Below are 144,179 nucleotides of genomic sequence, written 5' to 3' on the forward strand. Positions count from 1 at the left end.
TCTATTTAATACTCACTGCACCATTCTCACATACACTCAGTATAGAAAGATATACCTTGCAAAATCTCTGTGTCAACTTGATGATTTCTTATACATTTCCATGCCACATTCAACTAGTTATGAACATAACAGTGAACTGTATGAGAACAATTTTAAATGTGATGCTGAAGGAGCCCAAAACATTCACTCAAATGTGGAGGAATGGGATTGTGGGAGATATAGCAGTTTGGATCAGTAATTTGGCTTGCTGAAAGAAGACAGAGAGTGGTGGTTGATGGGAACTGTTCATCCTGGAGTCTAGTTACCAGTGGTGTACTGCAAGGGTCAGTGTTGGGTCCACTGCTGTTCGTCATTTTTATAAACGGCCTGGATGAGGGCGTAGAAGGGTGGGTTAGTAAATTTGCAGACGACACTAAGGTCGGTGGAGTTGTGGATAGTGACGAAGGATGCTGTAGGTTACAGAGAAACATAGATAAGCTGCAGAGCTGGGCTGAGAGGTGGCAAATGGAGTTTAATGCGGACTACTGTGAGGTGATTCACTTTGGTCGGAGTAACCGGAATGCAAAGTACTGGGCTAATGGTAAGATTCTTGTTAGTGTAGATGAGCAGAGAGATCTCGGTGTCCATGTACACAGATCCTTGAAAGTTGCCACCCAGGTTGACAGGGTTGCTAAGAAGGCATACAGTGTTTTAGCTTTTAATAATAGTTCCGGAACTAGTTCTGGAACCATGAGGTTATGCTACAGCTGTACAAAACTCTAGTGCGGCCGCACTTGGAGCTTTGTGTACAATTCTGGTCACCACATTATAAGAAGGATGTGGAAGCTTAGGAAAGGGTGCAGAGGAGATTTACTAGGATGTTGCCTGGTATGGAGGGAAGGTCTTACGAGGAAAGGCTGAGGGACTTGAGGCTGTTCTCGTTAGAGAGAAGAAGGTTGAGAGGTGACTTAATAGAGACATATAAGATAATCAGAGGGTTAGATAGGGTGGACAGGGAGAGCCTTTTTCCAAGAATGGTGACAGCGAGCACAAGGGGGCATAGCTTTAAATTGAGGGGTGATAGATATAGGACAGATGTCAGAGATAGTTTCTTTACTCAGAGAGTAGTAAGGGTATGGAATGCTTTGCCTGCAACGGTAGTAGATTCGCCAACTTTAGTACATTTAACATTGGACAAGCATATGGAAGTACATGGAATAGTGTAGGTTAGACGGCTTCAGACTGGTATGAAAGGTCGGCACAATATCAAGGGCCGAAGGGCTTGTACTGCGCTGTAATGTTCTATGTTCTATGTTCAAATCATCTGGATTAAAAATAGCTGTTCGTACAACCTTATAAACCTGTCAATGAGACATGCCACAAATTGTATTTACTTAATACAGAAGCTTCAAACATTTCACAACTCTTAAACTTGTCCAAGTAAGCGCTGACAAAAAGACCATGGAACTTTCTATAAAAAGATGTCTCTCAGTTGTCAAGCACTGATGGGTTAATGCTTTTGCTAGTTTGGGCTCTAAGTGCAGCTTGCATTATGATGCTTGAAGAAGCTGGAAGAGGGTAGGTGGGTCAACTTCAGGGATTTTATCACCTTGTATATAACGGAATCTACCTCCACATTTCCAAACTGTCTGAAAAAAGTTTGATGATAGTTTGGGTGAAATTAATGACTATTTAAACTGCATGGATAAGCAAGTATAGTCTGTATTAATCTGTTAAATACAGCTAACAATTTCTTTTTAAGTTTCCGTTTCCTTAAATGCATTTATAGTTGGCTTTGTATTTTGTTACAGTGCCCCATCAGGGGACATTTAAAAAGAAGCAGATTTACTCTCAGTTTAAAAGATTAGAGAGCTTTACTTATCCAGCCACCTGCTGTCCCTGTCCAGGGAGTGTTTGATGGGGGACAGTATTTAGGGAGCTTTACTTTTAGAGATAGACAGCACAGTGAGCAATATAGGGGAAAGATTGGATAGCCCCTGTCGTGCAACACGCAAAGTTCGGGCTGCATCCTCATTTAGGTGATCCTAGCATGCAGTCCAATGTTAATTATGCTATGGGATGGCTGCTTAACTACAGGTGGTTTAAGTTTGTGCAAGGATAGTATAGTGAAAAATTAGTCTGTATTACTTAATACCAGTCTGTACCTTATGGTGCATTCTGAAAGCAGTAGCTGCTGCAAGTAGCTGGAGAAGAGGCTCTGCACTTCAGCAAGAGTACTGAATAGTGCAACAAGATATAGAATATGTTATAAAGTTCTTATATGCTGCCATAGATTCTCTGAGTGGGATACAGCTGTTCTCTATCCAAGCATTCATTATATTATTGAAATACTATGCAATAAACTCTACCGCTGGTTGGCCTATTCCACATGCTCTTTGGCAGATGTCTCTTGCTATCTTTTCTAACTTAGTTCATACTCTTCTGTTTATGTGCAGTGTGGAACTCCATGACATCATTGCAAGTTTGTTCCAACATCTGAGAGCCCTTAACAATACCCTTCCCCAAATATTTATCCATTGTAATAAATATTAATTAACATTTATACACACTGTCAAACCAGCAAGACATCTTGCTTGTCCAGCAACATTTACTGGATATTCTTTCTCTTATTTCTCTCAGCCCTTCCAAGTCTTTGCCTCGATTCATTTGTATCAGTAGGTGAGTCAGAAAAGCCTATGACAAAATATAGAAACATTTTAGGTCAATTTGGTGAGCTTTGTTTTTGTGTGCTGGCTTACAATAGATTGGAGGTTTAATCAGTCTGGTGGCCTGACCATAAGCCCCTGAATTGGTAAGGGGGTAAAAACAATGACTGCAGATGCTGGAAACCAGATTCTGGATTAGAGTGGTGCTGGAAAAGCACAGCAGTTCAGGCAGCATCCAAATAGCTTCGAAATCGACGTTTCGGGCAAAAGCCCTTCATCAGGAATTGGTAATACAAACTAAGGGATCAGTCGCAAATAATGGTGTTTCATGGGATATTAAGGCTAGTGTCTGATTTTGTTATAGTTGTTCCTAGAGTAACAAAGGGAGATGGATTGGATTGGTTGAAACAATGAAATGGCAGTGATTGCAGTGGATAGGACCGTCAGTTGTATCTAACATCACTGCCAGACATTTACTCTTTGACTGTATCATTTCTCTGAAGTTCCTTTATGCAGACCAGGTGTCCATGTCCCAATGTAGAAAATGTTTTGGTGTCATTACATTGATTATAGTTCTGTGGCTGCCTACTCCATACTTGACAGTCCTTCTGAGAAGAAATCTGAATTGTTCTAACATTGTCAACCGAAACCAAGTTTCTCCGTAATGTAGGAAACTAAATTTTTAATCTGCATCCAATCAGCTGTTCTGATAGAGACAACTATGAGGAAACAGGGTGGAGTGGAAAAACTTTGCAGACTGAAGTATTTGTTCTGCCTCTATATTGGACTGAAGATACCTTGGTTCAATTATGACATGTTTGTCTTTGTAAATATTCAGAATCCCTCACAAACAAACTGTGTGTGGTGTTGTTGAGAGAGAGAGAGAGAGAGAGAGATGTGAGTCATGGCTCAGAAAAGAGTATCTGCTGATGTTGGATTTTTGCCTGAGACACACTGAGTCTAATATGAGGATTTCATAAGTCTGAGACAAAATATTTGCACACTAGAAAGCAGTTTTGCTCATATTTATTTTATCAGTAAGCAGACCAGTGATTTATGATTAGTCTAAATCAGGACTTTGAGTCTCAAAATGTATCGAGGAATTTGTTCACAGACTCATAAAATACGACAGCTTCGTTCCCAAAGACAGTGTACTGGATTTCAATGTCAAATAATGCCATTGAGAGTAAATATGGGTTTTTGATATCGTTTGGCTGTTCCTGAGAGTGTGACATGCAAATATCCTTGCAACAATAAACATTATACCTCTAGCTACAAACAGCTTTTGGTAAATATGCTCACCTTAAACTCAAATGGTAATAAACTAACCTTACTTAACCAAACAGTATCATTCAAGACAAGCCTTACATTGGTACAAGTATCTTGTTTAAATTTGGTTGGATAACCATTTCTATAGATGTTTTCTATCAAATTGACATTAGGTGATTGCATGATTTATCCTATGGAAGGGGATAGTGGTTTACAATAGGTGTTTGCTCCTCATTTAAAGTATTTTATTTGTTTGTAGTGTTGACCTGTTCTTCAAGATTCTGTCCCAAGGCATTAATGTTCATGGTGACTTAGGAGCAATTTGGTTTGGCGCTTGGTGTGTCCTATAGATTTTTTTCCTAAGCAACTGAAGTGCTCTGTGACTTTTCTGGCTGCTTTTTTGAAAATGTGATTTTTTGATTTCTTCCCTCTCCAAGTAATTTCAGGTCTGTTTCTTGAATTAGGAGAAAGTGAGGACTGCAGATGTTGGAGATCAGAGTCAAGGGTGTGGTGCTGGAAAAGCACAGCAGGTCAGGCAGCGTCCAAGAAGCAGGAGAATCGACGGTTCGGGCATTAGTCCTTCATCAGGAAATCCAATTTTCTGATGAAGGGCTTATGCCCGAAATGTCGATTCTCCTGCTCCTCGGATGTTGCCTGACCTGCTGTGCTTTTCCAGCACCACACTCCCAACTCTGTTTTTTGAATTATAGAGTGTGCCAATGGAAAAGTAGGTTAGGCAGCATCTGAGGAGCATCTGAGACATGCTTCATTGACTCTTAAAGCAGCTTCAGACAGAACGATAGGGGGAGGCATTGTGTTTGTGTATTCCCCAGTTTCACTCAGACCCCTTGATATAATAAGGTAATCATAACTTGGAAAGAGGATGGGTAAACCTAGGCTGACCTGTCTGAACCTTTTGGTGCTGTGATATGACCTTCATATCAAGAAGACCCTGAATGCACCCATCGACAGAGCTCAGTGAATTGAATCAAACAATTCAATCAAGTTCACCAGAGCAGATAGCATGTATTTTTCATGCAGTCAGCTTATTTTGGGAAAATTTAACTTAACTTGATGTATGAAAGTTTTCTTTAACTTGCGAGTGTTTTAATAAAACTAAGTTTGAACCACAATCCTTTGTTTGTCTCAGATAATAAAAACACCTGTGTATGTATATATTTCTGAGTAATAAAATGGTCAAAATGTCTGTGAAGAATATTTCACAGGCAACCGTTCGTGATTTTTTTCACTGTTAATTTCCTACGTACTTGCTTGTAGTTTTCTGCCCATTCAGTAATTCAGATTTTAAGCATGAAATGAGATGGGATTTTATTACAATTTAACATTTCATTAAGAATGATATATGCATTAGCGAGGTGCAAATTTGATGTACTTTACATATTGTCATATGTGAAGATGTTACATAAAACCTTTGTTCCCTATAGATAGAACAAGACTTATGTCAGTGTGTGACCTTACAGCCAAACCAACAGACAGAGATAGGTTTTAATTTCTCTGCACCTACTAGCAGTTTGAGGGTTAACATCCAAATTCAGGTTGTGAGAGTTGGTTTTTCACTGGATGTTTAATGGTGACATTTCAACCATCTTCATCCTACTCTCCCAAGCTTTCATCTCAATGTGACATCTTTGATATCGGATAGTGCAGTGCTTCATGCTGAGAACTTGTCACTTTTTAACTCTGATTAACTGACAGGCGATCCTCTGGTAATATTGCAACTCAGAAACACTTGATGGGATGAATGATGTTTTTTGCCCTTGTGCTTGTCATTTTCACAACATTTTATTGGATTATTCACTTGAATAATTGAATAGATTCCCTCTCAGAGCTTTATCTTATTTTTAAAAAAATATTTGGAAAGATCTGTTCTATTTTTTACATATTGCTAATTATTGCCGACAAAAGGAAGCTGTGACTGCAAACATTTCCAACATATTGATCTACAAACCAATTCCTAATATATTATAATCATAATAATATGGCACATTCTGGCATGAATCTATCCATTTCTTAACAATGCTTTTATCACTTTAACTTCCATGGCTACTTTTATTTACTTTGGACCCTGTGTTTGCCAGACATGTGCGCCTTATGACAGTCATTGACTATGTCAATGGCTGTAGCCTGTGCAGGTTTGCTACACATTCTATAAGCTTCACATAGCTTCTCTGTGCCTCTGTTTTTGAGAACTGCCAGTAATATTTCTACCATGAAGCTCATTGGAACTCATGAAGCAATTTCACCTTATGGTCCCTCTAATTGTGTCAATTGGTAGACCAGATGGTAACCGCCCTCCCTGTATCTATTAAAAGAGATGCTGATGACATTGAAGTGATGAATAGAGGGCACAAAGCACACTTTTCTATTTTAAACAACTCTCATATTTATTCTGTATGATGTTCAATGTATCCACGTCATCAACCTTGTGCGTCCAGCGCAAATCAATGTTTGATAAAACTATAAAGAAAACTTCAGATGACATGGCCTTTAGTGATAACTATCCTCAGGATTACTATTCATTTAGTTTTCCCATGTGATCTATACTGGCAATTCAAAACATCATTTAACTTCCTACCAAATATGTACAGTATCAGTAACAAATTGAAGGGTACAAGTTCAAAAAGAAAGTCAGGAAGTGTAGAATCAACGTAAAACAGGAAATAAATATGATTCATTTCAGTGCAAAGGGCAATTTGATCCTTTGGGACTCAAACAGTCAGAAAGAAGTTTAGACATTCCAGTTGCACAGGGTTAAAATTGCCCGTTTCAACTCCTAATTGATTAATATTGATAAACATCCTAGAATTTGTTAATAATGCTCAATTTTGAATAATTGCATATTTTGAGAGAATGGTACATAAACTCCCAAATTTTTCTTGTACCTCAATATTTTTCAGTAGAAATTTGCTCATTATATGTGTCATCCTGATTGAAGCATGATCCACCATTTGTTTATTACATTTATCTGTGTTTATTACATTTATCACTTGCATTCTGTCTTCCACTTAAATGTTATCAACTTATTTTAAACTGAACCACTGCACAGGCAGCTTGCTACATGTGCCAAGTTTATACTTTAAAATATTCACTTCTTCATTGTATTTTGTGGTTAATTTAAACAAAAGCTGACTCAGAATAGCTGTCTGCAGAATTTGATGTGTTAAAAACTGCTTGATGCAAAAATTATCAGCCTCTGGTTTCCATTTGCAAAGTCAACTTCCAAATCTGTTGAATAACTGACATAATTTTAATGAGGAATCCATTTCTGTGATATTTACTGGACCAGTAACAACTTGTTAATGAAACATAGACTAGGACTGCCATAGTGTTAAGGATTTAGATGGAGAGGAATTTGTGACGTGTGTACAAAAAACTTTCTGATTCAGTATGATGTGGAGTTGCCAGTGTTGGACCTGGGTGGACAAAGTTAAAAATCACAAAGCACCAGGTTATAGTCCAACAGGTTTATTTGGAAGTATTAACTTTCAGAGCACTGCTCCTTCATCAGATAGTTTGTGGGCAGGATCATAGCACTCATTATGTTCTATGTCCTGTGATCCTTCTCAACCAGCTACCTGATGAAGGAGCAGTGCCCTGAAAGCTAATGCTTCCAAATAAACATGTTGGACTATAACCTGGTGTTGTGTGATTTTAACCTGATTCAGTATGTTGATGCATCAACTAGGCAAGGTGCAAAACTTGACCTACTCTTAGAGGAGAAAGTGAGGTCTGCAGATGCTGGAGATCAGAGCTGAATATGTGTTGCTGGAAAAGCGCAGCAGGTCAGGCAGCATCCAGGGAACAGGAGAATCGACGTTTCGGGCATAAGCCCGAAAGGAAATAAAACAGGACAGGTGACTGAGGTGTCAGTGGGGAAGCACTTTGAGGTCGGCAACTGTAATTATATTAGTTTTAAAATAGTAATGGAAAAGGATAAACAATTAAAAGTTGAAGTTCTAAACTGGAGGAAGATCAATTTTGACAGTATTAGGCAAAAACTTTCAAAAGTTGATTGGGTGCAGATGTTCGCAGGTGAAGAGATGGATGGAAAATGGGAAGCCTTCAAAAATGAGATAATGAGAGTCCAGAGACAGTATGTTCCTGTTATGGTGAAAGGAAAGGCTAGTAGGTGTAGGGAGTGCTGGATGACAAATTGAAGTTTTGGTCAAGAAAAACAAAGAAGTATATGTCAGGTATAGACAGGAGAGATCAAGTGAATCCTTAGAGGAGTGTAAAGGTAGTAGGAGTATACTTAACAGGGAAATCAGGAGGGAAAAAAGGGACATAAGATAGCTTTGGCAAATTAGATGAAGGAGAATCCTGAGTTTGTTTATAAAAGGGTTTTATAAACCCACTCAGGACAAAAAGATAACTAGGAAGAGAATAGGGACCCTCAAAGATCAGCAAGACAGCCTATATGTTGAACTGCAGGAGATGGGGAGATATTAAATGAGTATTTGCTGTGGAGAAGGACATGGAAGACATAGAATGTAGGGAAATTGAAGGTGGCATTTTGAAAAATTTATCATATTACAGAGGAGGAGGTGCTGGATGTCTTGAAATGCATAAAGGTGGATAAAATCCCAGGACCTGATCAGGACTCTGTGGGAAACTAGGGAAGTAATTATTGGGCCCCTTGCTGAGATATTTGTGTCATCAGTAGTCACAGGTGAGGTGCCGGAAGACTGGAGGTTGGCTAATGTGGTGCCACTGTTTAAGAAAGCGTGTAAGAAAAAGCCAGGGAACTATAGACCAGTGAGTCTGATATCAATGGTGGGCAAGTTGTCTGAGGAAATCCTGAGGGACAGGATTTACATGTATTTGGAAGGGCAAGGACTTCCAAGGGGATTTTCAGTGTGGCTTTGTGCATGGGAAATCATGTATCATGAACTTGATTCAGTGCTTTGAATAAGTAATGAAGAGGATTGATGAGGGCAGAGTGGTAGATGTGATCTATATGGATTTCACTAGGGCGTTTGACAAGGTTCCTTGTGGTGGACTGGTAAGCAAGTTTAGATCATATGGAATACAGGAGAACCAACCATTTGGATACAGAACAAGCTCAAAGATAGAAGACAGAAGGTGGTGATGGAGGGTTACCTTTCAGACTGGAGGCCTGTAACCAGTAGTGAGCCTCAAGGGTTGGTGCTGAAACTACTGTTTTCTTCATTTCTCTAAATGGTTTGGATGTGAACAAAGGAGGTAAAGTTAGGACATTTGCAGATGACACCAAAATTGGAAGTGTAGTGGACAGGGAAGAAGGTTACCTCAGCGTACAACAGAATCTTGAACAGATGGGCCAATGGGCCGAGGAGTGGCAGATGGAGTTTAATTTAGATAAATGTGAGGGGCTGCATTTTGGAAAGGCAAATCAGAACAGGACTTATACAGTTAATGGTAAGTTCCTGGGGAGTGTTGCTGAACAAAAAAGACCTTGGATTGCAGGTTCATAGTTAATTAAAAATAGATGTTTTATAAACCCACTCAGGACAAAAAGATAACTAGGAAGAGAATAGGGACCCTCAAAGATCAGCAAGGTAGCCTATATGTTGAACTGCAGGAGATGGGGGAGATATTAAATGAGTATTTGCTGTGGAGAAGGACATGGAAGACATAGAATGTGGGGAAATTGAAGGTGGCATTTTGAAAAATTTATCATATTACAGAGGAGGAGGTGCTGGATGTCTTGAAATGCATAAAAGTGGATAAAATCCCAGGACCTGATCAGGACTCTGTGGGAAACTAGGGAAGTAATTATTGGGCCCCTTGCTGAGATATTTGTGTCATTAGTAGTCACAGGTGAGGTGCCGGAAGACTGGAGGTTGGCTAATGTTGATGCATCAACATACTGAGTCAGGTTAAAATCACACAACACCAGGTTATAGTCCAACATGTTTATAGGTAGATGTTTACAGGTAGATAGGATAGTGAAGAAGGCTTTCCTTTATTGGCTAGAGCATCGAGTATCGGAGTTGGGAGGTCATGTTGCGGATGTCCAGGACATTGGTTAGGCCACTTTTGGAATATTGTATGCAGTTATGATCTCCCTCCTATTGGAAGGATGTTGTGAAACTTGAAAAGATTCAGAAAAGATTTGCAAGGATGTTGCCAGGGTTGGAGGGTTTGAGCTATAGAGAGAGACTGAATAGCGTGGGGCTGTTTTCCCTGCAGTATCAGAGGCTGAGGGGTGACCTTATTGAGGTTTATAAAATCATGAGGGGCATGGGTACTTAGTCAAGATATTTTTCCTGGGATGGGGAGTCCAGAACTAGAGGACGTAGGTTTAGAGTGAAAGGGAAAAAATTTAAAAGGGACTTATTAGGTAGGTTTTTCATGCAGAGTGTGGTGTGTATATGGAATGAGATGCCAGAGGAAGTGGTGGAAGCCGGTACAATGAGAACATTTAAAGGCATCTGGATGGGTATATGAATAGGAAGAATTTCGAGGGATATGGGCCAAATGGGACCAGATTAATTTAAGATATATTTTCTGAATGAACAAATTTGACTGGAGGGTCTGTTTCCATGCTGTACGTCTCTACGACTCTATGACAAGTACACGGTTGTATAATGATCTCAAATTCACAAATGTAGAACTTACCAAATGTCCCTGACGTTTATAACTTGGAATAAGGATGAAGTCTTGGCTCTGACCACTCAATAGAACTTAGAGTTTTTTTTTTAGATTAGATTACTTACAGTGTGGAAACAGGCCCTTCGGCCCCAACAAGTCCACACCGACCCGCTGAAGCGCAACCCACCCATACCCCTACATTTATCCCTTACCTAACACTACGGGCAATTTAGCATGGCCAATTCACCTAACCTGCACATTTTTGGACTGTGGGAGGAAACCGGAGCACCCGGAGGAAACCCACGCAGACATGGGGAGAATGTGCAAACTCCACACAGTCAGTCACCTGAGGCGGGAATTGAACCCGGGTCTCTGGTGCTGTGAGACAGCAGTGCTAACCAGTGTACCACCGTGCCGCCCAATGTGATGGAAGATAACAGATCTCAATTGGAAATGTTCTTCCCTCTACAAAGATGCTCTTCCCAGCTTTTTTTTATTTTTCATTACCATAGTATTTTGCTTTAGTATTTTGATACTGTTTTGCATTGCAATTAAATTTCTGGTTTAGCAATTTTCTCATTCATACAGTTATATTGGTGTAACAATCACATGAATAGTGCAGCGTTGTATGCAATTGAACTTTATTAATTTCTTAGATTTGTAATACTTTATTGAACTTCTTTTTCCCTGCAAAATAAATGTTTACGTATCAACCCACTAGAATCTTGCAAGTACTTAAGAACAGAAATATTGTTAAGAAAATAATTTTACACATAAAGATGTTATAATTTGAAATTCAGTGCCTAAAAGGCTGGTGGAAGTTGCAGAACGGTGAGACCTATACACTTGTGAGTGAACAGCTGCAGATTTTCTTGAACATAATTATATACAGAGGATAGTAAGAGAGGACACTGCACTTCGAGCGTGACAAACCCAGGCCTAAATCTGTGTGGTCTGAGAACATTATGATGTAACTCCTTTTCATAGAGTTACAGTTCTTCATTATTGTGGAGAAGTGGATTCAATAGTAACTTTGAAAATTTAATTGTACACACTTTTGAAATGGTTAATGATTTAGGTGCAGTGCATAAATCTGACGCATTGGAATAATAAATAGCTTTCAAAAGTGTGGCTGCAGATATTGTAGGTAAAATTTTACGCCTGTGCACTGACTCTACTATTTTCTGTACCCTTTCAATTCTTCAACATAAATGGAGGTGAGCAAAGACATGTCAACTATAAAATAATCATAAACTTATTGATTTAGTAGTCTCTGCTTATATTATTAACATGTGTACATCATATCAAATGTCTGGAGTTTTTTTCTTCATTCATGAGGGATGACTAAGCTGATGTGGCAATGTACCAATATTACCCTTGACACTGGATGTATTCAGCACTACCTCAGTAAACATTGCAAGGTTGAGCAACCTACTGTGTGCAACAACAGTTTAGGCTTACTAAACTGTGTAGTTTTTCAGTAGTGAGAATTATATTCTGTCTGGTGATTGCTTGGTTCCTGTTTTTGGCATATGTCCAAATATTTTAATTAAAAACAAATTGAAGGAAAAAGTTTATTTCCACATGCATTAACAAATGCAAATTGGCAATTAACTAGGTTGAAATTGTGTTTAATAAGGAAATATTTTGTATTATTGTCATCAATAAACACCAAGATGTGCGATATATGCTAGGAGAAATGAAACAGTCAGAGACAAAGCCAGATTCGTAAGTAATTTTACTTTCTGCTTTATTATTACATTTGAAAGTAAATACTGTAGTCTGAAGTGGGCTCATGGACCGGCAGAATAGGTCACTTCCTGGATTGCCCATCCTGTGCCACATGGAAAGTCATGGATTATTCATGTAGCCTTAACATTGATTTTTAAGAAGTACTTCCAGTCGCAAAAACTTGAGCTTTGGATTTTGGAGCTCAAACAGCGGTGGTGGTCATTATGTTCCATCTGCAAAGCTGAACACTATGTGGAATCACCTTTAATAAGGTGGTCACCCTATTAAAATCAGGGAGGCAGAGAATGAGTGAGTGGCAATTAGGTTGTCTAGAAAAAATGAGGTTGGTGGTTCAGCAATCCTCTGAGTCTATCTCACTCATTAAAAAAATTTGATTTTGGATACTGGTGAGATGATTCATACCTTACATCATGTTATATGACATGGCCACCGTGCAAAATGGGACAGACTTCAGAAAGATCTCGTAACTCATGTTTGGCATCCATGAAGCACCATTGGATATCAGCAACAATTGATTTATATTCCAACACAATCTGCAACCTCATGGGAAATCACTTCTCACAAATAAGATTGAGATTTTTAAGGATGTGACCAAGAAGATAGATGAGGGCAGAGCAGTAGATATCGACACGGGCTTTAAAAAGGGTCCGCATGATGGAGAGCTAGCTATCCAATTGGATACAAAATTGATGGTAGGAGACAGAGTGTGATAGTAGAGGGTTATTTTTGAACTGGAGGCCTGTGAGCAGAGGTGTTCCGCAGGGATCGGTGCTGGGTCCATTGTTGTATATCATTTATGTAAACAATTTGGATGAGAATCTGCAGATGACACCAAAATTGGTTGTATAGTGGTCAGTGAAGAAGATTATCTAACATTATAATGTGATCTTGATCGGCTGGGCCAATGAGCTGAGGAGTCGCAGATGGAGTTTAATTTCGATAAATGTGAGGTGTTGCATTTTGATAAGACGAACCAGAGCAGGACATAGACAGCTAATGGTAGGGCTCTGGAGACTGTTGTTGAACAGAGAGACCCAGGAGGCAGGTAAGTAGTTCATTGAAAGTGGCATCATGGGTAGACATTGGTGAAGAAAACATTTGGCATGCTTACCTTCATTGGTCAGAGCCATGAATACAGGAACTGGATGTCATGTTGTGACTGTAGAGAACATTGGTGAAACCATGTTTGGAGTACTGTATGCAGTTCTGATCATCCTGCTACAGGAAGGATATTATTAAATTGAAAAGGATGCAGAAATGATTTACAAGTATGTTACTGGAGAAGTTAAGCTATAAGGAGAGGTTGAATAAACTGGGAGATTTTTCATTGGTGGTGGAAGGTTGAGGGGTGTCCATATAGAGGTTTATAAATTCACAAGGGGCATTGAAAAGGTGAATTTTGAAGGTTTTTCCCTAAGTTGGGGAGTTAAAAACCAGGGGGCATAATTTTAAGGTGAGAGGAGATAGATATAAAAGGGACCTGAGGGGCAACATTTTCATACAGAGGATGGTTCGTATGTAGTATGAACTTACAGAGGAAGTAGTAGATGCAATTTCGACTACAATACTTTAAAGACATCTGGACAAATATATGAATTGGAAAGGCTTAGAGGAATGTAGGCCAAACACAGGCAAGTGGGACTCGTTTGTTTGGCATGGATGAATTGGACTGAAGATTCGGTTTCCATGCTGTGACTCTACCATGAAGCCAGAGGATCACACTGGTTCAGTGAAGAGTGCAGGAGGGCAAGCCAGGATCAGCATCAAGCATATCAATAAATGAGGTGTCAACCTGGTGAACTTTCCCAACAGGAATACTTGCTTACTATTGACCAGAAACTGAATTTGACTCACCATACAAACAAACTACCTACAAGACCAGATCTGAGGCTCAGAATAGTACAGTGAATAACTCCCCAAAGCCTATTCATCATCTAGAAGGCTCAAGTCAGGAGTGGTGTTGGAATACTCTCCACATGCCTGAATACGTACAGCTTCAATAACATTGAAGAAACTTTATACCAACAAGGCAAAGCTGACTGCTTGATTGGCATAACATCCATTCTCTCCGCTACCTATGCTTAGTAGCAGCAGTGTGTACCACCAATAAGAGGCACTATAGAAAGCTGCCAAAGAGCTCTAAACAGCACCTTCCACACCCATAACCACTTCTTTCTAAAATGACAAGGGAAGCAGATACATGGGAACACCATCACCTGCAAATTCCCTCCCAATCACTCATCATCTTGACTTAGAAATATATTGCTGTTCTTTCACTGTCATTGGTTAAAATCCTGGAACTCCCTCTCTAACAGCCTAGAGGGGTATTTACCTGCACTTGGACTGCAGTGATTTAAGAAGATAATTCATTATCTCCTTCTCAAGGACACCTATAGACAGGCAATAAATGATCGCTCAAACGGCGATGCCCCTAACCCACAAATGATTTTTTTAAAAATTCAGTGGAATGCAGTGAGAGCCAAATGTGTGGCACTGTGAATAGCTCAGTTATATAGATGGAGGAAGAATGGTGGAAGGGAAAAGTGGTAGGTGATTCAATAGTTAGAGGAATACACGGGTCTTCTATGGCTGTTGAAGAGACACCAGGATGTCATGTTACCTCTCTAGTGCCAGGTTGAGGATGACACAGATCATTCTTTTGGGCGAAGGTGATGCCCCAAAGGTTCTGGTTCACGTGGGTAGGGGATGGTCTCCTAAAAGTAGGGTTTAGGGACTTAACTAAGAAACTGAAAAGCAGGAGCTCCAAAGGTGTAAGTTCAGCAATAGGTAGATCCTAAGATTCTGGGGCAAGTGGGATCTACTTATTGATGACATGTTACACCTTAGCACGACTGGGACGAACGTCATCATGGTGAGATTTGCAAATGTTCTCATGGGGGAGAGGGGCCAGCAGGAGGTCATTGTCCACATTGGAACCAACGACATAGGAAGGGAAAAGATTGAGATTCTGAAGGGAGATTACAGAGAATTAGGCAGAAATTTTAAAAGGAGGTCCTCAAGGGTAGTAATATCTGGATTACTCCCAGTGATATGAGCTAGTGAGGGCAGGAATAGGAGGATAAAGCAGATGAATGCATGGCTGAGGAGCTGGTGTATGGGAGAAGGATTCACATTTTTGGATCATTGGAATCTCTTTTGGGGTAGAAGTGACCTGTACAAGAAGGACGGATTGCACCTAAATTGGAAGGGGATTAATATACTGGCAGGGAAATCTGCTAGAAGTGCTTGGGAAGATTTAAACTAGTAAGGTGGGAGTGGGGGGGGGGGGGGGGGGGGGGGGGGTGGGACCCAGGGAGATAGTGAGCAAAGAGATGGGTACAGCTGAGAACAGAAGTGAGTCAAACAGTCAGGGCAGGCAGGGACAAGGTAGAATTAATAAATTAAACTGCATTTATTTCAATGCAAGGGGCCTAACAGGGAAGGCAGATGAACTCAGGGCATGGGTAGGAACATGGGACTGGGATATCAAAGCAATTACAGAAACATGGCCCAGGGATGGGCAGGACTGGCAGCTTAATGTTCCAGGATACAAATGCTACAGGAAGGATAGAAAGGGAGACAAGAGAGGAGGGGGAGTGGCATTTTTGATAAGAGATAGCATTACAGCTGTATTGAGGGAGGATATTCCCGGAAATACATCCAGGGAAGTTATTTGGGTGGAACTGAGAAATAAGAAAGGGATGATAAAATTATTGGGATTGTATAATAGACCCCCTAATAGTCAGAGGGAAATTGAGAAACAAACTTGTAAGGATATCTCAGCTATCTGTTAAGAATAATCGGGTAGTTATGGTTGGGGATTTTACCTTTCCAAACATCGATGGAGACTGCCATAGTGTTAAAGGTTTAGATGGAGAGGAATTTCTTAAGTGTGTACAAGACAATTTTCAGATTCAGTATGTGGATATACCTACTAGAGAAGGTGCAAAACTTGACCTACTCTTGGGAAAGAAGGCAGAGCATATGACTGAGGTGTCAGTGGGGAAGCACTTTGGGGCCAGCGACCATAATTCTATTTATTTTAAAATAGTGATGGAAAAGGATAGACCAGATCTAAAAGTTGAAGTGCAAAATTGGAGAAAGGCCAATTTTGATGGTATTAATCAAGAACTTTTGAAAGCTGATTGGAAGCAGATGTTCGCAGGTAAAGGGATGGCTGGAAAATGGGAAGCCTTCAGAAATGAGATAACAAGAATCCAGAGAAAGTATATTCCTGTCAGGGTGAAAGGGAAGGCTGGTAGGTATAGGGAATGCTGGATGACAAAAGAAATTGAGGGTTTGATTAAGAAAAAGAAGGAAGCATAAGTCAGGTATAGACAGGATAGATCGAGTGAATCCTTAGAAGAGTATAAAGGAAGTAGGAGTATACTTAAGAGAGAAATCAGGAGGGCAAAAAGGGGACATGAGATAGCTTTGGCAAATAGAATTAAGGAGAATCCAAAGGATTTTTATAAATATATTAAGGACAAAAGGGTAACTAGGGAGAGAATAGGGCCCCTCAAAGATCAGCAAGGCGGCCTTTGTGTGGAGCCACAGAAAATGGGGGGAGATACTAAATATACTTTACTGTGGAAAAGAATATGGAAGATATAGACTGCAGGGAAATAGATGGTGACATCTTGCAAAATAGCCAGATTACAGAAGAGGAAGTGCAGGATGTCTTGAAACATGTAAAGGTGGATAAGTCCCCAGGACCTGATCAGGTGTACCCGAGAACTCTGTGGTAAGCTAGAGAAGTGATTGCTGGGCCTTTTGCTGAGATATTTGTATCATCGATAATCACAGGTGAGGTGCTAGAAGACTGGAGGTTGACTAACGTGATGTCACTGTTTAAGAAGGGCGATAAAGACAAGCCAGGGAACTATAGACTGGTGAGCCTGACCTCAGTGGTGGGCAAGTTGTTGGAGGGAATCCTGAGGGACAGGATGTACATGTATTTGGAAAGGCAAGGACTGATTCGGGATAGTCAACATGGCTTTGTGCGAGGGAAATTGTGTCTCACAAACTTGATTAAGTTTTTTGAAGAGGTAACAAAGACGATTGATGAGGGCAGAGCAGTAGATGTGATCTAAATGGACTTCAGTAAGGCGTTCAACAAGGTTCCCCATGGGAGACTGATTAGCAAGGTTAGATCTCATGGAATACAGGGAGAACTAGCCATTTGGATACAGAACTGGCTCAAAGGTAGAAGACAGAGGACGGGAACAGGTGGTGGTGGAGGGTTGTTTTTCAGACTGGAGGCCTGTGACTAGTGGAGTGTCACAAGGATCGGTGCTGGGTCCTTACTTTTTGTCATTTACATAAATAATTTGGATGCAAGCATAAGAGGTACAGTTAGTAAGTTTGCAGATGACACCAAAATTGGAGGTGTAGTGGACAGCGAAGAGGGTTACCTCAGATTACAAAAGGATCTTGACCAGATGGGCCAATGGGCTGAGAAGTGGCAGATGGAGTTTAATTCAGATAAATGCGAGGTGCTGCATTTTGGGAAAGCAAATATTAGCAGGACTTATACACTTAATGGTAAGGTTCTAGGGAGTGTTGCTGAACAAAGAGACCTTGGAATACAGGTTCATAGCTCCTTGAAAGTGGAGTTGCAGGTAGATAGGATAGTGAAGAAGGCGTTTGGTATGCTTTCCTTTATTGGTCAGAGTATTGAGTACAGGAGTTGGGAGGTCATGTTGAGGCTGTACAGGACAGTGGTGAGACCACTGTTGGAATATTGCGTGCAATTCTGGGCTTCTTCCTATCAAAAAGATGTTGTGAAACTTGAAAGGGTTCAGAAAAGATTTACAAGGATGTTGCCAGGTTGGAGGATTTGAGCTACAGGGAGAGGCTGAACAGGCGAGGGCTGTTTTCCCTGGAGCATTGGAGGCTGAGAGGTGACCTTATAGAGGTTTACCAAGTTATAAAGGGCATGGATAGGATAAATAGACAAAGTCATTTCCTGTGGTCGGGGATTCCAGAACTGGAGGGCATAGGTTTAGGGTGAGAGGGGAAAGATATGAAAGAGACCTAAGGGGCAACTTTTTCACGCGAAGGGTTGTATGTGTATGGAATGAGCAGCCAGAGGATGTGGTGTAGGCTGTTACAATTGCAACATTTAAGAGGAATTTGGATGGGTATATGAATAGGAAGGGTTTGGAGGGATATGTTCCGAGTGCTGGCAGGTGGGACTAGATTGGGTTGGGATATCTGGTTGGCTTGGACAAGTTGGACGGAAGGGTCTGTTTCCATGCTGTACATCTCTTTGACTCTATGACTATAATACTGTTTGGAAGAGTTTAATTTAGTCACCGAGATGGCAAATTAAGAAGGAATTTGGATAGAATAAAAACATTAAAGTGATTACTCCAAATGCCACACCTGATGGTGTGTGTACAGATGTGACTGAGGGCAAGATGTTCAGGGTGTGGCCATGCATATGCTGCAAACATCACCACATTCTGTAAGCACATCGAGCTAGGGATTGTCCAAATTGAGTACAGTAATAATCATTGTAAAATTTACAAGTCCAGAAGTCTCAGAGTCCAGATATCATTTTGGTGGGTTGACAACAACTCCTTTTTGTGATGCAACATTCTCAAGATATGAATGTCACCTTCATCTCCTTTTGCTCAGCAGATGTGTCGGCAGTGTGTTAATTATTATCTTGCTATTCCATTACAATGTCATCATTTGGATATGTTCTTTCATGTTCACAGTGCACAATTCGCATATTGTGCATTTCCCAGAGCTAGCTTCTGTTCCTCTACAATGTTGCTCCATTTGATATTATCACCTCATCAGATTGGTTCTCGCTGCACACATTAGATTCCTCTGTGGGTAACCACAGATCCACTGTGGGATGTGTGAGTCTGACCTTTCATCCTTTGTGTAAATGAAACAGTTCTGTATCTGCATGCTGGTCATTTACACTCTTCATCCTCTGTTATTTATTGAGAAGTGCAATCTGCTACATTGAAAGTTAGGTTGGTGTTGGCTTAGCAAGATTGTTTTCACTTAGCTTCTGAGGTGTTGCTCTGATGTGTAATTTACCAAGGTGACAATCTTGTTTCACTGCACTTCAAAACAAGTGATTTAATGGTGAGAACCATTTGTCCATTGACATGGTTTGACCTCGGTAATGTTGGGAGGGCTTCATATTGTTCATGCTCCATTTAGTACACATGCTTCTTCAAGGTCTGCCTATATACTGCAACCCATTGTCAAAAGTGATTTCTTCAGCTGCACTAACAGATTGAATATAGCACTTCATGTGTTTAACTTCATTTGTTAAACAAGCTTTAAGTGTTTTTCACCTGAATGATAACTGGAAATTTGGAGAAATAATCAATAACTAAGATCGAGTAACCCGCATTAATTGTAAATAGATGTGTGACTATTTTAGGAAAGGTCATAGAGACTTGTATCTGTGTCGAGGTTCTTTGCATTTCTGTGGCTGGCTCTGGCATACCTCACACACCCTCATTAACCTTTCAATGTCACTGTTAATCACTGGCTATAAACTGTATCCCATGCCAGTTGTCTCCTCTACTGTGTGCCCAGATGATTCCATTGTAATTGTGACAATATGTTGTGTCAGGGAGCTTCAGCCAGAATTACTTGCATTCCTATGAAGATGATGTCTATGTTTCTGCATTGCTCTCTGTTTTATTTTTTCTCTTTTCTGCCACTTAATGTTTATTGTGTATGTCTTGAGCACTTTATTTATAAAGGTATAATATTTGCATTTTTGAGGTAAAATATGTTTTAGCAGCTCAAAGATTATTCACAGTTTGTGAAGAAAACCTTGTTTTCTTCGGATTCCTTTGATTAACTTCTTTGGGTTTTTAAACTGTGGAAAGTTAAAAGTGCTTTTGAATTGCATCTGCTGTTTGTCCTTGTGGTCTTCAAATTGTGACATCGAGGTGCTGATGTTGGACTACAGTGAACAAGGTCGGAAGTCAGATGACGCCAGGTTATAGTCCAACAGTTTTATTTGAAATCACAAGCGTTCAGTGTAAACAGCTGAATAACAAGCAAGTACTTATTACATTATTCCAGTCATTTAGTTTGTCTCCAGCACCTACTTAATTTTTTTTGTTATTATCTCTCTGCCTCATTTAATTGGATTATAGCTCATCACTTTACTCGTTACTCATACTGTCTGACACTCTTTATCACCTGCAGAGACCTATTGTTAAGCCTTTCCACACTTCATTCACACCATTTGTATAATCTTTGATCTCTCTGCCCATAAGATCTGTGCCTGTGTGCTTCTCTCTCGCTTCACTTGACGAAGGGACAATGCTCCGATGTTGTGATTTCAAATACACTGTTTTGACTATAACCTGGTGTCATCTGACTTCTGACCATCTTCAAATTGTGTCACTTCTTTCCTTGTTCTACTTTTCCATTAAAGAGAAAAATCAATATTAAAGATCATGAAGTGTATTTTCTTATGCTATCTAAGTGTAACACATGTTAGCTACATAATGTCGTTTACTTAAAGATCTCTGGTGAGCTTATTTATAGCTAAATTAGTACAAACAATGCAGGGTACTCTCTCGTCACATTCCTTGCCTAAGATTGTGGCTTCTTGCCATGTGATTACATCAAGGTACTTGCTCATCAACATGTTGAGCTTCTTTAAAGGGACATCACCTTTACAGTGTCTTCACTGTTCCAAATATATATACTTTACTTGGATGGGCCTTCTCACAGTTCTCACTGAGGACATCTTTCATTTATCATCATCGACTGCCCTTTATTTTGAGGATGACTTCTATTCAAGCCACCAGAATTATGTCATGGGTCTTCAGATAACTGAAAAACCTAATCATTGACCCACAAACCTTTTGAGAAAATCTTTGTCCTACACCACATAATGGGATGGGAAACACAGTACTTGCTGCTTTTTTTGTTAATCTGTCTGCCACCACTCTGACTCCTGGTTAAGACTTTGTTACTCAAAGCATGAAGCAACTTGATGGACAAGCCAGTTTGAACAAATGGCAGCAAATTCTTTCCAATAATTGATGTCAATGCTATCATGCATCAAGGTGAGCTTCAGAGTATTATTGAAGCAAGTGTTTGTCCTCCCCTGTGACACTGACAGTTTAAGAGTTGAGAGCTTTTGACATATTGTCCTATTCGTCACAATTCATTTTGCAGGCATTTTGACTGAATCGTTGTGGAATGAAAGGATACAGGCACTTGCTTAACAGTCCTCATTTAAATCTGGAGATGTCACAGATACATTGCTGTTAGAATTTATCAAACACTTATGTGTTGCTAATACAACAAAGCAAGTCTCATTGCAGTAGAGGAGTATGGTGATGACAGTTGTTCTGTACACTTGGAGATTTGTAGATTTGAGTTGAGCTTTGATGTCAAACACCCACCATCATAGTGTGTAGAAGACTGAGATAGTGCAGCTAACGTAGTGTTGGATTTCTGAATCAATTGTAGCTATACATAAAGTAAGATCATTTAGAAATTGTACTCTACATTTTTAATTCAACATTACACAAAATCTAAATCATCAATCAGCTACTTCATTCCAGTTGCATGTTTACTAATGAATCCCGGCTGAAAATGTGTTGCTGGAAAAGCGCAGCAGGTCAGGCAGCATCCAGGGAACAGGAGAATCGACGTTTCGGGCATAAGCCCTTCTTCAGGGCTTAATGAATCCCCTACTAATGAATCCCCACAGGCCTGAGAGATCTTTTTCAAACTGACTTCACAAAGGCATATTCTTCATTAGTCTTTGGTCTGAAACCTCAGTTATATTTGTAGATTTCAGTAACAGGAAATATCGCACATTGAGAGAATTTTGGATCTTATTCTATAATACTAGCAATTTTGTTTCAACAGTTCATCTTCCTCGACAAGGATCATTCAGTATTTGCCGATCCTGCAACACAGATTTTCACTTCTAAGATTCATAAACTTATGTTGATCCATAACTCATTACAAATAAGGACAAATGCAGCAAAATTGCTGATCATCCTGTGTTCACCAACTTTCTTTTGGTGGACAAGGATTCAATGTTGAGATTTTAAAATTCTTGTCCTTGAATGGCCTTGATCCACCTATCTCTAATTCCTTGCACTTCTACAGCTTTCCAAGACATTTACATTTCTCCAACACTGCCCCCCATTTTAAAAATGCTTTGTTGTTGAGAGGCTGTTCAGACTCTTCTGTTTTCTTCAGTTATCAGTTTGTGCTCTTGAACAATATCGTGTAGCAGTAATAACTGAAACAAATGTGATATTGCCACTATGGTGAATGAGAAAAATATTTATGAGGGCAAGATCTTTCAATTGAAATGTGCAACATTGTCAAATTGAGTGATACATTCCAAGCCATACATGATATAGCAATGTTTGTATTTGTAAAATACCTGTTATGGAAAACTGATATTTCTAAGTAAATTAGCTACTTTTTAAATTTTGTGGGTAAATCTGCTCTGATAATGCATTTCATAGAATTCTTACTGTGTGGAAGCAGGCCATTAAGCCAATCGAGTCCACAACACCCCTCCAAAAAGCACCCAACTCGACACATTCCCATCCCTGTAACCCTGCATTTCTCATGACTAGTCCATCTATCCCTGGATACTATGGACAATTAGCATGTCCAATCCACCTAACTGTGCATAGAGTCATAGAGATGTACAGCATGGAAACAGACCCTTCAGTCCATCCCGTTCATGCCGACCAGATATCCCAACCCAATCTAGTTCCACCTGCCAGCACCCGGCCCATATCCCTCCAAACCCTTCCTATTCATATACCCATCCAAATGCCTTTTAAATGTTGCAATTGTATGTTACGTTAAACCTGCAGTATTCTGTAAGATGGACAATGACTATTTGACAAACTCTATCTGGTTACATTGAATTCTTTTCATAAATTAACTGACTCAATGCAGCAAATGTGAAATCTATGGACTGTGAGAGTGAGGATTCAAATATATGTAGGTTTCAAGTAACAAAATGGTTTTTCAATTTAAAATAACACAACAAAATGCTTCAAGTTATGATTTGACTTTGTGAACGTGTACTGCTGCTTTGCTGAATTAGCTGAAATAGAAGATAAGGCAAACAATGGAATTTTCATAAAATTAATACTGACACGTTAATTGACCATTCGAACTAACCTTGAACTGCTAGCATGGAATGATGATTTACGTGAAATAGGAACCGTTTCCCAGGAAATATCATTGGATTAGCCTCCTGTCAATCATGTCACCATATTACAGTTGATTGGTCTTTTCTTGTAATTAAGGCTGTACTGACTCTTGAAAAAATATTAAAAATTGCTTATTGCTCAATTGTAATTGTGCAATTTCACCACAGAGCACAGAAGCTTTAACCTCTGTGTTGCTGGAAAGAATTGAGACAGGCTGCATTACTTTATTAAACTAATGACCTTGCTTTTACAGACTGCATTCTGTTCATTCTTTTGACCAATCTTAAACCAAGGAGCCCCTCTGGCGGGGTCCATATCTTCAAGAGCACCCAAAGGAAACTCATGCAGACATGGGAGAATGTGCAAACACCAGACAGACATCGCCAGAGGGTGGAATCGAACCGGGATCCCATGCTCTGCCACTGTGTCACTCAGTTAAAATCCCAAAAATACAACTTTTTCACTTTGATAAAGAAATCGTAGTCTACTAACATCATACTGTAACAAGAATGTTGATGTATATTACTTGTTTTACATATTTTTGTGAAGAAAATATCCTGCAAATGAATAAACTTCATTGACACAATTTGATAGTGTCCAACTAAGGCTTTACTTTATAAATTCCTTTCTTCACTTTTGGAATTCTTCACTTGATCAAATTATTTTATTTATTTTCTTTAATGTTTCTGCTAAAACAAACGAAACCAAACTCTCAATTTTGGATGATTTAAGAATGCTTAGATCAGTGTTCCACAACTTCAGGATCTATTAATTTGGTTAGCCCTGACAGAGTATTATTTTTCTGATTTTCTTCATGATATGATTATGATAGAATTTACTGTACATATTTCTAATAATAATAAATAGGTACCGAATAAAACTTAATTTTGCTCACGGGAACAGTCATAGTTACAGAATTTCCCCCATTTCAACTGATGAAGATAAAATTGTGATTTCTGTGAGGCTTGACAAATTTGCATTCAACAAACTGTCTCTTTGTCATCAGAAATCTTTATGTCCACTTGAGGAAAGTATAAGGGTATATATTTGTTAAACTAAACCTGTTAGGGAAAACCAAATCGTTGGATGCCGACTGCTTTCTTTTTATAAAATTTCTATAGAAAAGATTTGTACTTTCCTATCTTTGAACGTTAATTACGTGGATACAGTTTTTAGGTCCCTCTGTATTTCTCAGAACTCAAAAATTGAAAATTTAAGTAGATTCCTGGGTTGCTAATAATCCTAATTTGTCATAATATATCAGTAAATGCATGAGAGTACTCTAAGTTTGTTGACAATTCAATTTTATTCCCAATGCTACAAGGTTCAGTCAAGAACAAAAATTCAATAGAGAGAGAATAATAAAGTGTACATCAAGAATAATGTCATTCTAATTTAATTTATGTTTCTCTGTATGCCAGAATAATACCTGATAATAGAAAGGAGTGCACTACTTTTTTGTTGAAGGATTATTCACAGACCACATGACTTAATTGCTAAATAGATTTGTTTGATTTAATAGTAATATTGAAATCGGGAATGGATGTTGCAAAGATTTGTGTGCAGTGTTTGAATGCAACAAACATGATGTAAAATTAACACCAGGGATAGATACAAAGCAAATTTAAATTACATTATATAAATGAAAACATCTTTACTACCGGATTTTGAACATTATTTGACAGAAGAACCTGGTATTCTATAAACTTCGTTGTGCAATTAAGAAATGTCCTTGGATTGTGGATTTACTTTGTGATTCAAATGAATTTTCATCACTTTACCATCTAAGGGAATCTCTTTTTCACTAAGCAAGTCCTTGGAAACTCGTCAAGAAAATTAATGGAAGTTCAACTGTGATCCTGTTGATAAAGCTTATAACCCTTAGATGCACATGCTCACAATACCTATTCTCTTTTAATGAGGAATATTGTCAAAAAAATCCTAAAATGATGTGTTAGTTGGAGGGCAGTTAATTCAAAAGCATGTGAGTAAAACAGTCACATTTCATTTGCATTTTAATCAGGTGCCACATTTGACATGTTGGCAATTGTTTTTTATAAAGTATATTTTAAGTGAAGTCCTCAGAATTTTCAGGGAAAATACGGTAACTTTTGAAACACAGAGGGACACTCTTTAAGAGGGTTTGTCTTCAAATCTCCAGTGCAGATGAAAATTAAAAGGAAATAGTGATATTAGCAATGAAAATCCGCTCTAAAGTCCATAGTTTAGTCTCATTTAAATAAATATTCTTGAGAGTGGTGTTAGGCAAATGCTATCCATAAAATTGCCATTCAGTCTCCTTAATACAAAAAGAGTACAGCACGGGAACAGGCCCTTTGGCCCTCCTAGGCCTGTGCAGTTCGTCATGCCCTAAAACAAAACTATAAAGCAAATTTCTGCCCATATTTGGTCCTTATCCCTCTCTTTCCTCCCTATTCATGTAACCATCTAGATGCCTCTTAAATGTCACCAAAGTGGCTACTTCTACCATCTCTTCTGGTAGTGTGTTCCAGACTTCGACCACTTCCTGCGTGAAAAACCTTCCTTGCATATCTCCCTTAAACTTCCGCATCTCACCTTGAACCTATTCACTCTTGTAATTGAAATTTCAAACCTGGTAAAAAAATCTCTGACTATTTATCCTATTCATGCCCCTCATAATTTTGTCAACCTCTATCAGGTCCCCTCTCAGCTGCCGTCTTGATTGCTAATAGGCAACTGCAATGGCAACTGGCCTGTCACCAATTCAGAGTAGCTATTCTCAGTGCAAGCTTTAGATCCCTTGATAAATTTATGTCTATGTTAAACTTGCTCAAAAAGAATATTTCAATCAAAGACATCACCTTAGTCAACAGGAAAGCTCCTTCGCGCCAAAATCATTCAGGGAAGCTAGCCACCAAGAAGTTTTGCAAATGAAGAAATGACAATGTTGCAGCTGTTGGTGTTTAACATTTAAAGTCTGCATCATCAACCATCAATACCTGAGCCAATACACTTGTAGTTTCAAGTAGACATTGATAGTAATAATGAGATTATAGATTTCAACTTAATTTATAGCTCCATTCTCCAGTTTATAATGAATTGACAAGTTACTTATATCAATAGCAAAGATTTGGAAGTGCATGAATTAATATAAAAAGCATTTTATAATGATCCATCCTATTGGGAGAAAGTGAGGACTGCAGACGCTGGAGATCAGAGTCGAGAGTGTGGTACTGGAAAAACACAGCAGGTCAGGCAGCATCCGAGGAGCAGGAGAATCGACTTTTCGGGCATAAGCCCTTCATCAGGAATGAGGCTTGTGGGTCGTGGCTAAGAGATCAATGGGATGTGGGTGGAGTTGGGGGGAGGTAGCTGGGAAAGTGATAGGTGGATGAAGGTGTCTGATTGTGTTCATACAAAGTTGCTATCCAATACTGAAAGGATGTAGAAGTCTAATTGTATATTTGGCTACATACCTAATAATATGAATTGTAAAAATGAAGAAAAACAATAGCGTCATTGGATGGAATTAAATCCCTTCCCTGGGATGGGTTTGGTGGCAGGGATTGAATCATGTGGGCGGATGCTGATTAGGAACTCCGTCTCCTTTCCTCCCTCCATCCCAATAAAGTCTGTAACCAGGAAGGCTTGAAGGTTGCCTTCCTGTCCTGTTAGTTATTGAGACTTGGAAGTGGGCATTTAGTGCCCATGCAAGGTTCCCATCCTTCCATGGTATTATCATCACATATTACCTAGAATGAAAGATTCAAAGTCTAGAAGGGGAGGTGGATGCCATGTGAGAGGCACCCTGACAGCCTGCCAGTGCTGCTAACAAACCCTCAGGTTATCATCCGAGTTGCACTAATTGGCCAACATCTCTTCATGAGTGAATGTATACCTGAGGAATATCCATCACTATCTGGTTACATGCTTGAAGTGGAACTTGAATACAGTGTTCATTCTATAACAGGTGAGATACAGGGTTCTTGCTGACTCGCCAATGATTGGGAAAGTCCCTTCACCCTCATTACATTCTGCCCATCCTAGCCAGAATCAACTAAGATCCTTAAATAGTATTGATGTGATTTAAATCCTAATTGATTTGCTCCAGTTTATTTTAACTGTGAAAGATTTTTCCATCCAATGGAGTGCTACAAATTCAGTAGATTAACCTTATGGAATTAAGTTGCCTTTGGTACATAGAAAAGAGCTTCATTTCAGTGAAATAGATTTGAAAAACAAATGCAATAGCCACAGAATATGAAATCAATACGAAAAGTGGGCAGAAACAAATAATTGTTTCAAGTAGATAGACACATTAGAAAAAAATAAAAAAGATTACTCTTGAAACAAAATCAGTTTATGATGTAGGGGATAAAAAACATGAAGACAATCAAAGGACTCTATCAAAATACAGTAAAAAAATGCTTGTTGTTCTGGAGAAGAGAAACACAGCTATTTGTCTTTGCAATCAAGTAATAATCAATTTATTCACAGAACTGTGAGAGTTTTATTGTCATTTGATCATGCCCCAGTGACTTGGCAAAAAGAATCACTCACCTGATGAAACCTTTCATCGATACTTGTTGCAACAGTGATCATGGTGGTTGGTGTCAATTTCTGCATCAACTGCCAACATGTGTATCCTTTATCGCTTTGGAAATTAAATTGTCAGGTATGATAGTTATCATATCGTAAATCTTGAAAAGGAAGCTAATCTTTCTTTAAAAAGATATAAAGCCAGAAGTCTCTGAAAATTCCTTCTAAAACACACATGTCTCCTTATGCGGATTCAGCTACACCTGAAGCATAGAGACATAGAAGATAGGAGCAGGAGGAGGCCATTCAGCCCTTTGGCCCTTCGAGCTTGCTCCACCATTCATCACGAACATGGTCAATCACCCAACTCAATAGCCTAATCCTGCTTTCTCCCCACAACATTTGATCCATTCACCCCAATTGCTATATCTAGCCATCTCTTGAATACATTCAATGTTTTGGGATCAACTGCTTGCTGTGATAATGAATTCCACAGGCCCCACCATTCTTTAGGTGAAGAAATGTCTTCTAATCTCCATCTTAATGGTTTACCCCGAATCCTCAGACTGTGACGCACCCACTATCGGGAACATTTTCCATGCATCTACCCTACCTAATTCTGTTAGAATTTAAAAGTCTTGATGAGATTCCCACCTCATTCCTCGGAACTCCTAACCCAGTCAATCTCTCCTCATACATCAGTCCCGCCATCCCCAGAATCAGCCTGGTAAAACTTCACTGCAATCCTTAGAGAGCAAGAGCAGATTGACAATTTTTATAACACAAGGTCTGAGCATCAAGTATAGGAGTTGGGAGGTCATGTTGCGACTGTACAGGACATTGGTTGGGCCTTTGGAATATTGTGCACAATTCTGATCTCCCTCCTATCAGAAGGATATTGTGAAACTTGAAACAGTTCAGAAAAGATTTACAAAGGGTTGGAGGGTTTGAGCAACAGAGAGAGGCTGAATAGGCTGGGGCTGTTTTCCCTGGAGTGTTGAAGGCTGAGGGGTGACCTTATAGAGGTTTATAAAATCATTAATTGCATGGATATGGTATATAGACAAGGGCTTTTCCTTGGGGTAGGGGAGTTGAGAACTAGAGGGCATAGGTTTAGAGTGAGAAGAGAATGACTTAAACGGGACCTAAGTGGCAACATATTCACGCAAAGGGTGATACATGTATGGAATGAGCTGCCAGAGGAAGTGGTGGAGGCTGGTACAATTACAACATTGAAAAAGCATCTGGATGGGTATGTGGATAGGAAGGGTATAGAGGGATGTAGACCAGGTGCTGGCAAGAGTTGGAGATGCCTTGGCATCTTGACAGAATTCCCAGAGTCTCATTCATCTGATGAATTCCACCATGTCTGCCGCAAGACCCATGGGGTCCATTTGGGTAGAAATTGAGACCCCTGCTGAGAACTTCAATCTCTTCCAGTTGAAAGGTGTGCTGGCAAATGGGACTAGACTATGATAGGATATTTGGTTGGCATGGACAAGTTGGACCGAAGGGTCTGTTTCTGTGTTATACATATCTATGACTCTGTGACTCTATAACTACAAACGGTCATTTAAAAAAATGTAACTATTTGAGGACTGTCCATTGAATGTTCAAAATGTGTAAAGGAGATGAGAGGAACATCGCAAGGATTCTCAACATGATTGATTTAACTTTGTGGAATGATGATTCTTGAATGCAAACACAAGCAAATATTTTGTTTGATTGAACACAGCCATTTGGAAGGAAACCAGTGAGTGATGTAGAGAGTTATCTTGAAATAGCAGCTCCTTACATGAGGGAAACTGACTGATACATATCCATGACAACCAGAAAAAGGATTACTGTTATCCGTTACCAAATGCCTCAATGATGGAGTATTGGTTATGTCATTGGACTTTGGTGTGGAGGTGCCAGTGTTTGACTGGAGCGAACAAGGTCAGAAGTCACACAACATCAGGTTATTGTCCAATATATTTGAAACCACAATCTTTTGGAGCGCTGTTTTTTTTTATCAAGTGAAGTGAGGGAAAGCATACAGGCACAGAATGTATCGGCAGAGAGATAGTACAATCAAAAGATAGTACAAGTGGCGTGAGTGGAGTGTCGATAGGCTGAATAACAAGTCTCTGCAGGTGATCAAAGTGTCAGACCATGTGAGTAAAGCGTTAACAGCTGAATACCAAATGAAGGGATGACCTATAATCCGATTAAATGAAGCAGAGAGATAATTACAAAAAAAATTACAATTAAAGTGGCGCTGATAACATGATAGGTGTAAGAGCCACATGCCAAGGGTCTAACTGAAGTAATAAGTAATCCAAAACTGTACAAACTAATTAAGATAGAGAGGTCATAACAAGTTATCAAGGTGATAGTGTCAAAACAGAACAGTAAGTAAGATTTTACCAACACAGAGCCAGTATGGTGGGGTTACGTGTATCTTGACATGAACCCAAGATCACAGTTGAAGCCGTCTTCATGGGTATGGAATGTGACTATCAGTATCTGCTCAGTGATTCTGTGTTGTTGTGTATCTCAAATGCTGGCTTGGAGGATGCTAACCAAAGATCGGAGGCCGAATGTCTCTGACTGCTGAAGTGTTCCCCGTCTCATAATTAATAATCCAGAAACACAGCTAATGTTCTACACAACAAGGGTTCAAGTCCCAAGATGGCAGAAACATCCGTTGCATTCTATGTACTGAAAGTGGAATTGTGATTACTGGGAATAAATAATGACATTTTTAATCAAAGCCTTTGATGCATATATCATACACAAAATAAACTTTCTTGATCTTGAGTTGTTTTCATCAGCTAAGGTTTTGAATATGATAGATGCATAAGCTTTACTTATGGCTGTCCTAGTTCTACTTGCACAGTTCAGTACAGTTGAGTGCAATAGCATTGAAGTCTAATTGCCTTTTATATATGTGGTTAATAATAACAGTACACTCCCATGGAACCTTAAAGATGAGGGACAGCACTGGATCTGAAATTGCAAGTAGAAGTTTAAACAATAATTATATTTTGGATTTTTATTTGGAATGCTGAAAGTGCAGGATTTTAAACTTGTCATTTTAGTACAAGTTAAATTGCATCGCTTAATGAAGATGCTGAGCAATTTTAATTATATGGACAACCTGCTGTTAGGAAAAAAGGTCAATTAAACACATTTGATTGGAATTTAACTGAAGCAACACTTCATTAAGCTCACATGCTTTTCTTAACTAATTATCACTCTTCCTTTCACCTAAAACTGAACAGTTGGATTGAACTGAACTTAAACAGTACAAATCCCAGTTGCATTTGTTTGTGTTACTGTCATAATAATCACTGACCTGCTAAAGACACTGGTGTAGCCTTTGTGTTAATTGCTGGCTTCACTTTTCAATATATAAATATGGTTCTTCTTAAATCCTAGAACTGGGATAAACTGTGGATTATTTCCTGAGCTGTTAGAATTTGATATATGACTCTTTTTGATAGCTTAACTCATAATATTGATCTGAATAAAGGCTGGGAATTTAATTTTGGAATTGATTTGGTAGTGGGAATGAAGTTGTCACTTTATCCAGATTTTTCACGCCATAAGATATTTTGCAGCTAATTACTTATGCTTGCAAGTTATTTTGCAAATTGGAAGTTAAATCAATGAGAGCAGGTAGACAAGAAGTTCTCGCCCACACCATGACTTATCTCAGGAAAAAAGTCATAGAGTCATAGAATTGGACAGCATGAAAATAGACCCTTTGGTCCAACTCGTTCATGCCGACCAGATATTCTAACCTAATCTAGTCCCATTTATCAGCACTTGGCTTATATTCCTTCAAACTCTTCCTATTCATATAACCATCCAGATGCATTTTAAATGCTGTAATTGTACAGCACTCCACCACTTCCTCTGGAAGCACATTCTATACATGCACCACCCTCTGCATGAAAAACTTGCCCCTTATGTCCCTTTCATATCTTTCCCCTCTCACCCTAAACCAATGGCCTCTAGTTCTGGACTCCTATCCATGCCTCTCATAATTTTATAAATCGTAATAAGATCACTCCTCAGCCTCCGACGCTCCAGAGAAAACAGCCACAACCTCTTCAGCCTCTCCCTATTGCTCAAACAGTCCAACTTTGGCAACATCCTTGTAAACCTATTCTGAAACCTGTCAAGTTTCACAACATCTTTCCAATAGGAAGGAGACCAGAATTCCATGCAATATTCCAAAAGTGACCTAACCAATGTCCTGTATAGCCACAACATGACCTCCCAACTTCCATACTCAATGCTCTGACCAATAAAGGAAAACATACCAAATGCCTTCTTCACTATCCTATCTACCTACGACTCTACTTTCAAGAAACTATGAACCTGCACTCCAAGATCTCTTTGTTCCCCAACTCTCCCCAGCACTTTACCATTAATTGTATAAGTCCTGCTCTAATGCTTAAAGCCCACATGGACAAGCTTCACTTACTACAAGCCTGCAGCATCACTGGAGCTTGGGTAAGTAATCCCTATCCCCACCCTCACCAACCTGAGATGTCTCATATGAGGTGATATCTGGCCTGCCAATTCAGCAACACTCCACTAGAACTCATGCTCCAGGCCATGTACAGAAGAATAAGGTCCTCTTCTGCAGTGATGACCGCAGGAAACCCTCCCATCAGACCTGGCTGATCTGGGCCAAGGTTACAACTTAGGTAAGGGAACTGGATCCAGTGCAGCAAAAGGATGAATGAGCTAATGCACACTGCAAGGATATGTGACACCATCTCAACATCGAACAAGTGATACTTGAAATATACAAGTGTCAGATTGCAAACTGTACCACTGCACAGGTATGCCACATTGCAACTCTCAGCACCATGTGGGTGACATGTAATTGGTCAGCAAGCACTGATAATTGATACTCAGCATGGCTTTGTGCATCGGAATTCATATCTCACAAACTTGATTGAATTATTTGAATCCGTAACAAAGAGGACTGATGAGGGCAGGGTGGTAGAAGTGATCAATGTGGACTTCAGTAACGTGTTTGACAAGGTTCCTCATACTAGACTGGTTAACAAGGTTAACTCACTTGGAATACAGGGAGAATTAGCCATTTTGATAGAAGGTAGAAGACAGAGGGTGATGGTGGAGTGTTGCTTTTCAGTCTGGAGGCCTGTGACCAGTGGTATGCCACAAGGATCAGTGCTTGGTCTACTGTTTTTCATCATTTATATAAACGATTTATATGTGAACTTAGAAGGTATAGTTAGTAAGTTTGCAGATGACACCAAAATTGGAGGTGTAGTGAACAGCGAAGAAGGTAATCTCAGTACAATGGGATCTTTCAGATGGGCTAATGGGCTGAGGAATTTAATTTAGATGAAGTTTAATTTAGATAAATGCAAGGTGCTGCATTTTGAAAAAAAAAAATCAAAGCAGGTCTTAGACACTTAATGGTAAGTTCCAGGGGAGTGTTGCTGAACAAAGTGACCTTGGAGTGCAGGTTCATAGTTCCTTTAAAGTCGAGTCGCATGTAGATAGGATCATGAAAAAGCTGTTCGATATGCTTTCCTTTATTGGTCAGAGCATTGAATATGGGAGTTGGGAGATCATATTGCAGCTGTACAGGACATTGGTTAGGCCACTTTTGGAATATTCTGTGCAATTCTGCTCTCTCCTTCTTATCAGAAGGATGTTGTGAACCTTAAAGGGTTCAGAAAAGATTTACAAGGATGTTGCCAGGGTTGGAGAATTTGAACTATAGAGAGAGGCTGAATAGGCTGTGGCTGTTTCTCCTGCAGTGTTGGAGGTTGAGGAGTGACCTTATTAAGGTTCATAAAATCATGAGAGGCATGGATAGGATAAATAGACAAGGTCTTTTCTCTGGGGTGGGGGAGTCCAGAAATAGAGGGCATTGGTTTAGGGTTGGAGGGGCAAAATATAAAAGAGATCTAAGTGGCAACTTTTTCACACAGAGGGTGGTGCGTGTATGGAATGAGAGGAAGTTGTGGAGACTGATACAATTACAGCATGTAAAAGACATCTGGATTGTTATATGAATAGGAAGGGCTTAGAGGAATATGGGCCAAATGCTGGGAAATGGGATTAGATTCGGTTAGGATACCTGGGCGGCAAGGACAAGTTGGACCGAAGGATCTTTTCTATGCTGTACATCTCAATGGCTCTAAATGCTTTGATGGGCTGATGGCTGCTTCATCTGACAATATTCCAAGTTTTCCTGGTATTGGACTTCTGAGCTACTTGCTGGGAAGGTTCAGGACCTGACCTGGCAATGCATGCTCAAAGTCCTCATGCACCTATTGCCATCATACTCAAGCCTTCTCTTTTTCTGTTTGCAGAACAAGATGGCACACAATGGGAGTGAAGTAGGATCAGATTCTGGATATTCAGATCCTCACTCCTTCCAATGACCAGGTTCACAAAGATGACAGAGGAGCACAGTAACTGTTCCTGTGCTGATGGAGCAATAGGAATGGTACAAGAAGCCAACAGGAAAATTGCAACCTGCTACTCTTGAAGGTGCAAGTAGTCTCCCGCATTGATCTACATTAGAGAGTGTACATTTTCAGTAATGAATTATTTATTTTCTTTACTCGGGCATTAGCAGCCAACAGAGGAGGATAAAGAATAAGATGCCACCACTACCACTGAGGGTAATGCTTCTGAAACCTCAGAGGAGGCACCAGCTCAGCACTCACCTGCACAGAGACCAGAGACAGTCACTTCAGTGGGTCCACTTTCAGGAGCAAACTCAGGATCACAATCTGATGATTGTCCAATACTGAGATGAGCCTACACTAGGTGAGGAAGCAACGTCGAAGATCTCTGCCACTCAAGGAACTATCAGGAACCAGGTACCTGCTGAGCCTCATTCAGATTATTTAGTCTAAGTGATATATTCAATGTGCAGAGTCAGGTAGTGGATGCTGGAGGCTCTCAGGAGACTGGAGCAAAAGATAGAAGAGTCCATCCAAGCTCAGGTAACTGCAGTGATTCCAGCATGTAGCCATTTTGATACCCAATTCCAGTGGAATGCTCAGTTGCTACAAGCCTACATTCTAATGTTTACACTTGAGTGCTCAGCATCATTGGGAATATGGGGGCGGTGGGGGGGGAGGGGAGGGGGAAGGCAACTCAACTGAATTCCAGGTGACCCTTCATTTCACTGAGAAAGAGTGTCACCAGAAAGAGGAACCGTATTGTTGAAGAGGAGAGTGTGAAACGGACTGGTAAGCTAGAGGAGATACATGTTAGGAAAGAAGATGTGTTGGACATTTTGAACAACTTGAGGATAGACAAGTCCCCTGGGCCTGATGGGATATATCCTAGGATTATGTGGGAAGCAAGAGAGGAAAGAGAGGGAAGCAAAAGATTGAATTCTTTGAGGAGGTGACCAAGCATGTGGATGAGGGTAGAGCAGTGGATGTAGTATACATGGATTTTAGTAAGGCATTTGATAAGGTTCCCCATGGTAGGCTTATGCAGAAAGTCAGGAGGCATGGGATAGAGGGAAATTTGGACAATTGGATAGAAAACTGGCTAACCGGTCGAAGTCAGAGAGTGGTGGTAGATGGTAAATATTCAGCCTGGAGCCCAGTTACAAGTGGAGTTCCGCAGGGATCAGTTCTGGGTCCTCTGCTGTTTGTAATTTTTATTAATGACTTGGATGAGGGAGTCGAAGGGTGGGTCAGTAAATTTGCAGATGATACGAAGATTGGTGGAGTTGTGGATAGTGAGGAGGGCTCTTGTTGGCTGCAAAGGGACTTGGATGTGATGCAGAGCTGGGCTGAGGAGTGGCAGATGGAGTTCAACCCTGCCAAGTGTGAGGTTGTCCATTTTGGAAAGACAAATAAGAATGCGGAATACAGGGTTAACGGTAGGGTTCTTAGTGAGGTGGAGGAGCAGAGGGATCTTGGGGTCTATGTTCATAGGTCTTTGAAAGTTGCCACTCAGGTGGATAGAGCTTGTCAGAAGGCCTATGGTGTATTAGCGTTCATTAGCAGAGGGATTGAATTCAAGAGTCGTGAAGTGATGTTGCAACTGTACAGGACTTTGTTTAGGCCACATTTTGAGTACTGTGTGCAGTTCTGGTCGCCTCACTTTAGGAAAGATGTGGAAGCTTTGGAGAGGGTGCAGAGAAGATTTACCAGGATGTTGCCTGGAATGGAGAATAGGTCGTACGAGGATAGGTTGAGAGTGCTAGGTCTTTTCTCATTCGAACGGCGAAGGATGAGGGGTGACTTGATAGAGGTTTATAAGATGATCAGAGGAATAGATAGAGTAGACAGTCAGAAACTTTTTCCCCGGGTACAACAGAGTTACAAGGGGACATAAATTTAAGGTAAAGGGTGGAAGGTATAGGGGAGATGTCAGGGGTGGGTTCTTTACCCAGAGAGTGGTGGGGGCATGGAATGCGCTGCCTGTGGGAGTGGTAGAGTCAGAATCTTTGGTGACCTTCAAGCGGCAATTGGATAGGTACATGGATGGGTGCTTAAGCTAGGACAAATGTTCGGCACAACATCGTGGGCCGAAGGGCCTGTTCTGTGCTGTATTGTTCTATGTTCTATGTTCTAAAGGATGCAGAGCTGAGATACACTCCAAAGGTTAAACATTTTTTTTAAAGTATGACAGACTCCAGGCAGTTTTTTTTCTGGTGAGAGATTTGTTCCAACTCTCACACCACCAATTTCACTCCTGCCGACTTCTGATGCATACATCTAGTTAGGTTCTCACACACTTACATCCAAATTACTGTACAACTATCACTTGTTCCCTAATACTGCTTCATCTGAAGCACCTTGATAAATTTTGTTCGATCATAACAATGGAGCTGGAGGATAGGAAACCATTCTAGGAATTTTATCTCTGGGCATTCCACAGGTATCCCACCTCTCCATCACACCACTGCCTCCAGCAGGTTAGGCCAAGGAGGAAGAACCTGAAGTGCAGCAGATTCTCAGCAGGATGGGTTACTTTAGTCCCCTAGACTTTAGAAACCATCACCAAACCATCAATGTCACTGGCACATATTAGCCTGCTGTTCCCTCCATCTCAGCTGGGGAAGTTGGGAAAGCATTTAAGTATAGTACCAGGCAAAAAAAGAGATGATAATGGCTTGTGGGCAAAGGACTGGTGCAAATTTTCAGTACATGTAACATGATTGCAAGTCTGTAAATATAAATACACTTGATTGTTGTAACGTTTATTGTAGTCTCATTACCCCAGTAAGTGTTGACATGGGTGCCTGAAGTGAAAGGGGTGGAGTCTCTTCAATCATTGGTATATCTTTTTATTGTCACTCATCATCAGCAACATGTGAGTTTTAAGTGGTCCTTGTATCCCAGTGAATCATAGACCTGGCATTTGAAGTTTGCAGAGATTGCTCCTGAGATTGATTCCTACACATTGACTTTAATTGATTAGTTCAGGGTAAGCAGATTGGACCTGAAATCAAGGCATTGGAGACAATGCAGAGACAATTTTGTATAAGCAATGGAGAAATGCAACCAGGATCTTCAGACGACAGGGAGGAAAGGTCATTCCTTGGCCTGGAATCTCTATAGTCAAGCCAAACATTCCCAATATATGAGGTAGGCAATGCTCAACTGAGATGTGATGTATTTCAGTCTTTAGGGGTTATAGGAGGAAGCCTTTGTAGATGGGCAGCCCACAATATTGCAAGCACAGTTATAGAGGATGCTCAGCAATTGCAATGGTACAGTCAAGGAATTGAATGCTCTCTTTCAAAGGAATAAGGTAGCTCGTGACATAAGCCAGGAAGAGAGAGATCAGGAGAGCATGCCTCACAGTGCATGTTCCCTATTCAGTATTTTCTTTGACTGAGGCAGCACCCATAACCCTGTTACCCTAAAGAATTCTTCGCCACTGGAGCACTCCTTGTAGTGCTGCTGGACATTGACATTAAAAAGCCCAAAATTAAAAGTTATGAATTAAACGAGCTATGTCCCAAAAAGTGAGCAATGGGTTCCCAACTAGCTGGTTTCCAAGAAAATATAACACATAAGTAGATTTGTCCAAGCAGCTTAGTCAGCCTAAATCAGTTCAACATAAGATTGTCATGGGCCTGTCTGTCTTGTCAGGGCATTGTCCTGGTTTTATTCTCTCTGTGAGTGACGTCCTCACTCAGCTCAGAATCCTGGTCTTCCCTTTCCTCAATGGAGGAGACCTCCCACTCATTCTCTTCAAAAGCACCCACTTTTGTGGGTGAGGTTCTAGAGGGGACAGCACACAGTACTGAGGACAGTGCCCACTGGTTGGGTATATGAATCATGTCAGTGCACAATAATAGCTTCCATTCATGTAGGATGCAGCAGAACTGTTTTAATCTTATGTGGTATAATGCATCTACCAGTTGACCACATTAGCACTGAAAATTAAATTATTACATGCCTCATTTCTTCACTTATTTTTTATATTTGGAATTTTTAGATCTAAATATTTTGGTTTGCTCTTTTCCATTATGACTGTCTTGCATTTTTCTCTTAACTCAGTCTTTGACTTAAGAGAAACACACAGAAAGGAACATTATAACTTACCTTTCTAGTTTGTGTGCATTTGTCCAAGTTTTTGAATTATTCATGGTGCTTCAGGAGTAGGTAGTTCAAATCTAATGACTGCTGATATTGCCTCAAAGGCTAGTCCTGGCATGAAATGTAACTTTTAAGCTAGGATTTTATTGGAGTAAATGCCATAAATTTATCTTGATGATGGGAAGCTGTATTAAGACAGATGGTGGATTTCTTCCGACCGACCAACAGTGTAAATAGCAGTACTCTCCTGAGCTTCTCTGCACACTTTGTAATTTAAAGCACACAGAAGAAAAGTTAAACTTTCCTTTTCACTGTTGTGATCAGCAATGCTTCAGATGAATTGAGAGGTGACACAGATGGGCAATGGAATAATTCCCAGATCAAAGTTTTCTAATTAAACTGATTTGTGCTATCTACATACAGCTGATACATTGTGGGACCAGATAATCACATGCAAGTGGGAATGTCTATGTAATTCTATCATTCAAATCAGGTACTCAACTGACTTGGCAGCATCTGGAGAGAGAGAATTGGCATTAGTGTTTAGAGTCCAGTATGACTCTTCTCCGGTCTAAAGAAGAGTCATATTGGAATGAACGTTGACTCTTTTTCTCTCTCCATAGCTGTTGCCATACTTGCAGTCACAGTATTTTGTTTTTCTTCAAGGTTATTTGGATTGACTGGTTTACACACACTGACATAAACTTTCTCAACAGTCTTCCTTCACGCTGACCTTTTATTTCAATTACAGTTACTCTGATTTTCAGTACAATTCTTTTCTTGAAATTTCTGTAACAGCAAAATCTTGAACATTTTGAACATTGCACCTGAAAAACAATGCATTTGTTAACTAGCATAGAGTCATAGAAATATACAACACGGAAACTGAACTTTCGATCCAACTCGTCTATGCTCACCAGATATCCTATATTAATCTAGTCCCATTTGGCCCATATCCTTCTAAACAATTTCTATTCATATACCCATCCAGATGCCTTTTAAAAGTTATAATCGTACCAGCCTCTACTACTTCCTCTGACAGCTCATTCCATAAATGCACCACTCAGGTCCCAGGGAACTATCCACCTTTATGCATTTTTAAATGTCCAGCATCTTCTCCTCTGTAATATGGACTTTTTTCAAGAGGTCGTTATTTATTTCCCCACGTTGTATATCTTCCATATTCTTCTCCACAGTAAACACTGATGCAAAATATTTGTTTATACATCCCCATCTCCTGCAGTTCTATTCATAGGTGGCCTTGCTGATCTTTAAGGGACCCTGATCTCTCCCTAGTTATCTTTTTGACTTTAATGTATTTGTAGAATCCCTTTGGATCTCCATAACTCTATTTGCCAAAGCTATCTCATGTCCCTTTTTTGCCCTCCTGATTCCCCTCTTAAGGATACTCCTACTGCCTTTAAAGATTCACTCTTCTAAGGATTCACTCCATCTATCCTATCTATACTTGACATATGCTTCCTTCTTTTTCTTGACCAAATTTCTTTAGTCATCCAGCATTCCCTACACATACCAGCCTTGCCCTTCACCTGAACAGGAACATACTGTCTCTGGACTGTCATTATCCCCTTTTCGAAGGCTTCCCATTTTCCAGCCATCACTTTACCTGTGAACATCCACCTCCAATTAACTTTTGAATGTTCTTGTCTAATACCATCAACATTGGCCTTCCTCTAATTTAGAACTTTAACTTTCAGATTTGGTTAATTCTTTTTCATCACTATTGTAAAACTATTAGAGTCGCTGGTCCCAAAGTGCTTGCCTACTGACACCTCAGGCATCTGCCCTGTCTTATTTCCCAAGAGTTGATCAAGTTTAGCATCTTTTCTTGTCATTACATCCATATACTGAATCAGAAAACATTCTTGTGCCTACTTAACAAATTCCTCTCCATCCAAGCCCTTAACACTATGGCAGTCCCAGTCTATGTTTGGAAAGTTAAAATCCCCTACCATAACCACCCTATTATTTTCAAAAATAACTGATATCTCCTTACAATTTTGTTTCTCAATTTCCTGTGAACTACTGTAGGTTCTATAATACAATCCCAATAAGGTGATCATCTCTTTCTTTTTTTCTCAGTTCCACCCAAACAACTTCCTTAGACATATTCCCAGAGATATCCTCACTACGTACAGCAGTAATGTTTTCAAAAATGCCACTCCCCCTCCTCTCTTGCCCCCACCTTTTCAATCCTTCCTTAGGAATCTATGCCCTGGAACATTCCACTGTCAGTCCTGTCCAACTCTGAGCCACATCTCTGTAATTGCTATGATATCGCAGTCCCATGTTCCCAACCATGCCCTGAGTTCATCTGCCTTAAATGTTCGGCCTCTTGCATTGAAATAAATGCAGATTTATTTATCAGTCCTACCTTGTTCTCTGCTTTGCTCCTGCCTGGCCTGACTGTTTGACTTAGTCCTTTTCCTAGCTGTATCAGTTTCAGATGGCTCTTTCCTCACTATCTGGTCTTCATGTTCAAGTTTCCATATTAGTGTCTTTATAGAGTTGAAAGCAATACTCCATAATGTGAATCTCTGCAGAAGAAAATAATTATGTCCTCTACATACCTTTTTACATGAAGTAAGTAGTTAAACATACAGAGGACATTAAACCCTGACTAAATCAACGATTTGGAAAAACAAATTCATGTCCAAAAAAAAAAAATTGATGTGAATGTGTTAAATTGATGTGACTACGAATAGCAGAGAGAGGAAATTCATCTTCATGTTCTGCCCCGTGTTTGGTACAGGCTGTGGGAGGTGTCATGTTTTCACTGTTGCATCAAGTTATTTACTTTTTATACTAAATTACACATTCTGTTGTCTTCAAATGTTGTCATAATGTACACTTCTGTGAGACACTTTGCAAACCCTCTTGCTTGAGTGATTATCCGGAGATTGGTAGGTTATGTTTGTTCAGAGATTTGAAACATTTCAAGTATGTAGGAGGGATAAAGTGTGAATTTTTTCATGCATATTGATGTTAACTTGGAAGAGGGCAAAGCTGGACTGGCTTGATCAAGCCACTTCTTAGGTTTCTAAGTGGCCTTAATCAAAAGCCAGCTTAAAATCAGTTTATTTTCATTATGTTAAGCAGTCAATGCATGTTTTAACATACCACTTGGGGACTTCGTAAATAGCGCACTACAAAAAGCAAGGCAGTAAACAATGAGTCTACACAATTTCCCAGAGGATTGTTTTGCATTTGAACAGAAATTCAATTAAATTTTGAATGATGCTGATGGGTTGTATATTTTATTGTTATATTTCAGTGCAGCACTCATCTCTAAATGACTCTGTTATAAAGGATCATGTCTAATGGCTGATGCAGACTGCTGAGATTGTGCAACAAAACTAATTTAACTCTTGAAGTTAATGATGTATTTTTCATAACCCTAACCTAAAATGTGAAAAGAAGCAAAACAAATTCGAAAAGAACCCCGTAAAATTCATTCTGTTCAGGCGATTATAAAGAATCTGGAAATTTCATCAACCTGCTGAAATGATAGATTAGCTTATGATTTGAAAGCTGTGAAAGAGCAAGATTTGCTGGAGTTCTTTTCCAAGCCATGATATTAACAGCCCATCTCCGGGAAACCTGAACAATCAGAGAGGATGGTCAGGATATCAAAATATTGATTTATAATTAAAGGTACTTCAGTGTGGTTGACATGATATCACCATTATGGGAGAGACTGCAACAAATTTGTGCACAGAAGAGACCTAAGAAGGCCCATCATACTTGTTCCTCATTCCTTGAGGTCTTGCTGTGAGATCCGAGAATCTGCCACGAGGTGAACTTATCCAGGCATGGGGGTCAAAGGGCAGTCTTTCTAACTGAGCAGGCATAAACATAAGTGAGCAAGGGAGTTAATGGCAGAAATGTGGTCCCTTCAACTGAGATTGAGTGCAGAATGTCCTGAAGAAGGGGTGGATGTAGGCCTAGTTACAACATGTAAAAGACACTTAAATAAGTACATGAATAGGAAAGGTTTGGAGGGATATAGGCCAGGAGCAGGTAGGTCAGATTAGTTTAGTTGGGATTGTGTTCAGTATGGTTCATCTACTTTAAAATAAATTGGACCTTATATCCAGCATAGAAAGCAGGGTTGGTGGCAACATTCTACCTCAATCATTAGCTCTCTGTGCAAAAGCAGAGAGTGCTGGAGAAACACAGCACATATGGCAACATCTTTAAAATATTTCAAGTGCAATGACCTGTCAATCTCTGTCTTTGTTTCAGATTTCCAGATAGACCTAAAGACCAGAGGGTGGTGCATGTATGGAATGAGCTGCCAGAAAAGTGGTGGGGGCTGGTATAATTGGAACATTTCAAAGGCATCTAGATGGGTATATGAATAGGAAGGTTTTGGAGATATATGGGCCGGGTGCTGGCAGGTGGGACTAGATTGGGTTGGGATATCTGGCCTGCATGGATGAGGTGGACCGAAGGGTCTGTTTCCATGCTGTACATCTCTATGACTGTCTGACTCTATCTGCAGTTAGCCCACAAGACATAGGAGCAAAACTTAGGCCATTCAGCCCATCAAGTCTGCTCCACCATTCAATCATGGCTGATAAGTTCCTCAACCACATTCTCCAGCTTTCTCCCCATAACCCCGATCCCCTTGACAATCAAGAACCTATCTATCTCCATTGTAAATATACTCAATGATCTGGCCTCCACAATCTTCTGTGGCAGTGGATTCCATAGATTGACCACTGTCTGGCTGAAGAAGTTTCTACCTATCTCCGTTCTAAAAGGTCTTCCCTTTATTCGGACCATAATCTCTCCAACCAATAGAAACACCTTCCCAATATCCACTCTGTCCATGCCATTTAGTATTCTGCAAGTCTCAATTAGATTCCCTCTCATCCTTTTAAACTCCATCAAGTATAAACCCAGAGTACTCACGCATTCCTCATCAGTTAAACTTTTCATTCCTGGGACCATTCTCGTGAATCTCCTCTGAACCTGCTCCAGTGCCAGTACATCCTTCCTGAGCTATGGGACACAAAACTGTCACAGTACTGGGGAAAATTGGAAGTTTGCTACCGGTGTATCCATTATCTCTGTAGTGATTTCTTCTAATAGCCTAGGATGCATCCCATCCGATTTGGAGTACTTATTAGAATTCAGTCCAATTTGTTTACCTAGTACTTTTTCTCTAGTGATAGTTATTGCATTTAGATCTTCTCCCCCTTTAGCCCCTTTAATAGCCCCTTTAGAACACTACAAGTGTCTTCTACCGTGAAGACTAATGCAAAGTATTTATTGAATTATTTTGCCATGTTCTGGTTCCCCATTATAATTTCCTCTGCCTCATTCTTTAAGGGATCTAGGTTCACCTAGGCATCTGTCTTCCTTTATATGCATATTTAAAGATACTCCTGCTCTCCATCCTGTTGCTCATTGCAAGTTTACACACAATTTATTTTTTGTTCTTTTCTTGTTTTTTTTTAGTTTTTAAAGCTTTCACAATCCTGTGGCTTACCATTACTCTTTGGCACCATATATGTTCCTTCCTTCAATTTTATGTTGCCCTTGACTTCCCTCATTAATCTTGGTTGGCTTATCCCTTTCTGAGAGTCCTTCTTTCTCATTGGAATTATCTTTATTGTAAATTGTAGGTTATTTTCTTAAATGTTCCTCAATCGCCAATTCTGCTAACCTATTTTCCCTTTCTATTCTATTTCTCATTCATTTGTAATTACCCTTATTTATATTTAGCAAATTTGTTTCTGACTGAAATCTCTTACTCGCAACTGAATGCTAAATTCTGCCATGTTATGATCACTGATCTTTTACTCAGATCATTATTAAATCTGCTTCATTACACATCTAAACTCTTCATTACACATTACTAGATCAAAAATAGCCTGATTCCTGCCTGAATCCATGAAAGATTTTTCTGGGAAATTGTCCCAAATACACTTTATGACTTTTTCCATTTGTCTACCTCTGCCAACCTGATTTTCCCATTTTACATTAAAATTTAAGTCACCCATGATTAATGTTGTGCCTTTTTTTACATGCCCTCATTATCTTCTGATTAATTCTCTGTCCTACTGTATAGTTACTGTTAGGGGGCCAACAGATAACTAGTAATGACCTCTTCCCCTTGCTATTTCTTACTGCCACCAATATGGATTCCACACTTTTTGATCCAAAATCATATTTTGCTTTGTACTTATTCCATTCCACACTGCTATAATCTTTTAGAGTAAGTACAAATTCAGAAACGATGCACCAGAATGACGAAGCCATCTCTGAATTGTAATTCAAAAAAAACTTTATCAAACAAACTGAAATTTAATTAGCAGTTGTTTTAAAACAGACATGTTCGCACAAGCATTTGTCTTGGACTCATCAGGGCAGTTGCAAGTGTATCAAATTTCAGGTGAAACAACAATTTATACATTGGGGAAATTGATGCTGATTGGTTGACAGATAGATTCTGGATTAGTGGTGCTGGAACAGCACAGCAGTTCAGGCAGCATCCAAGGAGCAGCGAAATCTAATTGACTCAGGTGTTGAAATTTTCTCTAAGGGCCCTATAGGGTCCTCAAACTCCTGGGTACATTACTTTTGAAAAGAATAAAGTTTAAACTTATTATTTGTAAGCAGAAAACTTGTGTAAGAATGTAGGATGAATGAATCATAAGTAGTAATTAGTATTTTGACAGAATTAAATAAGTATAATTATCATTTATCTCCACCTTTGTCCTGTGTCTTTATTTTAAAATACTTACACCATAACTTTGTTACTTTTGTTTATATTATTCAACTTCTGTTAAATCTTAACATTTTTATTCTCTCCTTCAAACTTTCCATTGATGTGATGTTGATTGAGGACAAAGATATGGCCAGTAACACCATTTTAGCTCCACAAACATGCACTCATAGACCTTCTCAACACTTTGCTTCCATCAAATGTGAGATTTTACAGCATTTCCTCTTATTAGAAGTTTGCATTTCTTGCATGCATTTTTCTTATTTCTGCTTCGAGACTTTTATCAGCAGATGCAAATTATGCAACAGAAAAATAGCTGAGAATCTTGACTCTTGTCAAAATGAGACTTGTCAAAAATGTTCGCATTCTCCATCCAGAACACATTTGGATGTTCTTTTAATGATGATTCACCCTGGTGCAGGTGTTCATGCTTTCACTTCTGCATTAGCTATTTTGACATCACCAACTAACATTTAAGTCCTGTCACCATTTATGTGATTAGCTCTAGCTGAACCGGACATGAGCTGACAATATGGTCATCTTGATAATCAAGAACTCACTCCTGGAAATATTCTAAAGGCGGGTCTTGAAATTTTTAAGGGATGGGGTAACAATTTTCTTTGGCTACCTGTTCCATTGTGAGATTGACTTTAAAAAGAATGATTTTTGATACGTTGTCTTGAGAACAAATGGTCATTTGTGTGAATGACAGCCTTGTGTTTTGTCATTGCTGGAGGGCATCAGGTATTTGTTTCTGCCAAATACCACCAGCCAATTTTATATTTTGTAGAGTACAATCAGTTAACTTTTCTCCCTCTTTTGCTTTTCTCATTGTAAATTTTTGTTCAAGGATGTAATACTCTGAATTGCGCTGTATTCTACTGGCCAGTAACAGTTACTGTTTTTTGATACATGGAGCTGAGGTTTTGGATTTTCATCTGTATCATATATCAGGCTGTGGGAGATTGGTTAGCTCGATCAGATAGATGACTAGCATACAGGGGAAAGTAAAGCTACCAGTTTCACTCCCTGTATCTGCTATATTGGTTCATGGAGACCTACCTTCTCACTTTACCCCACGTTAGTGGAGCAGTTTCCTTCAAGCTCATAAGTAATTAATTGTCTCTTACTAATTTAAAAAAAACTGTACCCATGGTCTTTTGTGGACTATGTTTCTGTACCATATAGCATATAACATATTAACATATATCCAATGAGCAGAAAGAGAATGAGGCAAAATGATGATCAAAAATGCTGATCAAAAATGCTTGCCTGGCTCTGCTTTATCATTTTATCATTTCACCAAAATACACACAAGAATCTTCAAGGACAAGTGAATGCACCATGTGATTCCAAGCACTGAAATCATAAACCCAGTGATAATGCTGATTATTTTGTTTTATTTTCAAATAATTAGCTGGATTCCCAATTAACCACATATGACTAGTAATGTATTAGATGCCACTGGTCTATGCCATTGTAACCCAGTGAAGTTATGTTTCTCTTTTTTTAAGAGGGATAATTAGTAAGTGATTTAGTATCAGTTCTTTATAACATAAATATTCCCAAATTTAATTGCTCTACTTTCATGCAAACTCTAACTCAGTTAAGCTTTTCAACAATTCTGTCAATTAAATTGCTCGTATTATATTAGTGGCTTATTATTACAGATAAATTCTGATTTTTTTTTCTGTTTCCACTAACAAAATATAACTTTTAGAAATTATACTTTTCAAAGCTGTGCAACTCTGAGCTTCATTATTATTTATTTTCTTGTTAAAGAAAAACGGTACTGACGCCATTTTCAAATCATTCATAGTTGGCAACGTAAGATGGAATTCTCATCTCCTTGGTGTGGCGTTAGCAATAACAAGAAAGTTGAAAAATACAGAGGGAATTAAGCATTCAGTTTCTCGATAACGAGAGAAGCATTTTATATCTTTTCCCTAAGGCTTTAATTGGGGACTTCAAAATCTCCGCATTGAGCAGTGACTGTCCTATTTTTGTGCATTGAACTCCCAACACATCTTATTTAAACATCATTTCCAAATTGCCTCTCCTCCACCAGGAACTGGGACAATGCAAATTCCCGACATGTAAATCAGAGCAGGTGCCTGGTGGCTGCACCTCACCAAATGCTTGTCACAACCATCATCCAACTCTTTCTTTGCAACAGCATCACCAGCTGATTGACCCTTTGTCCACACAAGTCGACATCGACAAACCAGTAGCCTCACCATCTCATCGTGCTGCTTTCAAACCAACTCTCATGTCACATCAGCCATGCAACACTTTCGAGCTCAGGAACACCTGACTTGCATGTTACTGGTTAGGTAGATCTGCTTATGGAAACACGCATGTATCCAATGCGTCTGTATAGGATGCATCTTAGCTTGCTTTTTTAGTGTTCACTCACTTTACACTTACCCGAAGCCTGCAGTGTCTGCCTGCATGCTCGCTATTTCAGCATTGACTTATAGGCTTGCAGTTTCTGTGGCTTGCATTGCATTTTACTGCAGAGAGAGATACAGACAGCTCATTACAATGGTGTACACTGAATAGTCAAAGGGGTAGATACAGCGCTGTATAACATTGTGTTATGTCAGAACTGTAGCATGTACCACCAGTTTATGTGACAGACTGCATGTGCTTAAAGCTAATGGCAATGAATGAAACTGAAAAGGGAACAGTGCTTGGTGCAGTAACAGGGAATACAATCAGTGGTGTGCTGCTGTTTTCAATCAAGAAATTGCTTCTATTCAAGACCAGGGAATGACCAAAGCCACAACAGCACAAGATCCTACCAGAGTCTAGGGATCCATGTCCTTGCGATCTGGGGATTGTGTCATGGTCAGTCCAACACTATCGACCACAATCTGTCCCCAGTGATTACAGGGAGGTCAGTCCCAATGCCATTGTGCTTTCAGTCAAGGATGTGGTCCATTGTCCACTTGGCCTGCTCTATCAAGTCAGTTCAAGATTTTGGCCATGGTCAGCTCCTGCGTCCTTTCTATAATGCTCAGTGGGCAACAGGAGGCAGGCAAGTGCAGAGTGAGTGCACCATGTTACTCTATGTTTTTTTTCTCTCTAACAGAATTAGATGTTTGCAGTTTGATATCCTACTCGAGGCAATTGCATTATTTTTTCCTCCACTAAATTAGTGATGTCATCCTTCTGGCTTCAATTTCATTGGCAAGTAATTTATTGTTCAAGAATGTGCATTAAAAATTATGGCCTCAGGCAGTCATGACAGTGACAATGTGGGCACTAATTGCCTCCTTGTTGGGTTGGCTAAACCACTCCAATGAGAACAAGGTATTTAAAAGCAAACATGTTTCCATAGGTTGCACTGGAAGACAATGCTTCACATTTGCTTCACTGCTAATTCTGAACTGTAAAAATGCAAGGGCATAATCTGTAATGTGGAAGAGAGCTATTTCTTTAGAGAGGACAGGTGCTACTCTGGTGGTTTACAAGGAGAGTTCCACTCCTTCAATGTGTGATGAAAATTTCGGTTGTGCAATATATAATTGGGTAAGATCACATAACTCAGACCTCGTGTGCAATAACCTCTATGGAAGCTTCCTGTGCAATGTTGTGAAGGCAGAACGTGAGGCTGCACTGAGATCAATGCGAGTGCTGAAGAGTTCCTTTGATAAAATTGTGTTCGCTTTCTGATTGTCCCCACAGAAATGATCTGTCCACGGACATCACATGGAGATTGCTATAACTGGAGTCTTTGTGGTCTTGATCCAACATAAAAAATAAAGTAATTACAACTTTTTGAGTGGGCCTAACAGGAACAGCCACCTGGAATGGCTGCTGCATTACCTCTTGAGTGAGCGGCAGCAGCTGAAGGTCCTCCAAGAAGGTGGTGGGGAATGATGAGATTCAGGACTAATATGTCTCCCAGTCATATCCTTTCACTATCTGAAAGCTATGCAGGCATCCATTAAGATGTCTCAGAACTTCAGCAACAAACAGCCATTTGCTGGAACAGTACTTGCACTCAGAGCAATGCTTGGTTTCAGAATGAACGGTGACAATACTATTCGATGGCTGTCAAGGTCACAACTGCACCAAATGTTTTATTCCAGCTGTTCATTTCAAGGAGCACTGAGGATCTGGGTAACATCTGCAGTACCCACTTTCACTTGTGTGACATCACCCAATTCTCAGCTCAGGAAAGCATCCAGAATGTAACAGACATCACTCTCTCCCAGAGCACCAATTCTCCTGCCCTTTTCCCATCAGGAAGAGAAATAAGAAGCTTAGGCAGTGAGATTCTCCACCATTGCTGGCTTGCCCCTGAGGCAGAATGATATCCTCTGCCTCCTCCATGTTGGTTTCTCACTGACCATCAGAGTTTGTTAATGGAAAAAATGTTCACACCACCAGAGCTATGAATGTGCTGGGTGTATAGTTGTTTAACATTCTGTTGGTTGTATGGCATGCACCCCCTTGTAGTGAAAAAAATGTATGGGTCTTGTTGTTTTGAAGTCCTTGACTTTTGTGTTGTTGAGTGAATGTTTCATTAGCCATGTGATTGAGCACTTAATATCCATAGATGCACCCTTTCAAGTATCTATAATTTGCATATCTTACTGACTGTTAAGAGAAAAAGCAGCAGTTATTGAGACAGTGAACTAATGTTGTATAGTTCTGAGGTTAATTTGAAAAAGGATTTCCCATTGCTTTACTGCCTGAACTTGTGGCATCTCCATTTCCCTGTACATAAAATAGGGAGGAAGCTTTCATTTTCTCTGGGCCACATCTTTGTTAATAAGGATTGGGCAGCATAGTGTGAAAGGTTATTCCTGGCTTGAAGCATAAATGATTGTGCAGTCGACTCTTACATTTGGCGCAAGTGGTTAGAATGGCAAACATTTCAGCTGTGGCCAATGTTCCATTTAACATTATCTGTTCCTGCATAGCATTCTGAGTTATGTGCAAAGTATATTTAAACCAGAGTGGAAGTGATGCAATGGAAGAGGATGCAGTGAGTACAGTGTTTCTCAGCTTCAGTGAGGTCGCACAGCTTATGGGGAACATTAGCTATGGCAAGCACTTCTGCCTCTACAACTGTGTAATTCCCCGAGAAAGGCACCTCAGAGCCCGATTCTGTGTCTAATGAAGAAGAGCAGAAAATTATGTGGGAAAATCTGCTATGAGGTTTGTCAAGTCGCACACCATGAATCTCACTCAACAAAACACTTTAATTGAAAATAGAAACATTTTACCAAAGCTTTTGATATTTCTGATGGTTGCACTCTAGTTCTTAAAAGAATTATTACGAAGTAATATTGTATGAATATTATATCAGTGGTGCAAATGCAGTAGGAAATGAATATATTAATTTTGCCAGTTGCTACAGCACCGTAGGGTAGATATCTAATTGACATCAGCAGCTTTGATAGAGTTGATATTTTTGAAGAATATTACAATTATGACACTGCAGAGTCTCTTGCTTGCATCAATGGTGCTGAAGTGGAGACGACTGAGACTGTTAAGCTCCTGGGAGTGACAATCTCCTCTGGTCAATCCGCCCTGGTCCACCCACATTGACACTCCAGTCAAGGAAGTACAGCAATGCTTCTACCTCCTCACAAGGCTAAGGAAATATGGCAAGTTCATAAAGACTCTTACAAATTTTTGTAGATGCACCATCCTATCTGGACTCATCACAGCTTGGTATGGCAACCGCTCTGCCCAAGACCACGAGAAATTACAGAGAGTTGTGATTACAGCCGCCCATCGTGCAAACCATGTTCCCCTCCATTGACTGAATCTATATTTCTCGTTGCATTGGGAAAGCAACCAACATGATCAAAGACCCCTCCCAACCTGGTCATACTCTTTTCCACCCTCCTCCATCAGGCAGAGGATATAAAAGTCTATATACATATACAAACAGAATCAAGAACAGCTTCTTCCCCACTGTTATCAGACTTTACAATAGATATCTCTAATGTTATTGTTGATCTCTCTCTGTATCTTCTCAACAGCTCTAACACTATGTCCTGCCCTCTGTTCTGTCAGCCTGATGCACTTGTATAGTACGATCTGACTGTAGTTTAGCTTTGGTTAAATAACCAGACATTCTCAAGCCTGCTGTCAGAGTATGGTATTAACTTTGCAGGAGTGGGATCTAGCTGAGTAACAATACCAAGTTACCAAGTGCAGCTTAAATTATTTGCCTGATATAACATTATTTTCAACTGGTTGCCTAATTTAATACTTTATACTGTGCCACCTATATTAACTAATTACCTTGTTATGATGTGAACAGTTTGTAACAAAGGGATGATTCTTACCTCTGCAAACTGTAAATTCAGCTGCAGCTCGAAAATGCAATAGCTTTATAGGCATTACACGACTGTGCCCAGCATTAATGCATACTCTGTCACTGGACTAATTAACTCTTACTTGGAGTCTCCAGAGATTGTTGTAGCATACAGAGTAACCAGCCATCTGTAAAATTCAAATTTAATTGCTAAAACAAGTGAGGGAGATGGTGTTACAGTTTTTCAATTTGCAGCATGTAATTACCTTTCTGAATGACACATATCTTAAAAAGCACATCAATAATCATTGGCTGTTAAATGAACCACAGCCGAACAATTTATGATTTAATCAGCAACAGATTTAGCAATTTTGCTGGAGATGCATCTTTCACATGAAATGGCAATCATCAACCACAATGAAGTTATTGCTTTCATTTACTTTTTTTTTGGTGAAATATGATGTGTAGCTTGGAAACTCCTATTTCATTACAGAGCAAAGGCAGAAACAGTGTTGTCGAGGAGTAGAATTAAGGCTTGAAGTTCTGTTGTGACAGAAGAAGAGCTACTACCAATGGACAAACCCTAACCTGAGCTTTTCAGTTATGAGCAGTCTGCACCTGCATGTTTTAAAATATAAACTTGGTTAAAGTAGGCTGGCTGAAAATGTGTTGCTGGAAAAGCGCAGCAGGTCAGGCAGCATCCAAGGAACAGGAGAATCGACGTTTCGGGCATAAGCCCTTCTTCAGGCTTATGCCCGAGACGTCAATTCTCCTGTTCCTTGGATGCTGCCTGACCTGCTGCGCTTTTCCAGCAACACATTTTCAGCTCTGATCTCCAGCATCTGCAGTCCTCACTTTCTCCTTAAAGTAGGCTGGCTGCAAATTTTACCATGGGGTTTTCAGTATTGCTAAGTACTGAAAGACAAAAATCTTCACAGCATTTTCTGTTTGCTCTTTTACTGAAGGAGAAAAGAAACAAGCAACAGTTCTAACTGTGGCTAGAAATTTTCAACTGTGATGAAGGAAGGCCAGGCGATTGACCAGAGAAGTACATTTGACAGCAAAGTTTGCATCGGTAAAGCGTTCCAGATCAGGAGTTGGTGCTAGCTAAATAAAAATGTGAAGAGAAAAATTAACTCTCCTCCATGAGCAGGGAAGCAGCAACGATGCAATTAAAATGGAGAACTGGATTTTCCAATTACGTTCTGATTATGTAACCCTAGTTTTAGTCTGGTCTCAAAGAACTCAAATGGAATTTTAACTTATTCCTGAATGACTTCACATTAAGCTGGCTGGAAGTGTGTGAAGCCCTTCAGGTAAGTTATTAAACCTTTTTTCACTGCATCTCTTAAGTGGAGAGATTAGTGCTCATCAGGTTCCTTGCCTTTTGTTCCACTTCCTCCCTCAAATTCCCAGCCATAAGATATTTGTATAGTGCTTCTCCTAGAAAACATCATGCAGACTCAGTGCATTCCTTAACTAAACAGAATGGAACTAAATTGCCTAATACCTTAATGATCCTCCACACTTGATTGTTCCAATGCTCACCTCATCGGTCTCTAACATGGTACTCACCAAAGGGTGGACACATTAGATGCAAAAGGTTGGGATCCAACCTTCCAGGGATCTGGCACCAGGTTTATTCTCTGTTGTATCTCTGTAATTAACAATATTCAGTTTATGGTATGTTAGTAATTACTTAAGAATTACATTATGTGATGGTCATTGTTTCAGAGATTGAGGAGAACTAGGTATTATATCTCACTTCATTGAGATCCTAAACTGTTCTGCCCACAAGTTCATATAATCTCATTATTGTGGGGGGTGCTGCTAAGTAATAACCCCTTCAGAACCTTCCAGACGGATATCAAATATCTCTTTTCAGTCATTTTCTCATTATTAATGCTATACATTTGTTCACAAGCTTATATTTATCACTATTCCTGCTTCTTGAGAGTTTCTGATCTGAAAGTCTTGCTATGTTCCTAAAGTATATTCTTGTTGAATTGGAGGGCTTTTTTAGGTGAGTCAAAAACTATTGACTGTGATTCTCTTCATGATATTCTGAGGTCTGTAGGCCCTTTTAAATTGGAGAATAAAATTTTGCTGACACAGAATAAAATGTGGTCCACAAAACTCCATGGAAGCCACCAAGGGAAAGGGAATATCAATGTTCAATGATTTAAGACACTATATGGAAAAAAAAACTGCCTGTCTCAGTAGGGAAGTACCAGTGCTGGAGGAAACCTGAGGATTAAACACCCTCCACCTTCCTGTAGATCTCTGGCCTTTTTCACTCATGGACTGCAACAATTCACCTTGTTTTGCCATTAACTGCAGTTTGTGACTTCTAATGGCTAGTTCTCTTATGGTCTTTCACCTCTGTTTCTATTGACGTGCTTCACGGTGCACATTCACTATGGCAGACGGTGGCTCAGTGGTCAGCACTGCTGCCTCACAGAACCAGGGTCCCAGGTTTGATTCCAGCCTCGGGTGACTGTCTGTGTGGAGTTTGCACATTCTCCCTGTGTCTGTGTGAGTTTCCTCTGGGTACTCTGGTTTCCTCCCACAATCCAAAGATGTGCAGGTCAGGTGAATTGACCATGCTACATTTTCCCATAGTGTGAGGTGCATTAGTCAGAGGGAAATGGGTCTGGGTTGGTTACTCTTCGGAGTGTTGGTGTGGACTGTTGGGCCAAAGGGTTTGTTTCTGCACTGTAGGGAATCTAATCTAAACATAGCCATCCAAAACAGTTTAAATCAAAGACTATCATCCTCATTAAAATATTTAAATTGAAAATTTGTAATGGTGGCGAACCTCTTGACCCAATGCAGGTAAACTTCAATTCCCCTACAGCCATAGGAGGACTGGAGGAAACCAGTGTGGTATTGTTATTCATGAAGGAGGAAGAGATAAACCAGGAAATGGCCATTTAGTCTTACGTCAATGGTAGGGAAATTATTAGAAGCAATTCTGAGGGACAGAATTAATCTCCCTCGAGAGGCACAGAGTAATCAAGAACAGTCCATATGTTTTTCTTTTCGGAGAAGGTCATGTCTGATCTACTTGTTTGAGTTTTTCAAAGTGGTGACCTGGCGTGTAGCTTGCAGCAATGCATTTGATATAGTCTACTTGGACTTCAGCAAAGCTTTAGATAAAGTCCCAAATGGAAACCTGATAGAAAAGGTAGGAGGCCATGGGATTCACGGAAATTTGCCTAATTGGATCCAGAATTGATTGGGTAGCAGGATGCAGATGGTGATATTCAAGGGATGTTTTTATGACTGGAAGCCTGTGTTCATTGCGATTTTGCAGGGATCAGTGTTTTGGGCTCCTAACTGTTGATGGTATATATCAATGATTTAGACTTGAATGGAGGAGGGTTAGTCAGTATGTTTGTAATGCGGTGATAAATGTGAGGAGTACAGCCTTAGATTACAGGAGGATATATACGGGTTGGTAAGATGGCTGCTCAGTGGCAAATGGACTTCAATCTGGATAAGTGTGAGGTGATGTGCTTGGGCAGGATGAACAAAGCAAAGGAAAACATGATCAATAGTAGGACTTGGGAAGTACCCAAGGATCAGAGGGACCTTTGTGTGCATGTCCACTAGTCCCTTCAGGTATCAGAACAGCTGAATAAAGTGGCTAAGAAAGCATAGGATGTTGCAAAACTTGAAAGGGTTCAGAAAAGATTTACAAGGATGTTGCCCGGGTTGGAGGATTTGAGCTATCGGAAGAGGTTGAATAGGCTAGGGCTGTTTTGCCTGGAGTGTCGGAGGCTGGGGGGTGACCTTATAGAGGTTTATAACATCATGAGGGGCATGGATAGGATAAACAGACAATGTCTTTTCTTTGGGGTGGGGGAGTCGAGAACTAGACGGCAGAGGTTTGGGGTGAGAGGGGAAAGATATAAAAGAAACCTAAGAGGCAACTTCTTCACTCAGAGGGTGTTAAGTGCATTGGAATGAGCTGCCAGAGGAAGTGGTCGACACTAGTACAATTGCAACATTTAAAAAGTATCTGGATGAGTATATGATTAGGAAGGGTTTGGAAGAATATAGGCCAAGTGCTGGCTGGTGGGACTAGATTGGATTGGGATATCTGGTCGGCATGGATGGGTTGGACCGAAGGGTCTGTTTCCATGCTGTACATCTCTATGACTCTAAATGGGATAGTTAGCTATATTAGTCGAAGCATAGAATTCAGAAGCAGGGGGGTTATGCTAAAACTGTGTAAAACATTGGTAGGCCACAGTTGGATTACTGTGTGCCATTCTGGAATCCATGTTATAGGAGGGATGGGATAGCACTGGAGAGGGTGCATAGGAGATTTACCAGAATATTGCCTGAGGCGGAGATTTTAGTCATGAATAGAGATTGTACAGACTGAAGTTGTTGTTTTCTCATTGGAGCAGGGGAGACTAAGGAGAGAAATGATTGACATGACTTCAGTTTTGACAAACATAGATAGGGTTGGTAGAAAGAATTGCTTCCATTTGGTAGAGGAATCAGTGACCACAGGCAATAGATTTAAGGTAAGGGGCAGAAGGTTTTGAGGGGAGGCAAGGAAATAAACTATAGGCCAAGTACTGCAAAATAAGATTAGGCTCATTAGGTGGTTGTTTTTGACCAGCACAGAATCAGTGGGCGAAAGAGCCTTTTTCTATGCAGTAGAGCCTTGTGATACTCTGACTGTAAACTCTGAACTGAATGGGCTGAAAGTTTATTGGCATAGGTGTTCCAGTTTTTCTTCCCAGACTGCCCACTTTTAGATGTAAAACTTCATGCCATTATTTCAGTGAATGTTTGAGAAATCAACCAACAGCTTCTTGGGAGAGATGTTGAAAGGTGAAAATGTTGATTTAAATGTAGATGCAGTGTTATTAATATTTTGGAATGTAGCATAAGAATAATTCAAGGCCACCAAATATTTGCACAAAGCTGAACAAAGCCAGTTGAAGATAATCAGCAACTATCCTGCAAGTTATTTCTGATTCCTTTAAAAAACAGGGGTTTAAAATCCTTCCCATTCCTGGATGGATGTTCAACTCTCTATATTCAAGTGAGAGTGTTAGCTAAAGGGATGAGGACAAAAGAGGCAATGTTAACATCAGCTCATTGTTATACAGTGACTAATATCCCAACCTGCTTATTTTGGATAATCCCGATGCACATTCTTAATGCTGAGGCCACACCGTCGTCACCATGAGCTCTGTTGCATGTGACACCAGCACAACTTTTGTTCTGGGATTTCACCCACAGTGCTATAACAAAAAACACCATGAAGACTTATTTTCACACCATTGGCTGTAGGGTTACACCAGTGAGGTTTCCTTTGCTTCAAGTCTTGTTCTGTTATAGAGAAGCCAACAGCTGTTTGTTTTGTGTTATGTGACTACCAACGTGCTAGAAGCAAAATCAGATGAATTGTGATCTTTTTCTTTGGTCCGCCAAATGCTTTGTAACTGGTAACTTTTTTTTACTGATATGCTTGCGATGAGTCATCACTTTTGCCACAGTTCTTCCACACGAATTGGATCTTCAGGGATTACAAATGTTGTTGATTGAACTATCTGTGATCTCCACTTGAAAGTGCATGTTGAGGTTTTGCAATCTCTCTTCTCTGTGGGAGAGTATTACCGATTTCCCAAAGAGGTTTGTAATTAATAGAAACATTAGTAGGAGGTGTGAAAAAACAAAGAATTGCAGCCAGCAGTTGGTAGTGGGATATCGACTAAATTCCACTGACTCTATACTTTCTGGATCACTACCCACTTTTCATCACACACCAATTGAACATTTGTAAAAAGGTATTGTGAGGGGTTAGTTTCTTTGCCAACTGCTAATTAGCTGATGAGAAATACACAGGGGAAGTGTTCTAACCTGATGCTCAGTCTGCATCTGAGGAAGCAGTAATAGGGATTCAGTGTTTTCCTATACTGCTAATCAACAGAGACATTCTACACTAACTTGAACTTTGAATCTTAAGTTGAGAAGGTGAATGATTTAAATGTCTTAAAGTTTTTTAAAGTACACGTTTTCAAGAAACCGTTTCAGTTCAAGTATCAGTTATGAACATCTGAAGATGATACTCTTGTGATAATACATTTGATTATATAATCCATCTTCTTGCACTCCAGATATTTAACATAACTTCCAAGACGAGAAGTCCTGACTGACAATTTAGGTGACTGAAAAGTCTTATGGTTGGAATATATTTCTGTTTAAAACTGTGTTTGATATAGCTCCATGTGTAAAGCAATTAGTTATATTACGCAGCTATTGGCTACTTCAGTAATGATTCGAGGTTAGTATTAGGGCTGGATAAGAGACTCATTGAGGTTTGAAACCAATGGGTGGAATCTTCTCAGCCACTGATTGACATCAGCATTTACAAGAAAATTAGGAGTGTTAGCGAGGAATGATTTTAAAATAAACACTCAATGCCCAGGTCCATTGCAATTCTCAAAAGAATCATTTAACACTGGCGGGAAGTAATTTGCTTGGCTCACCTTGCACATTTCCACTGAACAAAGGAAGTCATACACTTCTTATACCTTTACTTCAGTCCATTCTGACTGGTTACAAACCAATCACAATGTTAATTCATTTTATACATATCTAATCAAGCTAATAATTAGGCATCATATGGCAATGTGATTGGCCCGTGGAGTGTAGTACATAGAATCATTGAATCCCTATAATATAGAGGTAGGCCATTTGGTCCATTGAGTCCACACCCATCTTCTGAGGAGCATCGACCCAGACCCACACCCCCACCACCCTAGCCTTGCACTTCCCATGGCTAATTCACCTAACCTGTACATCTTTGGACTGTGGAGGGGAAACCAGAGCACCCAGAGGAGAATGTGCAACCTCCTCATAGACAGTTCCTGAAGGTGGAATTGACTTTGGCTCGGTAGTGCTGTGAGGCAGCAGTGCTAACCACTGAGCCACTGTGCAGAGGGGCAAAAGTTGGAACTAATAATAGGGTCTTAAAGATACGAGTGAAAGATGATCATTGGATCATCTCCTGCCTGGTCTCCCACTCCTCTAGCAGCCCCCAAATCTCTCCTGTTAATATTGCACTGAATTTTCTATCCCTTTAGATTTATAATATGTACATTGATAATTATCATCTCATGATGTTCACCAGATAGCTTATCAGCCATATTTGACCCTTCACAGTGAGCGACCCAAAGCAGAATGCAACACCTTCCCCAATCTTTATCTCTTCTGAACTCTTTCTTACATTTTTGCTCTTTTTCTTCTTACTTAGTCAGTCTTGCCTCTTCTTCCTCAGTGTTCTTTCTTTCTTTCGCTCCTTCCCATCTCTCTTTATTTCTATTAGCACCAAATTGCTTCTATTGAAATTGCTTAAACTCAAGTCATATAGGATTCCTCCCCATCAGACAGAGAACACTGACATCCATTATCAGAGCTGCATTATAATCCAATTCCAAGAAGTTAAACGATATGAAACCCACAATGTCAATCAAAATATTTGAATTTGTGTTTTTACTTCAGATTTTTTCATCATAATTTATAATGTACCTTTAATTAGTAGGTTGGTCTTCATTGTATGCAGCAAGTAATACAGATCATAATGTTTGATGTGATAATTGTCAACAGGGTACACGTGGCAACTTGGAGTTTATAAATGTCGGATGTCAATCACTTAGGTTTGACATGAATTGGAATAATATGATGTCAATATTTCATTGTGAAGTAAGAGAAACAAAATGTTATTTTAGGATGTTTGGCAATTTAAAAAAAAACTTATCTTCAAGCCCTTGTTTAACTTGTCTAATTCTCTCTCTCTTTCGATATACTAAAATCAATTTGCACCTGAAGCTGATTTTTGTTGAATCTGCAATGAATACTGAGCAGGGTGGTCTTTCTTTGAAGCAGGTGTCATAGAGGAAAGGCAGATTAACTTTTATTGAATCTTATGGAAGCTTCTCACAGAGTATTAAATTGGACTTTAGATGAGCAACTAATTCTTGTGTTGACGACACCTTCCATTGTGATGCACTGATGATCAATATTGTCAGTCATTTCCCGTCAACAAAAATAAATTAATAGCTTAGGATAAAGATAGCTCACAATCATCGTTTTTGCAAACAGTTTGGAGGATTATATAATGTGGAGAGGTTATATAAATTTGGCTGTAATCCCTCAAACATTGGAGATTTAGGAGCAATCTGTTCAACACATTAAAATTATTGATGTGTGAGAAATGATATAACTAATATCTCTGGTGAAGGAATCAAGACCAAAGTGTGTACGGTTAAATTTAGGGCTATGTCAGGAGTGAATTTAGGAAACATTCTTTTCCCCACATGGTGGTAGAAATTTGGAACACACTCAAAATCTGTGGATACTGGGTCAATTGAAGTTGTGGGGACTGAGATTGATAGATTCTTGTTGGGCAAGTGTATTGAGAGCTATGGAGAAAAGTTAGCTCATTGGAGTTAACATGTAGTGAAAGTATGCTCTAATTGAACATCAAAGCAGACCCAAAAGGATAGGTAGAGTGTTTGTGTTCCATGTGTTGGTAACTGCAGCAGTTTTTGAAGAAAAATAACTCAATACAAACCTGTCAATTTAATTTGCCATGGTCATTCTGATGAAGAGATTTTGAGATTATATAGAATATTACTACGAAATTCAACCATGAAAGGATTAAATTCTTTAAAAACAAATGATACATCTAGGGAAGTGCCAAAGGGATCGGTTCTGGCACCACAATTAACAATCAAGCCCACTGCCCTGTAGCTGAATACTTCAACTCCCCCTTCCACTCTGCCAAGGACTTGCAAGTCTTTGGCCTCCTCCACTGCCAAACTTGAGCCACCTGACACCTGGAGGAAGAACGCCTCATCTTCCACCTTGGGACCCTCCAACCACACAGGATCAATGGTGATTTTACCAGTTTTGTCATTTCCCCTGCCCCCACCTTATCCCAGATCCAACCCTCTAACTTGGCACTGCCATCTTGAACTGTTCTACTTGTCCATCTCCCTTCCCACCTATCCACTCCACCGTTCTCTCTGACCTATCACAATCATCCCACCTTCATCTACCTATTGCATTCCCAGCTACCTTTCCCCAAGTCCCACCTTCCCACCCCCCCTCTGCATTTATCTCTCAGGCCCCTTGCCACCAGCCCACACTGCACCCCACACACCACCCGCCCCAACACCACCAATACCACATTTCTGATGAAGGGCTTATGCTCATAACATCAAGTCTCCTCCTTAGATGCTGCCTGACTAGCTGTGTTTTTCCAACACCACACTTTTTGACCACAGTTATTTGCAACATGCATTAATTACTAGGGTTAGGTAAATCAATGTACTGTAGCCAAGGTTGTGGCGATGACAGAGAAATGAGTGGGAAGGCAAGTGGTGAGATTGATACAAAGCCTACAGAAAGATATAAACAGATTAAATAAGTGGGCAAAAAGTTGGTAGATGGAATATAATGTGGGAAGTGTGAGGTTTAGCATTTTGGCAGGAAGTATAGAGGAATTAAATATTATTCAAATGAGAAAAACTACAGAAAGCCAAAGAACAGAGGGATTTGAGAGTCCTTATGCATGAATCACAAAAAATCCAAGTTCAGCACATAATAGGGAAGGCAAGTGGAGAGGGTTGGTCTTTATTTCAAAGCAATAAAGTAAAAAAGTAGGGAGGCTTTGTTAAAACTGTACAAGGTACTAGTCAGACTACTGCTGGAATACAGTGAACAGTTTTGTGTCCCTTACCTGAGGAAAGATATACTGGCTTTGGAGGCAGTTCTGTGAAGGTTTATTAGGCTGATATACCAGGTGTGGAGCAACAGTCTTTATGAACCCAGGTTCTTGACAGGGTTGGTGCAGAAAGGTTGTTTCCTTTTCTGAAGGAGTCTAAGACCAGAGGACGTAAACTCAGAATAATGGGTCACATGTTTAAGTCAGAGATGAGGAGGAATTTCTTCTGTCAGAGGGTAGTGATTCTGTGGAAGTATTTACTGTAGAGAGCTGTGGTGACTTTGTTTGTTAAGAATATTCAATGCTGAGATAGGTAGACTTTTAGTCAGTAAGGAAATCCCGAGTTAGAGTGAGAAGGCAGGAAATTAGAGTTGGGGTGTATCATGATCTCCTTGAATGGAAGATGGATTGATTGGCCTACTTCTACTCCTATGTCTTATGGTATTTTAGGCTTTCTGCTTTTCAAATGCCATTTCAGCATGAGACAATAGAAATCATTGAGGCCTTCCCAGATCCATCATAATAATTTTCTTAAAATAATTATTCATTTGGGACCAAAAGCTTCTAGATGCTTCCAACCAATTGAGTGGCATCCAAGTGATCTGCCAGCTCTACAGTCAATGCCTGGTTACAATTCAGTCAGTAGCAATGTTTCTGATAGCAACCCAAAGGTCTCTGTGCAGGCCATAGACAAGTGCGTAGGCATAAGTTGTAATTTGATAATTATATAAACAGTTAAAACAGTTTACTGGATTAACGAGTCAAACCGCAGTTTTAGAAGTTTGACAACTGGTCCTAATCCAAGATGGTATATCTGTTTAATGTGGTACATGTTGTGTTTGGTTGCTCTTGATTGACCACTTGGTTGTCTTGCAGCTAGTTGCTGTCACTTAACACTAACTGAGACATCATACAACACAAGACATCACATGTGCCTCCATTGGGAGAAGGAACATTAAACACAAAGAGGAAAAGGATTAACTTAAATTATGGAAAATGCTCTGAAAGGACCTTCACCATTATACAGATTTGACTGAGAGGATTTATATAAATTCCTGAATTTAATAATTCATACAAGTATATTTCAAATAACAACAATGCGGCTGCAGAAATACTTTGTAGAGTAAAATGACAATTAGGCTAATTTGCTAATTTTTGTGAATGATGACATTGTCTTGGCTTCTATAAAAATATTTCTGTTGATTAATATATATTGGTGTTCAAAACCCTTAAAACTCTTATAAGAAAAGGAGAAAGAAGATCAGGCTGGTGTTCTTTAGGCTCATATCTCTAATCATGAGAGCTGGAGAGGAAGCGTGAGTTAGAGCCACAGAGAGCTACAAGAGATGGTGATTTTCCAAAGTGTGGCAATTCACATTACTCTGCATCTGCCATGTATCGCTCACTCATCCAGCCTGTCCAAATCATACTGAAGCCTCTCAACATTCTCCTTACAGCTCACCTTCCCTGTCAGCATCGTGCTATCTGCACATTGGAGATATTAAATATAGTTTCCTCATTCAAGTCATGAGTATATATTGTGAATAGCTGGGGTCCAAGCACCAAGGAGTACCTCAGTTGCCATTTAGAAAAAAATACCTTTTTCCTGCACTTTGTTTTCTGTGTGCCAACCAATTTTCAATATGCTGCTCTTAATCCTATGTGTTCTCATTTTACACACAAATCTCTTTTGCGGAATTTTATCACGTGCCTTCTGAAATTCAAGCTAAACCACATACACTTGCTCCCCTCCATCAACTCTACTAGTTACAATCTCAAAGAATTCCAGTACATTCGTCAAGCAGGAGTTCCTTTTCATAATTTCGTGCTGACACTGGCCAATCCTGCCATTGTTTTCCAAATGGTCAGCTGTTAATAATTTTATGATGGGCTCTAAACATTCTCCCCACTACTGACATTAGGCTGACTGGTCAAGAATTCCTGGCTTTCTCTTCAATTCATTTTTTAAATGGAGGACTTCCATTTGCTATCCCCCAATCTGTAGGAATTGTTCCAGAGTTTGTAGAATCTTGGAAGATACCATCAATTCATTCATTGTGTCGAGGACTATTTCCTTAAGTGCTCTGGGATGTGGATTATCAGAACCTGGGATGTATTGGCATTTAATACAATCTATTTCCCTAACACCATTTCACTACTAGTACTAATTTCCTTTAGTACCTCTGTCTCTCTAAACCTAATATTCACCAACATTTCTGATATGCAATTTGTGCCCTCTTTGTTATTACAGAATCAAAGTATATATTTAGTTGTTCAACCATTTCTTTGCTCCCCATTATAAATTCCCCTTTTCCTGACAGTAAAGGACCTACATTTGTGTTCACTAATCTTATTCGTTTCACATACCTATAGAAACATTTACAGTCAGTTTTGTGCTCCCTGCAAGCTTACTGTCATGCTCTATTTTCTCTTTCTTAATCAATACATTTATCTTTCATTGCTGAATTTGAAACTATTCCCAATCATCAGGTCTGTTGTTCCTTTCTCTTGCCAATTTGTATGCCTCTTCCTTGGATTCAATTCTCTCTCTAATTTCCTTTGTAAGCCATGGTTTGGTCACCTTTCTCATTTTACTTTTGTTCTAGACAGGAATGAACAATTAACAGAAAGAAATGTGGATGCTGGAAATCAGAAACTGATGGAAAATTTCAGCAAGTCTGGCAGCATCTGAGGAGAGAAATCAGAGTTAAAAATTCTGGTCCAATAACTCTTCTTCAGAACCTTCAGGAATGAACAATTGTTGCAGTTCATTCCAGCACTCTTTGTATGTTTGCCCTTGCCTCTTTACTGTCATTCCTTTAAGTAATGTTCCACAATCTATTATAGGCAACTCACAGCCTGTACTGTTGTAATTTCCTTGATTTAGATTTAGGACTCTAGTTGCAGGTCAAGTGCATAATTCTCCATTACTAGTAGATTACTTACAGGGTGGAATCAGGCCCTTTGGCCCAACAAGTCCACACCGACCCGCCAAAGCACAACCCACTCATACATTTACCCCTTCATCTAACACTACAGGAAATTCAGCATGGCCAATTCACCTGACCTGCACATCTTTGGACTGTGGGAGGAAGCCAGAGCACCCGGAGGAAACCCACGCAGACACGGGGAGAATGTGCAAACTCCTCACAGGAGGTCGTCTGAGGCGGGAATTGAACCCAGGTCTCTGGCGGTGTGAGGCAGCAGTGCTAACCACTGTGCCACCGTGCCACCCATTCTGATGCAAATTTTTGTCATATTATGGTCACTTATCCCAAGGGGCCTCACACAATTAGATTACCAAATATTCCTTCCTCAATACACAGTACCCAGTCTAAGATGGCTTGCAGGGTAGTCCCTCAGTGCATTGGTCCATAAAACCATTGTGTATGCATTCTAGAAATTCCTTCTCTATAATTTTGATTTTTCTGCCCAATCTGGATGCAGATTAAAGTTACCTATGTCATTTTCCACTGTGATCTTAAATGTTATGATGCAATAATTACTGCCCCAAAATGTTCTTCCACTGTCAATTGATCAACTTGGCTCATCTCTTTCTCAAGAACCAGATCTAGCAGTATCTCCTTTCTTATTGGACTGGACACATGTTATTGTGGGAAATTCTCCCTAACATATTCAAAGGTACTTATCCCTCACTGTCCCTTACATGAGTCACTAACCCAGTCTCTTTACTGGTGATTAATATTTCCTATGGTAACTACTCTATGATGTTTACATCTCCATGTAATTTCATTGCAGATTTGTTCCATTTTTGTTCCTACATGTTGGTGATCTGTAGGTTACACCAAACAATATAATTACCATCCTTTTATTCATTAGCTCTGGCCAACTTGATTCTGTCCTTGAACTGTCTAAAGCATCCTCTACTGCAAGTTCTCAACCAAAAATGTGAGTCCTCTTTTTTTTCATCTTTCCTATCTTTTTCAAACACCTTGTAACCAGGAATATTTAACTCTCAGACTTGCAATTTCTTAAGTCAGATCTCCATTATCATCTCAACAACAGAATCCCACAAATCAAAGCGTCTGCTACTGCCCAATCTTATTAACTGTACTTCACACATTCACATACATGCTGTGTGACTCTGATTTAGAATTCATTATTTTCTCTCTTGGTGCAACTTCATCAATTTCCATATTATTCTCCATTTTAGTGTTTTCTGCTTCACCCAGCATTTCGCACACCTTGGTATTACTTTGTAATATTCTCTCCTGCTTTCCACACCCAGCATTTCACACACCTTGGTATTACTTTGTAATATTCTCTCCTGCTTTCCACACCCCTGCTGAGTCAATTTAAACTCTCCCAACAGCACCAGTAAAATGCCCCACAAAAAACTCAATTCTGAACTCTGTTTAGTTTGCAACCCATCTTATTTGCCTAAGTGCCATCACCCCATAGGCAGTGTCTGCCACAGGAACCTAAATTCCTCCCTCCTCTATCATCTTTCCAGTCACACACACATCTGTCTTCCTAATTTTGTACTCGCTTACATGTAGCACTGGAAATAATCTGGAGATTACTACATTAGGGATCCTGCTTGCTAGTTTCATACACAGCTCTGTGAATACAAATTTGCAGAACCACAGCCTCCTACCTATATCATTAGTAACACTGTGGACCATGAAGTCTATTGTTTGCCCCTCTTCATAAGAAAACCTTGCAGCCATTCTGTGATATCTTTGACCCAAGCACCAGGGAGGCAACAGACCATCCTGGCATTACCTTTACAGGTGGAAATGCCTAACTGTTCCCTTAACTCAAGCATCCCCTCTCAGTAGTAACTTCCAGTCCTTTTCCTCCTCTCCTGGAGTCACCTGTAGTTCCGGGGACCTAGCTGTAATTGCACCCCTCCAAGAATCTATCATGGTCATCAACATCCAGAACCAAAAGCCAGTTATTAAGAGCAAAACTAATGGGGACTCCTGTACTGACTCTACATGAACATCTGATACAGTTCTGTATCGCTGAGACTGCTGCTTTCCAGTGTTCCCATTTCTGACCTCGTAAAGGGTCGTCCACTTTTCAAAATAGCTATGCCAATGGCAATACCTCAACTTGAGCTGCATCGCACTTGAGTGTATTTATATAATGCAGGTCCAATCATAGATGTTGCACTGCTAAACCAAAGTTTTAAGGACTTACAAAGTTATTCAAGCATTTGATGCATCCTTTAGTCCAAAGCAAAATCTAGCCATGGAAAGATTAAGGTTCAATCAACAATCTCAGCAGCAAGGAGACTTGATTGTGGCATTTTTAACAGATAAATACAAATTGACAGGATGTTGAGGATATGGAGTCCGAAATGTCAAATTCATTAGTGAATGCATTATCGAAGGTTTTGGAGATTGCTTTCAATCTAAAGAATAGCATACATTGGAACAAGTGATGCAATATGTTTCTTAAGTGAAGATCAGGTTTGAAAATTAGTTTATTCTTTGAGGAAACGTTCAAGGATCTCTCTGATATCTCTCTAGATGGGTAGGCTCCAAGATGGTACTGCTACATCCCCAAATGTCCTCCTGAAAAATCTAAACAAGCAGTAATTAATGTCATTGACCATATTAAGCTGTTCAAGATGTGGGGTAAGGCAACATCACAAGTGAATCCAGTCTTCAGCAAAGAGAACTGTTTGCTATCAATGTGGTAAAATAGGTTATTTTAAGAAATACTGCAGAGCAGCTGCACTATATCAGTACAACATCAGGGGAGACACCAACCAAGGGAAAAAGTCCTGACAAAGGGAATTTATTTGAAAAAGAAAATGTCCAACAAATTAAGGAAGGTTAGTGAAGGTTTGTAGCTCAGGTTGAGGTTTAGGGTGTAGGTTTCCTCGCAGAGCTGTAGGTTTGATATCCAGACGTTTCATTACCTGGCTAGGTAACATCAATAGTGGCGACCTCCAAGTGAAGCAAAGCTGTTGTCTCCTGCTTTCTATTTATATCTTTCTCCTGGATGGGGTTCCTGGGGTTTGTGGTGATGTCATTTCCTGTTTGTTTTCTGAGGGGTGGATAGATGGCATCTAGATCTATGTGTTTTTAGATTCCTCAAGAACAAACCACAACAAGCAGACCAATCACAGCCAGAAACCCTAACCACCTTACCATATATCAAAGGGCAACAGAGATGACCCAGGTAATTATAGACCAGTGAGCCTTACTTAAAAAAAAAGAAGTTTCAGAAATGACAGCCAGACTACTAAGACCCCTCGGAATCCTAGTAGCACACAAACCCACCAACACTCTCAAACAAAAACTAACAAACTTAAAAGACCCATTACAACCCATGAACAAAACCAACGTCATCTACAAAATTCCATGCAAGGACTGCCACTTACAGGAAGAAAGTTAGCCACCAGGATACACGAACACCAGCTAGCCACAAAAAGACACGACCCTCTCTCCCTCGTAGCCCTACACACGGATGAAAAAAAAACACCATTTCAACTGGGACAACACATCTATCCTGGGACAGGCTAAACAAAGACATGCCAGAGAATTCCAAGAGGCCTGGCATTCCAACCACAACGCCATAAACAAACACATAGATCTAGATGCCATCTATCAACCCCTAAGAAAACGAACAGGAAATGACATCACCACAAACCCCAGGAACCCCATCCAGGAGAAAGATATAAAGAGAAAGCAGGAGACAACAGCTTTGCTTCACTTGGAGGTCGCCACTGATGATGTTACCTAGCCAGGTAATGAAACGTCTGACTATCAAACCTACAGCTCAGCGAGCAAACCTACACCCTAAACAAATTAAGTAGGAAGAATAAAACAATAAATCAACATTCTTAGGGGTGGTTAAAGAGACCCAGCAGCATATCTGTACATAATCTTAAAGGTACAAGGGTTTGAAGCAGAATTTAATGCAACGTAGGGGTAGCCTTTTCAGTACTGGGTGACAGTTTGTCATTGTTACAGTTACTGATTATTTGCCCAGTGAGCACATAATTGCAAGGTCCTATCAGTACAGATCTTCTACTGTGACGTCAATTCACCATTAAACACAGTCACAAAAGATGAGTAATCAGTGCTACTCCCTGCAAACTGAAGAACAGGACACTTAAACCCTAAGCAGAAATGTATGGATTTGACTAGGTCTCTTACAAAGAGTGATATCATGGGAAACAAAGAGAATTTCAACATTACTCTGTAATAAGATGCTACACCTCCCTGCTTGATCACTCCAAAGAAAGTTCCTCATCCAATATTGTTCAAGGTGGAATCTCAATTTGATAGTATGGCTAAAAAAGGAATGGGTCATATCATTCATGACACAACCGACAAAATCGTGGCCAGGAGTGGAAACAGTTCTGAACCAAATGGAGATCTAAGATTGTATGTGGATCTCAATCAGAATCCATCCAATTTTGCCACTCAAAAACAGTTTGGCCAAATCCACAAGAAATTAGATGCCATGGATGTTGGCTGTCGACCACATTTTTTGTATGATCTTGTTTTATTCATCTACTTTTTGAAATTTTGTCCTCACCAGAATGTTGTTCAGACAGTAGTATCAAGAATCATTGAAGGAATCATTTGTCGCAAGAACAATATCCTAGTGCCTGGATGGACATAGAAAGCAATATGAGTGCAGGGCCATGGAAGTTTTAGGTTCATTAAATAAGAATATTCACGCCTTATACACAATTAGAAATATCACTTCTCAATTGCAACCAACAAGATATTCCAGAATAATGAGGGCTGTAATCGAAATTTCGGTACTGAAGTGTGTAAATCATGTATAGTACTTTCTTAGGAATGGCCAAAAGGGAAATCTTTCCCTAACTTCACCAATTTCACTCAACCCATAAGAAAGCTTTTGAAGAAAGGTCAGCATTGTTACTGGAGTTAGGTGCAGACAGCAGCTTTTCAGAAGATTAAGGAGAAAGTACTCTCCACAGATGTATTAATTTGCTATTACCCACGATTACTTACTATGGTAGCCATGAATACATTATTCACAAGTCTAGGAACCATACATGTTCAGGAATAGAATGACAGCTCATGGAAGCAGGTATACTCTACATCAAGCCCATTGCTGGAAACTGAACAGAGATATGTTACAACTGGCAAAAAAAAATTAGACGTTATATGGGAATGTGAAAGATTTGCAGATTACTTCATGTGATTTGAAATTTCAGGTTGACACACATTATAAGACACAAATTACTTTAGGAGGATCAAAACAGATCACAAATTTGTCATTGGGAATAGAAAAACATTCAAACTCTTACTAATGTTGTGTAACTACATGATATTAAACTTTCCAAGAAAGACTCAAGTAATAGCTGATACATCATCCATGGCAGAACTGGATTAAACTAACAAAGAAGATTTAATTCCAATTGAAGAAGAGGAATCATATTTGAATATATTTCCAAGAATGTTACCAGCCAACATGGGGAAACTCAGAGAATTTCAGACAGCTCAGAAAACAGGCAGAAAGTACACAAAAGGTGGAGAACTCTTTCTGAAAAGGTTGTGAAAAATATCAGCCAGCAGGCCATAAGATGTCACAAACAGAGGCAACACTGAACCATTGTGGAACACCTATTGGTGTACGACCATAGAATGGTTATTCTGAAGTTGATGTGGCAAGAAATTCAATAAATCCTTCATGAAGGACGTTTAAGAATCACAACGTACAAAGTCAGATTTAAAATAGGGTGGCCAGGTAGTTTGAAGGAAAAAGAGCAATCTATCTTCCACAAGCTGCCCTGGGATTGAACTGGCATTCACAAAGGATTGACTTGGAGCTTATGGATTGCTTGTGCAGTGACAATAACACAATGCTGTTTCAAAGAAGAGACAATGACCTTGTCGCATTAAATCTATTTCTCTTATTACAGATCCTATCAAATCTACAGAGATTCTCCAGGACTTCCTGTTTTTATTTCAAATTTCTAGCATCCACAACTTTATTCGAAATTTTATCTAATATCACACATGTACCATCAACAATCAAGTGCCAACAGAACCCATTAATATTGTCAGAGTCCCCAGAAAGACCAAGGGAGAGGCTTGCAACAGATTTATTTGACTTCTGGGGAAGATGTATTCAATATTAGTAGACTAATATTCAAGACTTCATGCAGCAACAGCAGAGTTAGTCATTGGAACACTGACATTAGTTTTTTGCAATAATGTTTTACCAAAAGGAAATAGCTTTGGACAAACAACCTCAATTTGTGAACAAAGAATTCAGAAATTTCATTTCACAGGGACTATCAGAAAGTGGCAAGTTTTCTGCTTCTCCATTTGACTGAGCTTGAAGTGAAGAGAGTCGTCAAAACTGTAACACCATTAATGTCTAAGAATGCGACTCGAGAGTTAGCATTACTCAGCTCTAAAGCAATACTATTTGACAATGGATATTCACCCAAAGAATTACTTAAGGGAAGAAGATTGAAGACAGAAATGCCATGTTAAAGTGCAACTTCAAGCCAAGCAACCTCTTACAACAATCACAAGAAGGTAAAAGAAATGCAACAGAAAATAAAAACAGCAGAAGTAGCATAACATGAGACACAAGGCAAAAATATTAAAACCAGCTCAGAAAGTCTGGTTATGTGACAGAAAATCAGAAGCAACAGACTTTAAAGGAACAGATCAATCAAGAACATAAGCATTCAGATTAGCTGATTAGGGGGAAGAGGTAGGCAAGAGGTGATGTGATTACTACAGCAGTAGAAATTGCTTGTCTGGCAGCATCTGTGGAGAGAAAGCAGAATTAACATTTCAAGTCTAGTGACCGTTCTTCAGAATTGATAATTGATAGGAAAAGATGGTATATATGCTGAAAATTAAAAACTGGAAGGGAGGAAGGTGGTGGGAAAGAGTGAGCCGCTCGGTAGTGATGGAGCCCATTGAGAGAGAAAGACAGCTTGGCAGACAAAGGAATTGATATTGGGGAGTCAAAGAGAAAGAAAAGCTGATAATGGGGCAAATTACTAGGTGAAAGTGGGTTAACTGTGCTGGAGACAGCCCAAGTCATGAAGGCCGAGGATATGGAGGTGGGTAAAGAACATGGGAGAAGGTGTTCAGACCCGAAGATAATTGAACTCAATATTGAGTCCTGAAGGCTGTAGCTTCCCCAGTGGACAATGAGACACTGTTCCTCCAGATATCCGATAGCTTCACTGGACCACTGTAGCAGATCTGAGACAGAAATTTCAGCTGGGGAACATGATGGCATATTGAAGTGGCAGGAAATTGGAAGTTCGGGGTCATTTTTTGCAGACAGATTATAGGTGTTCCACAAAGTGGTTACCCAGCCCGTATTTTTGTCTCCCCAATGTAGAGGAGACCACATTGTGAGTAGCAAATGCAGTAGAGTAGATTGAATGGTCAACGTGGTTTTGTGAAAAAGGGCTCAACTTTAACAAACTATTCGGGTTATTTGAGGAGGCAACACATATTGTTGATAAGGTGGCATCATAGAGGTGCTGTACTTCTACTTCCAGAAGGCCTTTGGTCAGGTGCCATATCAAAGGCAATTATGGAAAATTAAAGCTTGTTAGTTAGGGTACAGAAAATTAACCTAGATAGAAGATTGGATGGCTAACAAGAAGTAATTGGAATAAATGTGTCTTTATCGGGTTGGAAAAAGTTTAAAGATTGGTGTGCCACACAGAACATTGCTGGGACTTCAACTGTTTATGCTTTATATAAATTACTTAGATAAAGAGATAGAAGGCCCAGTTGCCAAATTTGCTGATGACACAAAGGTAGGTAGAAAGATAAGTTGAAATGTAAGGTAAAAAGGACATTAAGAGTTTACAAAAACATATGGATCTGTTAAGTGAGTGGACAAAGTTGAAGCAAATCGAGTTAATATGGGAAAAAGTGAAGTTATCCATTTTCACAGAGAGTATAGCAAAACAAAAACAGCATGTGATCTATATGATGAGAAATTTCAGAACTCTGAGATGCAAAGGGATCAGGATGTACTGATGTATGGGTCACAAGAGGTTCATATGCAGCTAAAGCAAGTAATTAAGAAATCTAATAGAATGTTATGATTTATCATGAACAGAATTGAATGGAAACTTAGAAAGGTTTTACTTCATTTATACAGAACACCAGTATGGTGGTGCCTGCAATATTGTGTGCAGTGCTGATCATTTGATTTAAGGAAGGATGTATGTATATTGGAGGCAAATCAGAGATTTATTTTAGATCGAAGGAAAAACACGCTAGAGTTCAGAAGAGTACGAAGTGCCTGAGGTTAACCAGATAAGATCCCGAGGAGCATTGACAGGGTTGATGTGAGAGAATGTTTCATCTTATGGGAGAATATAGAAATGGGGTCATTGTTTAGAACCATGGGACACCCATTCAATGCAGAAATTAGATTAAGTATTCTCTCTCAGAGGCTGAGAGTCGATGGAGCTCTTTCCTTATAAAGATGGTGAAAGTAGAGTCCGTGAATATTTTTAAGGTAGTGCTAGATGTTTTGTTAAACAGGTGGGTGAAAGGTTATCAGGAGTAAGTACAAATATAGATTTGAGGTCACAACCAGAGGAGCTAATGATCTTAGTAAATAGTGAAGCAGGCACGAAGGACTAATTGACCTACTCTTGCTCCTGATTTGTATGTTCCCATTTATCTTTTTAGAGATGTAAGGAAGGAATATTATAACAATGAAAAGAGGAAGGGAACCTTACTCTAAGAGTGGTGATGCTATAATCAATAAGAGTGCTAACTTAATAAAAGGGAGCTGCATCAAAGAGTGTATGTGTAGCCACCCATTGCCCAGAGGTGAAGTATCTAATAATATTAGCAGTGGAGCTCACATAAAGAAATCATATCATAAGGTAATCAGCTAATTCCACAACTATAAATCTTTTCCAATGATTTCTTGTGTGTTAACATTGTGAACATCTTGTCCATTTCTGTGTTTCTTCGACTCGCCATATTGGCACTCGAGGAAGCCTTAGCAGTTTTGTTGAGGGATCTTCCTTTCTGAAAGTATTGCTGCTGGCTGCTCCAATTTATTTTATCTTATTTCTAGGTATTTCCCTTCTAGAGATATTAATCTAACTAGCTAGCCGTTACTGAGGTTGGCTCTATCACTGTTTTTGAAAGTAAGTGTTGCATTCAATATTCACCTGTGTTCCAGCACCATCCCTTTGTGTCACAAACCTGAAATCTTGAGATTGGTAATTGGGGACACTGTGGTCCTTGTCCTGGCTGACACAGTCTGCTTATGATCCTGACAGCTGCCTGCATCAATTTAATGCTGGGAGCAGATTAATTCTTTTAAGGAAAGACCATTTCCCCCATCTCTGCAATAAATTGAAACTTGGATATCTACCAGTTGGCCAACTACTCTATAATCCTAACATCACTCGGTGGGAGTGGTGTTTTTTGTTATACACCATGTTGAGAACCCTGGGTAAGTCCAGCAGTCTCTCCAATGGCGTTTCAATGGATGTTAGGTGGTTCAGGTTTGAGAAGCTGAGGGAAGCTTGGGTTTGGGAAATGACATTGAGGCATGCGTGTTTCAGCTGGGCAGAGGACTACTCACAAAGAATGTTTGCTTCCCTTTGTCTGGCACTAATGTATGCAGAAAAGGCTGTTGGGAATTCTGTATTGTGTGGGCCTCCCTTCACTGCAGTTTGTGTTCAGGCCCTTAAATGGCCATTAACTGGTGACTTAAGGGCCTCAATAATCTCAAAGGTTGATTGCCCAACCTCTTTCTTTAACATCCTTACCCACCCCCAAAACACACACACACTTAGACAGGGCAGGTGCCATCTGCTCGAAATTAGATCACCCACCCTGCCTTCATCCTACCCATAGGAAAAGACAAGATATAGTCCCAAATTTCCATGCCTGGTGTATTTCTCATCAATTTTCTTCCAGTTCCTTGAATGTTTCACATTTGCTTCCAGAAAGGTCTCAAAATGAATCTCCAATCTGTGCAATATTATTAAATGGGAAAATTAGAGTTACCCTTCATATCTTCAAATTTGAGTGTTGGGGAGAGAGGTGGGAATCCAGGTGGCAGTTATTATCCAATGGACCAAATACGCAGATTTTCTTGATGTATGCAAACTAAAACTCTCTTTATATTGAGAACAATTCTGTTACACATAGTGCAAAGCAAAAATCAAATAGTTGTCCCTCCACCCTCCCCAATCCTCTACGTATATACTTCCTAATGAACTAAAGATTGTACTTGGCTGCAAGGCTATCTTATCTATAACCAACCTTCTTCCAAGGTCTTGACTACTATGATGAGAATGTGACTGCTGTCACCTTCTGGAATTATAGTCAAACTTTTTGCATGTGTGCATGCAGTAGCAATGTAATACGCTGAAGAAAATAGTTTAGCTCCAAAAAATAAAGTTTCCTAAGTTTTCTTAACAATAGGTATTAACGTTAAATTGTCAACCAATTAGAAATTTCGAAGACATACTTCTGCAATCTTGTTTACAATCACTCTGGATTAATGGATGACACATTTGCTTGTTTTTGCTGATTGTTGAACTCCTATATGTAATCAGTGGCTATAATGAGTGTTTGGGAAAGTCAAAATCATAAATAGTGTGGATAGTAGAATCTTTACAGCTGGAAGTGCTCTTCTAAGATTGTGTTTGACATCAACTTGTTTTGGCAAATTAAAGGCAACTTTATTCAACATCATGCTGTGCTTAATCTGAAAAATGCTTCTTAAAGATGATTGTATGAAACCTGACAAATAGGCATGGAAATTCAACCAGAAAATTAAAAATGTTGAAAGTGTCACTTGTCAAACAGCATTAAGGAAATTGGTAATGATTCCCTTACATTTAAAATTGCAAGTTTTCTGTGTGGTGATATGGCCAGTTAGAGAAAATCTGTTTTGATATTCTTTGACCCAGAAGTTCGACAATGAGGAAATTCAGTAATTTCTATAAATGTCAATGGAATTGTTCCATTTCTTAACAATACTTCCAACCATTTTCTTAAATGGTAAATGGGTCGATTGTAATTTTCTCTGATAATGAGAAATACTAGTTATTGTGACCTATTGTCCCTTGACTTAGAAGCAGTACCAAGAAGACGTTTAGATACAGAAACTGAGTGGCAGATGGATAAAAGTGAAGTTTAAATTCCCAGCATATCAGGAAACAGATGTTCTGGCTTCTCCACTTAATCTGCATGATCTAAGAATTTGGGACATCCTTGAGAGATAGGTGATTGTAGAGCACTCACAATTCTGGATTAGCTCGGAGTTTGGAATTGGATTGTGTGTGCTTGAGTTTCCCAGAATTGAGGAAATTCACCATGGAAGTGACCAGGTTTATAGGAGTCTGAACATGTGACCGATGAAAGATCTTTTAACAATGGAGATTTATAAGTGCTCTTTCTCAGTTAAATTTGCTCACAGGACCTTCTCTGAGTACACACTTCCACTATTTTGGAGGCCATTTCTACTATATTGTAGTCTAGTACATTTGATCTCCAATAGCTCTTAAGATTCAGTTTAGCACGAGTATTGCTGGTGCAGTTTTATAATGAACCTCAGATAATGAAGAAGATGAGCAGCAACTGAAATAACAATAAAAACAGCAACAGCTTTCTCCACCATTACAGAGATGATGAGCCCTAAGTTGGAATTCACAAAATGGAACATGTGCGCAGTATATATTCTATAGGCAAAGTCAATGTTTATTGGACATGATTAAGCAACAGTGCCTCAGGATATTGCTAGGTGGCTGCAGATTTTTAGAGCCTCCTGTCATTACCCGTCAAGTCACAGGAGTCCTTATTTTTTTCATCGCCGTCTTCTTCCAGGGATTTGTTGGTAACATTTGCAGAATCTTGCAATCACAAGAACATCTGATAAATGATCATGCCATGTTTCCAAGGACTGGGATTTAAGTCAACCTTTCAACAATGAGGCCAGTTAAAGTGTGTGGGTGCTCAGCTTTCTGGTTCCACTTGATTTCTGACAGGCCTAGGGGGTCATAGATTGACTCTTGCAGTAAACAATAAACTACCTAGATTACCCTGGAGTCTTTGTTGATTGCAAGGTCTTCTATACTATCTCTATGTAAGTTGTACACATTTACCAAAAGAACATTATGTGTGACTCGGTAAGAACTCCGAGGAGCTGCATGGTATATTCTTTCTTTGCCAGTCAAGCTTCCTGAGTACTTCACACCTCAGAGTTGTGTTAGTGGAAAGAACTGCACAGCTAGTCTGAGGATAACATTGATAGATACTGACGGGATCTTAGCAAATGATGCCCAGGACAAGTACAGTTGAAGCTATCTGTTCATGAGATCTGTGATGCCAGGATGTTGAAAGGGCAGTTTAAGTGCTTCATCAGATCTGGAGGTACCTTTCAATATTAGAAAATAGGATTTAGGAGCGGAGTAGGTCAATTGAACCTTCAATACTGCGCTTCTATTTAACAAAATCCTGACTGATCTGGGGGGAATATTAAATCTAACTTTCTGACTGCCCTTCATCCTTGACTGATCTGCATATCAAAAATCAATCTAATTCTGCTTTGAATAAATTCAATGACCCAGCCTCCATTGCTTTCTGGAGAAGTGATTTCCACATACCAGTGACCCTCTGAGCAATAAAGATTCTCTTCATCTCTACCTTTAAAGGTAAGAATACTCATTCTTGATCTGTGATCCCTTCATCTAGTCTCACCTACAAGCAGAAACATCCTCTCCAATGTGCCTTCGTGCCCAGTATCCCAGCCGATAGAGGTTAACTTGCAGAGTGGTAAGTGGTGGAACTCCAGAAGGAGGATGATACAGAGCACTCTACCTCTTCAGAGGTGGTGGAGGTTGAATAACATGAGAAAGGAAGTTTTATAGGGATGAGGTGTCCAGCGGTTGGCTTGGCTGCCTGATTCTGGCACAAATTCACTTAGACTGTGGCAGTGGACCTATTAATCCGCCAAATTCAGAACTCACTTGGATTCTGCAACTGTGGTGTGAACACTAATTTCAACAAAACATCCCTTTCAAAGGTACTTATTGCTTATTTTGAATTCTTGTCCTCCCATTATTCACAAGGTAGAAGGCCATTCGTAATACAGACAAACATGGGCATGGTAGGGAAATGGAACAAACAAACACATTTTAATAGCGAAACATTTGCTAATTTTTAAAAGTGATACAAACCCCAAGAATATAGCAATCTCCTATTAAACATCAATACTCATGTACAATTCCTTAGTCATGTTTTTTCACTGCAATCCCATTGGCTTCAGAAGACATAGCGGCTAACAGTTCATATCTTTGCTGTAGCTGCACAGATGTTCTTAGTCAATGTCCATTGTTTAAATGTTGTAGTACACAAAGTAGTCTGCAATTACTTGCCCACCTGTACCTGTGTATGTTCATGTGTGGACATGGCCATGGGTCAGGACAGAATATAAGCTGGATGGGAGAAGGACCAAAGAATAAGATGAGAAGTGGAACCACTTGATCAGAGTGCCAACTATCATAAGTTTGTCTCCATCTTCCATCTTAAAGCCTACCTGTACATCCCAGCTAGCCAAAAACCAGATAGCACTTAACAACATTTTAATGAGACACCAAACAGCAAAGGCTGTTTTTTCATCAAACCTGTTTCGGGATGCATTCTGAGTGTGAAAATACCACTGTGGGACAGCATGGTAGCTTAAGGACCTGGGTTCAATTCCAGCCTTGGTCTGTGTGCGTTTTGCACATTCTCCCCATGTTTGAGTGGATTTCTTCTGCAAGCTCTGGTTTCTCCCAACAGTCCAAAGATGTGCAGGCTAGGCGGATTAGCCATGGGAAATGCAGGGCTACAGGGATAGGGCAAGGGGGATGGGATGCTCTTCAGAGGGGTCAGTGTGGTTTTGATGGGCCAAATGTCCTGTTTCCACACTGCAGGGATTCTATGATTGGTGAAGGCTTGCATGCAGTTGATCCATTGCCATTTTTGAAGCTCCATGCAGGCAACCAGCCTTGGCATGGATGTTCACATCAGTATAAATGCATGTGGCACCATAGCATTTGTGTTGGAGACAGACCCCCAATTATATATAGAAAGGCTGAAAAATCTGATGGTATCTCTTGCATTTTATTTGCTGCTACTTCAGAATTTCCCTTTCTGGTGATAGTTGCATGGGACTCAGCTTTTATTTCTAGCTGAATAGGACTTAGAATATTCTGGAATTGTTGAAAAATCTGGTGCTGGAAAAACACAGCAGGCCAGGCAGCATCCGAGGAGCAGGAGAATCGACGTTTCGGGCACAAGCGTATGCCTGAAACGTCGATTCTCCTGCTCCTCGGATGCTGCCTGGCCTGCTGTGTTTTTCCAGCACCACATTTTTCAACTCTGGTACTCCAGCATCTGCAGTCCTCACTTTCTCCTATTCTGGAATTGTGCCCTGCTATCTGTTTCCACCAAGTGCTCTTGTTCCCCGTGGTGTCTGAGATATTCTGTGAGAATCCATGCTCCTTGCAGTGGAGTCTCAGTGAAGTGAATGCATCTGTGCTGAGACACAGTCTTAATTAAACCATGATATGATGCATTCTCAAAGTGAGTGGCCTCCTCTGACTCTCTAGCATCTGCAGTCCTCACTTTCTCCCAGTTACACATAAAGGAAGCCACATTGTAATGAGTTCTGCCAGCTGAAGCTCATAGAATGTGAGTTCCCAGTTTGGAGCTGCTAATCTGGTCCAATCAAAGAGTCCTGGCTGATTGATAAAAAGAAGAGTGCCAGAGATGTTGGAACTCTGAGAGCTCACTCTGAAGAGATAGTACTAGAGTCAAGGACTTCTCATGTATAAGTAAAAGATGATATGGCAACAGGTTACTGGCCTTTGTGGAGTTATTTCAGTGGAGATGACAGCATAGCATGTTCCTGACCAAACTTGCTTGCACCCATTGCCTTTGAGTTTGGGTAAGCATTTCTTTCTGTCAGAGAATCGTCCAGTTACAAATAGAGGCCACACACAGATTTTGTGAAATTGATGAATATTGGTTTATTTCTCATGATATTGTGGGGAAGAAAAGTTGATAGGGCTGGTACAGAACACACACTCTGAACAGTTAAGTCAGAGATTCTCTTCCCAAGCTGTGGATACAGACAGTGTTTATGGTGTTACAGAAGTGTTACAGTAGCGTAGTATTAATTACAAGACAATATAAATTGAATTACATTCAATGGAAAGCAATCAGTTGTCTGGTAGTAGTAATCGGGTAATAATTGTAAAAGGAGGTTCTGATCCTCTGCTAGAGCAGGTGCTAACATCCAGTATCCTGTTTTCAATGGGTCTGCAGGGTGGGGTGCATTCTTGTCAGGTATCTGGGTGCCATTCAGTTTAGGTAGGCTTTGTGGGGTTTTAGTATCTGAGGAGACTGAGGATGCCCCTGGGGCTGCAGGAACAGTGATGCCATTGTGAGTTAGGAAGTCTATTATCAGATTGTCTAAGGAGTGTATTCCTTCAGCCTGGAAGCTGTTTAGGTAATGTCTTGCTTTGCTGTTTCATTCCTGAGCTGGTTGTGGTCAAGTTGAGGAATTATGGGTATGCTCTGTTTAGTTAAGAACAGACATTGTTTCTGTGAACAAGTAGTGGGCAGGCAGAGTGATTTATTTTTTTCTTCCACAGTTCCCCTTTTTTTTAGTTTTTGTCAGAGAAGTGATGAGTTAGGAATTGAGGAGAAGGGGGGAAATATAGTCAGAGCCAGGGAGCATCACCTGATGGGGGAGGGTCGGAATCAGTAGGGTAGTATTCGGAGTCTGAGTCTGAGGCCGCATCTTCCGTGTCGGGGGCAAAGTTATTATCCTAGTAGACCTTCGCTAGTTGGATGGTAAGGGGGTGCAGAGGGTAGCAGTATTGAACACAAGTGCAGACAGCACATTTTAATAGCCTTAGGGCAACTTTTTAACGCAAAGGGTAGTACATGTACGGAATGAGCTGCCAGCGCATGTGGTAGGCTGGTACAATTGCAACATTTAAGAGGCATTTGGATGGGTATATGAATAGGAAGGGTTTGGAGGGATATGGGCCAGGTGCTGGCAGGTAGGACTAGATTGGGTTGGGATGCCTGGTTGGCATGGACAGGTTGAACCGAAGGGTCTGTTTCCAAGCTGTACATCTCTATGACTCTATGACAAGAACTGTGACAGTGACAATGATAGTAATAAGGACTATGAGGCCCTGTAGCAAGGCTGTGCCCCAGGAACCCAGCCAGGAGTTTTCCCAGTACCATAGGTCCCATTTTGATTTCTGGTCATGCAGTACAACGGCAGCCTGTTGGATATGCCAGGCTAGGCTAGTGATGTTCTCACTGTGGTCGGGTATGTGCAACAATCGGAGCCGATAAGTGTGTCTGTGCCCCCTTTCTCAGCCAGCAGATAATCCAGGCCCATCCTGTTTTGTAGGGCCACAGTGTGGATGGCAACAGCTTCTGCATTCAGCTGGGCAAGTACTTTGGATGTGGCTTTGGCTACCTCCTCCAAGGTGGTGACCACCCCTTGGTTTCTATTTCCACTTGAATGGCTGCATTGGTGGGTGAAAAGATAGAGCGAATCTGGTCAAGGGTGGTGAGGGTTTGCTTCCTGTGAGATGGTGGCTTTGTGAAGGGAGAGGACTGGGAATGACATGCAAATGATCCTGCTGAGGACGTGAAGGTTCAGTATACTGCCTTCTGCTGTGGACCAATTTGCTGCGAGGTGAGCAGCAAGGAGTTAGCGAACCGGTTCCAGCCAGCATTCCATCTGGATGGATGGCTGCTTTTGAGGCCAATGGGTGCAGCCTGTCCAATAGTGTCTGTGAGGAGTAGGGCTGGGGGTTCATGGGAAAGATTGTACCAGCGGTAGAACCATCCCTTAAATCTGTTTAATGGATACTCTGTGGACTTCCAGCGGGCCGGACAATTACCTCGGTAACTTCCCATTTGCAGTGGTAGGCCAAGAGTGGTTACTTCAGGGCACCTGTCCCATTCCAGTCACCATTCAGCCATGTCTGATTCATTGAAGGCGATGGGTCTCAGGGTATGCCCCCTTGGGAGTGCATGGGGATCATGAGCGCAAACCCAACAGCTACTCCGGTTGACTGTCTGAGCATACAGATAGGTCATGTAGAGGGAGATGTTGACCTGTAACTCACGGATGGTAAGGTATCTCACTGCATGCTCATAGTTCCAGTCATCCCGTGGCAGGATGAACAGGGTGAGTACAAAGATGATGACAGCTATGGTGGTCAGCTGGAGCTTCCCTCGGTGTGCAGAGCTGTTGTTTGCTGTACTTCCTGGTTGTCATCTTTGGGGGCAGAGCTCACTTGCAGCGGGTCCCATGTGTCCAATCAGAGTTTTCCTTCAGTTTAACAGCTGTCCAGTTTGTCAGAAGCAGCAGGTATGGCCCCTTCCACCTCGGAGAGAGAATCTTTTTCCTGTGATTTGATCATTACATTGTCCCTAGGTTGGAACGGATGAAGTGGCTCATGGTGGGGTGTGGGCATCGCTGTCTTTACAAAATCATGATTAATGTTAATGACCTTACTGAGGGCTTGGACATACCCCAGCAGAGCCTCCTGTGTCAGGGGTAGTGCTGTATCTGTGGAGAGTTTTGGGGGCTTGGTCACTGTAGGCATGGGTCTTCAGAAAGGGGTGAACCCCGTGGTCCAGTTTACCTGGCCACGTATTGTGTGCAGGGCTATTCGCAAGGCATCTTGTTTCATGGATAATTTTATTTAGGGTAGTTTTAAGTGTTCCATTCATCTGTTCCACCATGCCTGATGACTGGGGAATGTGGGATGGGGAATGTGATGTTTCCATGGTATTCCTAGTGCTTCACTAATGCCAGTTGCGATATTCGCTGTGAAGTGGATCCCTCTGTCTGTTTCAATGTTATCCGGAACTCCAAGTCTGGGAATAACATCCTTCATCAGACTTTTAACCTCTGTCCCGGTGTCATCCCTTTTCGTGGTGAATGCTTCTACCCACTTGGAAAACATATCCATGGTGGCACAATGGTTAGCACTGCTGCCTCACAGCGCCTGAGACCCGGGTTCAATTCCCGCCTCAGGCGACTGACTGTGTTGAGTTTGCACATTCTCCCCGTGTCTGCGTGGGTTTCCTCCGGGTGCTCCGGTTTCCTCCCACAATCCAAAGATGTGCAGGTCAGGTGAATTGGCCATGCTAAATTGCCCGTAGTGTTAGGCAATGGGTAAATGGGTGGGTTGCACTTCGGCGGGTCGGTGTGGACTTGTTGGGCCGAAGGGCCTGTTTCCACACTGTAATGTAATCTAATCTAATCTAATCTAAAATCATAATCTAATCTAATATCAATAATGACCAAAATATGTTTAAAGCCTTGTTTAGGGGACATGTGGGCAAAGTCGATTTGTAGGTGGGTGAAGGGTCCCTCAGGAATAGGTAAGTGGTCATACTTGGTGGATAGGCTTGCCTGCATTGTTTTGGAGGCAAGTGGCACAGTGTGACAGCAGGGCTTTGGCAGCAGCTGCAAATCCCGGCACATACCAAGATTGCCTGAACGCGTGTATCATCCCCCTCTTCCCCATGGACGAGTCCATATAACTGTTGGCTGAACTGCATTCAGCGATAACACGGGGTCTGCTGAGGGCAAATAGTTTCGCAGCTTGAGCGAATGTCCCGTCCGGTAGTGCAGCAGACTCGAGGGTCTCAAAGGGGGTGCATATGGCATACCCTGTCAGTGTCTATTGGTCTGAGGGTCTGAATGAAGACTCATCCATGAAGAGGATCAGGTCGGGTTTTCTTGCAGTGTCTCAGAGAGATCAGGGCACGGGATGACAACCCACTGCACCAGCTCCAAACAATCATGGCTCTCTGCAGAGGCTTCCTGGGTGACGGGGTTTAAAGCAGGGGCACACTGAAGGGAGTGGTTGGCCCGGGAGAGCAATGCGACCTCATAGCCTGTTCTCCGAGTGGCTATGAAATATTGTGTTGCTGCTGAGTTAAGCAGCAGGGAGACCGAATGGGGAACCAAAACCGTGCATGGATAATCCAGCACAATGAAGATGACCTTCTCAACCATTACCACCAGGCCGCCACAGGTCTCAAACAGGCCGGCATTCCCCTTGCAACCGGTGGCAATTGTACAGAATGCAAAGCTATAGTGTGCCGGAGATCCTGTGTGCCGGACGTATATCCCTCTTTCTCAGTCACATATAGGTGAAATGGCTGTGTATAGTCAGGGACCCCCAGAGCAGGAGCAGAGATGAGCCATTGTTTGAGTTCTGTGAATGCCTGTTCCATCCGAGGTGTCCAACACACCTGTGCTGGCTGCTTTGGTGAGGATGCCTCACATAGGAGCACATCAACGGCACAGTGATTAGGAATCTAGTGCCTACCATAATTAATCACCCCCAGAAATACTAGCAGCTGAGTCCGTGTGGCAGGTGGGCAGAGCTTGGTAATGGCTGTCACCTGCTCCTTAGACAGCGCTTTGAGGCCATGCGAGAGTTCATAGCCCAGGTGTTGTATTGTCTCTTGACAGAGTTGCATGTTGTCTATGGAGACTCTGTGTCCATCCTGTGCTAGGCGATGGAGCAACGCAACAGTGTTCTGTATGCGGGAATCATTGAAGGTGGAGGCCATCAATAAATCATCGGCGTACTGAACGAGAGTGCTTTGGCACAGCAGGTGGTTGTAAGCGTCCAGTGTACTGGGGAGGCATATACCGTGGGGCTGTCTGTACACCCTTGGGGAAGCCACATCCATGTATACCTGCAGCCAGTGTAAGTAAAGGCGAAAAGGTACTGGCTCTCAGGGGACAATTGGATGGAGAAAAGGCCAAACAGAGGTCGATTGCAGAGAAGCAAGTGGCTGAGGCAGAGATGCTGGTGAGAATGCCGTTTGTATCAGGGACGACCAGGGAGCAGGGAACAACGATGGAATTGATTGCCCATCGGTGCTGAATGAAATGCCATTTCCCTGGTCTCCCAGGTGTTGGAATAGGCAGGATAGGGGTATTGCAGGGGCTGATCATAGACACTAACATGCCATGTTGCAAGAGGGAGTCAATGACCAGTTTGATTCCCTCTGTTGCCGCCGATGACTGTGGTTACTGCCTTGGTGACGTCAGGACAGCTCCCTGCATGAGGGTTACCATATGTGGTGGGGCAGATAGCACTAGGCCTGCATGATTGGAGAGCTGTGCCCACAGCGAGGCTGGAAGGTTGGTCAATAGTAGGAGGGTCTTTGTAAGAGGGGGCAGTGGCTGGGCTATATTTGGTGAAGGTGCCCTGCACTGATATAGGAGTGCAGCACATGCAAAACTCAGTCTGTCCTAGTTAGGCAATCTGAACTGAGGGGGCACTGGCAGGGTCACGGGACGCAAAGTGGAGTGGTCGCTGTCATAACCGTGGCCACTTACTCGCCTGCACCTCCCTCTGGGAACTTTCCTTTAGTTTGCAAACTGTTTGCACTGTGGGTGTCTCCGGAGTACCCATGGTAGAACCACTTTCAAACTTTGTCAACGTTAGCATAGGTTCCGTCACTGTCCCAGATACCGCGATAATCTCTGCATCGTGCCCAGTAGCCCTCCTGGGCTGGCAAACTCTGTGTAAATTAAGTGCTAGCATTCATTGCTCTCCCCTGGGTCTCATGCTAGAAATCCCTGACACATTATTCCCTGCTTCAGGCTGCCATTTCCAGCAGCCCAGAGTCCTCTACCCCAACCAACTACATCTACACCTGCTCATGTTCACACACACCTGTCCATGCTGTCCTTGACCCTTCCTTTCCCTCTTGCTGATGGCCTCCTCATCCCCCACTGTATCCTTCCTCCGCTGGTAGATATTGACAGACCGCATCCTTTGTCAATTGCATTGCACTGCCTCAGGCCTGCACAAACGGGCATCGTCTTACACTGTGCTTGCAGACTCTCATCTCACTCTGACCTTCCCACTGGCACTGACTGCATTGTATTTTGTAGGACGACAAGGGGATGCAGCAGAGGTCCAGCTCAATGCAGAGCAGACTGCACTGTTCAGCCACAACCCGACCTCGACTCTGCATGTTGCTCTCATTGTCAAGGGCCCCTCGCTCCCCAAGGACTTACCGCAGACCCTGCACTGATCTCTAGATCCGTAACGATTGTGCTGCATCTGCCTATAACTGCCCCTCCGGTTATCAGGTTATGTGAGCCGGGGTACACTTCCTTCTGTTTCTGCACCTCCTGCCTAATTTGTTTAATGTGGTGAGTGTGTCCCCCCACTCCGTTGTCTGCCAAGTCAAATTGTGTACTTTGTACACATGAGCATATGTAAGCAGCATGCAATTGACAAGGATCTGAACAGCTAATGTCTCATTTTCACGTAAGGGTATGCCTGCTGAAGAGTCCCAGACATGCTTAAAGTGGACGATAAATTCAGCAACCGTCTCGTCCGTTGTCTGCAGGCAACAGAGAACTGCACCGAAGTCAGCATGTTGCCTTGCAGCTGCTTTAATCACCTCCTTAACAATTTTGTCAAGCCAGCTACTGCTCTTCCATGCTGTGTCCCACAGATTGGTGGGAAACTCTATGTATGGATGAACCGCTGCCCAGTGGCTACAGCAAGCCAACTGCAGGAGGGTCTGTACATCCTCCGGCAGCCATTTGCAAAAGACACAAATTGAGGAGAGCCAGTCGTGGAATGCAGTTGGATGCATTAGTGGGTCTGGGGCATCCTGCGACATAGGCTCGAACCTCAGCATGGGTCCAGGGCTTATCAAGGGGAGTGAAACCGATCAGAATGTGAGTCAGGGTCGTGTGCTTTTAGGGCAGTAGCTTCGCTCTGCATGAGCCTGCTGGTCCGAGCGGGTTCAGGTGGCGGTGTCAAGGCAGGCTGCTCTATGGCTGCCATGTCCTTCTGTGACTGTTTCTGGGGCTGTGAGATAACAAATGCAGTCACCCCATTTATCAGTGGGACCGGTTCTGGAGGCAGCAGGGGGACCTTAGGGTACTGAATGGTGGCGGGGCAGTGAGGAGGGGTTCTGGGGAAACAGTAGTGCCTGGGGCCTGACAGTGCTCTTCGCAACTTCCTTCAACTTCTTCAGGTACTGCAGCATGTAGGCAGTCTCCCAGGAGGGGTCCCCATGCATGCCCATAACAGTTGTTGTCCAATAGTTATTTTTATGAATTTTAAAGGACGCTCCATGTGGCCAGTTGCCATGGGACCATGTGTGGTGATCTCCGCTGAAGGTGATTACTTATCTGCTGTCCCCTGTCTCTTATAAAACTGTTTCCGTGAGTGACCCAGGTGTAACACGAGGATCTCCTACCTTGGTCTTGAAGCACACAGACAGTGTGTATAGTGCTACAGTAGGGTTACAGTAGTTTAGTATTAATTGCAAGACAATATGAATTAATTACATTCAATGGAAAGCAATCGGTTGCCTGGTAGTAGCAATCAGGTAATAATTGTAACAGGAGGTTCCATTCGACTGTTACAGCAGGTGCTAATGTGCATTACCCTGGTTTCAATGAGTACAGAAGGTGGGTGCATTCTTGTCAGGTATCTGGGTGCCACTCAGTCTAGGTAGGCTTTGTGGGGCTTCAGTATCTGAGGAGACTGAGGATGCCCCTGGGGCTGCAGGAGCAGTGATGCCATTGTGAGTTAGGATGTCTGTTATCAGATTATCTAAGGAGTGTATTCCTTCAGTCTGGAAGCTGTTTAGGTAATGTCTTCTTATGCTGTTTCATTCCTGAGCTGGTTGTGGTCAAGTTGAGGTATTATGGGTATGCTCTATTTAGTGAAGAACAGACATTGTTTCTGTGAACAAGTAGTGGGCAGGCAGAGTGTCGTTTTTTCTCCTATACTTTCATCATGCCTTTGTTTGGGAAGATTCACTTGTTTGACCCAGCCATGAAAGACCAGGTATGTAGAAATATTGCGTTATTTTTCTAGGCAAACAACATTGTGGCAGAGGAAATGCAAAGTCAGCATGTGGAGCTACAGCTTTTTCTGTTATTAGGAGATTAACTCATTCAGAGGCATCAGATACTAACACTGTTCAAACATTGACAGACATAGTTAAGGAATATTAAGACTCCAAGTCTCCTCTAATTTTGAGATGCTATCTTTTTTTACTCAGCAGTTGAAGAATAATAGGTGGCACGGTGGCTCAGTGGTTAGCACTGCTACCTTACAGCAGCAGGGACTGCATTTGATTCCAACCTTGGGTGACTGTCTGCGTGGAGTTTGCCCATTCTCCCTGAGTCTGTGTGGATTTCGTCTGGGTGCTGTGGTTTCCTCCTCCAGTTTAGGTTGATTGGCCATAGTGTACAGGGATGTGCAAGCTAATTGGATTTGCCATGGGAAATGTATGGTTACTGGGAAAGGCTAGGAGGTGGGTCTGGGTGGGATGCTGCTTGGAGAGGCAGTGTGGACATGATAGGTTGAATGACCTGCTTTCACACTGTAGGGACTTTTGATTAGGTTAAGATGACTGGCAGAAGCGGATACTTTGGTTTAACACTTAATCAGATGCTTAGAGACCATTTAATATATGGGATTAATTATGTAACTATGAAAAGTACCTACGAGCTGAAGCCCAGTGCGACAGCTGGATTTATCATTAGGAAAGTGGAGTGTATGAGTTACAGGGTATTCTGATAGAAGTAGACACCTTCTTCTGTTCAGCTGAGCTTGGGGAACACCACTTGAATAAAGGCAATTGCAGAGCCTCACTCAGAACATATCCTGAATAGAGGGATTTTAGGTCAGCCCACAGAAAAAACCCAAAACAGAGCTGAGCCTTGGCAAACGGTTAACATTTTCTTTAGGATTTGGGCTGGCAAGCCATTGGAGTTGCTGCTGGCATTCAGACTCAGGACAGCAGAAGAATCCTACTCGACCTAAATTGAGTAAGAGAACTCATAGGCTAGTCTTCAGGACAGTGCACTCGCTGGAAAGTCCACCTACATCTGGTTTGGAACAGTTAAATTGCTTAGCAAAATCCAAATCAGAACCATATTTGGTTAAGTATCATCTGGTTCTAATAGAGGTTGATAACCGGGCTGCACAGTGGCTCACGCTGTTAGCGCTGCTACCTCACAGCACCAGGGTCCCAGGATTGAGTCCCACCTCAGGTGACTGTCTGTGTGGAGTTTGCACATTCTCCCCGCGTATGTATGGGTTTCTTCCACGTGCTCCTGTTTTCTCCCAAAGTCCAATGATGTGCAGGTTAGGGCGATTGGCCATGCTAAATTGCCCATAGTCAAGGGTAAATAAAGGGTAGGGGAATGGGTCTGGGTGGGTTAATCTTCAGAGGGTTGGTGTGGACTTGTTGGGCTGAAGGGCCTGTTTCCATACTGTAAGGAATCTACTAATCTAATCTAAACAATGCGGCCATATCAGTGATCGCAGAATCTGTTTTAACAAAATTTGCTCTTGACTCTACTCCTTAAGTTTGTGCAAGGCCTTGGCAGGACTGAAAACCTACACCAGGGAACCTTAACAGATTAAGGGTACAATTTTGGATTCTCTCTCCTGCGAGAATCAGCTGATTCAGTTATCAGTGATTGTACTAAAAGATTCAGGCCCAAGCTTGATGGGATGAAATTGGTTGCGAGAGTTTCATTTACACTTGCTCAACATTTTTCAATTAGAAAGTGTCTGCCTAAACGAAGTCTGAATTAAATGCCCAGACATCTTCCAGGAAGGTCTAGGGAGTTTAAAAGGAGCCAAGGCCACCTTGTGGAAGCAATTCCACAATTCTGCAAGACCTGCCAAATGCCATTTGCCTTATGGGCAAACATACGGGTAGAAATCAGAAGACTCTAATATGAAGGAATCATCGAACCAGTCCAGACTTTGAAGGCAGGCTTAAAGAAACAGCCTGCAGCCTTTCTAGATACCAATCTATCACAGTTCCTATTTGTTTATAGGACCACCCCGCATGCACCTACAGAGATAGCACCAGCACAGTTGCTCATGGGTTGAAGATTCTGACCTAGATTAAGTCTGATCTACCTGGAATAAAATGGGGAGAGATGAAATTGCATCAGGAACACCAATGCCAGATGCATGCCTCCACCAAGCAGGAGAGACAGTTTGAGACAGGGGTGAAGTTTAGTCTAAGAACCACAGAAATGCCCCCACATGGGTAAGAGGCATGTGCGATGTGAGGTCAGGGCCAGTGAAATATAAAGTTCAGGTGCATGCGATTATCCTGAACAAACACATGGACCATATGAAAGCTGCAAATTCACAAACAGTGCAGGAGCAAAATGTGCCCTGCCCCTTGGAACAGACAGACAGGCTGCGAGGACCCATAGCTTTACGGTCTCCATGAAGTTTTGATGAGTCCTCTGAATCAGAGATGGGCATGACGTATGTAGCTATCTCAACAGTTTTGCCATCAGAAGAAGAAAATGAGATTCAACTTAGGCACTCCTGGAGCAAGGAGTGAGCACCCATGCATTGCACATGACCTATTTTTAGACGCCAAGTTGGAGAAACCTGATCCATTGCTAAAACATCCCAGAAAGCTCTCCAAGTAAAAGGACTGGCCCAAATTCTTGCACTCAAAGGGGGAAGGATATTAATTTGGTCCAATCAGGAAGCCCTAGCTGACAGATAAAAAGAGGATTGTCACTGTCGTCCCAAGGAAGGGGACGGGCTGCCCTAGAGGTGGTCGAAAGGTGCTGAGGGTGGTTAGTGAAACTGGAAGGTGGGTAGACTGTCCTGACTGCTGTCACCCTGGGTGGGTACTGGGGTGGGCTGTCCTAGAGGCGGTTGAAAGGTGTGTCAGGGTGGACCGAGAACTGGAAGGGGCATGGGGTGGACTGAGAACCAGAAGGTGGGTAGGGGTGGGCTGCCTTAGAGTGGTCGGAAGGTGGGAGGGGTGGGGGCTTGCTGGGTCTGTATTGTCTGCACTTTTGTATGTAACAGTATTGTCTAGTGTACAAATGTCATTGTCACTGTCTTGTCATATGTGGAACTGGGATTTGAAGTTTGTCCTCATCTCCCTGTAAAATGGTTGAATGGTAGGGTTTGGGGCCTAGCTTTGACGCTCCTCTCCCTTGTAAAATTGCTGTCTCTTGTGTACAGCTGTAAATGTTTTTGTAAACTGTTTGTAATTGTTTAATAAAATAAAAAAAATAAACAGGGAAAAAAGAAGAGGATTGTCACTGTCGTCCCAAGGAAGGGGATGAGCTGCCCTAGAGGCGGTCGAAAGGTGTGCCAGGATAGCCCACTGGCCGGATGGCGCATCAGGGTGGGTGAGAGCCCAATGGTACATAGGGGCAGACCGAGAGCCGGGAGGTGGGTAGGCTGTCCTGACCGCTGTCACCCCGGGCGGGTACCGGGGCGGGCTGTCCTAGAGGTGGTCAAAAGGTGTGTCAGGGTGGACCGAGAACTGGAAGCGGCATGGGGTGGATCGAGAGCCGGAAAGTGCGTAGGGGCGGGCTGCCTTAGAGTGGTCGGAAGGTGGGAGGGACGGGGGCTTGCTGGGTCTGTATTGTCTGCACTTTTTTTTAATGTAACTGGATTGTCCTTTTATGTCCAAATGTCATTGTCATTGCCTTTTATGTGAGACTGGGATTTGTGGTTTGTCCTCATCTTCCTGTAAACTGGTTGAACGGTAGGGTTTGGGGCCTGGCTTTGCTGCTCCTCTCCCTTGTAAAATTGCTATTTCCCTGTATACAGCCGTTAATGTTAATTGTTTTTTGTAAACTGTTTTGTAATTTGTTTAATAAAATATTATAAAAAGAGGATTGTCAGAGCTGACTCTGTAGAGGTAATACTAGAGTCAAGGACTTTGCTTGTATGAGTAAAGGGTGACTTGGTAACAGGGTTCCGGCCTGTGTGGAGTTATTTTGGGAGTGTGTATAGTACAAAATGAAGCTAAGATAATATAAACTTAGATTCTTATAGGTTTCCTAGAGGCATGAGATTTTAAACTGAGAGTTTAATTTGGTCAGTTGAATTTTTGGACAGTTGTCAGTCTTTTTAGTTGCATTTATCTTTTAAGCTCTCAGTTTTCTGACCTTTGTTTTCAGTTTTAGTTATGTGATGCTATCCATTTCCTGTTGAATGCAATTGTGCTGAAAAGGCCAGAAATCTGTGAATTGTGCTATTCAGAGTGCACTCAGTTTAGCAGCTATTGGGTGGCTAGTATTAGGGAAAGGTCTGTGCAATAGGTTACTCAGAAAAGTTCATTAATGACTATGGTGGAGCCAAGAGGTTCCAGACAGTGAATGAGGGCGCAAGAGAGAGAGAGAGTGAAATGACAGACAGAAGAGACTTGATATGAGGCGTGCAATAGTTAACAATTCCACTGGGAAAGCATCTGAACTGCAAGTTTCTATGTGGGGATACAGTGAGGAATCAAGAGTCTGTACTGTTAGAACTCCGGGAGACGTTTGAGTATTTAGTAAGCAAATGCATGCTGCAGTCAGGACTCAGAAGTCCTTCGGAGCTGGGAAGTGGGATGTTCACTGGATCTGTGTTTGGGCTGAATGTGATTGGGCAAAATTGGAGCTTTGGGTAAAATACAGGGATAGCTTTAGCTCAGCAAAGCTAAACCTTGGTAAAGAGCTGGAGTTATACCTGTAGATGTGTACTTGAGTGTAGTTTCAGAGTCCACAGGAATGTCGATCCAAGAAAGAAGAATGATCAGGGAGCATGAAACAGTCAATGACAAAGCAGTTGTTGAGAAGATATCTCACTGCTAAAATGGCAAATCTGAAAAATTATAATCCCTTCTGAAGTTTAATGAGATTTGATGACTCATTGTCTCACTATCAACTGGGGGAATCTATATTGATCCCATTTGCTATTTGATATGCCATGCATTGCTCACTTTTACCAAATGCTAAATCTTGGTGTTACAAAAATGTTGTGGATCATATTAGTGTTATAACTTTGTAATAGATGACATTGTTGTCTATCGAAAACTGTGGAATCAGGTGATTTATTTTCTTAGAAATTCCCCAGTTCTCACATCCATCGGCATTTAAAAATAAAATTCACCAGCTCTGATTTATGATTCAGATCATAACGTAACTATATTGGACGCATCTGGGATTGAAACAGTTGTGTTCTTTAGAGACAGACAGACTTCACCAGTGTTTGGTTGCATTCTACAGCCTAAGATAAATCACTTCTTCCTTGTCAAAAAGAAACCTTTGAAGTAGTATTTTCATTGCCTATTCCATCCACTGAGTTCATGGTGTTCAGGTTTGATGACTGTCAGTAATGTGTCATCTTCAACATGTGACGATTTTCATAATGGTGTAACTTAAATAGGAGATAAAGACCTTTTCAAACTTCCAGAGAATCTGGCTGATTGATTTCATTGCCTTTGGGAAAATATTAATATCAGCACAAAATATCTCTTGGTTAATCCACATTGGCTTCAACATTGTGGTCAGCCTGTGTGGGTCAGGTAATACCTGTTACCATTTTAATTCAGAATTTTTTGTACCTTCTTTAAACCATTTCTTTTCATGAAAATCCAAAAGTTTTTCATTTTTCTCTGATCTTTAAAAGGTAAGCTCAGAAAATTCATCTATTAATACTTGCACAGGTTGTTCTGCTATAACACACGTTTCATCAGTTTGAATTAGCTCTAACACAATTGACAAATTTGTGGATGTTGTTTTGATAACATGAACCTTCTGTTGAAAGAATATAGCAATTTTCTATGAGCGCTGTTCTGTATGCGATTTTCTGTAGCAGTTTTCCATAGTGCAATTTTCTATAGCACAAGGCTGCAGAGGACCACAACTGTCGTATTATAGCAGAATAACCTGTAATGCATAATATTGTTTATTTTAAAACAATGAAAAGTTAGCTATTTATATATGACTAATCTGATAACTTACTTCCACCAAGGAAAAGCTACTCGTTTGCGGGTAGGGGAAGGAAAAATATATTCTTGTAATCGATTGCAAATTTGAAATTTGAGATTGATATTTGTTAACTGAAACAATTAGGAGACATGGACCAAAGGCAAATGTATGGAGTTAAGACACAGATCTGCTATGAGCTCATGAAATGGTGGCATGGGGTAAAAGGGGGGGCTAAATGCCTTTGCTCCTATATGTTCCTCAAAGGTGCTGTAAATCAGAAAATAATGGACCTAGAAAAAGAAATAGAAGCAGTGATTCTTCACAGAATGACACATTGCTTGCCATAGCAAAATGTCTCTTGCATTTACTTGCCTCTTGCAGCACAAAACAATGTATTGGATTAATGTTAAGCTTCTTTCTTCAGGCAAAACTGTTTCACACTTCATGTTTCAGCTGGGACTTCTGCAAAACTGAAACCCAAAAGGTTTTTTTTTGAAATAATAAATGTTGCCCTAATCTTAAAAAAAAGTTACAATTCTGGACCCTTGCAACTGAAGTATAATGCCCTACTTTCTTTGTTCACAAAATCTCTCCCAATGTAACCAAATTCCTATTCACCTCTGAGAACCATATATCCCTGTCTTTTTTTATACACAGAAGGCTTCAGTAAGCTTTACTAATTGATGATTAAAATCTTTTTTTTTGTCACAAATTAAAACAGAGATCCATCAGTTTAAAATCCAAACTCAAAAATAATATATATTAAAATATATATACATCACACACGTTACATCAAATTCATTAAAATATATTTAAGGGTAAATGTTACCATGCAGTCATCGACCATTATGAATTTCATAATTTCATTCTCATCTACGGACACCTATTAAAAGACAACTTGCAAGTTACTTTATAAGGTTATATCTTGTGCTATTAATTCATTTTGTTCTAATGATGCTCTCAAAATTCCTAAAATAACAGAGACATTTCCAAAAGTGTGCAAATCAATTGAATTTTTTAATTCACAACTTACCTATAAAGGTTTTGGATCAATGCAATATCTTCATTCTAAATTAATGCTTGTGTAAACCTGAAGCTATGAGTTATGGCATTAATAGATTTTTTTTAATATTCTATATTCTCTGAAACTATTATCTCACTATGTAGAGAAATCTAAAATCTGCACCAAAGACAAGAAATATCAAATTGCATTCTCATCAATGTGATTAAGTTGTTCTTCATGCATTTAACCACAAATTATGTTTTTTGTTATTTTTCAGTAAATGGGGTATTAATTAACTATGTTCTTCAAAAAGAGGTAATCTAAAAATTAGGTTCCCCAGTTTGATCAGATATATGTAAAACTGCACTTTAAACTGTTGGTCTAAATCTTTGCTGCAGGCTTCAATGGTTCTTCTAATTTATTCACAAGATTCATGCAGCATCACAGATGAGCTGAACCAGCAAAAGGAATGCAGAGACTGAGTTTTCAAAACAGATACCCATGGAGAATGAGGCCTAGGCCTAAGGTATTGTGCAAAATAAGCAAGTAAGGATATATTAACTTGAAGTCTAATATGACTTAAATCTACTGGAAATATGTGAAATAGGCTTCCCACTGCCATCATTTAATGAAGGCATATATTTTCTTTACTGATTAAATTGTCCCAGTGACGTTTCCTTCAGGATCTGAAAGATTTGATTTTATTCCAAAGCAGCATTGTTGGCTTCCAAAGTGTAAAATCAAATAATTAAAACTTGATTTAAAGGTCCCCAGGGAATAGATGCATTAAAATACCAAACATGTGTGTGCCTCAATGTCCATAGACGTTTACGTTCTTTTTTGATTCAATGAGTTTAACCTTTAGGGTATTGCTCACAAGCAAAAATGTATCTGTGTGACTCTGACCACCTTGGATCTGAAAATCTCATTGCCTTATTTGCTGCTTTGTTTTATTTATTCTTTATATTATTCCCTCTTTAGGCTTTTCAGTACATCTTCTCATTGTTTCTGTAATCAATGTTTGTTTTTTTCTCACCTCTATGTTTTATTCTGTAAAACCATTTTTTTAGGCCTTATATGGATTTAGGTGGGAGTGCCATCATTATACTGGGTATTCAACTGAAAATAAAGAATGTTTATACCTCCTACATGTTAACATCTTATAATTTGAGCACAAGCAGTCCCCAAATACAATTTACCAGTATCTTAACACATAAGAAGTATTCTGTGTTTCTATTTTAGCTACTGTTATGGTCCCAGCTGAGATGACTGCTGGACAATTCAGATTCCAGAATGAAATTTGGCTTGATAAATTTATCTAATTTAATGTGGTGGTTTTTCTCCGAAACATATATACACAAGCTGCAGATTTGGTTTTAATACTACATCAGAAATTTATTACATAAAAGAAATAAAAAAAAGAAATAAAACCATGACATCTAAATATTAAACATTTTGACAAATTCAAATGCATGACAAAATGAAATCCCATTTACTCTCTAACATCATCTAAAAAGTTAGTCTGGATAAAAAGAGACATGTTGCTTTGATTTATTGTTTTTTTTTCCTCAGTTCCTATCAGATAATGGGGCAGGCTTTTCCTTGAATCTTTACACAATCAAGATCTTAGACTTTCTTAGCTTCAAATAAACAATGCAAATGTCAAACCAAACACTCCTGAAGCTGCTGATTTTTACAAATTACATTCTTTCCCTAAGATAATTTATTTTCTCAACTGCTCTTATTGTTCTCTTTTTTTCTAGGAATGATTTCTTTAAACTGCCCAAAGAGATTTTCAATCTCTAAGGGCCTTTTCTTCACAGCTCAAATCAATACTTGACTATTATAAGCCCAAAAGCAAGCTTTGGCTTTTAATATTTTTTGCTCTTCTTTCATAAATCCCCATAATATAAACAAACCTCAATTAACACTGCAAGAGCCCTTCAATCATCTACTTCCTGATAGATACTGACATAAAATCATGGTTCTGGATACCCTGACAGAGTTAATTATTTAACCCTGTCTAAAGATAGTCCAACAGCTATATGTTGCGAGTTAAAACCCTAATTCCTTCAAAATTATATTAATATATAGAAATAATACAACTTTCTATCACATTATCACATTAAATTCCATCTGTTATGTTCTTGCCAATTGGTTCATTAATCTCCGTTGTTTTGCATCCCTTTAATCAGTCATAACAGCTTGCTTTCCAACCCAGCTGTTAAATAAGTGACATATTATGCAGAGTCAGTTAAGTATTGATATGGATTACAGAGAGGTTACCAGTTCAAGCTTTAGACTAGCTCCAGATAAGTGACCTTTGTTTGGCAGCTATGATCTGGAACAAATATTTGTCCATGTTTTTGCATTGGATTTGCAAAGTAATCCACCTTCTCAACATGAGTATGGTGCAATCATGCAGCCTCAACATTACTTTTGATAGCTTCATTTTCGGATCTCATGTTGAGCTACTTTCACAAGTCTGATAAGATTGCGAATTTGTATGTTACACTACTGTGAGAAACATTATGTTGACCATATGCTCTCTTTCTGAAAACATTGTTCCAAGAGTCAATGAAACATGTATCACTTTTAGCTTGAATGAACCAACCTGTTGTGGAGTGATTAATCAGAATCTACAGTTGCCAGGTATACTTGCTTTTTATCCTTCCCTCTCGCCATACATTTGTCTGCAAAATGAATTCAGTTTCTTGCAGTGAGAACGTTACTTTCTCTACACTAGATATGTTGGCTTCTCCTTTGCATAATGTCTCTACAATATTAGCCTTTGTCTGTGATTGTTATTTCTTTTGTGGTTATTATATATATACACACACACATATCTCAACATAATTCAAAAAAATCATCTGTTATTCATGAATATTCTCTAGCTGCTGATTTACAATCTCAGTGCTTCTGCATTTGTTAATTGCTTTCCTGAGAGTGAGGTTCTCCTCTCCCAGTTGACAGGATCACATTGTAGGATCTCTTGTGCCTAATCACAATCCATTTTCAAAATTATGTTGTCTTTCAGTTTTGAAGATTTCTATTGGTTGAGTTAATATGGTCATGCTGTGATTAATAGACTCTTTTTCCACTTTGGGCCCTAATATTTAAACAGATACCACCTGAAGTTACATTTACTTTAGGTTTAATGCATGCCTTCAAGGCATTCAGAATTTTGTCAGTATATAGATTATGTTCTTCAGAGACATTCAAGTTGGAAACTTTTAAAATTTATTTCCAACACTGCTAAGGGTATAATGCCACATATATTTTCTCACACATTAAACAAATTTGATTAAAAATTTCATAATTTTGCCATTGTATGTAGAAAAATGGAAAATCTTGCTTCATGTCACCTTTCATTTCAACTCGACCTGAGATAGGGAAATTGGCAGCCCTTTTTTCGTACCTGTATTTCAGGTCTGTCCTGTTTCTTTGTTATACTTTAGTTTATTTCAATTGCTTATGGCAGCATTCACGTAGAATGTTTCTATGTTGCTATGTCAACAGCTGTGCTTTTTTCACACATTCAAACTCAGCTTTGATTCTGACATTACAGATGGAACTTTATAGGGATCTGATTGGAATTCTGACATTACAGATGGAACTTTATAGGGATCTGAGTACCATGGGCTATGGTGAAATATGTGGCAGAAAAGGGCAACAAAGCCCATCTCAACATTGGGACCAACTTGCGCCATCTTCTAAGCATTTCACAAGTGGCATGGTGAGATTCTCTCTGGACAGCAGAAAGGTGTCAATTGACAGTGATTATTCTTTATCAGCATCTCAACTCACCTCATTAATATTCAGTCTCACATCTTGCCAAAATTGTCAAACAAGCTCTATGTTGGGAAAACTCGATGAGGAAACCAGAGCATGTAACTGATGGATTCAGCTCATCACTTGCTTTGAATGACCTCCCTGCTGCACACTAGGCAACAAGATCTCTGAACATACCCCATGGACACCAGCCACACACACCCCAGTTCAATGGACATTGACATCGAACTGAACTCCCATGGCACATCTCTGATCCAATTAAAGGATGCTTTTGCCTGTCGATACTATACTTGTGGCAACTACCATTGTAATGCTACCACGGAGACACTGTGCACTCAGGGACATGTATCCATCTCATGGACTGGACCAGGCTGCGTCTCCGGGTTTTCACTTGCTTTCTTAGTATTCCCTCAACCTGATCCTATCTGGACACTCACAGAATCCCTGCCTTCCATTGTCATGCCACGGTGTGTACTTTAATGGCACATTTCCCCTTCAGCAAGAGATACCAGGCTCATGTACTGCTCTTTTGCCCTACTGACTATCACAGACACAAAATCAGGAAGCTGGCCATAGTTGTCAGCAGGCCTCAGTCAAGTCAACACTTGGGTGTCCCAGCACAATAAGTCAAGGGCAGCCGCCAATATCAATCCAGGCTCTACTGGGGACAGTTATACTTAGGACCTTCTCCACACAAGTAGTGAAAAGCTGAATGTCAGACAGCCCATCATTTGTTTTGGTTCCTTCTGCCCAACTGGGTTCTGTTTCCTTCCTGGAAAGGGTCAGGTAATGCAATATCGAATATAGTGTAGTACAGGTTTGAAGGGCTGCATCCTGAGTGAGAGTAGGCAGCACAGAGGACATGCTGGATTAATGGTGTCAGGCATTGCATGAAAGTGAGGGGGCATGGTTCAGAAAGCTTTAACTGTAGCGACAATCACAGACCAGGTGAGTATGGTCGAGGGTTGTGGCTTTCACTGATGATCATAGGAGAAAGGGGAGTCTCGGATCTGCACCACCCCATCCAGTAGGACCACCAGGACAAAGCCTGCAAAGCAGGACACTGTTTTCCTCCTGTCTGCCATGTCCAGGGCAAAAATCATTAACCATTCAGGGCAGCTCCAGACTAACAGTACTAGTCTGGGTTTAAAACCACAGGCTTTCCAAAATGGCACGGGTGAAAACAATGTTGTTCATTCAACCGAGAGTCACTGAGTGGGATGACACTTGTATATAATTGCTTTGTAATCCAGCAGTGAGAGAGTCAGACAATAGCCGACAGGGTCTAAACATCTGCAAGTAGGATGGAGAACAAGGGAAGACAGAGGATGAATCTCCCACCACTTCTTAGCTGTTTGTTCCCAGTTCTACTGAGAAAACATTAGCTAAAAACATACAAAAGGTTTGCTTGTCATATGCTCATGATCTCCAACTGATCAGTAATTCAAACATACTCAAACTTATTATATTTCAATTGCAACTTGATTCAATCAAGATTAGCAATTCAGCCTCATAGTCAGATCCCATTGTTCAATAGTTGTCTCCAATCAGTTGAATATGTGGAGATTGTGATCATGGAAACACAATTCATTCACATTCCGTTGTGAATAAGTTTTCTTGTGGATGTTTATAGATATGCTGCTTGCACCTCTGGGATTTGAATGTGGAATGTGTAACAATGCAAATTGGGTAAACACTTTGACTGTGAGTTCAAGTGCCTGAAAATATTTTAAAAATTCAGTTCATGTTGAAAGCTGATGGATTAAAAAGCATTGTTTGGCATAAAGCATAACATCATGACACCACCTACAAAAAAAAATCAATAGCTTTCTCAAACATCTCAATACCTTTAAAAAAGGTATTAGACTCTCTGTAATCATATTTTCTGTAATCGTGATGTCTCTAATTGTGTTTTTGGGATCCTTGAGAGGGAGGGGGAGCAGTCCCAAGTCGTGGTCCACATAGGCACTAATGACATAGGTTGGAAGAGAGATGGGGATTTAAGGCAGAAATTCAGGGAGCTAGGGGAGAAGCTTAGAGTTAGAATAAATAGAGTTGTTATCTCTGGTTTGTTGCTTGTGACACATGCTAGTGAGACAAGGAATAGGGAAAGAGAGGAGTTAAACATGTGGCTATAGGGTTGGTGCAGGAGGGTGTTTTTTGGATTCCTGGGCTCTTTCTAGAGTAGGTGTGACCTCTACAAACAGGACAGTTTTTACCTGAACCAGAGGGGTACCAATATCCTGGAGGGGGAATTTGCTAATGCTCTTCAGGTGGATTTAAACTAATTCAGAAGAGGGATGGAACCCGAAATTGTAGTTTGAGTATACAAGAGGTTGAGAGCAGTGAGATCAGAACTAAGGTATCAAGGTTGCAAGAAGCCACCATCAAGCAAGAAGTTGGTTTGAAGCATGTCTACCTCAATGCTAGGAGTATCCGGAATAAGGTGGGTGAACTTTAAAGGTGGGTTGGTACCTTGGATTTTGATGTTACGGTCATTTCGGAGACATGGGTAGAGCAGGGACAGGAATGGTTACTGCAGGTTCTGGGATTTAAATGTTTCAGTAAGAACAGAGTAAATGGTAAAAAAGGGGCTGGTGTGGCACTGTTAGTCAAGAACAGTATTGCAGAAAGGACATTTGAGGACTTGCCTACTGAGTTAGTATGGGCTGAGATTGGAAACAGGAAAGGAGAGGTTACCCTGTTAGGAGTTTTCTATAGTCCTCCAAATAGTTCTAGAGATGTAGAGGATAGAATCAAGAAGGTGATTCTTGGTAGGAGTAAGAATGACACGGTAGTTGTTTTGGAAGACTTTAACTTTCCAAATATTGACTGGGAATACGATAGTTCAAGTACTTTGGTTGGGTCGGTTTTTGTCCAACATGTGCAGGAGGGTTTCCTGACACTGTATGTAGATGGGCCAACAAGGGTGAAGCCACATTAGGTTTGGTACTGCATAATGAACCCAACCAGATGTTAGATTTGGAGGTAGGTGAGCACTTTGGTGTTAGTGACCACAATTCGGTTATGTTTACTTTAGCAATGGAAAGGGAGAGGTATACACCAGATGGCAAGAGCTACAGCTGGGGGAAAGGCAATTATGATGCAATTAGGCAAGATTTAGGATGCATAAGATGGGGAAGGGAACTGCAGATGATGGGCACAATTGAATTGTGGAGCTTATTCAAGGAACAGCTACTGCGTGTCCTTCATAAGAATGTAACGGTCAGGTAGGGAAGAAGTTGTCGAGCATGACAGCTGTGGTTTACTAAGGAAGTTGAATCTCTTGTCAAGAGGAAGAAGAATGTTTATGTTAGGATGAGATGTGATGGCTTATTTAGGGTGCTTGCGAGTTACAGGTTAGCCAGGAAAAGCCTAAAGGGAGAGCTAAGAAAAGCCAGGAGGAGACATGAGAAATCGTTGGTGGATAGGATCAGGAAAACCCTAAGGCTTTCTATAGATATATCAGGAATAAAAGAATGACTAGAGTAAGATTAGGGTCAATCAAGGGTAGTACTGGCAAGTTGTCCATGGAGTCAGAGGGGATAGGGGAAGTGCTAAATGAATATTTTTCATTAGTTTTCACACTAGAAAAAGACAATGTTTTCAAGGAGAATATTGAGATACAGGCTATTAGACTAGATGGGATTGAGGTGCATAATGAAGAGGTGTTAGCAATTCTGCAAAGTGTAAAAATAGATAAGTCCCCTGTGCCGGATGGGATTTATCCTAGGATTCTCTGGGATGCCAGGGAGGAGATTGCCGAGCCTTTGGCTTTGAGCTTTATGTCATCATTGTCTACAGGAATAGTGCCAGAAGACTGCAGGATAGCAAATGGTGTTTCTTAGTTCGAAAAGGGGAGTAGAGATAATCCAAGATATTATAGACCTGTGAGTCTTACTTCGGTTGTGGATAAAGTGTTGGAAGGGGTTACAAGAGCTGGGATTTATAATCATCTAGAAAGAAAGAAGTTGATTAGGGATAGTCAACATGGTTTTGTGAAGGGTAGGTCATGCCTCACAAACCTTACTGAGTTCTTTGAGAAGTCATTCTCAAACAGGTGGATGAGGGTAGAGTGGTCGATGTGGTGTATATGGAGTTCAGTAAAGCATTTGATAAGGTTCCCCATGGTAGGCTATTGCACAAAATACGGAGGTATGGGACTGAGGGTGATTTAGCAGTTTGGATCAGAAATTAGCTCGCTGAAAGAAGACAGATGGTGGTGGTTGATGGGAAATATTTATCCTGGAGTTCAGTTTCTAGTGGTGTACCGCAAGGATCTGTTTTGGGACCACTGCAAGTTTGTCATTTTTATAAATGACTTGGATGAGGGCATAGAAGGATGGGCTAGTAAATTTGCGGATGACCCGAAGGTCGGTAGACTTATGAATTGTGACAAAGGATGCTGTAGGTTACAGAGGGACATAAATAAGCTGCAGAGGTTGGCTGAGAGGTGGCAAATGCAGTTTAATGTGGAAAAGTGTGAGGTGATTCACTTTGGAAGGAGTAACAGGGATGCAGAGTCCTGGGCTAATGATAAAATTCTTGGTAGTGTAGATAAGCAGAGAGATCTCGGTGTCCAGGTACATAGATCCTTAAAAGTTGCCACCCAGGTTGATAGGGTTGTTAAGAAGGCATTTGTTGTATTAGCTTTTATTGGTAGAGGGATTGGGTTTCAGAACCATAAGGTCATACTGGAGCTGTACAAAACTCTGGTGCAGCCACGCTTGGAGTATTGTGTATTATAGGAAGAATGTGGAGGGTTTGGAAAGGGTTCAGAGGAGATTTACGAGGATGTTGCCTGGTATGGAGGGTAGGTCTTGTGAAGAAAGGCTGAGGGACTTGAGGCTGTTTTCATTAGAGAGAAGAAGGTTGAAAGGTGACTTAATTGAGACATATAAGATGATCAGAGGGTTAGATAGTTTGTTCAGTGAGAGCCCTTTTCCTCAGATGGTGATGGCTAACACGAGGGGACATCACTTTAAATTGAGGGGTGATAGATATAGGACAGATTTCAGATGTGGTTTCTGTCACTCTGGGAGTACTAGGGGCATGAAATGTACTGCCTGCAACAATAGTAAACTTGCCAACTTTAACGGCATTTAAATGGTCATTGGATAGGCATATGGACAAGAATGGAATAGTGTAGGTTAGCTGGGCTTCAGATTGGTTTCACAGGTTGGCGCAACATTAAGGGCTGAAGGGCTGTACTGTAATGTTCCATGTTCTATCTTCTATATTATGATTATCTAAGTGCCTGTTAACCTTAATAATAGATTTGAACATTTTCTTAATAATGGTGTCAAGTGAACTGACATTTTGTCAATATTCTATAAAAGGTTTGCTATAAGTAGCTAGTTTTTTTCAATATATGGTACCTTTAAAGTCTTCTGAGTGGCATTTCACTAGGGAACAAAGTGCTGCTCTGGCTTCTGAACTGCTGTGTAGTTGCACCTGTGGGATGCTTCACAGAAGCATTGCCTGGTTTTCTCTCTCACTTCTTTCTTGAAGCTACGTTGCTAATTTTCCAATCCTCAGCATCTGTTTCAGAATAGCGTCATAGAGATGTAAAGCATGTACACAGAGCTTTTGGTCTAACTTGTCCATGCTGAGCAAATCTAGTTCCATTTGCAAGTATTTGACCCATATCACTCTAAACCATTCCTATTCATAAATCCATTCAGATGCCTTTTAAATGTTGTAATTGTACCAGTCTCCACCACTTCCTCTGACAGCTCATTCCATACACGTACCATCCTGTGAGCGAAAACGTTGCCTTTTAGGTCTCTTTTATATTTTTCCCCTCTCACCCTAAACCGATGCCTTCTAGTTCTGGACTCCCCCCACTCCAGGGAAAAGACTGTCTTTTTATCTTATCCATGCCCCTCAGGATTTTAGAAACCTCTATAAGGTCACCCTTCAGTCTCTGATGCTCCAGGGAAAATAACCCCAGCCTATCCAGCCTCTCTCTCTTGCTCAAACCCTCCAACACTGGCAATATCCTTGTAAAACATTTTTGAACACTTTCAAGTTTCACAATATCTTTCAGATTGAAGGGAGATCAAAATTGTACACAATATTCCATATGTGACCTAACCAATGTACTGTATAACCGCAACATGACCTCCCAACTCTGGTACTCAATGCTCTGACCAGTAAAGGAAAGCATACCAACTGCCTTCTTCACTATCTTGTTGACCTGTGGCTCCATTTTAAAGGAACTATGAGCCTGCACTCCAAGGTCTCTTTGTTCAGCAACACTCTCTAGGACCTTACCATTAAGTGTATAAGTCCTGTTCTGATTTGCCTTTGCAAAATGCAAAACCTCACCATTTATCTAAACTAAACTCCATCTGCCACTCCTTGGCCCATTGGCCCACCTGATGCACTCTGAGATACCCTTGCTCGCTGTCCACTACATCTCCAATTTTGGTATCATCTGGAATCTTACTAACAATACCTCCTATGTTCACATCAAATCATTTACATAAATGACGAAAAGTAGTGGAACCAACACTGATTGTTGTGGCACACCACTGGTCACAGGCCTCCAGTCTGAAAAGCAACCCTCCAACACCACCCTATGATTTCTACCTTTTCTGTGTCCAAATGGCTAGTTCTCCCTGTATTCTATGAGGTCTAACATTGCTTACCAGCCTGCCATGAGGAACCTTGTCAAATCTCTTACTCAAGTTCATATAGATCACATCCACCACTCTGCCACAATCAATCCTTTTCATTACTTCTTTAAAACATCAATCAAGTTAGTAAGACATGATTTCCCATGCACAAAGTCATCTTGATTATCTCTAATCAGTCCTTGCCTTTCCAAATACATATATATTTTGTCGCTTTGGATTCCCTCCAAAGATCTGCCAATCACCAATGTCAGGCTCACTGGTTTATAGTTCCGTGGCTTTTCCTTACCACCTTTCATAGATAGTGGCACCACGTTAGCCAACACTCAGTCTTCCAACATTACACCTGTAACTATCAATAATACAAAGATCTGAACAATTACCTGGCAATCATTTCCCTAGCTTCCCATGGAGTTCTACTGTACACCTGATCAGGTCCAGGGGATTTATCCACTTTTATGCATTTTAAGACATCCAGAACCCCCTCTTCTGTAATATAGACATTTTTCATGTGTCCCCATCTATTTCCCCACATTCTATACCTTCCATGTCCTTCTCCACAGTAAACCCTGATGCAAAATACTCGTTTAGTATCTCCCCCATCTCCTGTGGCTCCACACTTCGGCTCCCTTGCTGAACTATGAGGAGCCCTTTCTCTCCCTAATTACCCTTTTGTTCTTAATGTATTTATAAAATCCCTTTGGATACTCCTTAACTCTATTTGCTAAAGATATCTCATGTCCCCTGTTTGTCCTCCTGATTATCTTCTTAAGTATGCTTCTACTGTCTTTATACTCTTCTGAGGATTCACTCGATCTTTGCTGTCTATACCTGACATCTGCTTCCTTCTTTTCTTGACCAAAACCTCAATTTCTCTACTCATCCAGCATTTCTTACACTGACCAGCCTTGCCTTTCACTCTAACAGGAGCATACACACTCCTGACCCGGTATCTCATTTTTGAAGTCTTCCCATTTTCCAGCCAACCCTTTACCTAGGTATATTCGCCTCCAATCAACTTTTGAAAGTTCTTGCCTAATACTGTCAAAATTGGCCTTTTTACAATTTAGTTCTGGACTATCCTTTTCTATCATTATTATAAAACTAATAGAATTATGGTCGCTAGCCCCCACTGATGCCTCAGTGACCTACCCTGCCTTATTTCCCAAGAGTAGGTCAAGTTTTGCACCTTGTCTCGTAGGTACATTCACATACTGAATCAGAAACAAATCTGTACACACTGAACAACTTCCTCTCTATCTAACCCCTTAACACAATAGCAGTCCAAGTCTATGTTTGAAAAGTTAAAATCCCCACCATAACCACACTATTATTCTTACAGATAACTGAGATCTCTTTACAAATTTGTTTCTCAATTTCCCACTGACTATTGGGGGTCTACAGTACAATCCCAATAAGTGGACCATCCTTTTCTTATTTCTCAGTTCCATCTAAATAACTTCCTTGGAAGTATTCCCAGGAATATTCTCCCTAAATACAGCTATAATGTTATCCCTTATTAAAAATGCCACTTCCCCTCATCTCTTGTCCCCCTTTCTATCGTCATATAACATTTATATCCTGGAACATTAAGCTGCCAGTCCTGTCCATTCCTGAGCCACATTTCTGATATCTTGCTAGAATATCCCAGTCCCATGTTCCTAACCATTCCTGATGAAGAGCTTATGCTCGAAACATTGACTCTCCTGATCCTCGAATGCTGTCTCACTGGCTGTGCTTTTTTTAGCACAACACCTTTTGACTCTGATCTCGAGTATCTGCAGTTCTCACTTTCTAACTATGGCCTGAGTTAATCTGCCTTCCCATTTAGGCCTCTTGCATTGAAATAAATGCAGTTTAATTTATCAGTCCGACCTCATTCTCTGCTTTGTTCCTGCCTGCCCTGACTATTTGACTTGCTCCTTTTCCCAAATGTATCAGGCACAGATTGATCTCTTTCCTTACTATCTCCCTGGGTCCCACCCCCTTCCTTACCAGTTTAAAGCCTCCCAAGCAGGTCTAGCAAATTTCCCTGCCAGTATATTAGTCCCCTTCCAATTCAGGTACAATCTGTCCTTCTTAAACAGGTCACATTTACCCCAGAAGAGATTCCAATGATCCAAAAATATCAATCCTTCTCCCCTGCACCAGCTCCTCAGCCACACATTCATCTGCTCTATCCTTCTAATCCTACCCTCACCCGCTCATAGCACTGGGAGTAATCCAGATATTACTACCCTCAAGGACTTCCATTTTAAATTCCTGCCTAACTTTCTATATTCTCCCTTCAGAATCTCATCTGTTTCCCTCTCTATTTCGTAGGCAATTCTGGAATTTCAAAGCCAATGCATCCACTATCACTGCAGCCATCTCTCTAACAACCCAATTTATAGGTTATCAGGTTCAGCTAGTTGTCATTTTTTAAATCAAATACTTCTTTCCCCAATATTAGTTACTTTGTTCACATATTTATTAGACCTGTGGTTCCACATAATTTCTGACATGTTCTTTGTGACTTCTACTGAGATGGCAGTTGCAGTATATTTTTTCAGTGTGTCCGGCTATAATAATATCTCCTGTTCCAGACTCCACCAGGTAATAGTCCAAAAGGTTTATTTGAAATCATAAGCTTTCGAAGAGAAGCCCTTTTGTTGGGTGAAGTGAGAGAGAAGCACACAGACACAGAATTTATAGGCAGTGAGATCAAGGGCAGAGAGATCAAAAGATTGCACAAGCATTTAACAATCTAACACATAACGTTGATTGCATACATATTACCTTCTGAAGGACAATTAGTTCAGTTGGTTTGATGGTCTAATGACTCCAGCTAGGTAAGTCTGATTCTCATTCCTGCTGAGATGGATTTGGGATGTGCTTCTTGAGAATGGAAGGCCATGGAAGACCACTACTCTCAACAACATCAGTTCAAAAAAAGGGCAGCTCAGGATGAAGCATAAGTGTGAGTGAAGTGGTGAATAATAAGACAAACCAAATGACTGAAATAACATGATAGGTGTAAGAGTCGCATGCTGAGGGTCTAACCAAAGTAATAAGTAATCCGAATTTGTACAAGCTAATTAAGGTAGAGAGATCATAATAAGTTATCAAAGTGATGGGTGTTAAACCAGGACATGAAGGAAGATTTTACAAATACAGAGGAACCTTGATTATCCAAAGGACACAGGCGGGGAGTATTTCGTTCGGTTAATCGAATGCCAGATGAACGATGCAGGGTACCATAGTTAACCATGCATCAGGACCTTGCAATCTTGTTCGGATAATCCAAAATTTGGTTAATCGAATGCTGGATTATTGAGGTTCCTTTGTATGTAACAGTGTGGTGGGGTCACATTTTGTGTGACATGAACCCAAGATCACGGTTCAGGCTGTCATCACGGGTCTGGAACTTGGCTGTCACTTTCTGCTCAGTGATTCTGCATTGTTGTGTATCTCTAAGGCCATCTTAGAGCACGCCTACTCGAAGATCGAGACTGCATGTCCTTGACCACTGAAGTGTGTTCCCTGACTGGGAGGGAATATTCCTGTCCGGTAATTGTTGTGCGGTGTCCATTAATCCGTTGTCATAGCATCTGCATGGTCTCAGTATACAATGCCTCAGGGCATCATTGCCTGCAGCATTTGAGATAGACAACGTTGGCTGAGTCACATTGTGTATCAACTAGGATAAAGTGAGGACTGCAGATGCTGGAGATCAGAGCTGAAAAATGTGTTCCTGGAAAGGCGCAGCAGGTCAGGCAGCATCCAAGGAGCAGGAGAATTGATGTTTCGGGCATAAGTCCTGAAGAAGGGCTTATGCCCGAAACGTCGATTCTCCTGCTCCTTGGATGCTGCCTGACCTGCTGCGCTTTTCCAGCAACACATTTTTCAGCTCACATTGTGTATCTACCCTATATGTGGTGGGTGGTGTTCCCACGTGTGGTGATAATATCCATGTTGATAATCTGACATGTCTTGCAGAGGTTGCCATGGCAGGGTTGTGTGGTGTTGTGCACATTGAAAGTTAGGTAGACGTTGCGAACAATGGTCAGTTTAAGGTTTGGCAGTTGTTTGAAGGTGAGGCATAGGGATGGTCTTGTTGAGATGCTCATCATCATCGACAACATTGTGAAGGCTGTGAAGAACATGGTGTAGTCTCTCCAGTCTGGGAAAGTACTGGATGATGCAGTGTACTCTGTTGGTCGTGCCAGTCTTTGAGGAGGTATTGCAGTTTTTTTGCTGTGACACATTGGAAATGGCAATCAATGAATTAAGCATCGTATGTCATTCTTATGAGGGTGTCCTTCAAAATCTTTAGGTGTCCATCGTGTTTATCTTTGTCCAAGCAGATCCTGCCTATGCGCAGGGCTTGTCTGTATGGGGTGGCTTCTTTAATATGTTTAGGGTGGAATCTAGAGAATTGACCATCGTGAAGTTATCTGTGAGCTTATGATAGAGTGAGGTACTAAGATGTCCATCCTTCACAGAAATGCACGCGCCCAAGGATGAGACTGATTCTGAAGAGTAGTCCATGGTAAGTCTGATAGCGAGATGAAACTTGTTGATATTGTTGTGCAGTCGTTTCAGTAATTCCTTGCCATAAGTCCAAAGGAAGAAAATGTTGCCAGTGTATCTGGTGTATAGCATTGCTAGGAAGTCCTGTGCAGGAAAAGAAGTCTTGCTTGAACTTGTGCGTGAAAATGTTCACGGATTGGAGTGCAAATTTGGTTCCCATGCTTGTTCCATGCATCTGCATGAAGAACTAATTGTTGAAGGTGAATGCTGTGTGATCAAGAATGAAGTGGATGAGTTGTAGGATGGTGCCTGGAGATTGGCAGTTGTTGGTGTTGAGTACTGAGGCTGTTGCAGTGACATCATCATTGGCAGGGGAGGCTTTGCTCACTCTGTCCAACCCAATCGAACACCACCATTATGCTCCCCACAGTCAGTTGCCCAAATTTAGTTTTGGGTAATCTCTTTATATACTTTTCTAAAATATACTTTGCTATCATATCCTATTTTCTCCCACTTCTTATTTTACCAGCGTCCAAATCACCAGTCTTTGGGCTCCTTTTAATAACATTGCAAGCCTGTTCCTAGAATCTAATACCATCCTTACATTCTCAAGTAATTGATGGGTGTACCACCTTTTGAGTGAAGCTTTTATTCCTGTAGGAAATGAATTCATTCATGTGTGTTCTGGTGGAAAGCATTGTAGGTTCATTGTACATTTATGCTTCATCCTGAACTGCCCTTTTTTTAAACTGATGTTTTTGTGAGTAGTGGTCTTCCTCCATGGCCTTCCATTCTTAAGAAGCACATCCCAAATCCATCTCAGCAGGAATGAGAATCAGACTTACCTAGCAGGAGGTATTAGACCATCAAACCAACTGAGCTAATTGTCCTTCAGAAGGTAATATATTTGCAATCAACATTATGTGTTAGATTGTTAAATGCTTGGTACTGCTTTATAACAAGCAAATCTTTTAATCTACTTTTCCAATCTACCTTACTCAGCTCACCAGTGTAACTTTGTGATTAACATAGGTTAAATTTAAGACTCTGGTTCCTGAATTAATCACATCACATTCAAAACAGATATGAAATTCTCTGCTGTTTAGAGGATCTTTATTATAAGATAACTAATTAGCCATCTCATTTGCTAACAGTAGATTTAAAATAACCTGTTCCTCAGTTACAAACATTTCGAATGAAGAATCATTGAACTGCACAGATGTTGCCAGACCTGCTGCTTTCCTCCATCTTTATTGTTTCCAATCTCTAACATCTGAGTTCTTTTTTTTTTGACTGTTCCTCAGTTAGTTCCTCTACATATTATTCTGGTAAATGTTCACAAATACATTCTCATCCTCCATACAAGAAATATTTGTAATGTATTGGTGCTGATACTATCTTCAAGTTTCCATTACACGAGTATCCATTTATTCTGTGAAAAATTAAGCAGCTAACTTGATTATGTTGTGTTATTTTCTCCATGTTGTCACCATTTGCATCACTTTTGGATTTATACAGGTATGTTTTCATGGAGTTATGAATATCAATTAGTATGGAACTTAGTATTAGATATTCCTGGAATCCATCAGAATGAAGGAGGTGGTTTTGCACATTGGCTGAACTTGGGATGCAATATGACAGCCTGACAGATGATGATTGCTGTACTGACATTATAAGGAAGGGTTTTGGAGTTCAAGGAAGGTGCTATAGTTTTTCAGCAATTCTTTAGATGGCCTTAAAGAATAATAACAAAGAGGAAAGTGCAGTGAATGTGACGAGGTCAACCTGTGGACCTAACAGAATATCCTGATTGGTGCTGTTAATCTGGCCCAATCAGGGTGCTCTGGTTGACAGTAAGAACAAGCGTATCAGAATCCTTCCCATTCACTTTGAGGCTGTGAGGGAGCTGGGTCAATGTAAAGTGTTAATAAAGTTTTACTTGGTGATGGGTTACTGGCCTCTGGAGTTATTTCAGTAGCAACATGAGTGGGATTAATGATGTGACTGTGTAAAAATGCCTACTAGCTGAAGCCCAACTGGATTTCGAACCACAACTACAACTAGCTTTATCATTTGAAAATACAGCAAGTGGTACATATGCTTTACAGTGTGTTCCACTGGAAATAGACACCCTCACCAGTCTGACTGAGCTTGGGGAATACCACTTTAGTGAAGGCAATTGCATAGCTTCAATTAGGACATATGCTGATCACTGGGACTCTAAGTTGAGCTCAGAGCAAAACCCCAAAACAAAGCCAAGTCTTGACCAAACTGTTAAAATTTTCTGAAGGATCCAGATCAGGAAGCCATTGTAGTTGTTGCTGGTATATGGACCCGAGACAGTAAAAGTGTCCTACTAGACTTAAGTTGAGTAAAAGAACTTATAGGCTGGTATCCAGGAAAGTGTACAACCCAGGTAGTCCACCTACATGTGTTTTGGAATATAAAATTGCTTAGCAATATCCAAATCAGAACAAATCAAAATAAATGTCTGATTAAATGGACACCCGAGTTTGGAGGTTGATACCAGCATGGCTGTTTCTGTGATTACATGACCAGTCTTTCACAAAATTCACTCCGGATTCCAACTCTTCAGTTTGAGCAAGACCTCGGCTAGACTGAGAACCTATACCGGGGAACGTTTACAGATTAAGGGTGCACCTTTGGTTCCAGTGTCTTATGAGAAGCAGTTGGTTCAGTTCCCACTGATTGTAGTAAAACTCTCAGGCCCAAGCTTGATGGGATGAAATTGGTTGAGATAGACTCACCATGAGGGTGGCACGGTGGCTCAGTAGTTAGCACTGCTGCCTCATAGCGTCCCACCTCGGGTGACCGTCTGTGTGGAGTTTGCACATTCTCCCCATATCTGCGTGGGTTTCCTCCCACAATCCAAAATTGTGCAAGTCAGGTGAATTGGCCATACTAATTTACCCATAAAATTAGGGGTAAATATAGAATGTGTCTGGGTGAGTTATGCTGCAGAGAGTCGGTGTGGACTTGTTGGGCCGAAAGGCCTGTTTCCGCACTGTAGGGAATCTAATCTAATCTTGATTGGCTCAAAACTTTTTGATTAGAAAATGGCTGTCTTAATTAAATATCCGGAGATTTTCAGGAAGGTCTTGGGACTAGTGGCAGAAATCAGGAGGCTGGAAAGAGGAGGAATCATCAAACCAGTCCAGTTTATGGACTGGGCAGATTGTGAAGCCTGACAGGCCTGTTTGCCTTTATGGGGATTTTAAACAAATGATAAATCGCTTTTCACAGCTGGATAAAGAACAGTCCAAACTTTGAAGGCAGGATTAAAAAAACAGCCTACAGCTTCATTTGATACCAAACTGTCCTGATTCCTATTTGATTATAAGACCATCCCTCATGCAACCACAGGGATACCTGCAACAGAGTTGCTAATGAGACAAAGACTCCGCACCAGGTTAAATCTGCTCTTCCCACACCTGGTGGGGAGAGTGAAATGGCATCAGGAATAACAGCTGTACCTGATCCTATACCTATCTAAAAACTCAACATGGAATACCAGCGACAAAATACCAAGTACCACTTCCTGTAGGTTTTGGATTTGCTATTATAAAGGTAAACAGTTAACAGTTGCCTCAATGAGTACGATTGTTGAATTGTGAATTTGCTTGTGGATGTAATTGGACCTGAAGCAGTAAATATTAGCATAACTCAACAATGTTTATGCTGGTAAAAACAATGACTGCAGATGCTGGAAACCAGATTCTGGATAATGTTTATGCTGATTTCATTTTGCATTGTATTGAGCTATCACAGATCTTAGATGCTAGCTCATCCTCTGAGTCATAAGGTCTAGGTTAGAGTCTCATGGAATCAGAGGTGTATTTGGAATGTGGCCAAACAGGTTAATTATTGAACTTGTAAATCAACCCGATGTACCTAAGGAGCGTGGAAAAAATTAGTGTCCTAGTCCCACTTGATTCAGAGTGCTGGTCCATGTGCTGTCACCTTTAGCTAAAGAGTGGCAACCTGCCCCAGAATAATCTAGCCATGGAAATAAACATAATGACATGCTTCACTTGTATCCCATATCACTTGGCAATGATATTCCAGGACGGGCTGAGATAGGAATTTCTCTACAAAGGAAACTGGGCTTCTTAAGGCACTTCTCTATTTAAAGTTTAAAAAGATGGTGAGAGTATGCATCAAAATGAAGGCACCTTTCTCCCACTTAACCTTCTAGCTGCTGATTCTTTAGCGCTGGAACGTCTTGTAATGGTCCTTCACTTTGAGAATATGCATACCATCTTTACTCAGATAAGAAGATAACACAAAATTTGGAACAATTATAACATGTGAGGAGGACAGTGTAGAACTCCAGAAGGTCATAGACAAATTGGTGGAGTGGGCAGAAAGGTGACAGATAAAATCAAATTACTGTGGATGCTGGAATCTGAAACCAAAAGAGAAAATGCTGGAAAATCTCAGCAGGTCTGGCAGCACCTGTAAGGAGAGAAAAGAGCTGACGTTTCAAGCTGACAAAGGGTCAGTTAGACTCGAAATGCCAGCTCTTTTCTCTCCTTACAGATGCTGCCAGACAAGGTGACAGATAAGTTTCATTGAAATGAAAAGTGATGTGATGCCTTTTAATAGGAATCCATTTAATAGGATTCCTTTTAATGGATACAATTAATGAATACAATAATGGATACAATTCTACATGGTGTAGGAGCAGAGAGACCCGAATGTATATATGCGCGCACCATTGAAAGTGGCAGTGCAGGCAGAGAGAGCCTTAAGTAAAGCATACAGTATCCTTAGCTTTCTTAAGAGGGGCATCCAATACAAGAGCAAGGAGGTGATGTTGAACTTGTATAAGACAATTGTTAGAGCTCACTTTAAGTATTGTGTACAGTTCTGATTGCCATATTGTAGAAAGGATGCGAATGCATTGGAAAGAATGCAGAACTAGTGTAGCAGAATGGTTCCAGGAAAGAAGAACTTCAGTAATTAGGATAGATTAAAGAAATTATGACTGCTCTCCTTGGATAGATGAAGGGGAAGAGGAGATCTGAAAGAGATTTTCAAGATCAGTAGTGGGCTGGATAGAGTGGAGAAGGAGAAACCATTCTCGCTTGAAAAAGAAACAAGACCAAGAGGACAGCTGAAGGGCCCAAGAAACTACCCTGAGGAGCTTCTACAGAGATGTCCATCAGCTGGGAAGATTGACTTTAAACAGCCAATCCAACCTTCCTTTGTGCTAGGTATTTCTCTAAACCAAAGAGTATTTTTGCCCCAGTTGCTATTTACTTCAAATACCTCAGTCTCCATTGAATCTTTGATGCCATAATTCATCAAATGCTGCCTTGATGTCAAGGGCAATCATTCTCACCTCCCACCAGAGTTCAGTGCTTTTGTCCATATTTGGACCAAGTTGTTAATGAGGTACTGAGCTGAGTGGCTGTGCCAGAACCAAATGTATGCATTAACGAGCAAGTTATTATTACTCTTCAAATGCTGCTCAAATGTCAATAACCCCTTCCGTCACCATGCTGATTATCGAGAGCAGAATGATATATCAACAAATGGTCAGATTGGTTTTTTTTCTTTTTTTTTGTGCCTTACCATTGTGATTTTCCACATTGTCAGCGAGATGTCCAGCATTATATTTGTTCTAGAATAGTTTGATTAAGCACACAGCTCATTTTAAAACAGAGCCTTTAGTACTAGTGCCGGAATGTCAACAGTGCCCATAGTCTTTATTTTCAGCAGATGTTTGATATCACATGGACTGAATTGAATCAGCTGAATACTGGCACCTATAATGTGGGGCACCTCAGGAGAGGGCTGAGATGGATTATCCACTCAGCACTTTTGGCTAAAGATGGCTGCAAATACCTCAGCTTTGACTTTGTCGCTGATGTGTTGGGCTGCCTCATTTTTCAGGTTGGGGCCTTCACTTCCAGTTGGTTGATCATTTTCAAAATGATCAGTGTTGTGAATGGTTTGACGTTACCTCATGAGCAGTTCAATCTTACTCTAAGAACATTTTTCTATGCTTCAGGTCCAAACTAAATACAGTAACATTATTCTTATTCTCAATGGTCCTTGTCATTTTGGAAGCCTCATATCAAGTGTCTTCTTTGCCTCTTCCCTAGAATCAACTCATTGAGACCTGATAGGAATGAATATAATAAGGGGACAGTTGAAGCCAGTGGCTGCCATTTCTTCACTCTGTGGAATGAGCAAAGAAATAGGACTAATTAGTTTGCTCTTTCAAAGAGTTATTCTGCTGTCTGTGCCTGTATTATCAAAATATTTCATTACTTTAAAAATTCCTGCATATGCTCTGTCTTAATTGTTACTTGGGTGGAGTGAAAATTATCTGCTTCTCTGCATATCAATTTCCTGGACTGATTTCCTTTACACTGCAGCCTAAAGAAATATAGTGACCATTTATCACAAATGTATAAACATTATGAAATATCATTAACTGCAGAACTTCCAAATGGCTGGCAGGAGACCCATGCACACACAAGTAGCTATGCATATGCAGATAAAGGAGCTACTGATTTTTTAATGTTCTTATTGCAAGTGCCCTTTTGTTTGGGACTTGCAGAAAAGTAGCCTGATCACCATTTTTCTTGCGCTTAACCGACTTTGGCTCCATGTCGGAACTGCAGAATTCAGCACCCTGCCTCAAATAACCTCTCTTTATTTGAGCTGGGTCAGTGAATTGCAATAAAACCACTTATTTTGCGTGAGTTAAAATGTCCTTGATTTTGAGAGAAATTGGAAATCTTCCAGAATTCGAGTGCAAGGAGCAGCAGAACCTAAGGACTAAAAGCATTCCATTATTTATTTATACTTTTATATTAAACTCTATGGTGGTTTAATGAGGTTCTTTTGGAATTACTGAAACGTAAGAGGCAATGGCAAAAAACTTACCAGCAATAAATAAGCATTTAATTGAAAGGGGGTGTTAACAAGAAACCTGATAGGGTAAATATACGTAAGTCAATCAAACCAAATTAAACCCATGTACTGATCATTTAGTGTTCGAAGAGTTGGGAAAAGTAGAATTTTTTCTAATCTTGCCGTATTTAATTATTAGGGGGACGTAAGATATCTTGTACAGTCATAATCAGGATTTCAGGAGTGTGCGCATATTATCCAACTGATTCTAAAGACAGGATTATGTGAAAGTGGCTGGAAAGGATCTTGAAAAGGGAAATGGAAAATTCAGTTATCATGGTCTGTGCTGAAACTAATAACATAAGATATGTGGCAAGGAGAAGGTATTGTTGTGGGACTATCAGTACTTCATCCCTGAGGATGGTAACCTTTGGATTATTAAAAAACCACATAGTGGCATCAGGAAAATGGATTAGGAAAGTGTATTTGTGGCTTAGGAATGGTGTAGGAAGTAGGGGTCCCAGTCTGTGGGACACTTGAATCAGTCAAGGCACCAGTGCAGTGTGAACAGCTGGGACCAGCTGTACAGAAACCTGCCCAGTAAAGTCCCAACAGTGAATACAATGAGTAGTGTATGAAGGACATAAAGTGGAGGGAGATTTCGGTGGAAATAGTATTAACGAAAAATAAGAAATAAAAAGGATGAAGGTCAAAGTACTAAAAGAGAGAATGGCAACATGAATAGTTGGGGTTCAAAAAAGTTAGAAGAAGTAGCAATAAGGTACTTGACATAAGTAATGCTGGAGCATGAAGTATACTATGTGCTAAATGTACCAATCGACAAAGCTTCAACAACAAAACTGGGAAGATGGAAGTACAACATTAATGATAAATTCGTGAGTGTGGTGCTGGAAAAGCACAGCAGGTCAGACAGCATTTGAGGAGCGGGAGAATCGATGTTTCAGACATAAGCCCTTCATCAGGAATGAGGCTTGTGGGTCAGGGAACTGAGAGATAAATGGGAGGGGGGGAGGTTGGCGGGAAAGTAACTGAGAATGTGAATCCTATCTTGCCCCCACCCCCATCATCCCTCCCATTTATCTCTCAGCACCCCCCATACACACACACACCAATAAATCTCATTCCTAATGAAGGGTTTATGCCGATTCTCCTGCTCCTCGGAAGCTGTCTGACCTGCTGTGCTTTTCCAACACCACACTCTTGACTTTGATCTCCAGCAGCTCACTTTCTCCTAGTAATGATAAATTGTTTTTATTTAGTGCATTTCATGTCGGAAAAAGTCCCAAGATTTTTAAGACATTTCTCAGTCAATATGTTACGACACTGAACATAAAAGTGATCAGGACAGATAACTAAGGGTTTGATCAAAGTCACAGGCTTTAAACAGCATTTGAGCACAGGACAGAGAGAAAAAGAGGCAGACAGGTTTGAGGATGGAATTCCAGAGTTTAGGACCAAAGCAGCTGAAAGTAGAGTAATTTACAATAAGTGATGAGCAATTGGTCAGAAATAGAGGAGCATTGCAGTTTTTTAAGCTTTTGGATTTGAAGAGGAGACATAAATAAAGAAGGGTGAGGCCAAGGTAGGATTAGAAAACAAAGATGAGGAAAAATGGAAGTTCAACAATCATAGTCACATTGGACATGAAGCAATTTAAGACAATGACACTAATTAAAATTGAGGAATTATGTGGAAAGGAGGTTGAAATATGACAGAACAGGGTTTATATATAGAACATAGAACGTAGAACAGGCCCTTCAGCCCTCGTTGTTGCACCGACCTGTGAACTTTTCTCAGCTCGTCCCCCTGCACTGTCCCGTCATCATCCATGTGCTAATCCAAGGATTGTTTAAATCTCCCTAATGTGGCTGAGTTAGCTACATTGGCAGGTAAGGCATTCCACGCCCTTACCACTCTCTGAGTAAAGAACCTGACTCTGACATCTGTTTTAAATCTATCACCCCTCAATTTGTAGTTATGCCCTCTCGTACATGCTGAAATCACCATCCTAGGAAAAAGACTTTCACTGTCTACCCTATCTAATCCTCTGATCATCTTGTATGTCTCATAGAACATAGAACATAGAAAAATACAGCGCAGAACATGCCCTTCGGCCCTCGATGTTGCGCCGATCCGAGCCCACTATCCTCCATATGCCGATCCAATGCCCGCTTAAATGCCCATAATGAGGGAGAGTCCACCACTGCTACTGGCAGGGCATTCCATGAACGCACGACTCGCTGAGTAAAGAATCTACCCCGAACATCTGTCCTATACCTACCACCCTTTAATTTAAAGCTATGCCCCCTTGTAATAGCTGACTCCATACGTGGAAAAAGATTCTCACTGTCGACCCTATCTAAACCCCTAATCATTTTGTACACCTCTATCAAGTCACCCCTAAACCTTCTTTTCTCCAATGAAAACAACACCAAGTGCCTCAGCCTTTCCTCATATGATCTTCCGACCATACCAGGCAACATCCTGGTAAACCACCTCTGCACCCGTTCCAGTGCCTCCACATCCTTCCTATAGTATGGCGACCAAAACTGCACACAATACTCCAGATGTGGCCGCACCAGAGTCTTATACAACTGCAACATGACCTCAGGACTCCGGAACTCAATTCCTCTACCAATAAAAGCCAGTACGCCATATGCCTTCTTTACTGCACTATTTACCTGGGTGGCAACTTTCAAAGATCTGTGTACATGGACACCGAGATCCCTCTGCTCATCCACACTACCAAGTATCCGACCATTAGCCCAGTACCCAATCTTTTTGTTACTCTTACCAAAGTGAATCACCTCACACTTAGCTACATTGAACTCCATTTGACATCTTTCTGCCCAGTTCTGCAGCTTATCTATATCCCGCTGTAACCTGCCACATCCTTCCTCACTGTCTACAACTCCTCCGACTTTCGTATCATCCGCAAACTTGCTCACCCAACCTTCTAACCCCTCCTCCAGGTCATTTATAAAAATGACAAACAGCAATGGTCCCAAAACAGATCCTTGCAGAACACCGCTAGTGACGGCACTCCAAGATGAACCTTTGCCATCAACTACTACCCTCTGTCTTCTTCCAGCCAGCCAACTCCTAATCCAAACCTCCAACTCATCCTCAATGCCATACCTCCATATTTTTTGCAGTAGTCTACCATGGGGAGCCTTATCAAATGCCTTACTAAAATCCATATACACCACATCTACTGCTTTCCCCTCATCCACCTCCTTAGTCACCTTCTCAAAGAATTCAATCAGGTTTGTGAGGCATGACCTGCCCTTCACAAAACCATGCTGACTATCCTTGATCACATTATTCCTATCCAGATGTTCATAAATCTTATCCCTTACAATTCTCTCTAAGATTTTGCCCACAACAGAAGTGAGACTCACCGGCCTATAGTTACTAGGGTTATCCCTACTCCCCTTCTTGAACAAGGGAACCACATTTGCTAGCCTCCAATCTTCTGGCACTACTCCTGTAGACAACGAGGACATAAAAATCAAGGCCAATGGCTCTGCAATCTCCTCCCTTTCTTCCCAGAGAATCCTAGGATAAATGTCATCAGGTCCAGGGGACTTATCTATTTTCACCCTTTCCAGAATTTCCAACACCTCTTCTCTACATACCTCAAAGCCATCCATTCTACTTAATTGTGACTCAGTATTCACATCGACCACAATGTCCTGTTCCCGAGTGAATACTGACGAAAAGTATTCATTCAGTGTCTCCCCAATCTCTTCAGCCTCCACACGCAACTTCCCACTACTATCCTTGACTGGACCTATTCCTACCCTCGTCATTCTTTTATTCCTGACATACCTATAGAAAGCCTCAGGGTTTTTCCTAATCCTACCAACTAAGGACCTTTCATGTCCCCTCCTTGCTGCTCTTAGCTCTCTCTTCAGGTCCTTCCTGGCTACCTTATAACTCTCAATCGCCCCAATTGAACCTTCACGCCTCATCTTTACATAGGCCGCCCTCTTCCATTTAACAAGGGATTCCAATTCCTTATTAAACCACGGCTCCCTCACACGACCCTTTCCTCCCTGCCTGACGGGTACATACTTATCAAGGACACTCAATAGTTGCTCCTTGAACAAGCTCCACATATCAATTACGCCCTTGCCTTGAAGCTTACTTTACCAAGCCACACATCCTAAGTCATGCCTCACCGCATCATAATTTCCCTGCCCCCAGCTATAAATCTTGCCCTGTAGTGCACACTTATCCCTCTCCATCACTAGAGTAAAAGTCACCGAATTGTGGTCACTGTCCCCAAAGTGCTCACCTACCTCTAATTCTAACACCTGGCCTGGTTCGTTACCCAGAACCAAATCCAGTATGGCCTCACCTCTTGTTGGCCTATCTACATATTGTGTCAGGAAACCCTCCTGCACACATTGGACAAACACTGACCCATCTAACGAACTTGAGCTATAGCTTTCCCAATCAATATCAGGAAAGTTAAAGTCCCCCATAACAACCACCCTATTACTTTCACTCTTCTCTTGAATCATCCTCGCAATCCTTTCTTCTATGTTTCTAGGACTATTAGGAGGCTTGTAAAAGACTCCTAACAGGGTGAGCTCACCTTTCCTATTCCTAACCTCAGCCCAAACTACCTCAGATGGCAAGTCTTCATCCATCGTCCTTTCCACAGCTGAAATACTATCTTTGACAAGCAATGCCACACCTCCCCCTCTTTTATCCCCACCTCTGACCCTACTAAAACATTTAAACCCTGGGACCTGCAACAGCCAATCCTGTCCCTGTTCTACCCATGTCTCCGTAATAGCCACAACATCGAAGTCCCAGGTACCAACCCACGCTGCAAGTTCACCTACCTTATTTCGTATACTTCTTGCATTGAAGTATACACACTTCAAGCCACTTTCCTGTCTCGACCAAATCCCATCTTAGCCTTCTTCTTTCCAATGAGAACAGACCCAAGTGTCTCAGTCTTTCCTCATAAGACCTTCCCTCCAGACCAGGTAACATCTTGATAAATCTCCTCTGCACCTTTTCCAATGCTTCCACATCCTTCACAAAATATGTCGACCAGAACTGTACACAATATTCCAAGTGTGGCTGCACTAGCGTTTTGTATAGTTGCAGCATGATATTACAGCTCCAGAACTCAATCCCTCTACGAATGAAACCTAACACACCGTATGCCTTCTCAGCAGCACTATCAATCTGGGTGGCAATTTTCATGGATCTGTGTACATGGATTCCAAGATCTCTCTGCACATCCACACTACCAAGAATCTTTCCATTGACTCTGCCTTCCTGTTATTCTTCCCAAAGTGCATCACCTCACAATTGCATTGAACTCAATTTGCCACCTCTCAGCCCAATTCTGCAGTTTATCCAAGTCCCCCTGCAACCTGTAACATTCTTCCAAACTGTCCACTATTCCACCGACTTTAGTGTCATCTGCAAATTTACTAATCCATCCACCTATGCCTGCGTCTAATTTATTTATAAAAATGACAAACAGCAGTGATCCCAAAACAGATCCTTGTGGCACACCACTAGTAACCGGACTCCAGGCTAAATATTTTCCACAACCACCACTCGCTGCCTTTTTTCAGAAAGCCAGTTTCTAATCCAAACTGCTAAATCACTATCAATCCCGTATCTCTGCATTTTCTCCAACAGCCTACCACGTGAAACCTTATCAAAGGCTTTACTGAAGTCCATGTATACAAGTCAACTGCTTGGTCACCTTCTCAAAAAACTCAGTGAGGTTTGTGAGACACGACCTGCCCTTAACGAAACCATGTTGACTATCTGAAATCAAAATGTTGCTTGCTAGATGATTATAAATCTTATCTCTTATAATCCTTTCCAAAACCTTTCCTACAACAGAAGTAAGGCTCTTGCAAGGTTTGTGAAGGTTTGTAGCTCAGGTTGAGGTTTAAGGTGTAGGTTTGCTCGCTGAGCTTTTGGTTTGATATAACCAGCCGTTTCATTACCTGGCTAGGTAACGTCATCAGTGGCGACCTCCAAGTGAAGTGAAGCTGTTGCTTTCTATTTATATGTTTGTCCTGGATAGGGTTCCTGGGGTTTGTGGTGATGTCATTTCCTGTTCGTTTTCTGAGGGGTTGATAGATGGTATCTAGATCTATGTGTTCGTTTATGATGTTGTGGTTGGAGTGCCAGGCTCTAGGAATTCTCTGGCATGTCTTTGCTTAGCCTGTCCCAGGATAGATGTGTTGTCCCAGTCGAAATGGTGGTTTTTTTCGTCCGTGTGTAGGGCTATGAGGGAGAGAGGATCGTGTCTTTTTGTGGCTAGCTGGTGTTCGTGTATCCTGGTGGTTAACTTTCTTCCTGTTTGTCCTAGATAGTGTTTGTGGCAGTCCTTGCATGGAATTTTGTAGACGATGTTGGTTTTGTCCATGGGTTGTACTGGGTCTTTTAAGTTTGTTAGTTATTGTTTGAGAGTGTTGGTGGGTTTGTGTGCTACTAGGATTCTGAGGGGTCTTAATAGTCTGGCTGTCATTTCTGAAACTTCTTTTTTTGAAGTAAAGCTCACTGGTCTATAATTACCTGAGTCATCTCTGTTGCCCTTCTTGAACAAGGACACATCATTTGCAAACCTCCAGTCCTTTGGTACTAAACCTGTAGACAATGACGACTCAAATATCAAAGCCAAAGGCTCTGCTATCTCTCCCCTAGCTTTCCAGAGAATCCTCGGATAAATCCCATCTGGCCCAGGGGACTTGTCTACTTTCACTCCTTCTAGAATTGATAACACCTCTTCATAACTAACCTTGATCCTTTCTAGTCTAATATCTCTTATCTCATTCTTCTCCTCTACAATATTCTCCTTTTCCTGAGTGAAAACCGATGAGAAATGTTCATTTCGCAACTCTCTGATCTCCACAGGGTCCACACTCAACTTCCCACTTCTGTCTTTAACTAGCTCTATTCCTACCCTAGTCATCCTTCTATTCCTCACAAACAGATAGAAAGCTTTAGGGTTCTCCTTTATTGTATTTGCTAAAGACTGCTCGTGTCCTCTCTTTGCTCTTCTTAACTCTCTCTTTAAATCCTTCCTTGCCGATCTGTGACTCTCCATCGCTCGTCTGAACCATATTGTCTCATCAACACATAAGTCTCCTTCTTCCAATTATCAAGAGATGCAATTTCTGTGGTAAACCACGGTTCCCTTACCTTATCACTTCCTCCCTGCCTGACATGGACATACTTATCAAGGACACGCAATATCTGTTTCTTAAATCAGCTCCACATTTCCATTGTCTGCATCCCCTGCATTTTTCTACCTCATTCTATGCATCCTAATTCTTACCTAATCACATTATAATTGCCCTTGCCCCATCAATAACTCTTGACCTGTGGTATGTACCTATCCCTTTCCATCGCTAAACTAAATTTAACTGAATAATTGTCAGTCTCTCCAAAGTGCTCACCTACAACTAAATCAAACACCTAGCCTGGTTCATTACCAAGTACCAGATCCAGTGTGGCCTCCCCTCTTGTCGGCCCTTTGACATACTATGTCAGGAAACCATCCTGTACACATTGGACACAAACTAATCCATCTGACATACTAGAGTTATAGCATTTCCAGTCAATTTTGGGGAAGTTAAAACCCCCCATTATGATCACCCTGTTCCTTTCACTCCTACCCAGAATAATTTTGCCAATCCTCTCTACCACCTCTCTGGAACGCTGCGGAGGCCTATAAAAAACTCCAAGCAGTGTGACCTCTCCTCTCCTGTTTCTGACCTCAGCACACACTACCTCAGTAGACGCATCCTTGTCAAGGGTTCTCTTAGCAACCGTTATACTGTCCTTGACTAACAAGGCCACACCTCCCCCTCTTTTACCACTTTGCCTGTTCTTAATGAAAGATCTAAACCCTGGAACCTGCAACATCCATTCCTCACCCTGCTCGATCCATGTCTCTGAAATGGTCACAACATCAAAGTCCCAGGTACCTATCCATGCTGCAAGCTCACCTACCCTATTTCGGATACTCCTGGCATTGAAGTAGACATATTTCAAACCAGCTTGCTGTCCGCCAGCACATTCCTGTGACCATGAAATCCTGTCCCTGTCCTCCCTACTCTCATCCTCCTGTGATCTGCAACTACACCTCAGGTTCCCATCCTCCTTCTGAGCTAGTTTAAACCCACCCGAATAGCACCAGCAAATTTCCCACCCAGGATATTAGTACCCCTCTGGTTCAAGTGAAGACTGTCCTGTTTGTACAGGTCCCACCTTCCCCAGAATGAGCCCCAATTATCCGAGTACCTGAAACCCTCCCTCCTGCACCATCCTTGCAGCCATGTGTTCAGCTGATATCTCTCGTTATTCCTTGCCTCGCTATCACGTGGCACCGGTAACAAACCAGAGATTTGTTTTGTAGATTTATATTGTAGTCTATAATGCATTTAGGAATGATAGAGTAGGACAAAGTGATTTTGGAGTAACTGTGCTATTCCAAATCAACATATTAGCTGTAACATTGGATCAAGAAAAGGCAAATCCAGCAAAGGTAGGTTTAGAAACAGGTACATTGAGATATACATTGAGATAAAGTGTTACTAGGAATTGATCACATGATTACACACTTAAAAAAAAGACAACAGTATAAAGGAAGTGGCAGCAGCTACAAGAAGGCAATGTATGAAATACAATGAAAAACATTGAATTATACTCATTGGAGCTTGTAGTTATAATATGTAAGAAGCCCAACAACAGATGACCAAGTATTGGAAATAAACCTGACCTGACCAGATGGGATAGGTAGACATAAAGCAGCATTGGACATCTGATGATAACAATACCATAAAGCTTAAGTTAATGATATAGAGAGCTATGGGTAGTTCAAATGCCAAAGTAATAGATTGAAAAAAAAAGTCAAAACAAAAGAAAATTTAATGCTGAAAAATACTGGCAAACAAATTTTTAAAATGCCAGCGGTCAATATTTAAAGGGGTGAACAATTTAATTCAAGAAGAATATTTTCCATTTTTAAGAAGTACTCAAGAATAAGGTGCCATAGATAAATACGAAGGTGGAGACAATATTGATTCAGAAGAAAAGGCATGCTCAAAGTACATAAAGAATAAAACAGGATGCCTAAACAAAATATGTTAAGCTTCAGAGAGTTTAAAAAGATGTTTATGAATGTAAAGAGAGAATATGAATTAAAAATATCGAAGTATGAAAAAAATACAGCATTCTGCAGTAACAAAAGTACAAAATAAAATGAAAGAAGAGATAGGACTGCTAAGAAAATGAATGAGCAAATGCCTCTGAGCTGATAATGAAATGGTATGGATACTCAAAGATTGTTTCTCTCAGATTTCACTGAAAAGGCTAACAAAGAGTAAATGACAATGGTGGAAGAAATTAAAGGAATTAACAGAATTAACAGAAAGAAAGGAATATTCAACAAACCTTCAAAATCACAGAATCCCTACAATGTGAAAGTAGGTCATTTGGCTCATTGAGTTCACATTGACGTTCCAAAGAGCATCCCTCTCAGAAACAGTCCCCCCGCCCCACCCACCACCACCCACCACCTTATCTCTGTGACCCTGTATTTACTCAGGCCAATCCACCTAACCTGCACATCTTTGGACTGTGGGAGGAAATTGAAGCACCCAGAGGAAATCAACACAGATATGGGGAGGTGCAAACTCCACACCTGAGGCAATAGTCAAGCCTGGGTCCCTGGCGCTGTGAGGCAGCAGTGCTAACCACTGAACCACTGTGTCACTCTCATAGAGCTAATTCTAAATCTGAAGACCTCAGGTCAAAAAAGATAAAGGAAAGAAACTGGCAAGAAGTTAGCAAGTACAAATGACATGTAAAAAAATCAATGAAGAAAGAGCAGCTGTGCTAACACATTTGTGAACAATGAATGTAATTCTCATCATGAAAAAGGATAGAACTAATCCACAGAATTATAGTTCAATTTTCTGTAGTTGGAAAGAAGTTTTACTGAAAGAGTCCAAAGAGTCATTTAGGTTTTTTGGTTTCTTTCAGCACCAAAAATTGTCTGAACAAGTACAAAAGACCATGGAATTTCAGATACAAATTGTTCTATCAGGTGAAGGTTCTTAATGAGTTAATGTTCATATTACATTGAACTCCAACAAATCTAATGATATCACACAGGCTGTGAGTGGGTGAAGAAGATGAGTTCTACATTGCCTTCATTGTGACAGATACATACTGTACAGTTCATAATAGTAATTATTCTGACCAGCAATGTAATTGTACTTATTGCAATAATACAATAAACCATCTGTTACGTACAACTAGTGTCTCTTCTGTAAAGATTCTATGGTGGGGAATTCTCTGATTAGACAGGACCTGGTCAAAGTATAAACAAAGGTGGATTGGTGGCAATGAACTGTTTGAAACAACCCTTACTCTGAAAAGTACAAGAAGATACCCGTAGTGGCGATCAGAGTGTTGTGACACAAATGACATTCAGAGTAAATCAAATTTTCCTCCATGTTTTGCATTAGTTTATATTAAAAAAAGTTAGCCTGCAGACAAAAAATGGTTATAAATCAGACCAGGTTATTTACCATTGTGAGTTTCCGAAATTTGCACAAATTTATTGAGAAATTTTTTTAATTGAAGCCTTGTGATAGGTTGCAAGGATAAAAACAGGCATGTTTGAAAAGTTTGAATGTAGTTTTTGTTCATTCATGAAGCAATTGCCTCCCAGTACATGAATACGATTGGCAATTGGTACTGCCTAAGTTTCAAATGCATTTTCAGTCATTCAAAATGGCAGGAGGAATTTATAAGGGTCAATATTTGCAGAGTTAAGTGGATGGTTAATATTGGGAAGGATTGCATCCCTGATTACATTCCCTGACTATGACTTTAGTGACCCCATCATTCATCAGATATCCTTCTGAAGCTCATAACCTATCTTTAAAATGATGGCAAGTACTGCTGCCTGACTCCCCCCTTCACCTCCCACCACCCCCGCATCTCATCACCCCACTCGCACTGACTGGAACCTGTTTCTATTGAAATGCCATCTTAATCTCATTAGAAAAGAAAGTAAGATTGGCATAATGTATTTGTATGATGGGGTTAAATTACCAACAGCACGTGAAAGTTTGTAGCCAACCCTTAATCCACGCCAGTATATTATTTCTGATCCAGTGTGCTTTAATATGTTAACTAAACTCCTGTCGGGAGCTATTTCAAATGCATAATGAAAATCCAAATAAACCATGTCCTCTTTATCAATTCTCTTATCAACATCAAAATCCACTTCCCATTCACAGATCAAAACTGACTATGCCCAGTCAAATCATTATTTATCAAGTGCCCATTTATCATGTATCTTATGACAAACTCTAACATTTTCCATATTCTTGATTTATGGCCAAAAAGTCTGCAATTCCCCATTTTCATTTCATTTCCTTATTAAGTAGTGGATTGACATTTATCATTCCAGAATCTGTAGAATTTTGGTAGCTGATCAATAATGCACACACAATCTCCATAGTTATCTCTTCAACATTCTAAGATGTAGAATATCAGGACCTGGGAATTTAACAAACTTCAATCCCATTAGCTCGTCCAATACAACCTCCTTATGAATATTGATTTCTATCATTTCCACATTCTCCCTAGTCCCTTGAAATTGAGTTGTAGTTAAGTAACTTCTTTACTGATGGTTGAACAACACAATTATCTTTTTTCAATGGCTTTGAACAGTGGTTATAAGCCTTACATTTGGCCTAGTTAATAAACAATGCTTTTACACGAATTTGGTGGAAAGTTACAGTAAACAATCTGAGACATCTGTGTGCTTTATAGCCTACCTAGTTCCATCACATTAGAATGTTAACTATTCCATCAATTCCAAAAAAAATTAAATTCCTCTCCTCTCGTGATGTTAGTGCTACTTTTCATGTCATATTATGCATTAGCAACTTTCCCTGGGTACAGAAAGAATTCATATGAGTATTTTTAATGTTGTCCTTATTCTCTCCACTGTATTAAATCAACAGTGGAAAATATTTAGGCCATGGTTGTTATGTAGCTGTGATGTAAATGACTAGACGTTTTGGTGAAAATATTGACGAAGATCCATGCTGTGTGTTTAAATAAATTATAAGTAATATGTCATTTTAACAATGTACGCATTATGATCACAGTAGTCTGTGGACTTATCTCATATGTTGCAATTGAGTTCTTATCAGGAATGATTTTGCTTTTTAACAATAACTTTAGTTTTCGTTTCATCATTCTCCTGGTTGTTGATATCTTATAAAATATTGATACTTATTCTGCATAAGCCTGCTTTGTGCTTCTAGTTAAGTGGAAAATTATTGTATGACAAATGCAAACATATACCATTAAGCACAGTCTTAATGTAACTTTTTACATCTGGTATTCTTTGCTGTAATTTGAAAAATCATTACTGTGAACAAATCAGATTTTATCTTTTGCATTTATTGTTTCTGTATTTTTATTGGAAAAACTGTTCGGAACAACAGAACAATCTTTACAATTTATTTTGTTTTTTCCAAACTTAAAAAGATTTTTTTTGTTTACTAATGCAAAAAAGATTAAATCGAGTTTTATTCTATCAAAATTAGGTCCCTAAGAATTTGCTTAATGACCTGGATTTCCACTTTAGCATCAGAAATCCAAACTTGGGACCAATTCCATGTACAATTCTTGCATAACTTATTCCAAATATGCCCACCAAGTACACTCTTGGGAGACCCTTGTGAAGACATCTCATGCAGAGACAAAGAGAGAAAAGTACCAAAACATGGAAACATTAGAAGTTAAAAATAAAGATAGCCCTACCAGCCTAGCCAGTTTTGTGGAAAGACAACCGGTCCATGTGTTGGCTAGAGCTTTGGCCCAAGGATCATGGTGGCTGCAGGAATCAGTCCCATCATCCAATTAATCATAGTCCCTCCCCTCCTCCCCATCTCCATGAGACCACCTATTGCTTTAGCCTGCCCATATGCTGAAATTCCCATTGGATTTCAATAAGTGCTTTCTTTAGATTACCTACAGTGTGGAAACAGGCCCTTCAGCCCAACAAGTCCACACCAACCCTCGGAAGAGCAACCCACCCAGACCCATTCCCCTACATTTACCCCTTCACCTCACCCTACGGGCAATTTAGCATGGCCAATTCACCTAACCTGCACATTTTTGGACGGTGGGAAGAAATCAGAGGACCCAGAGGAAACCCACACAGACACGGGGAGAATGTGCAAATTCCACACAGACAGTCGTCTGAGACGGGAATTGAACCCTGGTCTCTGGCGCTGTGAGGCAGCAGTGCTAACCACTGTGCCTCCGTGCCACCCATGATTATGTTTTCCTGAGCAGTGCTTGAAAGTTTGAGAGTGCAATTGATTGTTTCATTACCTCTGAACTCAAAACTGCATGTCTGTTGACATTCTTTAAGTGCTGTCCTCAAGTCTACCCCCCTCTTCTACCACAAAAGGCAGAACCTCTTTAACTCTCATCCAGATGGAATCTTGGATCACTCCAATAATTTGCACTGTCATAACATTTAATGGTTTTTCATCTTCAGAAGTAACAGATATCCCTAACACAAGACCTACTCTGCTCCCTTCATATATCATAGGCTAAGACTTATTTTGTAGAGTTTCAGAGGGGTGTGATGTGATTTCTGAAAGACATTGGATGCAGAGGAATTAGAACGGGAACTTAGTGAACAGCAGACCCTAACCCCAATTGATGCCTAAATCCCAGTAATGAACTCAAGAGAAAGAGAGAATAAAGAGGAATGCAACTAAGTTTGAATCATCGTCCTTTCTTTATCTGATCAAGTAATTAATTTTGTTAATTTGAGAAGTAGATATCTTTTTCTGATTGTCTGGCTCTAAAGATTTAACTTTTCCCTTTAATTCTGCATTTTCCAATTAGAAATCTAACCTTTCCATTCAGGGAACCTTTAGGGCTTGAAGTTTCTGTTTTAGCTCTGCATTTTTGGATTGTAAAGCCACATTTTCTGAATGTAAAGCCACATTTTCGGACTGTAATGCCACATTTTCAGACTGTAAGGCTACATTCTTTCACTGTAATGCTACATTATCTGATTTCAACTCACATCTCAACATTTCTCTATTTTAATGCATACTTCACATACCATGTCTCTGCATTTAAAAAAAAATGAATTCCCATCAATCTGGCCTCATTGAGTGTGTGCTTTCCCAAAGACATCCTAACTGACACTAACAAATCAATGGTTAACCCGGACTCGTAATATCACAGACTGAATAATATTTGACCAACCTCAACAGTTTCTTATTCAATTATTCCTTAACCAAGTTCTCCAATTCAGTTTGATTGTCTAAATTATTTTGCAACAAAGTTTCAATGCCAAATTGAAGATGAGAAAAAAATTAAACATTCTGATTAATCTGAAAGGGTTGATTCAAATTACAGGGACATCATTTGTTGTCTCTATTCTCATTCACCCACTTGAATCCTGGCCGTCACATGGGGGCGCTGCTCTCTTAATCAGACTGAGACTAGATTTTTGAGAATCCATGGCTGGTGGATTCAACTTCGGAACAACGTAGGGTCATTTCATAGTGAAGAGCATCCAAGAACACCAACTGTTGTGTGTAAATTACCACAAGTTGCCTTTAATTTGACTACTTATTAAGAAATCACACAGACAATCAAATACTGAAACAACTATTTAAATGTTATTGCAGGTCGCAACCAAAATTAGATCTCTCAGTAATCAACTTAAGTCTCACAACCCAACTTAGCTATTACCCAATTAAAGGTAGAAAGTAGCTACAAGTCCAACCAACAACATCCACCTCTGGATGCCCTGGGTTTGATCTTTGTGTTGTTCTCCAGAATTCTTCTACTGAATAAAGCAAAGTAAAACTCTTATAAGATTTCCTGTCTTATTAAGTTTGTGGTGTGACATTATTTATGGCACTTCTGAAATCATCAAGTCTGTAGCTTGCTTTCTTATCAGGAGCAGCTTCTCTAAACTTGGCACTAAGTCCTTGAATTCCTGGGTAGGTAATCATAATTGCCCATTTGTCATAAGGGAGCTAGTTATCAAGCAGTTGTCACCTCCTCTCTCCCAGGAAATAGTTTGTTTAAGTAGCTCCTTTCTTCCCAGGGCTGATTAATTGCTTTGAATCTCTTTATGACAGTTTGAACTTCTCCTTTTACGTCAGGGAACAGTTTATTCCAGAAAGAGTTATTGTTGATTCTTTCAATTCCTGAGCAGTTATTAAAGTTTGAAAGTTTACTGTGTCACAAGGGAAAGTTGTGGATCATGCACACTGCTGCTACTGAGTGTTTGTGAATGTGGTGCCAATCAATCACAGGGCTATTTTGTCCTGGATGGTGGAAGCTTCTTGAGCGTGTTGTTGGAGCTGTATTTATCTAGGCAAGTGGGGAGTATTCCGCCACACTTTTGACTTGTGCCTTCTCGATGGTGAGCAGGGGTTTTGAAGTTAGGACATAAGTTATTCACTGCAGGTTTCCTAAACATTTACCGCCTCTTGTAGCCACTGTGTTTATATGGCTAGTACAGATCAGTTTCTGGTTAATGGTATCCCCTAGGATGTTGAAATTGCGGGCCCCCTTGCAGAGATATTGGTATTATCCAAAGCAATGGGTGAAGTGCTTGAAGACAGGAGGGTGGCTAACAGAGTCATTGAGTCAGAGAGATATACAGCACGGAAACAGACCTTCACTTCAAATCATCTGTGCCAACCAGATATCCTCTATTAATCTAGTCCCATTTGCTGCATTTGATCCATATCGCTCTAAACCCTTCTTATTCATATAACCACCCAGATGCATTTTCAATGTTGTAGTGGTACCAGCCTCCACCTCCTCTGGCAGTTCATGTCATACATGCACCACTCTCTGCATGAAAACATTGCTCCTTAAGTCCCTTTAAATCTTTCCCCTCTCACCTTAAATGTATACCCTCTAGTTTTGGACTCACACATTCCCACATCCTGAGGAAAATAACTTAAAGTTAGCGAGTCTATTGCTGTTGCAGGCAGTGCGTTCCACGCTACTTCTACTCTCTGAGTAAAGAATCTACCTCTGCCATCTGACCTATATCTATCACCCATCATGTTAAAGCTATGTCTCTTTATGCTAGCCTTCACCAACTGAGAAAAAAGGCTCTCACTGTCCAACCTATCTAAACCTTTGATTATCTTATCTGTCTCAATTAAGTCACCTCTCAACCTTCTTCTCTCTAATGAAAAGAGCCTTAAGTCCCTCAGCCTTTCCTCATAAGACCTTCCCTCCATACTAGGCAACATCCTAGTAAATCTCCTCTGAACCCTTTCCAAAGCTTCCACATCCTTCCTACAATGCAGTGACCAGAACTGTACACAATGCTCCAAATGTGGCTGCACCAGTGTTTTGTACAGCTGCAGCATGATCTCATGGTTCCAAAACTCAATCCCTCTACAAATAAAAGCTAACTTGCCGTATGCCTTCTTAACAAACTTATCAACCTGGGTGGCAACTTTCAAGGATCTATGTACCTGGACACCGAGATCTCTCAGTTCATCTACACTACCAAGAATCTTACCATTAGCCCAGTACTCTGCATTCCTATTATTCCTTCCAAAGTGAATCACATCACACTTTTCCACATTAAACTCCATTTGCCATTTCTCAGCCCAGCTCTGCAGCTTATCTATGTCTCACTGTAACCTACAACATCCTTCATCACTATCCACAACTCTACTGACCTTAGTGTCATCTGCAAATATACTAACCCATCTTTCTATGGCCTCATCCAGGTCATTTGTAAAAATGACAAACAGCAGCGGACCCAAAACAATTCCTGGCCGTACACCACTAGAAACTGCACTCCAGGATAAATATTTCCCATCAACCACCACCTTCTGTCTTCTTTCAGCTAGCCAATTTCTGATCCAAACCACTAAATCACCCTCAATCCCATGCCTCCATATTTTGGACAATAGCTTACCATAGGGGACTTTATCAAATGTCATACTGAAATCCACATAAACCATGTGAACTGATTTACCCTCATCCACCTGTTTGGTCACCTTCTCAAAAAAACTCAATAAGGTTTGTGAGGCACGACCTTCCCTTCATAAAACCATGTTGACTAACCCTAATCAACGTATTCCTCTCTAGATGATTATAAATCCTATCTCTTATAACCCCTTCCAACACTTTACCCAAAACCAAAGTAAGGCTCACAGGTCTATAATTTCCAGGGTTGTCTCTACTCCACTTCTTGAACAAGGGAACAACATTTACTATCCTCCAGTCTTTTGGCACTATTCCTGTAAACAATGACGATATAAAGATCAAAGTCAACAGGCTTGTCAATCTCCTTCCTGGCTTCCCAGACAATCCTACGATAAATCCCATCTGGCCCAGGGGACACATCTATTTTTACTCTTTCCAAAATTGCTAACACCTCCTCATTATGCACCTCAATCCCACCTATTCTAGTAGCCTGTATCAGTATTCTCCTTGAAAACATTGTCTTTTTCGAGTGTGAGTACTGACAAAACGTATTCATTTAACGCCTACCCTGTATCCTCTGAGTGCACACACAATGTCCCACTACTGTGCTGGATTGGCCCTAATCTTACTCTAGGAGAAAGTGGGGACTGCCGATGCTGGAGATCAGAGCTGAAAATGTGCTGCTGGAAAAGCGCAGCAGGTCAGGCAGCATCCAAGGAACAGGAGAATCGACGTTTCGGGCATGAGGAAGAAGAGCTCATGCCCAAAACGTCGATTCTCCTGCTCCTTGGATGCTGCCTGACCTGCTGCACTTTTCCAGCAACACATTTTCAGCCCTAACCTTACTCTAGTCATCCTTTTATTCCTGATATAGCTACAGAAAGCCATAGGATTTTCCTTGATCCTACTGACCAAAGACTTCTCATGTCCCCTCCTGGCTCTCTTTAGCTCTCTCTTTAAGTCTTTCCTGCCTGACTTGTAATTCTCAAGCGCCCTAACTGATCCCTCATGTCTCATCCCTCTTGACAAGAGCTTCAACTTCTTTAGTAAACCACGGCTCCCTCACTCGACAACTTCCTTCCTGCCTGATTGGTATATACTTATCAAGGACCCACAGTTGCTGGTCCTTGAATAAGCTCCACATTTCAATTCTGCCCATCCCCTGCAGTTTCCTTCCCCATCCTATGCATCCTAAATCTTGCCTAATTGCTTTTCCCCCAGATACAACTTTTGCCCTGTGGTATATACCTATCCCTTTCCATCTCTAAAGTAAACATAACCAAATTGTGGTCACTATCACCAAAGTGCTCATCTACCTCCAAATCTAACACCTGGTCAGGTTCATTACCCAGTATCAAATCTAATCTGGCCTCCCCCCTTGTTGGCTGTCTACATACTGTGTCAGGGAGCCCGCCTGCATGCATTGGATGAAAACTGACCTCTCTAAATTACTTGAACTATAGTATTCCCAGTCAATATTTGGAAAGTTAAAGACCCCATAACAATTACCCTGTCACTCTCGCTCTTATCAAGGATCATCTTTGCTATCTTATCCTCTACATCTCTGGAACTATTTAGAGGCCGACAGAAAACTCCCAAAACAATAACCTCTCCTTTCTTGTTTCTAACCTCAGCCCATACTACACCAGTGGAGGAGTCCTCAAATGTCCTTTCTGCAACCGTAATATTGTCCTTGACTAACAGTGCCTCACCACCCTCTCTTTTACCATTTTCTCTGTTCTTACTGAGACATCTAAATCCAGAACCTGCAATAACCATTCCTGTCCCAGCTCTATCCATGTCTCTGAAATGGCCACAACATCAAAATCCCAACCCATATTGCAAGTTCACCCACCTTATTCCGGATTCTCCTAGCATTGAAGTAGACACGCTTCAAATCAACTTCTTGTTTGCCGGTGCCTTCTTGTGATCTTCAAATCTTAGTTCTGACTTGATTACTCCCATCCTCTCGTATACTGGAACAACAATTTAGGTTTCCACCCCCCTTGCTGAATTAGTTTAAATCCACCCAAAGAGCATTAGCAAATATCTCTCTCAGGATATTGGTACCCCTCTGGTTCAGGTGTAGACCATCCTGTTTATAGAGGTCCCACCTATCCCAGAAAGAGCCCCAATTTTCCAGGAATCCAAAACCCTCCCTTCTGCACCATCCCTGTAGCCACATGTTCAACTCTTCTCTGCCTATTCCTCACTTTGCTTGCATGTGGCACAGGTAACAAACCAGAGATAACAACTATGTTTGTCTAGCTCTAAGCTTCCACTCTAGCTCCCTGAACTTCAGCTTTAATCCCCATCTCTCTTTCTACCTATGTTGTTGGTGTCTATGTGGTCACCAACTTGAGGCTGATCCCCCTCCCCTCTCAAGGATCCCGAAAACACGATCAGAGACATCACAAACCCTGGCACTTGGGAGGCAACACACCCACCGTGAATCCCTTTAGTTCCCACAGAACCTCCTATCTGCCCCCCTAACCATGGAGGTCCCAAAAACTAATGTTCTGCTCCTCTTTCCCTCTCCCTTCTGAGCATCTCCCTTCTGTGCCAAAGACCTGTGCCTCATTGCTTACCCCTGGTCATCCCTCTGATCACTGGGGATCCCTGCACTGCCTGCCAGTTCTCTTTCCGTCCCCTGACGATATTCCATCTTTTTTTCTTTTACCTGAGATGTGAGTACCTCCCTGTAACTCCTCTCAATTACCCCCATCGCCGAATGATCCGAAGTTCATACAGCTCCAGCTCCTGTTCCCTAACCTGGTTTTCAAGGAGTTGGAATTGGGTACATTTCCCACAGATGCAGTCAGCAGGAATACCAGGAGTGATCCTTACCTCCAACATTCTGTAGGAGGAACATTCAACTGTCCCAAACTCCATTCCCACAATTCTGAATTTCCAACGAGACTACCGAAGAACTAAAAAATGAAGAAACCATGACCTATCCATACTCCTCATGATTTTATAAACTTCTATAAAGTCACCTGTCAGCCTCCGATGCTGTAGGGAATATAGCCCCAGCCTATTCAACCTCTCCCTATAGCTCAAATCCTCAAGATCCTGTTGTACTCTGAGATAATCTTGGCTGTCTATTTTACCTCCAATTTAGTGTCATCTGCAAACTTACTAGCCATATCTTCCATGCTTGCATCCATTTGTTGGGCCTTTATTTAAGAAAGACTGTAAGGAGAAGCCTGGGAACTACAGACCTGTGAGTCTGACATTAATGGTGGGTTAGTTGTTGGAGGGGATTCTGAGAGATAGGATTTACGTGCGTTTGGAGAGGCAGGAACAACTAGAGATAGTCAGCATGGCTTTGTGCATGAGAAATCATATCTCACGAACTTGATTGAGTTTTTGAGAATGTTACCAAAAGGATTGATGAGGGTAGAGCAGTAGACATTATCTACATGGACTTTAGTAAAGCCTTTGACAATGTTCCACATAGTTGACTGAGTAGTAAAGTTAGATCATATGGGATTCAGGATGAATTTGTCAATTGGATACAAAATTGGCTTGTTGGTAGGAGACAGTGGGTGATGGTGGAGGGTTGTTTTTCGGACTGGAGGACTGTGGCCAAAAGTGTTCTGCGAGGATCAGTACTGGGTTCACTATTGTTTCTCATTTGCATAAATGATTTGAAAGAACGTTTAGGAGGCATCGTTAGTAAGTTTGCAGATGACACCAAAATTAGTAGTATAGTTGACAGTGAAGGAGGTTTTTTGAGAGTACAAAGGGATCTTGACTAGTTAGGCTAATGGATAGAAGGAGTTTAATTTGGATAAAGCAGGATATTGAATTTTTCTGAAGACGAGCAAGGGCAGGACTAATATAGGGCCCTGGGTAATGTTGACAAATAGCTGAAAATGTGTTGCTGGAAAAGCGCAGTAGGTCAGGCAGCATCCAGGGAACAGGAGAATCGACGTTTCGGGCATAAGCCCTTCTTCAGGAATGAGGAAAGTTTGTCCAGCAGGCTAAGATAAAAGGTAGGGAGGAGGGACTTGGGGGAGGGATGTCGGAAATGTGATAGGTGGAAAGAGGTCAAGGTGAGGGTGATAGGTCAGACTGGGGTGGGGGCGGAGAGGTCAGGAAGAAGATTGCAGGTTAGGAAGGCGGTGCTGAATTCGATGGATTTGACTGAGACAAGGTTGGGGGGAGGGGAAATGAGGAAACTGGTGAAACCCGAGTTCATCCCTTGTGGTTGGAGGGTTCCTAGGCGGAAGATGAGGCGCTCTTCCTCCAACCGTCGTGTTGTTGTGGTCTGGCGATGGAGGAGTCCAAAGACCTGCATATCCTTGGTGGAGTGGGAGGGGGAGTTGAAGTGTTGAGCCAAAGGGTGGTTGGGTTGGTTGGTCCGGGTGTCCCAGAGGTGTTCTCTGATACGCTCCGCAAGTAGCCGGCCTGTCTCCCCAATATAGAGGAGGCCACATCGGGTGCAGAGGATGCAATAGATAATGTTGACAAATAGCCAGACTTAGCAGTACTGGTACATATTTCTTTGAAAATTGCATCACATGTAGACCAGGGTCGCTAAGAAGACATTTAGCATACTTGCCTTCATTGTTCAGACCATTGAGTATAGGAGTTGGAAAGTCATGTTGAGATTGTGCAGGACATTTGTGAGACCACTTGTGAAATGCATACAGTTCTGGTCGCTCTATGATAGGAAGGATATTATTAAATTGGACAGGATTAAGAAGAGATTACAAGCTTGTTGTTGGAATTGGAGGGTTTGAGTCATAGGAAAGGCTAGGTAGACTGGGACAATTTGCTGGGACATAGGAGGGATGACCTTATAGAGATTTATTAAATCATATGGGCCCTAGAGAAGGTGAATAATATAGGTCTTTTCCTTAGAGTGAGGGAGTTCAAAACTAGGAGGCATACTTTTAAGATGAGAGGAAAAATATTTAAAAGGGACCTGAGGGGTTATATTTTCATGTAGAGGGTGATTTGTATGTAGATTGAACTGCCAGAGGAAGTGGTAGTCACAGGTACAGGTACAACTATTAAAAAGACATTTGAACAGGTACATGAATATGAAAGGTTTAGAGCTAACACAGGCAGATGAGACTAGTTTAGTTTTGGAATGTTGATCAGCATGGATGATTTGGACTGAAGGATTGGCTTCCATAATCTGTGACTCTATGACATTACCTTGTGATAGTTGAGACTATGGTGTGTTATTTGGGCAGAGCAGCTTTGTTCTGCTGATTGTGGGGATCATCAGACCATGGCTATCTGTTGCTGCTAGTAGTCCACGATAACTGGTAGATGTCCACTTCTGAGCTGGTTCATTTACTCTGAATCTGTTATGTTTAGCACAGTGAATGCTGCCTCACAACACAATGAACAGTATTCTCATTGTGAAGTTGGGACTTTAGCTCTACAAAGACTATGTGGTGGTCACTCCTACCAATACTGTTGCAGACAGATACATCTGAAACAGGTAGATGGAGGAGATAAAATAGATTTTTCAAATCAATTAGTTCTCACACCTGAACACTGCACACTGTGGCCAGGGTCCCTGTAATTGGAAACTTAGCTACAAGTGATACATGGCACATTTCAGCTGCACCCACTTGGCACATTACTGAAGCCACTCTGCTCACTCAGCCTGCAACACAAAGTCAACACTTCACTGCTCTCAGTGACACCAATGCCATACAACTTCTGTGACTTTAGCAGAGCATGATGCAGAAAGCTCGTCCTCTCCCCCGATTGCTGGGATCCGTGCAGATGATGTCCTGTGGGGTTTGGAAACCATGATGTCTGTCAAAGTTTGGCCCACCTAAACCCATGTGAATGCAGACAAAGACAGGGCAGCTTGTAGTATTTTGACTGCACTTGGGCAAGAAAGGAAGGAGATTTTAGAGAGTCCTCAATTTTGTGTTACCTTTCTCCACCTTCCCATTCAATGCCCACCGCAAATGGGAGAACACTTTTTAACATTTTAGTGAGGCACTGACAATCCAAGATGAGGTTTTCCCCGTTATATTTAAGCTGGGAGACGGAGTGTGAGACTGAATGATAAAAGGCTATTCGCACTCAGTTGACTCTGATATTTGATGATACATGTAGGTAGCAACTCTTTCCATAGAGATGGAAATCAGAGCAAATACCTGAGAGATCGCTCCCCTCATGATGATGGACTTCTCCAATCTATCTAAAATTATTTGCATTCTGGTGTAACTTTTCACAAAACCGCAAACATTTCCTATTGTTGCTGAGATTCACCCCTTACATCAATGAGCCCCATAGCTTAGCATTTGAATCTAATTCGACAGAACCTGGGGCGAGTCATGCACTCTCCATCAGGCACTCTACTATTGTCCTTGTATCTAACACCCTCCTTTCTCATAGGTGTGTGAGATACTACATGGAAACACACTACTTGTCTAAAGGCCCCACCATGGTGTATTTATCTGAGCTGGGGCAAGGTGTTCAGGAGCCATGTGATGGTGCTTCCTCAGAAGTGCATGAGCTCAGGTGAAGAATATTCCTCCTCTTCCTCGGGGACCAGCTCCAGCGTTAAAGTATTTTTAAACCAATCTTTTATAATGTATTAAGTCACCTCTGAGGCAGGTGAGACTGGAACTAGACATTACCACTGTGCAACAAGTTGTCAGATCCAGTGTATGCTTGAAGGAGCTGTGGGTGAAGGAAAAGTAATTTGGAGCTTGTAAGCGCAAAACTCCCAACTGAGACTCAGGAGGAAGACACAATTCAGGCTCTTGGCAGTCTTTATTCAAGCAGTCACTGATTCGTGCAGGGAGAGAGCCAAAAACTGACTACACACACACACACACACTGACCTCGAGGGGAGGATGCAATTATCTCCTCAATCTTTAGCTCAAACTGGAAGAGAAGTCAATGATACATTTTGTGCTACAATATCCACATACAATGTGGTCACATCGCTCTACCCCTTATTTTAGACACCCAATCCTGTGAAGAGATTTACACCCCTTGTCCTAACAAACTCTTTTCAACATCCTTTCATTAATGAGACTGGAGTCGACCACTGTTGTACAGTTAATGAACTTGTTTGAGCTATAATCCTATTAGTTCATTTGTATGTGGTATTATGGGAGCTTAGCTTTCCCTGCAGTGTTTGTTACAAATCTTCAACCTTTTTATCCTAGGATGTTTCTTATCAAACTGTCTCTAACAAATCTTTTTGTAGCTGTTGTTTGTGCAAGGCTCCCTTTTGCCTCACTAAGATACCATTGCGTCTGACCAGGCTTTTGCTTCTGTTTAACCACTTGTCAGCCATTTTCTGCAGGGCTACAAGGACAGCTTAGCTGTCAGTTGTTTTGTGTGTCTCAAATATGGGCAGCCCTAATTGAACTGAGAAAATGAGAGACTTTAATATCAACATGGTACCTGATAACTTCAAATCAACATAAGTGAATGTGTGCTATTGCTCTCTGCGCTATCTAATTCTGTCACTGGGTGACACCACCACCCACTTTATCACCAGTGGCCAATTATTGTGACACTCTGCTGTGGCAGATAAACCATTAGAAACAAGTAATTGGCCTGGTCCATAGCTTTCAGATTACCCTGTTGGTAACAAAGGTATAATTCTATTTCCTATACTTTTGATTGTGAACAAAGATGGGACAAAGATTCTTGTTTTTTGAACCAAGGACCGTAGAAGGAATTGCTGAACGTTAAAAACACATTATTGAAATTCACTGTGTGCAGTGTGCAGTGTGCAGTGTTTGCTTCCTTCAAGCAGTGGTTGGCAAACCATTTATTAAAAGGTCTGCACGCCAAGTGAGATTTGGCCTGCAACATATAACTGATTGATTTGTGCAGTTGTGGGCAGGTCAAAGGTCATCAGTCTGGCAACAGTTCTTTGATTGGTTCCAGTTTGTAGAAGGGAATGACACATGGTAAAGCCTTCAGACTGTTGAAGGGAAAGGTTGTGTGTGTAAAAATACCCAGAATCTGAAGAAAGCTAGTTTTCTTCCATGAGCACTGTAAACTGTTGCCCTCAACAAGGGACTAAGAGAGTTTGCAGTTAGTATACCAATTGTTCTGTGCCTCCTGCAAAGCAGAACAAGAATCTGGAGAAAGGAGATTGAAAAGTAGAATGTCCTGGCCAGCCAAAAGGAACATCTTTTGTGTAGGAAAAAGCTTGGATGTCAGAATAAAAGGAGTTGTACTTGAATGTAACATATCATTCACCCTTCCTACTCAGGTGAGTTTATTGAACTTCTCACAGTACTGTCTGACATGGAAAGACTACACTCCTGATGATCACCATCTTCACTAACCTCTATTACCGCTGTTTAACTTCCTCTCACCTGCAGAGAACAATATTTCTCTCTGAGCCTTAACGTATGTAACTTGTTCACCATGGAGGCATATAGAACTTGTGGGACAGTGTTCCATCTCTGAAACTCCATTGGTTCAATTTCTGGCAATTACTAAATACTTCCATTTTGTTCCTCACTTGGGTCCATTTAACTAATAAGGCTTCAACATATCTGTAGACTGCAATCACACCCACTGTTTGGTCAGGAAACTTGGAAGTTGTGACTAAAGTATGCCAAGGCAAAGCACACTGAAAACTTTTGGGTCACCTACGTGGCTTCTCCAGCTGCAATTAGATTGAAAATGTGTCCATCTAGTTCCAAACGATAAATCAGTATCCTTTAATCCTTCCCTGAAAGAAAAACAAATTAAAGGCAGCAGTTTATTGTTACCACCAGAGGTCACTACTTTCACAAAATGTGCATACAGCTGTGCACCAGCAATCACAGTAAACTGCTCCTGATATGAGCACATTTTTACCTTTATCCTGATATACATTTAACTTCATTGTGCAAAAGTGTAACACACGTAGGAGCTGTCAAATGTTCCGTTATTCCATGGTTTGTTCTCCATGTGGCTCCACACCCATCCGAAGTGGTTGACTCTTAACCTGTTCTTGGAAAGGTTCAGTTTTCCAATCAATTCAAGGGCAATTAGGAATTGATGATAAATGCTGACTTTCCAAAGAATTAATTTCAAAAAACACATTATTAGTGCAACACATTTCTAGTGACTGCAGATACTTTGCTAATCATGGTAATTTGAATTTGACCATTTTTAAAATTGCACCAACTTCAATTCTGAAGAAGGGCCACTGGAACTACTTTCTCTCCACAAATGCTGTCAACAAAGAGTAACAAAGAGGATTGATGAGGGCAGAGCGGTAGATGTGATCTATATGGACTTCAGTAAGGTGTTCAACAAGGTTCCCCATGGGAGACTGATTGGCAAGGTTAGATCTCATGGAATACAGGGAAAACTAGCCATTTGGATACAGAACTGGCTCAAAGGTAGAAGACAGACGGTGGTGGTGGAGGGTTGTTTTTCAGACTGGAGGCCTGTGACCAATGGAGTGCCACAAGGATCAGTGCTGGGCCCTCTACTTTTTGTCATTTACATAAATGATTTTGATGTGAGCATAAGAGGTGCAGTTAGTAAGTTTGCAGATAACATCAAAATTGGAGGTGTAGTGGACAGCGAAGAGGGTTACCTCAGATTACAACAGGATCTTGACCAGATGGGCCAATGGGCTAAGAAGAGGCAGATGGAGTTTAATTCAGATAAATGCAAGGTGCTGCATTTTGGGAAAGCAAATCTTAGCAGGACTTATACACTTAATGGTAAGGTCCTAGGGAGTGTTGCTGAACAAAGAGACCTTGGAGCGCAGGTTCATAGCTCCTTGAAAGTGGAGTCACAGGTAGATAGGATAGTGAAGAAGGCGTTTGGTGTGCTTTCCTTTATTGGTCAGCGTATTGAGTACAGGAATTGGGAGGTCATGTTGCGGCTGTACAGGACATTGGTTAGGCCACTGTTGGAATATTGCATGCAATTCTGGTCTCCTTCCTATCGGAAAGATGTTGTGAAACTTGAAAGGGTTCAGAAAAGATTTACAAGGACGTTGCCAGGGTTGGAGGATTTGAGCTATAGGGAGAGGCTGAACAGGCTGGGGCTGTTTTCCCTGGAGCATTGGAGGCTGAGGGGTGACCTTGTAGAGGTTTACAAAATTATGAGGGGCATGGATAGGGTAAATAGGCAAAGTCTTTTCCCTGTGGTCGGGGAGTCCAGAATTAGAGGGCATATGTTTAGGGTGAGAGGGGAAAGATATAAAAGAGACCTACTCGGCAACATTTTCACACAGAGCGTGGTACGTGTATGGAATGAGCTGCCAGAGGAAGTGGTGGGGGCTGTTACAATTGCAACATTTAAGAGGCATTTGGATGGGTATATGAATAGGAAGGGTTTGGAGGGATATGAGCCGGGTGCTGGCAGGTGGGACTAGATTGGGTTGGGATATCTGGTTGGCATGGACGGGTTGGACCAAAGGGTTTGTTTCCATGCTGTACATCTCTATGACTCTATGACTCCATACTGAGTTTCTCCAGCAATTCTGTTCTTTTCACTTTCTCATAGAAGGAAAAGAATGGCCTTTTTCTTTGGAACTAGAGGTTAATTTCTAATTTCAAGTGATTAGTGATTGGGTAACTCTGGAACAATCATTATTGATCAAATAATGAACAATTATTTTATTCCACTACTGTGCTATACAAACTTGGCGAAGAATTTTTATTTTAATTGAGCTTGTGGTTTCTTAGAGTCACAGTTATAAACATGCATTTACTGAGTATCCCCAAACACATTGTGCAGGGAACATGAGAAGTAACCTGCAGAAAACATAACTTTAAAAAAGTGCAATGGAAGGACTTTTCTGTGCCATGTCCAGCTGTTGTTTTACAAGCAGATTTATTTTGGTCAGATCCCTGCCAGGCTCTATTTTGGGCACAGTACACGTTGGATCAGGATTTGTGTTGGCTTTCTGAATGGGAGAGAAACTTGATGAATCTAGGTTCTAACCCTTCCCATTCCAGCTGGATTTCACCCATTGTTATAATTAAACCATTATGCAATTTTTCCTTTAGTCTGTCTTGGTTGTGCAGCTCAGTTCTTAATGCCCCATAACTCAAACAACTTTGTGACAATTGTTGAAATGATGACTTATTTTGTTGCCTCCATCCATTCAAATCTTTGTTTGTATCCTTGATCTAAGCAAACATAGCTCCTATTGGATCCAATTAGAAATAAATACAAAGCAGGTTAAATGACATTGTCGCAAT

The sequence above is a fragment of the Chiloscyllium plagiosum genome, unplaced genomic scaffold (assembly GCF_037043375.1).
Source record: "Chiloscyllium plagiosum isolate Xiang-an unplaced genomic scaffold, Cpla_swu_hap1 HiC_scaffold_15, whole genome shotgun sequence".
Lineage (NCBI taxonomy): Eukaryota > Metazoa > Chordata > Chondrichthyes > Orectolobiformes > Hemiscylliidae > Chiloscyllium > Chiloscyllium plagiosum.